Below are 144,179 nucleotides of genomic sequence, written 5' to 3' on the forward strand. Positions count from 1 at the left end.
ATTCACATTTCCATAAACAGTGTCTAACCAGCAACATTTCAAAATACACAACAGTCCTGCGTCATGCGGCATGCGTCAGTCATGTGCATTGTATTTGTTTAGCACCATATGAAGAGGTGCAGTTATGGCGTATTTGTGTAGGCTGTCCCTGAAGTTAACATTAAAAGGGCTCCATTCTGCAAGAAAGTTAATGATATTTCTCCATTGGATTTTGGAATATCGTTAAAATAAAAATCTGTGGCAAACACGTTTACACGTTTTGTTCAGCAGGATTATCTCCACATATTAACACAACTTTGATGATTGTTGAAAGGTAACGTAATTGCCACAAAGGAAAAGCTAACATACAAACTACATCATGGTCGAATGGCTGCACTTCAAAACCGCTAAGCTAAAGCGAGCTAATATTAGTAGTGATGACCTTTAGTAGGTTACTTTAGCCAGCACTTGTTGGCATCACCGTTTTTTATGACACATGAAAGCTTTAGGCATTCACCTGTGTGGAATTAACAGACTGTATTTTATGTTGTAGAACAAAACGTAAAGATCTGTTTTTTTTAGATGAGGGACCTCGCAAGGGTAAATTGTTAAATAATTTCCCGGTTATCAGGACTAAGTCCTGCACCTGTTAAGGTTTACCTTTAAGAAGCCCTACACACTTTCATTTAGCTTTGGTTTTGTGCACCAGGTGGCACCTGCAATGCATTGTCCATTGCACAGACACAGCTCTCCAATTGTAAGGTGACATTATGAGGAAGGGAGAAGTGTCTGCACAGTATCAGTGAACACAGTTCCTGAGCCTGTGTCTGACTCTTTGAACATGCATGAAGTCAGTCCTTTTGCAGGAGATAGAGCTCACACTGCATGTTGATGGCTTTAGAATCGGGCTGCATCAGATCTCTGCTTCTCCTTATCTCCAAGGCCTTTCTGTGCTTCCCATGGCCTCTCTGCTTAGAAGCCGCATCAAACAGGACTTTGTATTGTTCCGATTCAATAAAGCGGGTGAAGGAGTCGTTCTCCATGAGGCTGTAGATTTTCCTCTGCGCCACAACAAAACATGACAGAGATGCTTGCCGGGCACTGCCTGATGATATCTCTTGTGTAGAAATCTAAGTTCACCTGCAAACAAAATGTAACATAAACACAACTTGAATAACTGAAACATGCTGATTCAATGTAAAATGTTGCAATCAACAGCTGCACCTGCATAACTATTGTTGGAAAGGAACTATTTAAAATCTAGGTTACTGTGGTCGATGTACAGTAAATGATACAAGTCAGAGTGTTTTTTAGGACTTTCAATACTTGATTATTTTTCTAGTAAATGCCACTTCTCGTCATTTGTGCAATAAATATATTTACTATTAATGTGAAAACTAATGATGTATCTCTTGTCCCATGCGTAGTTTCGATGTTGGGCCAGTAATCATCTATATGTTAGGAGGGTTAACCCTAAGCCTAACGGGTGATGCTGGTCTCCGGTCGGGCTCGGCCGGTCGATGGGTTCCTTCAGACCACACCCCAAAACAGGGAGGGTTCGTGATGAAAGGGACTAAGAGGGTCACATGTACCCATTCACTAACCCACTCTGATCCTTCCCGCGGCCCGTCTCCTGGGCTCCCGTTGCCCGGCCAGCCCTCTCCGGGACTCAGCTCACCTCTAGGACTTGGTTCTGGCTCCAGCTGCTCCTCCCATTGGGAACCAGAATCCCTTTATTCTCCTGACCTTTTAGATCACATTCCCCCAGGATCCCCTCAGCCTATAACCAGTCATAAACATACACATTTTCCAGAATTGGTCAAAACACTTTAAAAACTCACATTTGCCCATATGTCGAATAACACACACACACACACACACACACACACACACACACACACACACACACACACACACACACACACACACACACACACACACACACACACACACACACACACACACACACACACACACACACACACACACACACACACACACACACACACACACACACTTGGGGGCGGGCCCACCTGTCAGTTTTATGCATACTAATGTGATTGAAACAGCATTTTTATTTTTATTTTATTATTTTTATTATACACCATAAGGCGCAACAGTGGGGGCTTTTCACACCTGTGAATACACATCACCCCCCCTCCTATCGACGGATCTCACACCTACTTGGGACACACACACACACACACACACACACACACACACACACACACACACACACACACACACACACACACACACGCACACGCAACAGCGGTAATTAAAGTTTAAAAGTCTCAAAAATGCTACAACTACTGTCACAAACTAGATGAATGTGAAGTATTTTGTTAAAAGGAGGATGGCAGCGTAATTAAGGAGCACTTTTGGAGTGACTTTGATGGTTATTGGACTCAGGATTCATTAATTTGGATTCCCGCTGTATGAAGAAATGAAAGGACGGCGAAAGTGGAAACAATTCACAAAGGGATTAAACTGTTTAAAACACATGCTCAGAGTAAACCGGATTTCGCCGATGTGTTTCTGTGGATTCAAATGTCGTAAATAATCTACAAAATGGAGGAGACCGATCTGATCAGAGCAACTGTGACAAATAATCCAACTGAAACCGGCATGGACAATGACTATGTTTTAAAAATGCGTTTATCCAGAAAAGTCTGGTTTGGACACTTTACGGGCAGAAGAAATATTTCTATTAAAGAAAGAATTATACATTTCTGTCTTTTTATGCCTTTAATAGCTACTAACTTGAATTGTTATATAATGAATTAATCAATTATTTTTAATATGTTATTGTAATGTAGAGACAAGGCTTTTAGTGACAATCATGTATTGCTTTACAATTATATGTAAAAAAAAATTAAAAAAAAATAATAAAAAGTCTAAATATGATATTTGGCCTCAAATCATCTGAGGACTGGCGCCCCCCCTGCGATCTTTGGCGCTCCCCCCAGGTTGGGAACCACTGCACTAGATGGTGCAGGACACCCTAATTCTGACCTAACCGTAAGGGGAGTCTTGGAGGAATCTACACAAAAGTACTTTTTTGAAAGTTAACAGACTAAATTGACCATTTTAAAGTATTTGAAACAGAAACATATTTTTTTATTCCAGTATGAAAAGATAACCTAAGTCTTGTAGATCCTGGCCTATTTTTGGAACTTTCATTCACACATTGTTCATCCGACAAAGGCCGGGACCTTGGTCAACTTTAGTGCAGAAAATTGAGACCTTAACAAATCTCAAAACGGCTGATCTTTAAAATGTAGATGTAGACTATATACTGCCAAGTTAACAAAGACTAATAATTATTCTGTCAGTGGTTTCAAGGTTTCTATTATTACCAATTACTTACCAATTCATCAATATATTGATGGACATCTATAAGCAAATTTGAATATACTGTATAGCCAACCGATATTCCCATATACTATGCTTACTGCCATGGTTTGAGCATATTCAGTCACCTACAGTAATAGAGTTTGTTTTCACCTGTTTTGGAGACTCATCCCTGATGAACTCTTCATAAATTCTTGCTGCTCTGCGTGTTTGCTCCTCTGGACGCTTAGAGGTTTTGAACTCTTGACAGGCGAGCCAGAAGTCCAGGTTTTCCTCACAGAACTCTGACTTCAGAAAGTCCCGAAATACTTTTTGTCCGCCTTTTTTACACAAGGGAACAAAACTTCATTATAAAGAAAACAGAAACCAAGCGTGATATTAGTTTTGTGTTGCTTGAAAGTGGATGAAAATTACCTTTCTGGGAAAGAATGGTCTCGAGAGATTCTCCCGGTGGGCTCGTTTAATTTGTTTCTTGTCTGCAGAAGGAAGACAAGAAGGTTTTTGTGATTTCTCAAAATATTAGTCAGCACAATATTATTATAAAGTAAATTAAAACAACACCTGTTGAATTTCCGCCATGTTAATGGACTCTGGACGAAGTTCTGGATTTTGGATTTCCCGGGGTTATGTCTACAAGAGAGGATAACAGAAAAAAGTCTGAGAATTATTTTTATGGTAGACCGTCTATTAACTTATTCTGTATTCTACAATGCGGTCTATACTCAGAGGCCACTATATTTTGAAAAAACTCTTGAAATCAACCTATCATCATAACATATTAAGGCTTGCCAACAGCAATTAATTTGTGTTACCATCAAATAAGAGTCAAAAGATTTAATAAGGTTAACCTGGAAAATTATTTTAGCAACCATTGATCCTAAAAATACACATATGTATGGATAAAAGACATGAAAAAGTGGATTTTGCATAATAGGTGAACTTTAAGTTAAATGTCTGTTTCCTTGCATCTTGTCTTTAAATGTGTCCTTGTTGTTGCAAATGTCGCTATGATGCAAGAAACATTTCAGACTTGATGTGACAATAAAGTATTATCGCACCGTACCGTACCGCGTATCATAACAACAACGCACACATCATTTACTCACATTCTCTTCGTGTCCTGGAGGTCCAAAGATGTTGCTCGCTTCATATTGAAATTGAACTGCACTACCTTATGATCATTTGAAGGTGTCTCAGCGTTCATGATGCAGCTGAATCAGAAATATGTTTCCCTATAGTCTCTGGCCTCTTCTTACTGAGTGATATCCGAATGGTATATCAGTGCGCTTCAGCTCTTTTTGTCATGCTGCCTCCCACCTCTGTTGACATACAGCCTAATTTTCATTATGAGAAGGAGCTCCATGAATTCTGCAAGTGCGTCAAACCTTGTGCTCTTCCCTAATGTTTTGTGATAGAACAGAATTCTGCTGTGTTTCATGACCCCCGTCACATTCTCCACAGTTAAATGCATTACATTCCCCTCCGTTATTTAGCTCACTATACAAGTCTGGGCTATTCTTAGTCACAGGTCGAGTGGTCATGAGTTTTGCTTTTTCAATGCTTCTTGTCTGCAAGAAGACAAGAAGCAGGACTTCTTGTCTGTTATGTGTCTTTCTTTCATAGCCTCAGGGTTACCTCCCCTCCCCCCTTGTTGCTTCTTCCCACTGTTCTCAATTTAGGCTTCGTAAAATTCTGTTGATTTTGTGATGCTACATTACAATTAAAGAAATACCTCAGCCACAAAATGATCCTTTGTAAATCTATTACTCATCCTGTGTTACCTTGAAGTCTTGAAGATTAAAATGTGATGTTTTCAAGAATCCACAGTGAATGAAGAATTAAAGTCTTGATGAATAAGTACATGGGGCTACATTTAATAAGAGCAACATTTTATCAAAACATGGATTTTACCGTCACAAAAGAAACGACTACACTACTTTCCAAAAAATCTGTATTAAATAGGATATTTGATACAGTTTTGATGTAAGCCCGGCCCCCATTTACTTCTATTGATCCAAACATTTCTAAATGTTTTGGAGTCTTTGTTCACCATGGAAGCCTGCAAGAAAGTACATTTCTAGAATCCAAGGTAACATTGGGAGAGACATTTTAATACAAATTGTCATTTTGTGGGTGAATTATTCCTTTAAGTGCAATTTTGAAGTTTATTTACTTTTAACATTATCAATCTTTCCAAAAGAATGATATGCCTCTATACGGAATCAATAATAATGTGTTATGATCATTATAAACATGCATGCTATTTGAAACTGTGCTATGAAAATGTATCATATTGTACGAATATAAAAGTCAGAAGTTCGGTCAGATGGAAAGTTAAATATCAGCAGTATAAACCTTTTAATTCATATTAAATATTGTTACTGTCCAGTTATTTAAATGCCCAATCTTTCATTTTTGAGGTACAGATACATTTGATTACATATACAGAATAACTATAGGTTATAGGAAATATGCAAAATTATTGGATATTATACTTCAATGCACACTCTCTTAGGGGTTGGAGTTATTACCCCAGGGTAAAACACTTCACATTGTTGGAGATTTGGAGGATGTTTAAAACCAACCTCGTCTCCGCGTGTCGTTTGATAAGCTGGGTGAATTCGTGAAAAGGAAGGGATTAAGAAACACCAGAATACAAGTTAAACAATAATCTTGCTTTAATGATAAACAGTAACAATACAAAATACAAATACAAACACAAAGACAAAGGAAGTACTTCCTGCTCTCTCTCCTGTCCTACCCTCCTGGTCAGCCTGAAGAAAAAGAGCTCGAACCCCTGGAAAACACAATGTTTCATACTAAAAACACAGGAGGGGGTGTGTGCGGGCTTTCCCCCCGAGGTCATCTTATTGGCAGAGACCAACACATGGCCTGTCGCACCCAATCAGTGCGACACAGCAGAAGAAACCTGGTTCACATCTTGTAGCCAGCACACACCTCCTTTATGGCCCTTTGTCCCTGAGTCCATCTTCCCCCCTTCAGGTTACCACACACAAGTTAAAAGTATGTTTTAAGATATAGTTGTTATAGTTGGCTAACTATACGTAATACATGTTAATTACTTTCATATCAATAACAACGAGGAACACATTACCTATGCTCTTAAGCAGTATTAGAGATGCTTTTCAAATAGTCAAACTTCACACAGGCCTCATATAGAGAACACACTCATTTGTCCTATAGCCCCTCCATTTGTTTGAGCTATTGTTCACATCTTTACTTCAAATAAAAGGTTTCACATTGCATATTTCCAGCTTCCTTTACACATACTGTTATTATTAATACAAAGTAACCAACCACACATATCTATTGAACACAAGTCGATTTCCCTGATAATTGACATGCTGAAACTCTTCGGAATGTGTCCCCTCCCCCAACTCTCTCGTCCCTGTCATAAAAAACTGCTTCCATTTCATATAGAGTAATAAAAGATGTTTAAGCTAATTTCTCCACAATGTTTGTAGCCATTTAGTACCCACACATGAAAGAATAAGAACAGAGGTATAGTTGACCAGTAATCCTGTAGCACATATATTTACTGCAATGAAAACACACACACATCTGCTCCAAGAATGTGTAAGCACACCCTTCTTTTACGAGGGAAACATTCCAGCGTCTTGGGACTATCTCCAAATAAGGATGTCCCCTGCTCACATCTCTTCTCTAAACACAAGGACTTCACCTCAATATATTGGGGGAGGGAAAAGATACTTTGTCCCTTCTAATTTAACACACATGAATATATATAAGGTGACATTAAAAGGAATATACCAGATTGAACTTTCCTGCCATAACACGTTACTTTAATCCTTCAAATAATTCAAATAATCCTTCAACATACATTCAGCAATCTGATAAGTACCTCTTTATAATTTTAAGAGTAGCAGAACTCAGGCAGATAACCAAAAGTTGTCTGAGAGCAACAGTACCGTGGCCAGAAAAATGAAAGTAGATTTTAATAACACTTGACAAAATGAACACGATAACTGTAGTATTAAGAATTGAGGTAATCTATTTGAATTTAGATTTAATATAAAAGGACATTTACACTATTATACAAATTGGAGGTGGACATTGAATCAAGATTTAATAAAATATAGGAAGAGGATACATGATCAAATCTTTTGGCTCCCACATTTGAAATTATTTCACTAAATATAAAGTGTATTGAATGTATTTTGGTGTAAGGGTTATTGCTGCATTGAATAATAACTGTAAATAAAGAGTATACAAAAAGTCTATCTGTACCAGCTCTGTGAGACTGTCTTGACTTTAAGCCATGAAAGTATATTAACTACTGAATATGGGACCACCATTTGGTTCCAATTTCCCCAGTGGCCACTACTGCAGTGAAAGTAGCCTGCTTCTGGGAAAGCATTTCCCCATAGAATGCTACTGTAAAGAGATTTCTGTAAAACAGTCGACAGAACATTTCAAAAAGCAAAAATAGGTAAATTATGACTCCTTCCATAATGAGTCTGGATCCATGGAGGTTAAATAGAGAGGCGAAGTCCCCCCCTTTCCGGGGGACCTCCATGGGACCTTATTTCGGAAAAATCATGTATTGAAGTCAATGGAGAGACAAAGATTATGTTTCGATCCCGTTTGAATTGTGCCACAAATTACACATATGATGTTTGTCAATTTAAAAGATAATTTTGCAAGTCAACATTTTTTAAATGTGTAGTAAAACTGTGAAGTAACACTTTTTGTTGTGGGAAACTGCTCAATGACCTACATCTCCCGTCCCGCACCACACACCAAGACGGCCATCACTCGTCACCTTGGCACATTTCACTTCTTTCTTTCAGAATGAGGCGAAAAGTATTAAACGAGGTGAAAATCTCTACAAGTCTGCATGTTGAGAGCTGTACATACACATAAGGGGAGATAGTCGGTTCCGTAAGAGCCAGCATGCAGGACCAGGATTCTGGGATTTGTAGCCTTTCTAGTTGCGTATTTTTCATAGTCTTATATTTCAACAGTTTTACGACAAACTGTGACTTTTTTGACATGGAAATAGTTTTTTAAAATTGACAAACATCATATGTGTAATTTGTGGCACAATTCAAACGGGATCGAAAGATATGTTTTCTCTCTCCATTGACTTCAAAACATAATTTTTCCAAAATAAGGTCCCATGGGACGGAAGTAGATGACTTCACCTCTCTATATTTGTAAAATTGAAGATTGTAAAATTGAAGAAGAAGAAGAAGAAGAAGAAGAAGAAGAAGAAGAAAAAGAAGAAGAAGAAGAAGAAGAAGAAGAAGAAAGACATCCCACAATGTTAAGTCATGTTGAGGGCAGGAAAAAGTGTCAGAAACACTGCCGCACATTTTCAGAGGCCCACATAACTAGCAAGTACAGTATGTGCCAGGCGAGAAATTCTCATTGGATTGAATGTCATTGCCAGCTGCTAATAGTGTTTTAGTCATTTGGAGATTAGCAGGATTACAACATTACTAACAAATAAGAGCATAATGTGATTTTTGTAAAAGGATCTGACTTTGTTTCTTTTTGTAAACCGTATTTTCCTGGTCTACTGACTGATTCTGTTTTATGGTTTTTAATTTCTCTGATTAAGTTTATTTTTAAATTCAGACAGAGAAGAAGGTATTGGCCCCGGTATATTAGTCATTGCTCCCAGAGTCTGATTGTGGCCAGACTGATAGGCCGACGGTTCCAAGATTGAGCAACAATAGCCACAGCTTTGTGTCAGAAACTGAAAGTGAAAATGGTTACTCTCACTTTAGGATATACATGTATATACAACCTGTAAAATGTAAATGTGTCTCAGTGAAAGAGATTTTTGATCTTAAGGAGGCTGCCTGAGTAAATAGAAAACATTGGTAATGATTGTTTTATGTCTTTAAGTAGACATGTTGTGCTTAGCTGTAAATGGATAACGAATATGAATTGTTAAGCACACGTCATTTGGAATGAGATATTAGAAAACCCCCGAATAAAAAAACTGTATACAAGATCAAACTGGAAATTGCCAGTGACGGACCTGATTCACACGAATGTGGTTTGTAGAGCCAGACTGGGCTGTTTCAAACAGGAAGTAGCTGTGCGCAGAAAAACCAACAGTCTCCGAAAGACATCCAAAAGTGATCTGTAAAATGTTCACAACCTGTTCTGTGGTCAGGAAACTAACTCCATGTGCTGTGAGCACACCTTTAACAGAGATATCATGCAGGTAGTGGACCCTCATTTAGTTTTAATACTCATAATGAAGTTTGATTTTGTAGATTACCAACAGATCAAATCAACAGAGAGAACAGATCCGAAACAGTCATTTCTATCCAATCAGCAACTCATGACCTCAGTGTTGAGGCCTAAGTTATACAGTGTATGTACAAAAGTATACTGAGGGACACTTGATTTTTACCTCTACAATTTCATATAATAGTAATTTTCATACTGGTTTTGTTTTTGGAGACCTGAAAAACAAAAACTTGCCATTACTCATAAGAAACAGTAACATAGGGTAGCAGATTTTTCTCCTGCTTAACTTTTTTAGAGTTTATATGGAAGACTGCGACTTGCAACAAAAAACAAATCTATAAATACTTTTTCATATTTCTCGCATCAAATTACATCAAAACGCATTTTAATGGCCTATCTAGCCTTAAAATAGGCATTTTCCACCGAGAATAAGCGAAGGTCGGCCATGTTTTAATTTTTTTATTTGAAGATCACGTGACATAGACGCCAGTCATTGGAAATGAATGGTGAAAAAAAACGTAGGTATCGTACAATTTCAGAGGTGTTTTTGTAGAAATACTACGTCCCAAGTTGTGGACCAACGTAGTTATTACACGTTTAGATGTGAGACTGGGTTGGGCTCTCAGCATCAGCTTGTAGATGGTATTTTAAACTCGATGCGCTCTGAAACTACGGGGCGGCCGAGGACAAAAAATACACTTGCGTTAATGCGTTAACTGGACAGCCCTAATTTTTTTTATCTCCTTAAAATCCTCTTCTTGCTGTGAAAAACAAGTCTTTCTTTCAATTGAATATCTTAATCAAGTGTCACTGCACTGAAAACTTGTTAAATTATTTCACTCATAAACATGACGTAAAAACAATATGACCACATTTTTGTTGCACACACAATTCATTATTAAGGTCAATTCTGAGGAAGCCATGACCTTAGAGCCAAGCAACGCAGAATATCTAGGTCTCCCTTTGCGTGAGTGCTATACCATTACCTACATTAAACCAGTTCATTCACATTTATTAATGCCAAAGGGATGATTATGAAACAAACATGTTACAGTTTGATGTCTTAGTAAAAGCTCGGAGTGTATCAGCAGCATCTTTGATCTACACCATCATCATAAAAACTTTTGTGGCCTGCAGGACTCTATCGGATGATTCAGTACACTCTGCAGCTCATAAAATGTGTTGTCTAAATTAAGAATGTATACAACCCCTCTATGCTGTAGATATAATAATAGAGTCTGTTTGTATGATAGGCTTTGAGCATTGTAGTTACAGATATACAAACATATATTAGTTTTACATAATAATGGGATTTTAGTCTTTGAGGACTATTTACATGCATAAAAACATACATAACACACCACAGGAAAGGGAAAACCCCAAAAATGAAAAAATAAGGCCTCTTTAAGTTGAAATAAATTCCTTTCAAACACTTTAAGATCACATTCCCAGTCATATTGTGCATCGATTTAAAGAGTTATGGCAAAAAAACGATTTCTTAATTTTTTTTATATCAACAGCAAATCCTTTTTCTTCCAATAAAACAAAATAAGGTATTTGCTTGGATATCAGACCTTTTAAGAACTCCTATAATAACATATATTATTTATTTGTGCCTTAAGATATGGTTTAAAAAAAGAAGAAGATTGGCTTCAAATGCTAAAATGTTCTCTTTTAATCTTACCGTGATCTAATTGGTTAAACCACTGGTGAGATATTTTTGCCTCTTGTTTGACTGAAATTGATTTTTATCTGGTTGCAACTTTCCACAGTGGAACTTTTTCACCTGCCTCTGAAATAGACCTGAAACAAAGCCTCCTTTGTTGAGCTCAACTGGTTGAGCAACATCACAGTCATCCAGTGACCTCCTGTATACCCATGTGGTTTTGAAACCGATGACTTCTGTCTCATGACACACTGCATCTTAACCTATGCTCTGAGTGACTGAGTGCTGTCTGTAGTGATTAGGATATCCTCAAGGTTTTACATCTGTAGATACACGGCATACAGTGCGTGACAACTTCGATATCCTGTTTCTCAGATGTGACCTCTATTTTCTTTTGCATTTCATGGCCCTATGACTAATATAAAGCAGGATCATGTTGTTTCATATGAACAGAGCATTTCAAACAAGGAAATTATGACTACTCTGTCAGATTTTGCCGATAGCCCATTTGGCAAAAACAGTAAATAACCACCTTTATAAAGACACTTTGTTACATAAAGCACAAAAGATTTCCAGGGGAATACTTCATTTTGTGTGTTCACCTGCCCCAGTGTTTGTGCGTTAAAAGAGGATGTGATAGAGAAGTTGGGTCTTAACACTTCTCCCTGAATTGTGTGACCTTTAACGGTTTGATACTTGATGTGTTCCAACTTCCCTTTCGGTGCTTTCTTGTGTCTGTTATGAATGCAAGTTTAAAACGTTCTGTTTCATTTTGAACAATTTGTGTGGGGGACGTCTGAGTGCTTAGCTGATAATTGAGTGGACGGTGAAACAAAAGCTGAATGAATTGTAGAATGTGCTTGAAACACACTCAAAAGCATCAATGGCTGACTGATGTAAGATGCTGCGTAGGTGGGAGCGTCAACCTTCCTCCCTGCGGTCCTAGCTGTTAACCCTTCAAACCTCACAGAGCCGCATTGCAATCTCATGTCGTGCAACCAGAGAGTTTAAACCCACAGAACTTTATTTTAGATTCTAGTGGTAACCTCAAAGGACCCCAAGACAAATGTGCAATGCTGAATTTTGGGCGAATTAACAAGACATAATGTACATTTCATCTTAAAGAGGACATAATTATGCTTATTTTCAGGTTCATTTTTGTATGTTGTGTCTCTACTGGGACATGTCTCCATGCTCTAATGTTCAAAAAGCTCTTTATTTTTCTCATACTGCCTGTGCTGCAGCACCTCTTTTCACCCTCTGTCTGAAACCAGAGCCCAGTCTGCGCTGATTGGTCGGATGGTCGGCTCTCTTGTGATTGGTCAACCGTTGAGGGCTGTCCCACCCCTTAGCCTATCACATACAATGTGTTGGGGCGCTAGCCAATAGAAGCGTAAGTGTTACGTAGTGATGTCACTATGTTACAGAGTTAAACAAAGGAGTGTTTCAGGCAGGGGGGGAGTGTGGGAGAGAAACTCCCTCTGGAGGGAACACAGGGATTTTACATTTACATGCACAAAAACCTATAGAACACACTACCTAAACATTAATAGGGCCCCTTTAAATATTTCAATTTGACTAAATGCTGATTTGAAGAACTTGTTTTAAGATTAAGAGCAGAGACAAGATAATACAAAATAAAGTTTGAAAGTGTCACATATTGGGAAATAAGAGGATTTTTTCCGAGCCTAATGCGATTTAAGGGGGAAAAAAAGGGGGGAAAGGACTGTTTTTTTAAGGGTCAAAAGAAGGTCTCGACTTTTTTGTCAAAACAAAAAAGAATATTTCTTAAAATGTCAAACTATTCCTTTAAGTATAGTTGGCTTAGTAAAGTAAGCTAGGAGTCATAATAAACAGTTAATAATCTAACTATGAGTAAGTATATGACAGAACGAAGAAACACTACATTGATGACTACGTTTGTGGATTCTTATGCTCTATCTATGCAAACATGGCCTTGTCTGTTGATCTGCAGAAGCTGATTTTAGTCATTGTGACACTTGACATTAGAAATCAAATATAGATAATTTATTCAATATTTACAAATCCACCTCAATGTTCACATTTACATAACTTTCGCATAAACTTTGCACAACATGTAGCTTATTTCAAATTATGGTAATTGTAACATCTCAGTTTTTTCAGTGTGACATCAGAATACAAAACTTTTAAATGCAAAGCCCTGCATAGAGATGCACATGTAGATAGCATATACACATCTATTGCTTTAGTGAGAAACAATAAACTGAAGATGGTGTGCAAATGTAGCTTGTGCATGATGGGCGGGAAGGGTGTTTGCAACACATACACTTCCGCAGAAAAAGTCCCTACCCTTTTCACAACATAAGCGCGGCATCTCTTGTAAGTCCTGTGTTTTACAATAACTGTAGCCATTTTGTGGCTCCGACCAATCCTTTCCCATTATACCAGCTAGTCCTATGTTTTTTTAAGGCTTTTCCTCTACACAGTCATCTTGGGTTATGGCCGACCCCAGTCTGTTATTCCAACTCAAAAATAAGGTATGAATGTGGGTAAAAAAACAAGTTTTCAAAGTTTTTGGGTGTTTCACCAGTGTTCCCAGACAAGCAATAACACCGCAGCTTTTCTCAGGTAGTCCAGCATTGAGCTTAGCTTCAGAGTACAGATTCTGTTGACGTAATGTTTCTGGTGTCTTTACATCTGCACCGATTCTGATGTAGATTCCAATAGATCCTTATAGAGGTCCGACCTGAGGAAACGTGGGTACGAGTCCCTCTCCATCAGCCCGTAGACGATCCTTCGGGCATCGTCAAAGCACAACGAGTCGGGCGTCTTCATGTTCCGCCTGATCAGCTCTCTGGTGTTGTGATCAATGTTGATCTGGAAGCGTAGAGTAACGTAATGAGGATGATTAGAACAAAGAAGTAGAAAGGGTGTGTGAAAAGAACTGTAAATCAGTCTGCCTAATAAACTCTTCTCTGCTTACCTCTCTCGGAGCCTCGGCTTGAATGTAGCGTTTGAAGATCTTTTTGGCCCTAGAGGACATCCTGAAGGAAGACTTCATCTTCTTGTAGTCTTCACAAACAAGCCAAAACTCAATGTTTTCATCACTGAATTCTGACTTCAAGTATGCCTGGAATATCTTCATGCCATCTAAACAGATTAAAATATAACCAGTTAGGTACCAGCCAAGGTTGAGGAGGAATACTGACGATAAAGCTTGAATATGGGCTTTGTAGCCTATTACTGAACTTACATTTGGATGATAAAAGCCTCTCAAGTGATTCTGACCACTGGGACATCTCCTCGTAACAAAGCCTTTAAAAAAAGATGCACTGTCACTCAAATGTGCTACAATAATTTCAACATTTGAGATGTTTCAAGTTTTCTTTGCTTACCCCTCATTATTAGCATCTTGAGATGATCTGCACTGCAGCCGAGACTTCAGGTTTCCTCCCCTGATGATCAAACACAAGGTTTATTTAGTGAAGCTCAATCGAAAAAGAGACAAAAGGAGATGATACATCGATTAGTTATGATAACATATTTACCTCTTCTTGTTATCAAGGTCCATGTTAAGGTTCTGTAGCTCCCTTTGTGGTGATACGTCAATACTCGGCATGGCACCAATGCTTTGTGCTCAGGGTGTGTGTGTGTGTGTGTGTGTGTTGGGCTGCTCTTAGAGAGTTGTGTGACTGCTGCTGTGTCTGTTTGATATATCTGCTCAACTATATATGTAGAGCAGAAGTGTTGGTGAGTAGCGTCACACTATCATGCTGAGCCAACCACAGAAAAAGAGGAAGTTGGGGATGACGCAAACATGTGCGCAGACTGCAACCACTGTCTGTGTGTACTGTACTTATCCTACATCCAAACATGTTTGTTTCAAAGTCCAGATGCAAATACAGTAGGGCAGTGGAAAATTCAGCAGCAGATAGGCAAATCATTTAGTCTTTAATCCACCCTGCCTGAAAACCAATGCAGCGTAGATGTGGATGGACGTCAGTGTCTGTATTCTAAATATGAAGCAACAGCCAGTAGGCGATTAGCGTAGCATAACATAAAGACGAGACGCAGGGGAAAACAGTTAGCTTGCTTCTGTCAAAATGTATCAAACGGTTTCTACTAATATCTACTCTTAATCTAGCTTCTAGATTAAGCCAAAAAAAAAGCCAAAAGGGCCCAAATAAATACAATTAATGTTGATTGGCTAACTAGGTCACTAAGAACTTTTGAAAGAACATCCATAACATTCATCTGGCTGCAACTTACAAATTATTTATCTAATATATCATATTCCAATCACTGTATATAGACTCTTATTGCACTATTTTACTATTTTCTTTTTTGTATTTACTTGCACTATTTTTTCTGTTGTTCTGTTTTATTGTGTTGCACTGTTGGATTTTCATCGTCATAACTACACTTTAGCTATGTACGTATGACTAATAAAAGCCTTGAACCTTGAAATGACAGTTAGCATATGTCAAAAATGTTGAACTATACAATTAACTAGTTTGACAGATGTTGTGACTGAACACTTGTTTCTATCGAATATCGGTAAGCAAACTATGCTTGTTCACTGAGGTAAGCAGTAGGTAGCACCATTGTCCAGTTGGAAATCATTGCATAACAAGAGGGTGCAGCAATAATCAGACCTTGAATAGTGAAAAGTAATGTAAAAAAAACTATAGATCATGAAAATGTTTTTATAGATTTAAAGATGTATTTTTCCTTTGTTCAGGGTTTCTTTAAGTGCGAATTGAAAATCTGCCAAAAAAGAGTTGTATAAAGAAAGCACCTTATGACTTAAAAGTCATTTTTGCTTTTGCTATGTTTTTATGATTAAGAATGTACCATAACTATATTTAGCAAAAGATAAATACTCACAATTTGAAGTAACATTATGTTTTTTTTAAAGTTAGACTGCTATTTGGTTGTATGTAGGCATATAGGGGGGCAATTAGGCCCAGTGTTTTCATAGACAGAAGTAATACCATCTTTATGTCACATAGGATAGAGCTTAAACAGATGGCTCAAAATTCGAAAAAAAGTAAAGTCTAACATCTAGGTCTGGTTCTAACCAGTTTGTCAAGATCATTCGGTCACCACCTACCAGGATTCTTAATCAATGGTGTGAACTGTGTAACTGAAAGCTGTTTTATTCACTTCCTGTTATGTTGACAGGAAGCTGCACAAAACAAAGGCTTTCACCTGTTATCTGTACATTCCCCTGGATTTTTGAATGAGTTTTTAAAAGAGAACATCATCAGTCCTTTGTTTTTCTTAGATTTGTAAATGTCTAATGTAGACTTCCTTGTATTTATGCTGTAGTAAAGTACCCGTGATGTAAGCAATATAACACTGAATGTCGTAGGAGGAAATTGTTGCTGTTTTTTTATGACTAAACATTTTTTATTTTACTTCTTTTTATTTACGGTAGTGAACTGAACTGAGGCTAACTAATACATAAAATACATACAGTTCAGAACATGTGAAATTTGATTATTATAATTATTATTATTATGGCTCCATCTGCAGCTTTTCCTCAGTCATTTCTTAGGATTACATTTTTCCACAGGCCAACAACAGCTTCAAAAAAAAAATTCCCTCAAAGAAAAAAACAAACATGCCCTGTTGTCGTGAGAGAAAAGTGCAAAAAGGACATTGAAACTCAGTTTGCTGCTGTGATGCTGTTTTAAGCCAGATACTTGGCATCTCATCTTGGGTGCAAGTTCATCAATGTTTGGGCTCAGGCTCTGAGCTGAGGAAGTCCTCAGTATTGAGTGAAGGTGTGCATGCAATATACCGGCGGGCCAGATCTAATAGTAATTAGAAATTATCCTGCGGGCCGAAATTAAATTCTAAATTTTGTTGCAATGTTTTGCTACCTGCACTTACAGCTGCTTTGCTACTACTCCAAATCATAATGTAACTTTGATAACAATGGACGATATATCGATATATTCACAGTGCAGAATATCAAGCCTGGATACAAGCTGATTTTTACACTGTTGTGACACAACTTAACCATGACAACACACGTCAATATGTAGGGGAAGTCTTCTGCTAGAAAGGTAGAGAACACTCAATTGGGAGTTAATGCATGCATAAAATGTAACATCTGAATCAACCCATGCTCGTAAACATAAGAAATTTAAATATGCCATAACTCATTGGCCTAACAATACATGATAATACTGTAAGTCTTAACCTAAGAAAAGGTTTTTAAGCAAACTTAATAAGTTGCTTTTGAGTCACAAGTCGGAATTGTTTTATCACTTTATCTATTTTCATGTGACTATGCTTTACCCAAGCTAGATGTTAAAATGCTCGCTTGTGGTGACATGAACTCTTATCTCAGACAATTTCGTTATCGGTTTCTGCACCCGTCTGTGAGTTTCCTCCGTCAGTCGGACAATTATATCTATGGCTCAGTTTTTGATAACTCTTTCACTTCCCTTCAAGCAACGTCTACTTTTGCTGGGCCTGAGAATAAGTAGGCCAAATTCAGTCTTTTTCACAGTACCCAATGAACTTCACCCTTCCACACACAGAGGGGAGTCGTTGAAGAGGAAGTTGTGGTGAGCAGCCTGTGTTGCCCTAAAATAATTCCCCCTTGAACATTCAATGCCACCAACAGAAGCAGAACAACATGTTCGTCTAACACCCACCGTCACATGGAGAAACCACTCCATGTCTACTTCCACTTTCCAAACACAAAATTCAGACAACAAACAAACGTTAAGGCCGCACAGGCGAAAGAGAACAATGTAGCATTTTATTTTTCCATATTGTTGAAGGTCATTCTTACATGCTGAGTTTACTCTCTTTGTGGATGTGAACATTATGTCCAAATGTGTTTTGTTGTGCTCCTTTGTATTTGCATGCGTTTTACATACAGTAGGCGATGACACAAGTTTGTATAATCCGCCATGTCCTGGCCATGACAAGGCAAAAAACAAACAGATAAAGCAATGACTACTGTCTAACACTATGAAGAAGTTTACATAGACACAATATAAACTATGCTTCTTTGATGGTAGATTTAAATAAGGGAGAATAAGCTTAGTTAAAGAGGATTTTCCCATTACATCAGATTATTTGAACCCCCCTTGTACTTTTTCATGATGCATAAACACCTGGGTCTTTGGCTAATTTAAATGAAGACGTTCATGCGGTTCCTCCTCACAATGTACAAAATGCAGCAGAGATATAAACCACACAAAGACAGAAAGGAAGTGTGAGGCAGTTTTTCCCTTTTTCGTTTTCAGTTGCTTCTTCTTTTTTTCAGAATGATGCTGCATGAAGGACTTTGTTGCCATCTGGTGTTTTATTTTACAACCAATGACCGTATTACAGTATACAGATGGGTTAGGGTTAGGGTTAGACGACAACAAAAGTGATTTGGATCACATTCAAGAGGGCCACACTCAAATGTCATTCAACCGATTTATGTTTAGTTAGATATACCAAAAATCAGGCAAGAAAAGCTGAAACAGAAGCATAGCAATACACTCACATATTTATTTGCACTTGAAATTTAAAGCATATTTGGATTTATATTGGTATAATCAATTAGATAAAGTGATAATAATACTTTACAATGAATCTTTTTAATAATTAATCTGGAGGGAAAAAGGTAATCATACAAGCATTATGTGCACAATCCCTTTATAGATTTTACCTTGACATAATTAAAGAGTTAAGGTATAATACAAGCTGCAAATTCTCTTGAGATGTAACTGTCTACTGAATCACACAGGTTAAGGAAAGAAAAAAAAGAAGCTATTTCTGCTACACTTGGGATTTGGATTGTATGGCATAAACCTGTTATCCACACTGAAATCAAAGAGTGCTATACAGCAGATGAGAGTCGGAAAGCATATTTCGCGAGCCTCCATCTGAGAGGCTGTCAGTTTGGAAAAACAGTCACCTTGAATCGCTTCTCCTCAGCAGTCCCTGATAGATGTCAGATTTTAGGAAGCGCGGGTAGCAATCCCTGGCCATCAGACTGTAGATGAGCTTCTGTGCCGTATCAAAGGAAGTCAGGGAGGGCTTGGAGATGTTCTTTGTTATGTTTTCTCTGGTGCCGCAATCTATGTTGATCTGGAATCAAACGATATCGCCCGAAGGCGTCTTACAGCAGTTTTTTTCATTCCCTATAAAGTAACAACTTGTGAGCACATTTCTAAGGTTCTACCACCGTGAAGCAGCCACTAAAGGCCTTCTAAATACAGAGTATGAATAAATAACTCTTTCTCTCTTTCAGCTTGCAGTTGTTTACCTGTCTCGGCGCTTCTGTTTGGACAAACTCGGAATAGATCCTGTTGGCGGAGGAGATCATCTCTGGCGCCGTCTTGATTTTTTTATACTCCTCACAGGCGAGCCAAAACAGAATGTTCTCCTCACTGTACTGGGACTTCAGGAACTCCCGGAAAGCTATCTGCCCAGCTGAAAATCACAAAAATGTTTAGGTTGGATAGCAATATATACAATCACGTATATGCACAGACAGGAGAGACTCGTACCTTTACAACCAAGGACTTTGTCCACGGACTCACTCCAAGTCTCAACATCTCCCAGTGGATCCTTGGGAAAGCAACACAATCTACCCTTGAAAAGAGCATCAAGATCTATCACTAGCCAAGTTATCTGTGAACTCAACAGCACAGTGCACCTGCAAACCACACTTGCATGTTTTAAAATGACTTGCAAACAGTTCAGAGCATTGACATCAACCTTAAAAATTACTAGAAGACCCTTCAGATCTCAAGACACAATGCAAATTGAGACTTACAGTGAGAAAACTCCTCGATATTTTCCACATGGTTGCTGTAAGCTGTTGCCTGCTTAAAAAAGGTAAAGGCCCCCAAAAAATAAAATATGCAGTAACTCACTTTATAGCCATTTCCTAGTCCTGTTACGAAGAGAGACAAAGATAAGATCCTGCCAGACTGAAGATGGGGTTGTGATTGTTTGGAAAGGAAGGAGTCAAGTGACTGAACAAATCTAAATGACCCACACCCAACATGAATGGAATATATGGAAATCTTTATGCAAAGTGTTGTTGTCGGGAGAGACGGGGCATCCTTCCGTGTCTGGAAGAGCTCGGCTGTGATTTTAAATGACCGCAAATGTTCTACATCATAACTGTGGATTTGACAAAATGAGGATGGCAAGTACTTATATAAATAACCTGAATTAAGATGATTTAAACTACTAACTACTTTAGATCTCCTTTCATCAGTAACTTCATAATAACTACTGTATATTCTACTTTGGGCAAGCAAGTATAATCATATACAGTATATCATAACATAAAGTTCTGCCTGCTGTGGTAGAGCACTACATGTCAAATTCAGAACAGGATTTAACTAAAGGATTAAGCAATGGTCAGGAAGCTCCCAACCATAAACAAATAGCTAAAAACAAATTCACTATTAAGGAAAACTCTCGTCATCCTGCCATTTGCATATCTGCAGTGTTCCTTATTCATCAAGACAAAAGCTTAAACAAGCATTAAATGAACAATGTGAGCCTTATACCTCAGGTAATGCTGGGGAAAACCGATCTTTGAAACTAAAAGCGTATCATTTGGGAAGAAACGTTGCATGTTCATTAGTCAATGATGAGGGTATTACAATTCATCCTGAGGGGAACATGAATGAATGTGCTACATAGCATAGCAATCCATCCAGTAGTTGCCAAGGCGTGAACCTCATAGTGGTCCTCGAGGAAAAAACTCAGGGGATCACCAACTTCAGGTACTTCATTTAGTGCCGATGCCTTGAGTGGGTTAAGATATTTCGAAGTTTGAACTTTTACATGTTGGCAGAGCTATGGGAAAAGTCAGAGAATAACTACAGTTTTTTGGGATTCATCCTATGGGGAACATGAATATCAGTACAAATGTCCTTGCTTATCTATTTAATGGTGGTCAAGAGTTCATAACAAATCTTCTGGTGGTGCTACAGGAAAAGTCTGGGGAGCCCCAGAGAGATTCATCCTCTGGGGAACAGGATTGTCTTAATCACTTCCATGACAATCCGTAAAGCACTTATTGGAATTTTTCAGTCCGGACTAAAATGGTTGACAGTCCAACCAACTGGCAGAAAATAAACATTAGCATTCTTCGATCATTTTCGCGAGCATGAATATTAGGCAAATCATTTAACACTAGAACCGCCAGAGATGTTGTTATGCCTAAAACCGCCACCGGGGTCAAATTGACCCAGCATTAGAATGCATTGATTTTCAAAGTAAAAGTATTGCTTTAAAAAGAAAAATGGTCAATTTTGTTAAATTCTTTCGTTTATTAACAGTACAACATAGGGTTTCGTGAGGCGGTTGTCGTTTTTGGGGGAAAAGCAAACAGCTGTTTGCTGCGGAGCGCAGCGCAAGCAGTCTCCCGTGAGCGGGAGCGCGCTCCTTGCTATCAATCTATCTATCTATCTCTCTTTCTCAATCTATCTCTCAATCTATAAGGAACCGCAGTAGACAAAAGGCGTTGCTATAGAAACACGTCATGTTTGTTTACACGCAAAATCAATAGCGCGAAAAGGGGTGGGGTCAATATGACCCGCTTGGCGGAAATAGGTATAAACGGCAATTATTTGGCCGATTTCTTCAATCTGACTTCATATTGACAATTTTTAACAACATAGTGTGCTACATAACACACTTTCAGGAAAATTCACGGACGGGGAGACTTTAATATGTTATTGAAAAAAAGTTACATACAATAAAAAACAGCTCTGGGTCAAATTGACCCGATTGGCGGTTCTAGTGTTAATGAAAAGTGTCAATAGTGTTATTACTACCATTTTTGGACTCCTCGTTCCCTTGCCGTCAATGTTTTCTTTTAATATTGTTTTTTAAGACGCCTGAAGTAAGGTTGGTGGTTTTCACAGGCTCAAGAAATGTTTTACGTTGTGTTCTATGACAGGTTTAGGGTTCTAGGGTTAGGGTTAGATTAAGTAAAGCAAAGCTTTTACTTGTCTCTAAAAAGGCAGTTACTTATACATGCCATCAAGTTGAACATTAGTTCACCTTCATGTTTTTGACATGAATTTGTGAATCCTTGGTGTAGTTTGTTTTTAGCCGTTATCTTTTTCTTCTGACGATTGGTGTTACGCTTCAGAAAAGTAAAACTTTCATTTGTGTAGACCATCTTGCACTAAACACTAAAAGTGTTAGTATCCTCATCGTTTATGTTTTACATAGAGCTTATATTTTGCACTACTCCAATGGAAAGAACACATTGATTTTTTTTTTCAAGGAAACCAGCACGATTGTAACTCCCTGAACTCTTTTCAGAGTTTTTAAAAAGACTCAAATAGATCAACACAAGAAAGATATTTCTGACTTGCCATTGCAAAGCCGAAGGGAACATACATAGTCACGTTATCCTGAGCTATATGTGGAGCAATGTCCCTTAGGTTTTAAAAAAAGGAACATTAAATTGTAAACCAAACAGTATATCAGATACAATACTTCCAGTGTGTTGTAACCCATGGTTTTATTCTTTCCTGTCAGTGGTGGAGATGTTGAGGGCCCAAACAAACCAATAATGTAAATCACATCAGGTGATGGAAAACACCCAGGCTACCCGTATTTGCATGTGTGTAGACGCACCAGGTCAAGAAATTTGTTTTTCAAAAAAGGCACAGCCAGGAAAGGAAAACTGGGGAGTGTCTTTGTGAACTCATTGCAAAGTTATCAAGATGTTCTGTATTGTTGTACTTCAGCCTTTCATTTTCTTCGATCAAAAGTTGTTCTGAACAGTCAGTGTATCCATCCACAGCAAAAGGGACAACGCGGAAAAAGCTTATTGTAAAAAAAGATCATTGATATATTCCCAACTAAATTGAAATGGAGTGTCTTTGGTGATAAGCAAAGCACTTCATACCAAGATGCATTTTTTCCAACCTTACACAGGGTGGCACTCTAGTCCTCTTCAGGCCCCAAATCTGTATTCGACAACAGCACCATTTGTCTAGCTTTCTCTGTCATTGATAGCAATTTCTCTTTGCTGTTGGTCCTGCTTGTTTTATTTATCCGATCACAAACATGGTTTTAAACCGTCTCCTGCAGGGTGGGGGCTGGTGCACGAAAAACCTATTCAAATTAATTTTCAAAGCCCTGAAAGTAAGTCAGTAAGCATGCCAGTGTTTCATCTATTTGTCTCAACTTGTAACATGAAAATAGCAAACAAAAGGGATCCTTGCGGTGAGATTTGATACTTTTTTCTTTTTAGCAGTGATCTTTTCCGATTTTTGATGGCCCTAAAAATAACATATTGGGCAAATTAAATTATAGACAAGTTCAAGGTCAAGCATCTACTCGACCTCAGTGAAAAAACTCCCAAAGATACAAAATGTTCAGCATGTTTCCACTTGGCCCAATGCAGCTGACAGATGGTAGAGTATTTTTCTACAGAAATGGTTTGAATGATATTTAGCCTTCAGCAGAGAATCTGTCTAAATTCTCAAGAAAACCACTCAACTGTTCATTGGCGAACATGTGGTCGCTTTCAGAGTTGTAGGAGGTTGCCCGTCAATCATTCAACTGAATCTTAGTTTTTACCCCATATAAACACAATCTCCTTGTTGAGGTCCCAACACTTTGGTTTGGCATTTAGTATTGAAAGTACAAAGTTTCACCTTGAGACTTGCAAACAAACTTTATTTTGGTCTGTCAATATCGTTGCAGGCCAGCAGCATCAAGTGCAAACGGATTTGTATGGGGTACATTTCACAAGTCAATATCTAAGCCTGGGAGTCGGCAACTCTGTTACTAAATTTGTCTCACGTAGTTAGATAAAAGCTTCAAAGATGAAACAAATATGTTCTTAAATTGGCAACATGTGGTGAAAAAGTTTTAGTACCAGAGCCCCAGGGTGCAACACTTCTGACTGACTTTTGCTAAGATTGAGGAATCTTTTAAAAAGCAACCCATTTGTTTGAGAGAATGTGTTTTTTGTTTTGTTTTATACATGTAGTACTGGTACTTATTTAGTTTTACAAGCATTATAAGTTAGGTTAACTGTTCTTTCAGTCTTTTGTTTCCCTCCAGTGGATCATGTTTGACTTGTGGATAATTTCAAAGGCTTTTTGTGCAGACTGAGTCACAGATTTAAATACCAATGGGAATTTTTATTTAGTTGGCAGGTAATCTTAAACTGTAATGAATTTGCCAGGACAGCTCCTTCGACATTTGTTACAACTTCATCCAATCAATCGACAGACAATCAATCAATCACATTTTATTTATATAGCTCAATATCACAAATGACTAATTTGTCTCAGGGGGCTTCACAGTTTGTACAGAATACAACACCTTGTCTCCTTAGATCATCCCATCGTACAAGGAAAAACTCCCAAAGAAACCCCACAGTTAAAGGCAAGCCTGAGCCAGCCCTACTGTATATAGGCTTTATCAAAAAGGAAAGTATTAAGCATACTTTTAAAAGTGGAGAGGATGTCTGCCTCACAAACAAACTGGAAGCTGTTTCCACAGAACTCAGTAGTCACATGCCATTTTCCCCCTCTTCTCTGTGTGTGAGTGGACTCGTGGATGCCTAATTCATGTGAAATGTGAGATATTGAATTCTGTTTCTTTTTTTTTTATCAATATGTTTATTGATTTTCAGCATACAAAAAATCTCATACATAGGACGAAGACAGGACAACTATATTACTTTACATGAAAGAAAAATAACAACACTAAATTAAATTGGTACATACAACAACGGCACTCTAAAGGCGCATTCACACCGCAGTACTTTTCCCACAAAGGTTCATGAGAATTTAGTTCATCAGAACTCTTTAGTACAGATCGCGTTCACACCGGAATAAGTCCCTGGGGGTGGATTAGGCAAATGAAGCCACTGACGTCACTTCTTCTTCTTCTGCTTTGGGATTACTGGCAGGCCGCAAACAACTTCACGGCGTATACTGCCGCCCAAAATCCCCGGCCGGAAGTCCCCGGTTGTTGGGGACTGGTTTAAGTAGAAGCTGCTGGGACTCCCAGCAGCTTCTACTGAAGCCTTCCGAGTAAATCGACAGAACGCCGACACCTCCTCATCTCCAGTGCTCCCATGTTTTATTTTGTGTTGCCATAAGTTAGTCTCTCTGCGTTTCTGCGCTGGGCTAATGCTAATGCTAATAATGCTAATAAAATGGTGGCTTCACAACACTTTTTTTGAGTTTTACGGGGCGTGGTTTGCAATCCGCCCAGCCAATCAGAAATATAGCTCTTTTCTCACAAGAGAGCCGCATGAGAGTCCCTGCTCTCTAGCAGGGACGGAAAAGGGGGTAAAAAGGTTCTCATGAACTAATTTTAGTTCCGGCTCTTTTTGGTGTGAACGCGGCATTTCGGAACTATATCGGAACTAAAGTGGGAAAAGTACTCCGGTGAGAACGCGGCTTAATACATCGGCAACCATCCAGTTTTCCAGCAATATGACCGTATTTCTGCAGAGGATATCACAGTAATTTACATTTGAACATATTATAGCATTATCGCATTATCCTGCCCCAGGTTCGTTCAGAAATTGAGATAGGTCGTTGTTCTTGGTATACTGTATGAAAAAACCCAGACCTTCTGGAACAGTTCTTGTTTGTCTTTGAGAATGTAAGTGATTTTTTCTAAAGGCAGACCTAAAGAAAGTTTCCTAAACCACTGTGCAATACTGTGAATTCTGTTTCTTATTTTATTTTTCAAAATTATAGTTATTTAGGCTGAGATGTCTGGGAAAGCTTCTTGAAAGAACCCTGGCATCTATGTAAATGAGATAAACCAGCTCTTTCTGTGTTGTATGTTAAAATATTTAATCACGATTAATCGCATGATGTCCATAGTTAATCGCCAATTAATCGCACATTTTGTATCTGTTCTAAATGTACCTTAGAGGAATATTCAAGCTTTTAATACTCTTATCAACATATGAGTGGACAAATATGCTTTATGCAAATGTTTGTTTATTATCATTGGAACAATGAGTTTAATGTATGTGAAATATTTTCTTGAATATTCTCAACACAACAACCTCTGAACAATGACAAATATTCTCCTGAATATGTTCAATACAACAACCTGGAACCTCTCTCTCTTAAACTCTCTCCCAACCCTGTCTACTTCTCTGCACTGAGCCAGTTGCTCAAACAGACAAGCCTGTTTACAGTTGTCGGCGAAATGCCGCTCCTCTGTCTTCATAACAGTCAAAGCATGAGACAGAAGTTCCCACTGTGGGTCAAAATAATGCGCTGTGATGTGCAGTTGACAGGTTGGATGGGATCCGAATGATCTAACGCAGCCCCTTGTCCTCCACAATGTTAAGCTGAGCCAACCATTTAGCTATCGCTGTTGTTGTCCAGGCGTCTCCCCGGCTAACTTTCAAGCGTGGTATGCCGCAATCAAGCGGCAGGAGCTGGGCTGTCAGCAGGGGCGGACTGGCCGTCTGTAGAATCTGGAGAACCACAGAACGGCCGGTGTTGTGTCAAATTATGCACCCCCGTCGTGAAATGCACCCCCTGGCCTGCCGCAAGAAGCGCCCCCCCAAAAAAGATGCTTCTATTAATCCCACCCTCAAGCACTTTGGAGGGTATAGTTGTAGGACTAGTACCAATAACTGGAGCAAGTTTCATGTATGTGACACGTGTATTGTCAGAGAGAGCAAGGGGTGCAAATCGTGGCAACCAGGCTGTTCATAAAAAGCACCACCCAAAATAAAATAAATGATATTAATCCCACCCTCAAGCACTTGATGTAAAAATAAACAATACATTGTAAAGCACAAGTACAAGCAAAAGTATACAGACAGCCGGTTTGATCCGCCGTTTCCCCGCAGCGAGGCTTCCCGCCCGTTGTGTTGTGTTAACTGTGTTCGTTATTCTCCCGACCAGGAGAGAAGCTTTAAAAGAGGAGACTAAATGGAGTCTCTGTGAAAGTTCAATTGGGTACTTTAATTAAAAAAGGCGCGGGTTGGTCACAAGCATGATATTGTTCAGTCAGACAAACAGCTGTGATCCGCTCCTCGATAGGGAAGAGAAGAGACTGGATCTCTCCTCCGGTGCTGTTATATATCCTCTGCTGGCTCCTCCCCGCCAGCCGGCTCGCCTCGTCTCCAATGTCCGTTATTGCATTTAAACAGAGGATAGGTTCTTTTCACATTCAATATATGCTTAACGCGCCGTTTCTCCTCATATTCTCTTTCATCACTTTTCATTTAACACATTCTAAACGCTGTAATCAATACTCTAAACCAGGGGTGTCCAAACTACGGCCCGGGGGCCAAATGCGGCCCGCGGACCATTTTGAATCGGCCCTCAGCTCATTCTAAAAGTATAATGTAATACGGCCAACAAATGAAACTTGTGCTTGTGTTATATTGTACTTCTTAAATATATATGTAAAATATATATTTCACAGTATGTGTAAAATAAGCCCACTTTTCAAATAGATTCAGTCAATTCAAGTTGGAAACATTTTCTAACAAATCTTAGTTGGTACAAAAAATTCCCAATAACTTATTTACCTAACAAGCTTGAAATATACCCTTCTTATTTCCCCTTATTATAAGCAAACTGAGGGATGAGCTTCCAACAAAATAAATGAAATCCTATGGAGACCTGTGATATAGGCTGTTTTTTTCTTAAGGCATTTTCAAGTATCAAGCATAATTGACCTACATTTGATCAATTTTCCTGACGTATAACTTAACTTATGAGGCAATGTACATCTAGTGACTGGCCCAGCCCTTCGTATATTTTTCTGTATGTGGCACTCAGTGAAAAAAGTTTGGACACCCCTGCTCTAAACAATACTTCTCGGCTCGTTTGGTTTCCGGTCATTCCGGATGTTGTCACATGCTACTCTCGTCTGTAAACAATAATGTATTCAAATAAACTGTACCTTCATTTAATATTCAGCATGGTAGTATCTCAACATCTATAGTTGTAGTGTTAAATCAGTAGGCTTCGGTTTGCACCACTCCATATCATTTCGCTACTAAATTCACCTATTCAGGAAATCGTATATTAGCCACATGCTAAATGCTAACTGTAGATGAAGGATTTTCAGAATAAAAGCTTAACTGCTTGTGCATAAGAATTTCTGGTTTTTCAGTATAAAAGAGCATTAAAACTGACGGCATGTTTAAACTACATTTCCCCATTAAAACATTGATTTTAATTTCTAACAGTTGCCAACTCCATAGTAAGCAAAAGTAGCTATTGGCTGTCCGAAAAGTCGGCAGAAGTCAGGGCCGGACTGGGACAATAAGTCAGGCCGGGAATTATACACCCAGCCAGGCCACTACCAGTTTTTTCGGCCATTTTGCTGGATTTATTTGTCAATATTTACAGCGTTGCTGCCCATAGTGATAGCCCTCTAAATCTACTACCAAAAAATAAGCATATGGAGATGGGTTACTATTTAAACAAATGTGCAAATCTATTCAGGAACCTATTCATGTGAACATATTTTAAGTGGGGATGGACCTCAAATCCTCTAGGGGTGCTTGGGGGCAAGCCCGGTAAGATTTTTTTTTAAATGTTGGACTTAAATGCATCAATCTGGTGCATTTTGAGGGGGAAATAAAGAGAGAGACTACACCCATATGAAACAGAACTGTATACATTTAAATAATCATAAAATCATAATAACATGGCCATAACCAATAACATACCATATCCAATATGAAAAAACATTGAAACTTGTTTATTTATTTGTCTTTGGTTCATTTATAGTTGTGAGTTTGTCTCGGCTCCTGAACCAGCATCACCTGTTTCCCCCTTCTCCTCTTTGAGGCAGCAGCAAAGACTAGTTTTAGCTTTCAACACGTTTTTAAAGTTTATCTTACCTTTTTTCACCTAGTTAACGTTTTTTTAAATTATTATTCATGCTTATTTAACTAATCACTCCCCCTTCAAATGGGAATATGTGTTTACATGAATAGTGACCAACTGAGAACTAAGTTAACTTTCTAAACACTCAGAGAGTCCTTTACCTCACCTGGGGCCTCATGTATAACGCCATGCATAGGATTGATGTGGGAAGGTTGCTTACGTAGTAGAAATCCAAAAAATAGGTCCATACATTTTCCGCCACTTTGCGATTCACCAAACATTGCGTACCGGCGAGGAAAGTGCGTATGGCACTTCCTACGCCTGTTCTATTTCGTATATGGCTTCGCCCTCTAAGTCTATCGCTATTGGGTAATACCCCTGCGCCCCCGCGCAGCACTGAAACACTTGTAGTCCACGCCCACCCGCAAGGTGGGCCCCACCCTCGGGCCTCCTTCCGGTATAAATAGGAAGGTGGCCCGGCAATCTGCTCCCTCTTTTTTTCAGCAAACCAGCACAGTTACTGAAGCACAGCAATTAAGAATCATCATGAGCAACAACTGCGTCCGTGGTTGTCCCTCATGTGGCTCTGGGTTCATAATAGTACAGCGGTTAAGCCCTCAAATCAAGGGAAATTGTGCACTTTTTGAAAGAAACATGAAAATTCTACCATAGTTAGTTTATATCATGAGGTTTATTTTTAGATGTGGAGGGAAGTCAGATTTGACCTCTGAGGCCCGGGAGAGGTCAAATCGGGGATGGCCACCAATAATATTCAAAACTGACTCACTTTGGAACCGAACACTGTAGAAAAACACTTAAGGTGTCATTTCCCACAAATGTTAGGGTGCCCATTCTGTTGGTGATACATTTGAGACCAATATAATTCAAGAAAATGCATTTATGTTAAAGTCAAGGTAAAAATATATCAAAATATTTATTTTTTATGTACCCAAGAACATTCTTCAATTGATTTCTTTGTAGTCTCAGTATAATTTAGTTATAAGTTATTATTTCATGGGGTGTGTGGATATTTGTATGCATTCTCAGCACAGATTTATCAGCAGTTGACCCCCCTAGACCATTTCCACAGACTACCTGCAATACCACCGCGGACCACTGGTTGAAAACCCCCTGCTCTAAAGCTTCAGTAGCCTACTTATTTGAGGGGTTGTTGCTAGACAACATGGTGAGAAGTATTCAGAAATGCCACTTCTGACACTTCGGACATTTCTAACAGGTAAAAAGATTGACTATGAACAAACAATATTATTAAAAACAATATTAATATTAATATATGCCTTTGAATGCGAATGTATTGAATTTGACTGTAGCCAGGAAGGAGTTTTCCTTGCTAGCTAGCAAGGAAAACTCCTAGCTAGCTAGCTAGCTAGCTAGCTAGCGTGATCAAAAATAATTATCCTAGCTTAAGTAGAAGACAGTCTGGAACATTTCTGTTTGAGCTGAGTAGTTTAATGATTGAACAGAGTATTTTCTAGAGATGTCAACTTGGTTATTATGTCAAATTTGGGTAACATTTTACCTGTCATAACAGTAACAAAACACAGTCACGGACATGTCACGAACATGTCATAAACATTATGTCAATGTCATATATATATGACACATATATGTCATATCATTGTCATTAAGTGTCATTTGGTTTAACCTAACCCTACAAAAACCGAATGACACAATGACAACAGTGTTTAATACAATGTTAAATTGTTATCTTTTCAGATTCCCACGTCTTGCTGGAATTTTAACCCTCACCATGTCAAAGCGTCACAGCTTGATGGTCCCTACCCAGCCCTCGTTATCCAAGCAATCCAAGCCACCCCCCAGCACTAACTGGGACATTTGTGTCCTCTGTCAAGTCAAAACAGATGAACCTTTACAGTGTCCTCTCAGAAACAAATATAAACAGTCTGTTGGTAGTGGCTATGTATCCCTCACAGAAGACCTTCTCCGGTTCCATACCCTTCAGCATATGCCAATGGACCTCAACCTGGAGCGATTAGATGATGGAGATGGCATAGAATCCACTTTGAAGAGACACAAGGCAGAGTGGCACAAGAGATGTCGGCTAAAATTCAACAAAAAAGCATATGATGAGCTAAGTCGGGGGAAATTAACTACAGCACAACAACAAAGTACCTCATCTGTACACACGCGATCTGCCCACAGCCATTCACAGTCCACAGAACCTACTTGCTTCTTTTGCAATGAGCCTGCTGCAGGTTCCTCAGGTTTGCATAATGCATCAACCTACAACATTGACAGAAATGTGAGGAAGTGTGCCCTTGAGCTTGAGGACACTGCTCTGTTGGCCAAGCTCGCAGAGGGTGACATGATTGCCATTGAGGCCAAGTACCATCATCGCTGTCTGTCTTCATTGTACAACAAAGCCAGGCAGGCTGCATCTAAACACAATGATGGAGATGATACTTGCCTACATGGCATAGCCTTTGCACAGTTAGTGGCATATCTGGAAGACAAGAACAGTGATGAGAACACTTCCCCTGTCTTGAAATTGACTGACATCGCTAAGTTGTACAAGACCAGGCTGGAACAACTTGGTCTGACTGTAGATAAACGGATTCACACCACCAGACTGAAAGAACGACTGCTTTCTGAGCTTCCACATCTGAGGGCACATTCACAAGGAAGAGACACACTTCTGAGTTTTGAGAATGACATTGGACCAGCTCTCATGATAGCCTGTCAAACTGACAGTGATGCCATGCACTTAATGCGAGCAGCACAAGTAGTGCGCAAAGAAATCTTTGGTTCGTCTTTCTCTTTTGACGGATCATTCCAAGAAAACTGCCAGCAGAGGGCTGTGCCACCATCTCTCTTGGCTCTCGTCAACATGGTACTTGATGGTACAAACATTAAGCATCAGACCACCACAAAACCTTCCCTAACAATCTCCCAATTGATGGTCTTTAACAGTAAGAAGCAGGCACGGAACATGGATTCACCAAGCTCAGCACGTACAAGGCACACCCGAGAAACTCCACTCCCTCTATATCTGTCCCTCAAGATCCATGCAGTTACACGAAGTAGGGGGTTAGTTGACACACTGTTCAACCTGGGATTGTGTGTTTCCTATGACAGGCTGCTGCAAGTCACATCAAACATTGCCAATGGTGTCTGCCAGCAATTTAGGATGGAAGATGTTGTGTGCCCACCAAAGTTGCGTAATGGACTGTTCACAACAGGAGCTGTGGACAATATAGACCATAACCCAAGTTCTGCAACAGCCAAAGATTCCTTCCACGGCACTGGAATCTCACTAATGCAGCATCCATCACACACACAAAGCGGAACTGATCGTGGTGTACTAGTGATTAGTCAAGATGGCTCTTCCACCAAGTCAGTGAAACCTCTGCCAACATCATACACAGTCGTGCCACCAGCTTCCCTCCACAAAAAGGAATTTAGTGTGCCACCTGTACAAGGTCCTGTGAGACCCTCCACCCTCCTAGTTTCTACAGCCGCCACAGAGGATGAATATGCATGGCTCAGAAAAGTCAAGACAGCTGTTGAAACGTCAGCCATTGATGGCATGATATCGTGGTCTGCCTACCATGCCTGTGTTCACCATGCCGTCATCCCTCCTGCAGCAATCAATGCATTATTACCTCTCTTTCTTGACAATGCACATTCAGTAGCAATGATTCGGCACTCTATGGAAATCGTAAAAAGAGCAATTCAACATGTGAACCCTGGTCAGATTCCTGTCATTGCTGCTGACCAACCACTGTATGCTCTCGCTAAACAAGTACAGTGGACCTGGCCAGACACTTATGGAGAAGATCACTTTGTGATCATGTTTGGTGGTCTACACATCGAAATGGCTATGTTGAAGTTGCTGGGAGACTGGCTAGAAGAAAGTGGCTGGACCAATGCTCTGGTCCAGGCTGATATTGCAAGTTCTAGAACAGCAAATTCCTTCTTACATGCCAAACATGTCACCAAGACCCGCCATGCACACCAGGTCACAGCTGCAAGCCTCTATACACTACTGCAACGAGCATACAATGAACATTGCATATCTGATGATACAGATGCCATACCACCTGACAGTCTATCTTTTGAGGAGTGGTGCATACAACAAGCAAAGGCTAGTGTTCACTTTGACTACTGGCATAAGACCCTGTCATTGCAGCTTCTCGTTTTGCGGTACATGAGGTCCATTCCTGAAGGCAACTTCCAGCTGTACGTGGAATCCCTAACACAGATCATGCCCTGGATGTTCGCCCTGGATCACACACACTACAGCAGATGGCTTCCCGTACACATCCGTGATATGATGACTCTTGCGGACAGACACCCAGATGTCCTGGCAGAATTCAAGTCTGGACATTTCGTGGTGCACAAAACCAGCAACCAGTTCTCTGCCATGGCACTTGACCAGTGCCATGAACAGAACAATGCCATGGTCAAAGGTTCTGGTGGGGCTATCGGACTGACTGGCAATCCAGAAGCACTCAGACGCTGGATGGTAGCAGGACCAGAAATCGCCAGGATCACTAAAGAGTTTGAAGAACAGGCAACACACCAACAGCATGGACCCAGTGACTCTAGACACCATGACCAGCAACCTGGAGTGCAAGCCACATTCCTGAAGGAGGTTAAGGCACTTGTCACGGTGCTGGAAGAGATGGGGAATCCATTTCTAGAACACAGCCAAGATCTTTTAGTCATTGACACAAGAGACATCGTTGATACCCAAGTTGCTGATACTGTAAGAAGGATTTATACCATTGGTGAGGAGCAGTACACCGAGTTTGTGACCCAAAGGCTGGAAAGGTGTACAACACCTATCACACACCCTCTTCCAAAAAAAAAGTTGCCACTATTCAGCAGACCACCTGTGAAGGTCAAATCAAAAGAGAAAGCACAACTCGCTGCACTGAAGAGTGACTGTGGTCTTTTTTCAAGGCTGTACATCTCATGTCAAACACGAGATGGAGACATCAACCACTTCTTTTCCCACGAAAACCAGGCAGCACCTCCAGCTCTGTCAAGTGGAGGAAAACTTCGGTTCGGGGTTAAAGCAGATCTGCTTCGCTGCCTGGAGTCAAATCTGCTTGAAATCTAGAGTGTTCCTAAGACTGATGCAGTAATTCTAGATGGTGCAGCTCTGGTTCAAATGCTGAATCCAAAGTTATCAAGAACATTTCAAGAGTATGGAGAAACAGTGTTCATACCATATATCTCTGCTCAACTAGAGGTAAGCATCCGTGTTGACCTTGTCTGGGATGTATACCTATCTGCCAGCCTGAAAGCTTCAACAAGACAGAAGAGGGGAAATGGCAAGAGGAAAAGGGTGGCTCCCCTTACTGTGATGCCCAAGAACTGGAAAGACTTCCTTCGATGTGATGAAAACAAAACAGAGTTATTTTCCTTCCTGGCCCGAGAAGCCGTAAGTCTGCCAGTAGCACAGGGCAAGGAACTGTATGCAACAGATGGAACTGGAGTCCTCTGCTCTCCTGCCGATTCATGTGTGACCTGCCTTGCCCCATGTTCACAAGAAGAGGCAGACACCCGGCTACTTCTGCATGTGGCAGACGCTGTGCATAAAGGTTGTAAGAAGGTGACCATACGTACCGTTGATACAGATGTGGTGGTGTTGGCAGTGGCTTGTTTTAGCAAAATAGCTCCCGATGAACTGTGGGTTTCCTTTGGTGTTGGGTCGAGTTTCCGGTTTATCGCTATTCATGAAATGGTTGCCACAATGACTCCTATCCAATGCCTGACTCTCCCTGTCTTTCACGCTTTCACTGGATGTGACACCGTGTCTGCATTTGCTGGCCGTGGAAAGAAGATTGCCTGGGAGAGATGGAAGTCTTTCCCAGAGGTCAGTGATGCTTTCCAGGAACTCCTGTGCATGCCAAGTGAGGTCAGTGAAGATTCCATGTTACTGCTGGAAAGATTCGTGGTGCTCATGTATGACCGAACGAGTGAGTGCATGGAAGTGAATGATGCCAGGAAACAGCTTTTCTCCCAGAAGTCCAGGAGTTTAGAAAACATCCCTCCAACCCAGGCTGCCCTCAAACAGCACATCAAGCGTACTTGCTTTCAGGCTAACGTTTGGAACCAGTCACTGGTCCTGGACCCAGAGATGCCAGAGCCATCTGATTGGGGCTGGACAAAAGAAACCACTGGGTGGCAGCCACTCTGGACAACTCTCCCTGAAGCAGCAAAGTCTTGCCATGAGCTGATCCGCTGTAACTGTCAGAAAGGGTGCACTGGACGGTGCTCATGTGTCAAAGCTGCACTTAAGTGTACAGATCTCTGCTTTTGTTCTGGGGACTGTTAAGATTTTTCATCACTACCAATATGTGATCCTGACATGAAAGGACTGTGGTGTTGTTAGCCACTTCTCCGTCCCTTGATGATGATTAAAAAGTTAAATAATAAATCAGTTAAAAAATTACTTATTATTTCAATGACTGTTGTTATTGGCATTGTTATTATTGTTATTGACATCATTATTAACCTTATCATTACCGTTATTATTTTGAAAATAAACTATCTTTTGGCATCGTTCACCACCCTATGTTTGCATTATTTGACCTCCACATTGATCTAAATGCATTTTCTTGAATTCTATTGGTCTCAAAGGTATCACCAACAGAATGGGCACCCTAAAATGTGTGGGAAATGACACCTTAAGTGTTTTTCTACAGTGTTTGGTTCCAAAGTGAGGCATTTTTGAGTATTATTGGCGGCCATCTTGGATTTGACCTCTCCCGGGCCTCAGAGGTCAAATCTGACTTCCCTCCACATCTGAAAATAAACCTCGTGGTATAAACTAACTATGGTAGAAGTTTCATGTTTCTTTCAAAAAGTGCACAATTTCATGGTTATCCGCTCTACTATAATGAGTTATGACCTGCAGAGATAAAAGCAGTATGCGAATCCTGCCGGGGGTCAGAGCACGCGTACGCGGCTCTAAACCAGCAGGTAGCATGCACTGCGCTCCCCTCCCCTCGGGCGACAGGAAGCGGAGAGCGGACACTCTTGCTGCTGTGGCCGAGGAGGACGATTGGCCCGTCCAGGCTTACGAGCCCGCGGACGGGACCTCGTGTCCCTGGGCCAGAGTGCCGGGCAGGAGTCCGAAGCAACTCCTACCCCGCCTCCCTCCACGGTTCACCGTTCGGTTCTCCCCTCCCTCCTCTCCCCCGGACGGGGGAGACAGAGTCAGAGCAGGGTGCCAGCTTGGAGGCCGAACATGCTTTCCCCCTCTCCGTCACCACAGCGCGGCGGCGTCTGTTACGGAGACGGCCAGAAAAGTGCTACTGGACGCTCCAATCAGCCCTGACTGGCTGTTCGGACCCCAGTTCCACGCCATGGTGGAGTTCATGAAGACGGCCGCGGAACAGGTGGACGGCATTCGCCAGCATGTACAGCTGGCTCCAGTCGGCTGAGCTGCCACAGCGGCACCAACGCCCGCAGCAGCCGCGGCATCCACGCCGGCCACAGGAGGCCGCAAGCGGAGAGACGCCCACAGCAACCGCCCCGGCGGCTGCAGGGGCTCCGTCCCACGTCTCCGCTCCCCCGCCACCCCAGAGACAGGGTCTCCCGGCGGCGAGTCAAATGGGAGTGAGGCTCCCCCGCTCCTGGTCGGCTCCGCGAGAGCCTCCGAGGAAGCGGAGCCGGTAATTAAGCCAGCTGCCACTAATCTGTTTGATTAAGTAGACAGCAGGGCTCCCTGCAGAAGCCTGCTCGTTGCATTCCTCTGTCCGAGATACGCCTCCTACACACGGTCATAACCCATGAGCGCTGTTATAACGCCTAGTGTGGACAGCACTGCACACACCTCCATTCATCCCCTGAGCGTGTACACGCTTCATGATGAGAGCCGGAGTGAAACGCAGCGTGTGGAGACTCCCTGGCGTGGCTTGTTGCCATGACGACCACAGAACATCTCGAGCATATGCGCCCGCTCTTAGAGTGTTTCTCAGAGTGGCAGCGCGTGTGTCTGATGGACAGATGGATGAGCAGGCTGATCAGCAGAGGATACGTCCTGCAGTTCACCTCTCCCCCCCCCCACAGTTCAATGGGATACAGGAAACACTCCTGTCCTCCCAGAAGCTATGTCTTGCGCTCCAATCCGAGCTGCTGGAACTCCTGTTGAAAGAGGATATTTCCAGGGTTCCTCAAAGGGAGGAAAATCAGGGGTTTTCACTCCCGTTATTTTTCTAATCCCGAAAAAGACTGGGGGAATGAGACATCCTCGATCTGTCAGTATTCCACATGCTGACGATCAAACAGGTGCTGCAATGTGTTCACCAGGACGACTGGTTCACTTCCACCTGAAGGATGCATACTTCCATGTACCCATCATCCCGAAACACAGGAAATTCCTGCGTTTTCCATTCAGGGAATATCAGACCAGACAATCGTCTGCCGTTCGGATATTTCCTGGCTCCTCGCATTTGTGTAGAGAAGGCTGGAGCCACTACACAGAGGAGGGATGAGAGTGTGTTTCCTCTGGACGACCTGCTATTTGCTGGCTCGCCCCAGGGAGGAAGTCGCTTTACAGACGGTACATCTCGTATCGCATCTGTCAAAGCCTGGGTTTCATAATAAATTGGAAGAAGAGCTGTCCTCTTCCCTCTCAGACAATCGTTTATCTGGGAGTGGAGTTAAACTCAGCCAGCATGAGAGCGCGACTCTCGCGGCAGCGAGGGGAAGAACTGACAGCTCTCCTCCGGCGTGTCACAACCCACACAGCCCTCTCCGTGATGCAGCTGCTCGGCGTTGGCGTCAGCTGGTCACGTGATGATCCCCCTGAGTCTCTTCCAACAGGGGGACACTCCAGAGGTGGTTCATTCGCTGCAGGAGCCTGCTGTTTTAACCTATTGGTTTATAAACTGCAGAACTCGCGGCATTCCTCTGTCCCAGATATGCCTCCTACACACGGTCATAATAACCACGAGCACCGTTATAATGCCTCGTCTGGACAGCATGCACACACCTCTCATCCCCTGGGCGTGTACGTGCCTCATGAGGAGAGACGGAGTGAAAGGCAGCGTGTGGAAACTCCCTCGCAGCCCTTTTGCCTCACGGGCAGCGGCGGCGATGGCGTGGCTCGTCACCATGAAAGACCATTAAGGCACTTCACAGAGAAGCCTCTCCCCCCAGCAGTTCCATGGGATACAAGAAACACTCCTGTCATCCCAGGAACAGTGTCTTGCGCGGTTTTTACCCCCGCTATTTTTCTAAATCTCCTCTGTCCTGTGCGCGCGCTGTCTTGCTAGTGGCGCGCACGGCTGCCTTGCGCCATTCTCAGCGCCTGTTTGTGCACTATAGAGAGACCTCGATCGGGCAACCTCTGTCTGCACAGCGGCTGTCACACAGGTTGTGTGAGGCTGTGTCACAGGCATGTCTCCTCTGGGGTGGAGCTCCCGGAGAACGTCAATGCGCACTCCACCAGAGGAATTTCCTCCTCCACGGCTTTGCACGGAGGAATGTGGAGTGGAAGATATTTGCACGGCTGCATCTTGGTCTTCCCCCTGTTCGTTTATTCAATTTTATTTGAGGGATGTCTCCCATTCCTCTCTGACACACCCTGTACTGGGTGTCCTGTCGGAGTGAGTGACGTCAGGGAGCCAGCTGTGTGCCTCTCTCTTGCCTCTCGGCACGCGGAGAGTGGCCCTTTTCCCCTCTTATAGGAGGGATGTTCCTTTTTCCTCTGACATACTTTGTACGGAGTGCCTGGTCAGAGTGAGTGACGTCAGGGATCCAGCTGTGCGCTCTCCTGCCTGTCTGCACGCAGAGAGCTGCTGTTCCCCCACTACGATCGCAGGACGAGGTGGAACTTTCGTCTCTACTTTCTCACAGCGGCCGGTATGTATTGTTCCCAGCCTTCACCCCGTCGGGAAGATAGGCATGTTTTGCTATGTTCCAGGTACGGTGATGAGCCATTACACATGGCACATCAGGCAGGGGGGTATTATTGAGCAGGTATGTCTGTGCTTCTAGTGCCGGGCGGACCCAGTGGGGCGCAGACTACATCATGCTTCGCCCTTAACCCAATAGCGATAGCCTTAGAGGGCGAAGCCATATACGAAATAGAACTGAGGTTACCTACTGTAACCCCAGCTTCTATGAGTAAATGGCGCAGCCCTCTAAGTGCGGGGCCCCACTGGCTCTACGAATAGCTGAAGAAAAGTTATGTTGTATGGGAGCAGATTGCCGGGCCACCTTCCTATTTATACCGGAAGGAGGCCCGAGGGTGGGGCCCACCTTGCGGGTGGGCGTGGACTACAAGTGTTTCAGTGCTGCGCGGGGGCGCAGGGGGATTACCCAATAGCGATAGCCTTAGAGAGCTGCGCCATTTACTCATAGAAGCTGGGGTTACAGTAGGTAACCTCAGTTTCCCTTTATAAATCACAACCGACTCGAAATGCGTTGCAGCTTTGGCGGGCTTCACGTAACGCCCATATTTGCCTATAAATAGTAAAAGAAACGCCCTTTCATTCATTCATTTTGACTGACTGCATGGAGAAGATCGCAGGAAATGACGACAGAACAGCTAAAAAAAACATCTCACACCACGTCAGATTTTGGTTATTTTGGGGAGGTCGAGATAAATCATATTGTTTGGTGGATGCAGTTCAAACCAGAGTAGCAGCATGGAGGTCGGATCCTCACCAAAATAAATAAATAAGTCGTCCGAAAAAGGTTAATGACAAAAAAAATACACATAGCCTTCCTCAGGCAGTGTGTTTGTACTGGGGACAGGAGACCCCCCCTTGATGAGAAACTGTAAGAAATGATCGGGGAATCCCTCCGGAGTGGAGTCATGACGACTGGATCTGAATTATGTTTTTGTATTTGGTGGTTTGTGTCCCAGCTGTCGATCAGCTGTGCGCAGCATCTCCACTGCAGCCTGTGCATCTCAAACCCCCCCCTCCGCAGCAACTCTATAGAGTGGCGAAGTCACGCCCACTTACTTCTGCATCATGGGACCTTATTCCGAAAAATAATACATTGAAGTCAATGGAGAGAGAAAACTTATCTTTTTATCCCGTTTGAATTGTGCCATGAATTACACATATGTTGTTTGTCAATCTTAGAAAAATCATTTCCATGTCAAAAAATTCAAAGTTTGTCTTAAAACTGTTGAAATATAAGACTATGAAAAATATGCAACTAGAAAGACTACAAATCCCATAGTCGCTAATGGTAAGTGCTGTCATAACTGATGTATTCCCTCCAGATAGCTACAAATACATTTACTTACTGTACTTACTTACTTTAACAAGATGCCTGTGTGCTTTGTACCAGGTTGTTATCATACCAGTAATAGTACCTCTTGCAAAATGATCTTTTAAATTGACAAACATCATATGTGTAGTTCATGGCACAATTCAAACGGGATCGAAAGCTATAAAGCTAATAAAGCTAATAAAGCTATTAGCTGTACAATTGACCACATATGGTGCTCTTAGTTTCCATACCTCCTGTGTCTTACGAGCGACTTATCAAGTCTTGGCAAATGGCATAAAACGCGATTAAACATGTATTAAACATAAAACCATGCTCGTATCTACAACCTATAGAAAAGCAAAACGGCGTCAGTTTAGACGTAATTCTGTCCTCCTGCTTACCGCATCATTTATGAGAAAACATTTCATAACATTAACACAACATATTCGAGGTGGTTTTAAATAACATATCCGTATTTATTTATTTCTCCCAGTTATGTTTTTGTGTGCACTGAGGAGTCTCAAACAGGCGTTTGTTAAATCATTTTAAGATTGGCTTTAATCAATGTTTGAAAATGAATTCTTCATATATGATAAATGAGAGGTATTATTTCCACATATTTCTCTCCATTCTTCCTTCTACCAACGGTGTCGCAGTTTCTCGTCTCTCCCGTGTTTGTGCTTAGTGCGTACGCATGGGTTAGAGTTTGGGTGGAGGACCGCACGTTTTCCCGTCAAGTTAGTATTTTATAAATCGCAAACATTGCGTAGAAACTGGCATACGCAATCTTTTGAGCGTATATCCCTTTATAAATGAGGCCCCAGAGCTGGGGGGTATACTACGAAGCAGGATTTTTCGCTTAGCCGGCTAACTTCAGGGAAAGCTCGGGGTTTCCGGTCCTACGAAGCTGGTTCTCTTTTTAGCAGGCTAGATCTCCATGGTAACTTATGCCGTGCGGCTAACCTGCCCCGGAGCAGGTTAGGTTGCAGGCTAAGAGCTCAACTCAGTGAAACCACTGCCTGCTGACCAATCAGAGCTCAGTGTGCAGAGTTTAAAGCGATCAAGTCATATTACAGGAGAAAGGAAATACTGCCGTTTCAGGAAAGACGGCCGGCAAAAATCACCGACTGTGTGAACGTGAACATTAATAGAATATCACCTCCCATCTTCAGAGCAATCTGACTAATATAACATTAGCGTTAAGAAAGCTTACTTAAATATCTGCCACAACACAAGTAACCGGATAAGAGTAACATTAAGTACAGTCCGCGGCATATCACATCATAATATATCATATATCTCCTTATCTGAGTCAGCTGAGCCGTATCTGTCCGTACAACACTCACAGTGTCACATACTGTATGCAGAAGTATTATTTTAAGCAACACTTTAAGTTGACGAAACACTCGAGACAAAGTCAATTAAAGTCAGATCCACTCGTGTCTTAGACGGGGCATTGATATCATAAACCTGTTAATGTATGCATTCAAACTATTTTTCTTTTACCAGCTGTATTCACCTTGCAGGTGCAACTATGTGGCTTTTATCCTGGATAAAGTGTTTAAGTCATGGATGTTTAAAGTTTAACTTCTTCATATGTCTAACATTATAGTTGACTTTTCATTCAGGAAGTATGACGCTGCACTGTCAGTATGCTTCTCCATGTTTGTGATTGGTCGAATGCTCCAAATACCACCCCTTTCATGTGAACGCGCACCTAACTAGATTGGACACGGCTGGCTTGAACGATCCACTTGATAACCGGCGTCGTAGTACCGTTTAGCGAGAGCGTGTATGTTTTGGATTAGGCCAACCGGCTAACTCAAACATATCCAGGTTAGGTTGAACCAGCTTCGTAGTATACCCCCCTGTAGTTATCAGTCTCTCAGTCTGACAGGAGAGGACTCTCCTCCACCTTGTTGTTGAAACAGCTCCTTATATCCGTTAGCGCAGCTAGCTAGCACCAGATGCTAACAACAACAATAGCCTACACTAGGGGTTTCACAACTACCAATATTTACTAGTCGACACATCTTTCAAGATAGTACTCGACTAGTCGACTAATCGTTACGTCATAATAAAGACACACAAAGAGAGGTGTACAACTGTATTTTATATTGGAACTCATACAGTAACATTAAACACTGCATTTTAATTTGTGTTACATGGCTGAGTAAATAACAAACAGTAACTGGACTCACCAAAATCGACAGCAAAAAACTCTTGTTTACATAAATGCCACCTAAATCCAGTGCGCAACACTTTATTCGCTGTCCTCCACGATAACGTCCACCTTTCCATATTTTTGGTTTGGTTTGAACACCAACGCATCGACATGTGAGGGAAGGTGGCTTGACCGCTTTTGGGTGACAGTGTTGCCTGCCAGGGAAAAACCCTCTCACTCGGGGTGCTTGTGGCTGGAATAGCCAGGTAGCTCCTCGAAAGCGGGGGAAGCGGTGCACGTTTTCTGCCCACCACTCCAGTGGATTATCCATTGTGGGGATATGCGGTGGCCGCTGGCAGTAATCCCGTAGCTCATCATCCGCATCACTGTTGACCCGTGTTTTCTTGCTGTTCGTTTGCCTCTGTTCAGTGCTGACGCCGGTCCGTTGCTCACTGGTGCTAGCATTACTGCTAGTGCTAGCTGTCGGCAGCGGGTGTCTCATCTTCAGATGGTTGCGCATAGCAGATGCATTTGTATTGTACTTCAGTACAGCTGTACACAACTGACACTTCACTGTGGAGTTGGTTACATCTTCGTTGAAGTACTGCCATACATAAGAATGTCAGACGTGTTTTGGAGCATTTTGCAGCACCTCGTTTACCTCAATTTTTTTCACGACTAGTCGACTAGGGCCTACAGTGCCGACTAGTGGTAAAGGTAGTCGACTAGTCGACTAGTCGATTAGTTGGTGAAACCCCTAGCCTACACGTAACCGGTGCGCGCGCTTTCTCTCTCTCGCTCGCGCCACACATACACACACACCCTCCCGAGCTTGAATGACACACAGAGACCAATCGAGGGCATTAGTGTATGGTCTGTATGAAAGTGGCCATGTCGGCAGGCCACATCAAATCATGTAGACGGCCAGTAACCCTCAGTGAAGCAGAGTCAGACCCACATTTGCGCAGCGTTGCGTTCACAATACATACATAAAAAAAATCCTCAGGCCAGCAAGCCACATAGCAGGCCAGGCCATCGGGAAACCTCCCGATGCTCCTGATGGCCAGTCCGGGCCTGCCAGAAGTCCCTAAATGACGTCATCGCCTCATTTGCATATCATGAAAAAAACGTTCCACCCCCTTCAAGGATCGAAACTTGAAACCACCAGAGTAAATCCAGACGACAGTCGATCAGAAATGATCGCCCCCCCCCCCCCCCCCCTCCTCTCCCACCATCCAACTAACAACAACGTCAAGCCTTTGGGCTCTGAAAAGACGGTGCGGGCCGAGGACAAATACACATTATTAACGAGTTAACTTGACAGCCCTAATATGTGTGTATTCTCTATGAAGTTGACATTGTTAATAACTCCTTTATTTTTTACACGCACATACTTTGGGGGTGAACTCAGTGGGATCTCTGACATTCCAAATTCAAATGTATTTGTCTTTGTCAGAAGTGTAGCCTGTGCATACATATACAGTCACATGAATAGTTTTGTGCTAGAGCAATGGGAGTTGATAAGGTCTATTCATTTTTCAGCGGTTTGGAATAGGGAGCAACACATAAAAACAATTTTCCACTAGTCTAATATGCACACATTATGTCTCCATTTGTCACATTCAGATGTGGTTCAAACTAATTAATGACACTGAAGCCCTCATTAAAAAGACTTTATTAAAAAAGGGTTTATTTTACTTTAGTATACATTTTACAACAGCAAGGCAACATATGAGCATAGATAAATTATATTAGATGGCAGCAAACTGAAAAAGCAGCAATCATATAATTTCATATTAGTATTCATATAAGATATGGATTTTCGGACTGAAAATTGATACATTTTAATTCATTATAAAGAGGAATATACTGTAAATCCCTCATTAAAAGCGTTCAGTGCTTTGCAGTCACCTTGGCTGCAGGCTTTCACTGCAAGGTAGACTGAAAGGTTTTTTGACAGTGCCAGGGATAAAATCTAGTCCATTTTAATTAGAAACGGTACAATTAGCCTGTTTACCATTTCAATTATGGACATACAGTTCTATTGCTGGTTTGGAAGACAAAGCAATTGAAGTGTAATGCTTCTGAAGAAGGAGAGGGGCCTCAGTGCGGCTTCCTGTACGGCTGACTGGGTACTGTCGGTAGCGTTGAGGCACTTCAGCTGAGATTCTGTCTCGAAACATCCCACTGCCTGTCATTCAAGTTTTGCAAGATTTAAAGTAACATACAATTCTTCAATAAAGGTTTAATCCACAAGCAGTATTTCGACCCCAAGGAAAGAAAATAGAGAGATTATTCCATATGTGCAAAGTGAATACTCGGTTCTGATCCGGCCAGAGGGTGAACATTATTTTAATTTGTCTGAAGTAATTGCCTCGTAACATTTCAAACGTATTCGTATGGCTGAACGGCTAGTGGTGTCATCTCTTGTACAGAGGGGTAGTATATTAATGGTTCGACATCTTTGGAAATACGGTAATTCACTTTCATGCCAAGATGATAAAACAGAGTGAGATGAGAAAATGTATACCTATTGTCTGTAGGATAGATAAAAACCGTCCACTAGCCGTCAGTTAGCTTAGCTTAGCCAGAAATGAGGGGATACAGCTAGCTTATCTTTCTTGAGTGTTGTTGTCCTCATTTTTGTGAAGTTGTCAGGTAACAAACAAAGACTCCGGGAAGTTTCGGTGTAATTCCCGCAACCCAAAATGTCCTTTTTTACTTATAATATACAACCCAGTCTCACTGCATTTCGTGTTATAGTGACGAAATTAAATTAATTTAATCTATTGATTTGTGCTCACCTACACGATTTTCGCATTTTTTCCGTGTCAAACAGAACGATTTTAAAAGCAATGTATTTCTATTGGTAATATGTTTTGTGCCTGCACCACATCTTTTTGTCCGGTTGGGTCTTACTCAATATCTTACCCTAAGCCTAACACTAGAACCGCCAACGGGTAAATTTTACCCGCAGCTGTTTTTTGATTGTATTTAACTTTTGTTCAATAACATATTAAAGTCTCCCAGTCCGTGACTTTTCCTGAAAGTGTGTTATGTAGCACCCTCTGCTGTTAACAATTGTCAATATGAAGTCAGATTGAAAAAATCGCCAAAAAAAATGCCATTTATACCTATTTCCGCCAGCGGGTAATATTTACCTCATAGAAAATGCAGCGTAAACATGACGTGTTGCTATAGCAACGCCTTTTGACTACTGCGGTTCCTTATAGATAGAGAGATATATTGAGAGAGATAGATAGATAGATATATTGATAGATGGATAGAGAGAGAGATAGACAGATAGATAGTTATAGATAGTGTAACATCTTGGAGAATACAAGATCTTGGATGACTGAGCTCACGTTGAGGACGTAATGCATGTGTGCGGGTTACGTGCCGGTTGAAGAAAGATGGAGACGCGGAATGAGAGAAGTAGTCCGCGTCATCTATTTATGTAGACAATTATATGTTCATAGAACAGAATATTACAGATATATCGATAGAGAGAGATAGAGAGATTTGTACCAAAACAAAACACAAGTCTAACATCAAGTATTTAAATCAGCACTCTTAGCGATATTTTAAACTTCATGCTATCTCCACAACCTATATCATATGAAAAGCTGAGAGTCCACAGATTCTATTGGTATAAGTTTTATCCCTGTGCGATCAAAACTCACTGTTCTGTATGATAAATAAAAGAACATTGTACCTTGAAAATCTATAGCGGGTACATTTTACCCGTTGGCGGTTTTAGGTATACAGCGAGCTCTGGCGGTTCTAGTGTTAAATTGTATAATGTCGGAGTTTTTTTGCCAAATAAATGGGGCAAAGAGCCTCAGAATACTGAATTCTGTATTTTTTTTTATATGTTTTTCCTTCTAATTTGTTATTATTAACATTGCTTTTAAAATCGTTCTATGTGACACGAAAAAAATGACGAAATTGTGTTGGTGAACACAAATCAATAGATTCATTTTGTGACTATAACACGAAATGCCATGAGACTGTGTTGTAATAAAAGCATGTTTTTAATTAAACAAAATATGCTTCCCACATTTAGCTTGAACTTATGTTCAAGCTAAATGCTAACCAAGTCAGTAGCTAGCTAGCTCTAGCTTGAGCTTGTTCCTCATTAGGGCCCTGCTCTTCCTCAGCTTCACCCTATCATTCAAATATGGTCACTTCTGGTCTCAGACAACCAAGACGGTGAAGGCTAAAATGCCAAACTCCGCAAACCAATGGGTTACGTCCCGGTGGCTACCCTCATTTAATTTATCCAGTCAATGAATAGATTAAACAGTAGAGCTATAACATGTTACGCCTAATGCTAGGTGTATTTTGCTAGAAATTTGTGCACATCCAGGCTAGCTATTTCCTTATGCTTCCAGTCTTTATGCTACGCTAAGCTAACCAGACGGCTGTAGCTGTATTCATCTTACATCCTTGAGAGTGGTAACAATATTCTCATCTATTTCTAGAAAAGAAAGCAAATAAGACACTCGATCTGCAGAAGCAAACCTGTGGCTAATTAGCACAGTGCGGTTAAACAATTATGATGCTACTCATCTGTTATTTAAAAATCTATTTCACAGAGTGAGGGACAACATTGAAATGCTATCTCTACCAGGCCAAAGGTTCATTTGTAGCCTCACCCCTGTCATTGAATACACAGGAGCGTGACCTTCTGCGAAACATGTTGGCCCCAGGCCCTTTCTTCCTGGTGAGACCCAAATAAATGTCAGAGTTGAGGAACCTGGGAAAGGAGTCCTTTTTCATCAGGCTGTAGATTTTTATCTGGGCTGCTTCAAAACAGCTCATTGTGGGCTTTGCCATGACCTTCTGAATGGCCACCTTGGTGTTGTAGTCGATGTTGACCTAAATTAAAGAAAAATGATTTAAAACACAATGAATGAAAACTCAACTACATTTATATCAAATAATACACCATATACAATGATGCACAGTTTAGTCATTTTTTTGTCATGATTTGGATAAGGTTTATAACAGTGCAGGCATTGCATGTAAGCATAGATGGAAAAGGAGACAAAGCCCCCTGGGCATAACCAGGGCAAATACACCCCTACATACATGAAGAACAGGAGCTTCAGCTCAACAGATACATCTTGTTGGTCATTTTGCATGTCTTTGCAGGCGTTTTGCACCTCTCTTTGGTTGTATTTTGTCTCTTTTTTTATTAGTGTGGATCTCTTTGTAGATGTTTTGCATGTCATTTTGGTCTGTTTGTGTTAAAATGCGGTCATTTTGTGTCTATTAGATTTGCTTGTTAGTTGTTTTTCGTCTTTCTGAATGTTTTACATGTCTTTTTGGATGTTTTCTGCTCTATTTAGTAATCTTTGTTTCTCGTGACTTCACAACAAGAAATGTTGGGCTCTGGCCAGGGGCCCTCGTCCTTGTTTGGCCCCTGGGCCTATGCCTAGTAAGCCCGTCCATTTATTAATCAGTATCTGTATGCATGTTGTTTTTCCTGAGAAATAAGTTCTCCCCGACCAGAATACAATAATTTATTTCCAAAGGGGAAATCAAATGCGCCAAAGCTAAAATATGGTTTTATTCATGACCCTGCTGTTTGGTGATAAAAGACACTGAGAGCTGATGAGGAGAGATTCTCAGTTTTGGCCGTCACTTAGCTTAATTCGGTTTAAGGCATTCACTGACAAACATCCGCTCCCCATGTGTTCATTATCTGATGCCTGATTTTGTGAATGAATTGTAGGTTTAAATACTGATAAGGACAATGTTGGCAAGACATTCTTTTTAAAATATAACAGCGATGAAGCTTTTTACACAGCAATACAAAATGTTTACCACAGCTCTCAAATATGAATGCATATCAAACTGCAACTCTCCCACCTTAAATATTGAAGGTTACATTCATTTACATTTGGATATCTCTGCAAATCACTCAAGCTGTGTCATGCTTTTAAGCTAGCACAGCTTGTTTCATATTTACACAGGCAATCATGTTAGAATGAAAGTGTGTGGGTGATGCTCTCTGCAGTTCTGCAGAGGACTATGGAAACCACAAACCAGACAGCACACTCTCAACGGTCAGATCCACTGCAGGTCATGAAAGCATATCGCATGTTGGTCGCAGCATCCCTGCATGGAACGGAAACCTTCGAAACTGCGACTGTGTCACACAGAAATAACCTGAGCTGCTTTGCACTACATGCATGACCTCAGCGAGCGGTTGCTCCTAACGATTGTTCGCAAAGGTCAAACCGCTGAAGGCTCATGACTATGCAATGCTTAAGAATTCACCCACTGTTATTTTCATATAATGACATATATATTTCAAACCTCCAACAGCATTCCAAAAGCCAAAGGCAAAGGTAATGCGTTGTAGAGCCTTTGCAGCTCAACATAATAGCCTATTATGCAGCATTACATCTACACAGTTTATGATTAATATAAATGCCATGCCGTACCTCTTTAGGCGCCTCCGATTCAATATAAACCATATAAATATATTTGGCTTTGGACAGCAGCTTGGTCTCAGAATCAATGGTCTTGTATTCTTCACAGGCCAACCAGAACTCTATGTTTTCCTCACTGAACTCTGTCCTGAGGAACTGAGAGAAGCTTTCCACCCCATCTGATGAAGAGAAACAAAGACAATGTTATTTACTATAAACACAATACAAAGACCCACTACTGTTCATCATAAAATTGATATTGTCAGTACCTTTGGGTAAACAAAGCTCACATTAGATTATCAGGATGTGTTAAGGACCACTGGTTGAATTTAAAGGGGCCCCATTATGCTTTTTGGCGGTTACCCTTTCCTGTAGCATGTTATATAGGCTTTTGTGCATGTAAATTGTCTGCAAAAGCAGGCTAAAATCCCAAAGTTTAGACTCCTTTGTTTACCTCCGTAACATAGTCACTAAAACTTGCGCTTCTAAAGGCTAAGGGACATCTCTAAGCGGTTGACCAAAACAGAGCCGGCCAGCTAAAAAATCCGAGCAGAATGGGCTCTGGTTTCAGACAGAGGGTGAACTGCAACAGGCAGTAAGAGAAAAATAAAGACCTCATGAACATTAAAGAACGTAAACATCTCACAGGCACACAATACAAATATGAATTCTGAATTATGTTTTACTTCATTACATTTGTCTGACTTTTGGCTTTGATTACATTTAGATAACATATCTCATATGTGTTGATATGGTTATGATATTTGTTCTATTTATTTGGGAAATTGTACGAAAAAAGAGCAGGGGTTTTACATGTAGGTATGATGTCAGGGTAGAAGGAGGGTCCAAAAACACCAGACCGCTCTGCGTGAGTGTGAAACCATAATTTATTTAGTTGACATGCAACTTCTGTACCTACAGTACGTAAAGCCCCCTCAGTAGCTATTTTAACCTAAACATTGACTTACTTGTCACGTAACTACGTGACTTAGTTATTTTAACCTAAAATACAGAAAAACCTAACCAAGTTGTTTCCTGTGGAGACAGAAGTTTATTTTGTAAAGACTGCATGTATGTAAGGAGTGGTAATTGAAAAATTACTTTTTGTAAGATATCATAATGTATGAATTCTGTATGAGGATACATTTGCTGAATATGGAGTGTAGATGGAGTTACAATTTGCAACCCTCATAAATCAAAAGCTTTTAGAAGAAACATATGCATTAATGTATCAGTAATATTAATTTTGAAACATCATATAAGAGGGAGTATTTTAGCGCACAATCAAAATTGTACCCTTTGTACTGCACACATATCAGAATACTTCTTCCACCTCTGTTCCTTCCTCTAAAAAGTCACTAAAAAGGGCCAACTGTAACAATAACTGAGCAATAACATAACCCTTCAATAGCATAATTATACTTATAGTATTATAAATCTTGAATGCTATCAATAAAACCATTCCAAAATGAGCACATTCAGTGGTTCACAGTGTTTCAAAGTGACACTACAATGCAACTTCTGTGCTTATGAGGAAGTTGCACAGTTTCTGTATTGCTATCTGTGCGGACAAACATTAAAAGATGTAGTGAAACTAGCACTTCTCACTCCATTAACTATTGATTGCCCCTAGCACTTCTTATCAGTTAACAATTCAAATGTAGCAAACAGTTTGAGGGCAGAAGACACCATTTTGTGCAACAATTTGCCTCAACGTACTAGTGAACCTTTGGGCATTAATCTGACCTGAGTGCTTCAGCAGTTCTTCAAAGGAGTCGCTCCATTGCAAAGCTGCCTCTGGTGAGATGCTGCAAGAAAATCAGAGATACGCTCAGCTCTTCCCTATTGATGCAGCAAGTAGTGTTGAGGTATGCTTTGACACGTCTACATGCCATGTTGCTACCAGTGTGCAATGAGTCATGGAGGGTACTGGAAACCGATGTTAAACATGAGTAATACTTGACAAACACAATATTTGATATAAATGCATTTTGCCTTACTTGTTGGGTGGCGTATTTGTCTTTTTATGGGGACTGACGTTTTCATGAGAGCCCGACTTGGTGAGAAAAAGGCTGAGTCGGCTCTTCCTCTCCTTGTCTTTCTGTCTGCGAATACAGGAGGAAATACATCAAGTTCCACAAACTGTCAGCCCCTTAAACTGTCGCAGTGTGAACCAAATCAGCAACTTATCAGAGAATAACTCCTCGCAGACACGTTGCTAAAGTGCCTTATAAGACGTGCCATAAATTACACAAAATGTCTTTGTGGTCCAATACAAATTGGAAGAAAAGTCTAGCTTGTAAGCGTGTTCATGGAGAGACTCATCATGGAGGACAGCTTTTGGAAGTCTATCATCCTTAAATGGTACCAACTGCACTCATTTCCAGGTACTATATAAAAACATTAGATCACGCAGTATTATGTTGCTTTTTAGTAAGAAGAGACCACAAAGAAACTTGCTATATCTCTACTCATGACAAAAGTTCACTTGTTTTTCTCCATTTACTAAAACAGACTATGAAATGAGTTCCTCTTAAAACAAGTAAACAATAGAAAACAGCTGAGTTTCACACACCAACCTGCTAAAATCGTCCTTCATCTTTGGTGCCTGCGAGTGTTGTGGACCAAACATTTTGAAATACGCTTCCTCCTTTGGGGCCATGTAGTTGAATTGAGGAAATAGAAAAAGAAGCGTCTCCATGCTGTTTTGTGTGTATCTGTTGTGCAAAGCGGCACACCACAAATAGCTCTCTGAATTTTTTAACCCATCACGCGGTGAACCATCTCGTCTTTTATAAAACCTGCTCGCATTTCATTTCCCATACCTTTTGCTCTACTTCCTGTAATGGTGTTACCACTTGCAGCTAACAGCTCCATCAGTGATACAGAAAAGCCCCTGGTTCCAACATTCTGTCAACTGTTTCCTTAGAAATTTGAAAAAGACAGCCGGCTCATCCATGGGTGTTTTTTTGCTGTTTTGTTTGTTTTTGCGTGAGGTTATATCTTATAATTATACAATAACACATTGTCCTCAAGTAATTATGATCTAATAACATATAAGGGCCCTAAAAACAACTACGGGATTTTGGTAGATTTTGTAATATTTGTACACTGTCACTATTACAATGGTTTCGGTTAATGTTGTTGATTTAATCATTTTGAGCTTTACTTTAATTGTGCGATCCCGGGCATTTTCTTTATTCAGCAATTCCACTTGCCCAACAAGCAAGGCTAGATACTGCAGAGATGTACCGAATGAAATGGTCTAAATAATAAAAATGTGCCTGTGCCGACTGTGGGCTCTGCTCTTTCCAGAACATCAGCGCCTTAATGAAGAAAGACAAATTCTCTGTGACACAGTGGAATGGGTACTAGATATATGTGATGTCTCCTTTATAGAAATACTAAAATCTGTCTTTAAAAATATCAGTGGAGGACCTTGACAATGTTTCTTTAGTATTCAAAACAAATGTAAAAATTGCTACAGGAGAATAATAATCATAGGTACTGGTTCAGTATGCAACTTGGAAACTCAAAACCTCCAGTGCACACTCACTGAGAATAAAGATCATCATACTGTTGATCATCATTTTATGGCTGTATTTGGTGTATTTGTAGACCAAAACAAATTGTCAGCATATTTTTTAGGGAAATTGACAATCATCACTGCCCAACTTTAATGTGGGCAAATAAAAAAACATCAATGGCCGCATTGTGGGTTAATCGTGAAATTATACAAATGCATGCAATACTACTTTACATCACATTTGGCTCATTCAACGTGAGCAGAAAAGGCAGAGGAGGAGAAATTGTTTTAGTTTTGGAGGTCATTTTTGAAATAAATCAGGACACTAAAAGCTAAATAGATTCCAAGCCCTGTTTATCCAGACAATGTGATATAATACCGAAAGATCCAGCAACGCAGGGTTCAGAATATTAAAAACTGTTTCAAAGCAAACGCTGTGAAATGTCAAAGACAAGCAATTTGACCATTGTGTTGCAGATTTTATGAGTCTAATTCATAAACTTTAAAGAGAAAAGAAGGGAGGGCTAGGTGGCTAGCTGTAGCTAGCTGCTAGCTAGCCACCAAAGACTTCACAAGCAGTTCAGTGGTCATAGACAGAGTACAGTAGGTTACAGTAAGTAAACAAAAATGTTGATGTATAGATGAGAGTAACACCTATGTCACTTCTGGGCGAAAATTACGGCCCCGCCCACTTTTGGGGGAAAACAACGCTGTAATTTGAATGGCGGCCAATACAAATTCTGAAGTTCTTGCCAATCCGATCCGATATTTTTGAAAACCATGGATTTTTGGATCTTCAAAGATGGCCAGTCAGGCAAACAATTACATGAAATCATTTGAAATCGACGATTGGGATCGATATATGGTTAAATTGAAATCAGTAGGCGAGGCGGAAAATAATTGTTTTATCATGCCAAAAAGCAGCTGTGTCGTTTGTTGCATCTCAAACATAAACAAAAAACCCAGAGTTACGTTTTTCTGTACTTCCTCTAAGAAAAAAGGACAGTAAAAGAGGAGCTATGTGGCTTCAGGCTTGATCGCCATTCAAATGTTTTCTCCCAAAAGTGGGCGGGGCCGTAATTCTCGCCCGGAAGTTAGGTAGATGTTACTCTCATCTATGGACATTGATCGCCTACTGCTATATTTAACCATATACCGAGCCCTATCGTTGATTTTTAATGATTTAATGTAATTGTTTGCATGTCTCACCATTGTAATCGGCCTCTTTGAAGATCCAAAAATCCACGGTTTTCTTACATTTCTGAAAATGACAGCTTTGTTTTCCCCAAAAAGTGGGCGGAGCCACTTTTGCCCGGAAGTGACGCATGTGTTACTCTCATGTATAAGCACCGCAACTTTTCATACACCTGTGTGACGTGGTTCAAACGTAATATAATAAACTTTATAGATAATAGAAAAGAAGGAAGGGCTTTGGAGGAAAAAATAGTAGAAAGTATTGAGCTCCTGGTAGGTTTAGACCTGTGCACGCTCCTAGCTAGCAGCTGGCTAACGCTACAGCCAGCTGCTAGCTAGACGGCACAGACTTAAAAAGCAGTTCAGCAGTCAGAGTAGAGCAAGTGGAACATTATATCAACTTTGTATTCACTTATCTGCAGACTAATTCAAAGCCTCTATTTTCTAACATGAAAAGCAATACCCATCGATTAAAAAAACATATTATGTGAAGCAAAGGCTCTTTGCCGTACAGCTATGAGCCAGTGGGCCTGATAAACTGAAGCTGCAGTGTCCTTTTCCCTTCAGGTACTCAGTGAAACTGAATTAAATAGCAGTCAGCTTCACTGTATGCCTTTGTCTATGTCAACATACCAAATAAGAGAACAAACAAAATCAATAGAATGACGTTCTCCCACCAGCTGGGTACAAATGATTAGAACTGTGAAATCATTTTCTAAATAATAATTTCATTTACATTTTATATTATGTTTCCTCCAACACCAAATCTTTTGTTTGGTACTCCATGCAGTGTTATCACATTGCATGGAGAACCAATGCATGTATTGCCAGAGAAGAGGTTAGAAAGCTGAAAGCAGTTAAGCTCAGGGATAAACAATTTATAGGAATTGTAACTGAACTAAGCATTAACTTTTGTCTGACACCAACAGTTACATTACGAGGAAATCACTTGGTATGGTAAACAGTTAATGTCATTTAATCTCATTGTGTTCCTGTAAAATGGCACCACATAACACAGCTGTTAGTAGCTTATGCAAATAATTCTTTATGAATGTGTTTTGGATGCTGCCTGGTAAAAGGAGAAGTGAGGGAGTTGAAACTGCTGACGGGTGAAGGGGGAAGGAGGGGTGTTGTTACTTCCTGTCTAAGAACATCTGTTCACGTAAGTCTATAGTCTGCCTGGCATGTCTGCACATTTTGCACACACACACACACACACACACACACACACACACACACACACACACACACACACACACACACACACACACACACACACACACACACACACACACACACACACACACACACACACACACACACACACACACACACACACACACACACACACACACACACACACACACACACACACACACACACACACACACACACACACACACACACAAAACCTACAAGATAAGGTTTGAAATGTCTTCAAAATGTTCACAATTTGCACAACTCAATATGCGTTCATGCATTCAAATGCCAAATGAACAATATGCCTCAGTGGGATTGCTTTCATCTAAAAATGGGACAACGCAAGTGTGATAAAAAAGATGAAAAGAAAGGCATATGGGTGCTGAGCTGAGGGCTGGGCATCGATAAGGCCTTGATCTTTCCCCAGAGGGTACGCAAAGCCTACGTCAAACCAGAGATGAAGACTGAAGAACTTCTTCTATTTTTGTTCGTTTGCCACAATATATATTCTATTCCATTTCTATTTGGTGTTAACATATTCATACACTGGAAGATAAAAAAGTACTTGGAAATAAAAATTCATCATTTAGTTTATGGATTGCACTAAAATTATATGCAGAAGTATGGAGACTTGAGGCCCATCCGAGAATATCAAACATTGACGTGAGAACTACTGTTGATTGTTTTCCCTAAGCCAATCAGAGCACACTTAGTTTTGTTGGGCTGGGGGGCTTCAAGAGGCAGGTGTTAAAATGGAGCATTCCTGGCAGAATGTAAACTCAAACAGACTGTATTAATAAAAGTATGGATTTTTTGGACATTAAATCAGTGTAGATATGTTACAATAGAAAGCCAAAATACAAATATGAACCATGAAAAAAGATCTCACCACTTTATGCAACCCATACCATCTGAATATTGACCTTCTTTACACAATATTGACTGTATGTCACCATGCCTGCCCATGTTTATCACTAATGAGGCAAACCAAGGGGGGCTCTTATGGCAAAAGTGCCCGATAATTCCGATTGATCTTGGTTACCGTGTGGGCTGAACATGAGTTGGCCTACAGTCAACTACTGTAGGGTGGAAATCTACAGTAAATTGTAAATAAAACTGTATATGCAATTCTCTCCCACTCCAAGTCAATATGTATCTCAAGTAATCTAGTATCATGGTTGTTGCATGTGTGGTGTAGAACAACACCATTTGCCCACCATTCATTACCCAGTTTGGATGTTTTCAGCTTTGGACTTGCACTAGTGCAGATGAAGGGGTAATGACTCCTTCCGGGTGGTTGCTTTGCTTGTACAGTGAATGCCAAACAAAAAGTAACATATCATGTGTAACCTTTTGGGCATTGCTGGACTCATCTTGTCTCAAACATGAACCCAATTAATTTAAGCAGAATATGCGAGGCCTGGGGTTAACATGGGCCCCAATCAAAGCTCTTCTAGGCTCCATTAGAAACCCGCTACTGTATTAATGAGCCAGAGGATAAATAGCAACAATCATACAGACATGTTGGCTAGGTGACTTGAATTATATAAATGTTTTTTTCTTTATTAAAGGTCATTTATCTTCTTACCATTTATCTTTGGGGTGGACAATGTGCAAACACTGTCTAAAGCTGCCTTCACATGATATGGGATTTGCTCTTTGCTTGCCACAAGGAAGGGTGCCGAAACTTGCAATAAAAACATTAAGTTAAGTTTTGTTCAGATGGTTACCCCCCTGCTATCTTGCGCTGCTTCATGTCAGAATGTCGGATTGGCGGTGCGTCGAAAGGTCAGCGGAAATCAAGATCAAAGTTGAAATAATTAAAACGGTTATGCTTAATCCACACTTAAACAGATATATTTGCAACCATGCTTTTTCAATTAATCTGTCCTTCCCTTTGCACCTCAAACAATGTTTGAGGTTAACTTACAAAGGAGCTTTTGTAAAACTCCGATCAGGGTAAAGATTGTAGGACACTCTGTATTGACATTTAGTTAGCATACCCAAAATGTTTAGCTTGTATTGACAGTGTGCTCCATTATTACCTTCCTGAAAAATAAGGCGGCATATTGTGCACCACAGGTCAAATAATGTACATCCAACCAGAACAGAAATGTCCAAATGATATTACCTTCATGTATCAAAAATATGAACTTATTTTACACTTTATTAAGTAAAAAAGGCTGCTCTACAGAGGTCACTGCTACATTATCCAACGCTACACAGACCTGCCGGCAAGGTGTCAGTTTGCATGTGTGTGTGGTGTGTGTTTGTGTGTGTGTGGGGGGGGGGGGGGGGACAAAACTGCCTTGACAGCAATTCCATTGTGTTTTTTTCTGTTTTAATTTTTTTAAAACAGTGCTTGTGTGGATGACTTTTTTTGTGAAACCCTTTTTGAAAGTACTTGTGTGTCTGTAAAACAGGGCTTAGTTTACATACTGGTGAGAAGCTGTGTTACCCAGCTGGATGTTCAATGTATACACCTTAACGGCCTTGGCTATGTTACATCCAATCAATATCTAACAGTAGAAACAATACAATTGTGAAAATGAGGCACAGCAGGCCCATCCAGAGAGACATCACAATATCATGTTACATCCTGCAATAAATATTGATTTGAGTAATTGTATTTTTCTTCGCTCTGTATATAATTTTACATTTACAATCGCAGAAGCTGCACACAATCAAAGAGAAAACATTCTTTAGAAAAAAATGAAAGCTTTTCTTTTCACAGAAATAAGCCTGAATAATACAAACTGGCCAAGAGGAAATAAAAAGAAAATAGAAATAATAATCATATCATGAGAAAGCATTAGTTTCCTATCAGTTCGTGGTAAATGTAAAATGCAGCGTGCTAGATTAGAGGTTTAACTTTAACCATTCGCTGTTCTTGTAAAACGGTTTTCATAGCTTTGTCTGGTTCACAGCTTTTTGAGCAGTCGTGGGATCTCCCTCTTTAGACTTTACAAGAAGGTTCAGAGCTTCCAGGAAATGAACTCCACTTATAGACAATGTGTCTGAGAAGCACAGCGTGCACGGCAACATGGCTGCACAGCGGTGACATCACTTCCCTGTTAGCAGTCTCACAGGTGCTCCCTCTCCACGGATGAGAAGGCGCGGAGCATTAAAGTGAAAATTGTCAGCTCACAGCATGAAGCAAAAGAGAAAGCCCAAACATGTTCCCCTGGTTTGATGTGAAATGGCTGTGATATGGGAAATGACTCAACAGATATTGAGAATAAACATCAGATTCAGTTGCTTACACTGTGGTATTTCAATGAAATATAGCTATAAATGTTTACATTTTATTTAACCTACAATCGGGGCTTTACACCATCAGCTTTTTTTATGATAGTGTTACTTACAGTAACTGACTATATATATAGATATGGTCTAGACTAGCTGACATGATACAGGAAGTAGTAATATACAGTATATATCATAGAATACATTTATCTGAGGTACTCTTGAGTTGAATTTTTGTGTCTAACCTCTTAAAACCTTGACAATGGTTCAAGATTCAAGATTCAAGGCTTCTATTGTCCTTGGTACATTTCTACAGTGTAGTTATGTCGATGAAAATCTTAGGTCACAGGCTCCTCCAACAGTGCAACACAATAAAACAGATAAAATAGTGCAAGTAAATACAATAAAATAGAATATAAGTAGTGCCATAAGAGTCTAAGTGATACATAATGTGTAAGTTGCAAACAGGTGAATGTTATGGATGTTCTTAGTGCAGTTGTTATTATATCCTCTGCCGACCGTGCATACAGTCTGTTGAATTTGCTCCTGCTCGATTTTGTACTCCTATTTGCTCTCAGTTGTGCTTCATCTTATATTCGTTTATATTGTATAAAAGTTTATTTTCTACTCTTTTTTATTTCTCATTAAGAAAAATGTCCCAATTTGGGATTAATAAAGTATATCTTATCTTTTAATATTTTTAACTTTTAGCTTTCTCATTTGATCTTACTTGTTATTTTAGTTTTATTAACATATATTAGTCATTTATTAAGCTGTTCCCTCTCTTTACTTACTTCTAGAGAGAGATTTTGTTTGTTTTTGTTTTTAGCAACCGCATGACTGCCTTGTTTACACCAGGGATAGCTGATTTGGCTAAAGCCGACTAACATGGAGGTCAGAACCACAGCTATCCCCACGGAAATCTGGAGGACTCAGACTTCAGGGTGCCCAATACGTCTATCGCAAAGGTAGTGCGGGTAGATCGCATTGCATTGAAAAAAAAAAGATATGTATATTTTTTTTAGGTTAGCCTATCATCCATCCTTACTATGGCATTTGCCACTTGATTGACGTACAGGTAAGCTAGTCTAAGTTGTATTGTGCCATACGGGTTCATGCCCTTATGAGGGGGCCTCACCTCCTCATCTGAAGCGCAAATGTGGTGCACTATTATGCGCTTATGCGGCGCAATTATTGTAAGCGCGCCACAGTTTATCCGCCGTTCAGTCGACAAGCACTCCCCCCCCCCCCCCCACCCGCGCTCGCCACACAGATTGGGCAAGGCCGGCCCTGCAGGTAGATCATTTGGGCTTTGTCATTTCAAAAGTAGCTCCGAAGCTGAAACTGTGTGGCCACCCCTGATCAGAGGATGTATGGGTAAACCAAAAAGACGAAGGAGGAGAGCTGGGTCCAGATTTAGGGAGAAAATTATATTTTGGTTCAATTTATGATTATATACATATATATTTATTTTATTCTAATATGGTGCAATTCCATACCTAATTTCCCCCTGGGGTTAATAAAGCATTTTGATTGATTAAATGAGACAATATAGGAAGTTGATTTTGGGACTTCTGAAACCAATGCTTTATTTCAAGGTAATATGTCAAAAAGTGACGCAATGTCATTTGTGCTTGGATAAAGAATATCTTGAGATTTCAGCTATACAAAAGAAGCAATTTAATCATTTTCGGTTAATTGTCCCAGGTATTCTGACCTTTTTTTTATTAACATCCTTAACCCCAAACTATTAAGGGATTAACTAAGACTATTATCGTCGGAAATTACTTATTACTATAGCTCTAATTAAAAAACACAACAAATTGGACTGGGGAAATTGAATTCTTATCTACAGTCTTTACATTTCAGGGTACATATTGGACAGCTTTTTACGTTGATTATATATAAAATAAGACAAGACAAGATAGAATTAGATATACCTCCATTGATCCCCGTGGGAAATTCAGTTGTTCTAACAGCAACGGCATTAAGAGATGACATAATATCACTATGAGTTAAGTGGCCAAGATGCATTGTGTTTTAAGCCATTCTAAACCCTGCAATGAGGTTTCAGAAGAAGACATTAACAGTTTGGAACACAGTAAACCAAATATGTTTTGGCTTTGGAGTTCAAGACAGAGGAAATGATTTGATATTCTTGGGAAATTGTCCTGGGAATCCTGACCTTTTTTCTTTAAACTTTACAACACTAACACTTCATCCATTTACCAAGACAATTATTGTTGGTTTTACCAATAATGAACAAAATGAACATAATTACTAGACACTCTAATTGAAATACAAAGAGTACATTTGGTCTCTTAATTTGAAATTCTTATCTCCAATCTTGACCTTTCAGGGTACAAAAGTATTTTCCTTTCTGACATCCAATACCCTAAATGATTAATTGATTAACCAAGAATAGTATTCTCGTATTTACCAATAATGAACAAAATGAATGACAAATGTAATGTTGGTACATATTGGATAGTTTGGACCATTGTAATGAATGAAATGAAAGGATTAATTGCAATTGACCTATGTCTGAACCCCTTCAATGAGGTGAAGTCACAATTGTTGGGAAAACCGTCAAGCCAACACTGAGATGACAAAATAAATATATTTTGGTTTTGGAGTGTTGGCCAGACACAATAAATAATTTGATCTTCTCTGGCTTCAGGGAATTGTCTTGGGCATTCTGAGCTTCTTCATGACAACGATTAATCAATTAACCAAGATGATTATCCTTGTATTGACCATCAATGAACACAATCAACCAAATTACTTCCATCAGGGGTCATTTGGTTCTAATGAACCATGTAACCCATTGACTGACCCTATTGAACCCAGCCCAGGAAGTATTTGTTTAGAAATGAGCCTCCCATTAGACCTTTTGACAGGCAAAACAAACTCAATGACGCCACCTTGTGACGGGTTAGGGTTAAGACTGGAGTCACAGTGCCACCAAAGAGCTGAAAATCCTCATGACAAATATAAAACTAAGTTGCCCGTTCTTTTGAGTAATCCATCTTCTCGTGGAACATGAATAGATATTTTACTCAGTTGGAACTGGAGACCCAAAACAGGATGATACATTTCTACGTCCGCTTATGGTTACTCATACAAGATGTACTGTCTGGACTTGCTCAATGAGTCAGGAGCCTAGTCAGACGGGTGTTTTTCTGCTTGCACTGGCAAAATGCTAACTCCATCCTGATTACCATACCCGCTGCTGGAAAGATCGTTTTTCACATTTTATTATTTTCTTTTTCCAGCCTGGTGTTTTGAATCAGAATGGACCACCTCGCCTGCTGTTGTAAACAAGTTAGCTCAGCCACTGCATCTTACTTCCATTCCAAGTGAAAATAAAATGCAAGTCAGATTCCATCATTCAGTCTCCATATAAATATTACATATTTTTTCGTACACGTTCTAACAACTGCCACAATATGTGTTTTAATGTTGTTTTAAGTTTAGTCTCTTATCCTGTTCAACCTGTTCTTGCTTAAAATATTCCTTGAAGAGTTCAGATGGGCAAGCATCTCTGCCGGGATGGAGGCGGTTGTGCCAAGAGGAGGTGATTTTCTTGCAATGCTCTGTTCCTATTGTGCAGACACCCTGAGTGATGTGGTTGTAAAGAGGCCTGGGGGTATACTACGAAGCAGGATTTTCGCTTGGCCGGCTAAATTCAGGGAAAACTCTGGTCCCGACCAGGTTAGGTTGCAGGCTAAGAGATCAACTCAGTGAAAGCTCTGCCTGCTGACCAATCAGAGCTCCGTGTGCGGAGCGGGGTGCAGAGTTTAAAGCGACCAAGTCACATTACAGGAGAAAGGAAATACAGTTTAAACTGCCGTTGCAGGAAAGACGGCCGGCAAAAATCACAGACTGTGTGAACGTGAAATTGAATAGAATATCACCTCCCATCTTCAGCGCAATCTGACTATTATAACATTAGCGTTAAGAAAGCTTACTTAAATATCTGCCACAACATAAATAACCGGATCAAAGAAACAGTACAGTCCGCGGCATATCACATCATAATGTATCTATATTTCCTTATCTGAGTCAGCTTCTTGAGCCGTATCTGGCCGTGCAACACTTACAGTGTCACATACTGTATGCAGAAGTGTTAAGTATTATTATTTGATGACGCCCTTAGTCTGTGTACTACGGTAGCAGTCGCACTGTTATTCTGTTCTTGTATGAAGGTACGTCCTAATGTGACGTCACTACGTTGACTGTTGTCAGTCTGTGAATAAACTTACCGGAGACATGCTGAAGAGAATACCGAGTCTGATTTACTTATTGTTCATACGCGATTCATGTGCACCCAAGCTTAACAGGTTATGGGCCCAGGCAGAGTTGGACACAAACCGACTTGGAGATAAGTGAGTTAGATTATCGGAAGAAGTGTTACGCGACGTATTACGCGTTAGCCAATTAAGCTAACAAGCTAGCTTAGCAAGTGAAGTATATTAGCAAGCTAGTAGCCCTCGCGGTAAAGTTGGCGCGCAAAAATGGCAAGCAGAGCAACAGATCTCCTGGCACCGCAGCTCTTATTCAAAGGATGTGAAGATAAGTATGACCTTTGGGAAACAAGATTCCTAGGCTGCTTACATACTCTGAGGCTACAAGAGACTATCTTACATGAGCCCACCGGTGCTGATCAAGAACAGCTAGATGCAGATAGAAGGAAGAATGCTGATTGCTATGCTGAGCTAATAAGGCTGATAGATGATAAGAGCCTGTCGCTAATAAGACATGAGGCCGCAGATGACGGCAGGAAGGCTCTGAAAATACTGAAAGAACATTATTCAGGGAAAAGCAAGCCGAGGATAATAAACTTATACACGTCGTTAACGAGTGTTACCGACTACATGATAAGGGCAGAGAACGTGATTACAGCCCTGAGAGATGCAGGCGAGACCATGAGTGATGGACTGACCATAGCCATGATACTAAATGGGTTACCAGACTCCTTCAAGCCATTCGCCGTCCATGTAACACAGAACGAAGATAACGTTACGTTCACAGACTTTAGAAGAAGATTAAGGGTCTATGAAGAGTCGGAGAAAATGAACACAGCAGAATCCACAGATAATGTGATGAAAACATGTGCAAGGCAAGGCCGAGGCACCAAGAAGCACGCTAGCAACAGAAGAGATGAAGATGCCAATGTGACGTGCTACAAGTGTGGAATAAAAGGACACATATCAAGAAAATGTTTTCGAAAAGTGTGGTGCGGTTACTGCAAAAGGAATACACACGATGAATCACTCTGTAAGAAAAAGGGGGGAGAAGATGGTGCCAGAAAAGTCGCAGAGGAACAGAATGGCGACCAAGACCATCTCTTCAAGGCCAAGCACACAAAGAGCGGGAAACCACCAGACAACGTGAAGATGAAAGGCATCATGGTGGACGCAGGAGCGACATCCCACATCGTGAACGACATCGGAAAGTTTAAAAGCTTCGACGATTCATTCCAGCCCGAGTCTCATTCAGTGGAGTTAGCTGACGGGACCAAGTGCAATGGAACAGCACAGAGAAGAGGAACGGCGGTGATATGTCTATTAGACGACGCCGGACGACAACACAGAGCACAGCTACGGGATGCACTGTACATGCCCTCATACCCACATGACATCTTTTCGGTGGCAAGAGCAACAAACGGAGGGGCGACAATCACCTTCAAGAAAGGGGACAGTCACATGGTTACCAAAGACGGCAGCAGGTTTGACATCCATGAAAGTGTAAATTTGTATTACTTACCAACTGTTGAGGGGAATGTTGACCAATGTAAAGGGTGTCACGACATGCAAACTTGGCATGAAATTTTGGGTCATTGCAATTACGAAGATGTACAAAATTTACAAGGTGTAGTGAAAGGCATGGAGATAAGAGGAAGTGCAGTCAAACCAGCTCAGTTGTGTGAAGTGTGTACACAGGGCAAGTTCACCCAAACGAGAAATAGGGAGCCAGACAAAAAGGCTAAGATGCCCTTAGAACTAGTCCACACAGACTTAGCCGGTCCCATGTCAACACCAAGCATAGAAGGGCACAGATATACACAGTCTTTTACAGACGACTACTCTGGTACTATTTTTGTGTATTTTCTAAGGTCCAAGAGTGATACAGTGCAGGCCACAGAAAGGTTCTTAGCAGACATAGCACCTTACGGAGAAGTTAAGTGTATCCGTTCAGATAACGGCACTGAGTTTACAAGCCGAGACTTCCAGGCACTGTTAACCAAAAATAGGATTAGACACGAGACGTCTGCACCCTATTCACCCCACCAAAATGGTACAGCAGAGAGAGGTTGGCGAACTCTCTATGATATGGGCAGATGCTTACTGATAGAAAGCAAGTTACCAAATAAACTATGGAACTACGCCATACAGACAGCAGCTTATGTAAGGAACAGGTGTTACAGTAGGCGCACAAAGAAAACGCCATACGAGCTGTTCACAGGCAAAGAACCAAATATATCCAAACTTCAGAAATTTGGGTCAGTGTGTTTTGCTTACAAACAAGAGAAGGGAAAGCTCGACCCTAGGTGTGAGCAAGGTGTTTTCATAGGCTATGATAAAAATAGCCCAGCTTACCTGGTGTATTATCCAGACACAGAGAGGGTCCAAAAGCACAGATTGGTAAAATTCACAACAAAGGGGGATAAAGAAAAGGAAACACAAACACCAGAGTCATACAATGAATATGGTGATAGTGATGTACATCCCAGGGTCAAGGACAGCGATGAAAATGTTGTTGATGAATGTGATGTGGGAAATGTGCCAGGTCAAGATACTCAAAGTGGTGCTTCTGGGACTTTACCTGAACAGACTGAACGTACACAGCCGGGTAAAGTCACCGAGACTCCAAACAGAAAAAACCCACCCAGAACCAGGAGGAGACCAGCTCACCTACAGGAGTTTGAGACTGACGATACGGAGGACAAACTGCAAACATGCATGGATTTTTGTTACAGAGCAGTATGCGACATTCCTCAAACCTTCCAGGACGCCATAGCGTCACCCAAATCAAGGCAGTGGAAAAATGCCATGAACGAGGAGATGAGATCACTGGAGGAGAACGAGACCTTCAACCTCACCCAATTGCCACCAGGCAAACGGGCAGTGGGGGGTAGATGGGTCTACGCACTTAAGAGTGACATTGATGGGTCAGACAAGTACAAGGCGCGATTTGTAGCTAAAGGCTACAGTCAGAAACCAGGAATCGACTATGATGAGACATTCTCACCCACAGCTGATATGACAAGTGTAAGAGTACTCATGCAAAAGGCAGCACAGGAGAACTTAATCTTACACCAAATGGATGTTAAAACAGCCTATTTACATGCACCCATTGATTGTGAAATATATATGACACAACCAGAAGGTTATGAGAAACAGTCAAAAACAGGTGAAGAGTTAGTATGCAAGTTGCACAAATCTCTCTATGGTTTAAAGCAGTCAGGCAGAAACTGGAATGCTATGTTACATACATGTTTGACTGAAAATGGTTTTGTACAAAACCCCGCTGATCACTGTGTGTATACAAGAGAAAAGCACAGCGAAAAGGTAATCCTAATAATATGGGTTGACGATCTCATTATAGCAGCCAGCAACGAGGGTGTATTGGAAAGTGTAAAGGGGATGCTCACTGTAAGGTTCAAAATGAAAAACCTGGGAAAGTTGAAATATTTCTTAGGTATAGATTTTGAGCAAACAGAAGGTCAAGTCAAAATGTCTCAAAAGAGATATGTGAGCAAAATACTGGAGAGATTTGAAATGCAGGATTGCAAGTCCAGAGACACACCATGTGAGCCGAAACTAGAATACACAGCAGACGCTGAAAACATTAAAGAGCCAAGAAAGTACAGGGAGGCAGTAGGAAGTTTAATCTACTTGTCCACATGCACTCGACCAGATATATGTTTTGTGGTCAGTAAACTATCTCAGCACTTTGCTGAACCAACTGAAGAGCACTGGAACACAGTAAAACATGTGTTCAGATACCTTAAAGGTACAGCAGAACAGGGGTTATGCTTTAAGAGAAATGACACAGATAGACTAGGTCTGAGAGTGTACAGTGATGCTGACTGGGCATCAGACGTAACAGACAGACGTAGTACATCAGGATATTGTGCCAGTCTCAGTGAAGGAAGCTCCTTGATCTCATGGAAGGCAAGGAAACAACCTACGGTTGCACTATCTACCTGCGAGGCAGAGTACATGGCCTTAGCATCAGCCATACAGGAATACATCTACTTAGAACAATTACTCAGAGGTATAGACAAATACAAATATGCACAAACAAAGGTGTACGAAGACAACCAAGGTACTATAGCACTAGCCAGAAACCCAGTAAACAGGCAAAGGTGCAAGCACATTGATATTAAGTACCATTTCATAAGGGAGACTGTAAATAGTGGAAAGGTAATTTTGGAATACTGTCCTACTGAGCAAATGATCGCTGATGTGATGACAAAACCAGCCACCAAAATAAAGCTAAAGAGGTTTGCTCAGGATATGTTTGGCACCTAGAAGGGCAAAGAGTTAACATAGTTAAGGTAAAAGAAAAAGAAGCCTTATTTTGTTTTGTTCTCAGGTAACCCAGTAAGCTAAGAGCGAGTGGGGGTGTTAAGTATTATTATTTGATGACGCCCTTAGTCTGTGTACTACGGTAGCAGTCGCACTGTTATTCTGTTCTTGTATGAAGGTACGTCCTAATGTGACGTCACTACGTTGACTGTTGTCAGTCTGTGAATAAACTTACCGGAGACATGCTGAAGAGAATACCGAGTCTGATTTACTTATTGTTCATACGCGATTCATGTGCACCCAAGCTTAACAGGTTATGGGCCCAGGCAGAGTTGGACACAAACCGACTTGGAGATAAGTGAGTTAGATTATCGGAAGAAGTGTTACGCGACGTATTACGCGTTAGCCAATTAAGCTAACAAGCTAGCTTAGCAAGTGAAGTATATTAGCAAGCTAGTAGCCCTCGCGGTTCATGTGCACCCAAGCTTAACAAGAAGTATTATTTTAAGCAACACATTATGAAACACCTGAGTCAAATGTAATTAAAGTCAGATCGTGTCTTAGACGGGGCCAAGCCCGCCTTAACCTGCCATCAGGCCCTGGGGCTGATAGTTTTTGTAGGCCCCCTATTTAAACAACAAATCAAAGTAATTTATAGCCTCGGCAGGCTCTGTGATCGCACTTCTCCACTCTGCTCTACACGCGCCTGGTCCTCTCCTCCAGATGAGTGACGTATCGGGCCTCCCTCATGTATTTGTCCGGTTGCCGTTGGCTCCCCTCCACGTAGCAAGTCCTCGTCGTCCCCTCCATCTCCTCCAACAGATAATGTCCCTCCTGTCTGTTTTTCCTCTCCCGCTACTCCATCGCTATCAGAACCAGACAGCCTACTTGTCTCCGAGGCCCCGCGGCCGGCACCGCTACCGCTCGGTACAGAACTCATCTGTCCTTCCTCCTCATCCTGGCCTACAGGTTTAAAATAACCTGTAAGCTTCAGCATTTTTTGTAATAGCTGCTTGTCTCGAAACTCCTTTTCCCTCAACAATTTCCTTTTCCGAGTGCCACTCAAACTTTTTCTTCACTCAATCACTCGCAATTTGAATAAGTCACATGTGAAACATATTCTCATTCTGACGTGTGTGTGTTTGTGTATATTTGCGTTTGTGTGTATTGTGTTTGTTTCCCGGGGAAAACATTCACGAGAAACACCGGCTGTTGTTATGCCTGCTGTGACGTTATGTTACTAAGTTCTCCGCTTGTAATTATGCCGTTACAAACTTCAAAGTTGTATTTATCATCTGAATTTGCCGAAACAAGTTTAATATTCTGAAAGCCAAGACCTTTTTTTTTTTTTAAATCAGATGAAAACAAACTGTAACGGACCCTGCCGTGTTATTTATGATTACGTCTTACAATAATAAATTCAGTGGAGGGAGGGCGGGCGGCGCTGTGGAACAGCAGAGTGGCGAGGGAGAGCTGTCGTCTTCCCTTTACAAGATTCAAAAATGTATTTATCGTGTGATTTTGGAAATGAAAGTTTCATATTCTGAAAGCCAAGACTTTGTTTATTTAAACAAAAATTAAAAACACCCGAAATAAAAAATAAAAAAATTGATTTTTTTTATTTTATTTTTTTAATTGGCTCATGATAGGCCCCCGATCTCCGTAGGCCCCTGGGCTTCATCCCAGGTCAGCCCGTGCATTAAGGCGGCCCTGGACGGGGCATATCATAAACCTGTTAATGTACGCATTCAAACACTTTTTCTTGTACCAGCTGTATTCACCTTGCAGGTGCAACTATGTGGCTTTTATCCTGGATAAAGTGTTTGATTCATGGATGTTTAAAGTTTAACGTCTTCATATTTGTCTAATAAAAAGTTGACTTTTGATTCAGGAAGTATGACGCGCTGCGCTGTCAGTACGCTTCTCCATGTTTGTGATTGATCGAATGCTCCAAATACCACCCCTTTCATGTGAACGCGCACCTAACTAGATAGGGCACGGCTGGCTTGAGCGGTCCACTTGATAACCTGTGTCGTAGTACCGTTTAGCGAGAGCGCGTATGTTTTGGATTAGGCAAACCGGCTAACTCAAACATATCCAGGTTAGGTTGAACCAGTTTCGTAGTACAGGCCCCTGGACAGAGTTCTTTATCATAGGTCTAAGAGACTCTCAGAGTCTCTCCAGTAATCAGGTCCACATGCCAATAGTGATGGATTCTACTCCAGATCTACTCTGCCTCAGACAACACGCACATACAAATCAAAATTGACATGCCCAAGTCTTTCTTGATCAATAAACATTTACTCTTGAGAAGAGGCTACGGCTCAAGCCTGTCTTTGTAATCAAATCACACTGTCTTTTGATACATGAGAAAATGAATAAATGGGATAACCTCTCTAGATGCTTTCTGCCAACGCACATAAACAAAATCTCCCTTTCTCACATCAACGTATATTACTTTTTAATTTTAGTCCAGACTCTTGCAAGGATAAGCCTCGATCGCTCCCAGCAACTGAGCAAATGCATGTAGAGAGAGACGCAGTGATACAGCTGCCAAAATCCCAAGGATGCTAATGACATTGCTGTGAAGTAAAGACATCATTTAAATCAATTAGCTGAAAGCATTTGCGTGGCTGATTGAGCCAAAAAGGAGAGCAAGAAATGGCCTTCCTCCTCAGGTTGGATGAGGGGGAAGTTTCCCCTATTTCAGCCGTGACAGATGTTTGAGCTGGCCTTGACGCTGGCGGACTGCTAAAACTTAGTAGAGAAGACATTTGATATTTCACATTCGACCTCAGTGCAGATCCACAGCGAGAAATGTATTACATGTTTGACTGCCGGACTATGAGAGAACACCCTCCTGCTGTGACACAGATTGGAGTTTTAATAGTGAAGGGCCTTTTTTGCAGGTCCAGCAATTTGTGTTATCTGCTGCCGTCATATTTTACTTATATCAGTGTGATTTTTTATGTTCAATATATTCATCTCATACAATTCCAACAATTATTTTAACACGAGGAACAGATTACAGCCAGGAAATGGAGTTGATTTAGTTCCTTGATTTAGCCTTCCATAATTCTGAGTTCTCCTGCTTTTCACTGGCCCTGTTTGACCGCTGCTGCTATCTCACCCATGCAGCCAGTGGGGAATAGATAGTGTATCATGCCTAAAAGCAGGGGGATCCTTTTCTTTATTCACTTACTCCCCTGCAGTCAGGTCAGGGGTCAGAGCCAGCTACAGGCCAGTAGTCCTGGAGCTGGTTGAGATTCAGGTCACTCTCAAGGACATTTTCATTACAGTGTCTCTTTCAGAGTTCTCCGGTATAAAGGTTGGTAACCCTGCTCTGTGTGCCACCTGGATGCCAAAAAGTCACCTCTAAAACCCTTGAGCTATATTTAACATAAAAAAAACACCAACTAAATGACTAATTTCAACAAGTTATTTCTAAGGCTTACGAAAGGTCAATCAATACTCGTGAAACATGAGCTTATCTCTCAGTCCGAAACCAAAGAAGTCAATGACCAGTGTTGGGACTAACGCGTTACAAAGTATTTTTGGCTCGTTATTATAATTTTTTTAATTCAGTAACTCAGTTACCGTTACTAAATGGTGCGTTACTCCGTTATTTTTTTTATATAGTTTCGGCCCCCAGACGTTGGTGAGCGGCGCCAACAGCGAGGCGAACAGAGATGAGAACTGTACTTAAGTACAGTACTTGAGTAAATGTACAAGATACTTCCTGTGTCACATGCGGAGATGCGCTGTGGGCGTGTTTACTAACAAGACTATCATGGCGGCTGCAGAGCTCAAGTCGAGTTTCTCCGCCTGGAGATATTCTCACTATTTCACTTTTGTTGAGCACAAAGAAAAGAATGTTTTAGTTAAATGTAAGTTGTGTCTTGGCGGGTCAAAGATCCTGTCTACTGCCCAAAACAGCAATTCAAATATGTTGAAACATCTGCAGAAACAACATGCTGGGACGAAGCCTGTAGCCTAGCTACACAGACCCAGACTCATCCGACGCCACTCCACCTCCACCTAAGCAACAGCGGCTGGATTTTAACCGAGGGACTGCTAGCCAGGGAAAAGTTGATAAAGCCATTGCACGGTATGTTGTAGAACACATGCAGGCTATTTCTACTATTTCTATTGCTATTTCTTGATCAACAGATTGTATTATTCTCCAATGCAATAACAGTAGTGAAATGAAGGCTATAAGGGCATTAATGGGAGCCCTTTTTTAAGTAACTAATGCGTTACTTTTGGGTGTAAGTAATCAGTAAAGTAACTAAGTTACTTATGAAATGAAGTAACTAGTAATGGTAACTAGTTACTGGTTTCCAGTAACTAGCACAACACTGTCAATGACTAACGTGTGATGGTATCAAAGTATTGAGCTGATCCATAGACAATAGATATGCTTCAATCCAGTGGTATCCCAAATTTAAATTGAATTCCAATGGTGGTTTCACAAATGGCACAAAATGAGTACCGTGCATGGTGTGATTTCACATAAAGTCTACAAAACTAGGACCACCAGGGTGGGTGGAGGAGGTCAGGAGGACGGGCCTGGGCTGACAGCCCAGGAGCACAGCGGAGGGCCCGCAAGGGATCTCGGGCGGACGGCCCGGGGGCAAGGCAGAGACCATGGTGGGGGTCTCGGGTGGACGGCCCGGGGGCAAGGCAGAGTCCATTGTGGGGGTCTCGGGCGGACGGCCCGGGGGCAAGGCAGAGTCCATGGTGGGGGTCTCGGGCGGACGGCCCGGGGGCAAGGCAGAGTCCATGGAGGGGCGAAGACCACAGCGGGCAAACTCAGGGGGCCGAGCATGAGGGCGAAGGCAGCGGCAGGAAGAGTCAGGGGGCCAGGCCCGAGGGCGAGGACCGCGGCAGGAAGATTCAGGGGGCCGGGCCCGAGGGCGAAGACCGCGGCACTCAGGGGGCCGGGCTCGAGGGCGAAGACCGCGTCACTCAGCGGGACGGGCTCGAGGGCGAAGACCAGACAGCTCCGGAGGCCGGGCAGGACCCGGTGTCGGCCGAACAGGAACCGGAGCCGGTGGGACAGGCTTCGGCAGGATCCCCCACGGAAGAGGACCAGGAGTTGGCAGGACCCCCGGCGAGACAGGTGATGGCGGGCCCTCCAACGGAACAGGACAAGGGGTTGGCAGGATCCCCGGCAGAATAGTTGTCGGCAGGACCCCCAGAAGAACAGGACATAGGATTGGCAGGACCCCCGGCAGGAGAGTAGTTGGCGGGACCTCCAACGGGACAGGACATAGAGTTGGCAGGACTCTCAGCGGGACCTCCAACGGAACGGGACATAGGGTTGGCAGGACCCCCGGCAGAAGAGTAGTCGGCGGGACCCCCAACGGGACAGGACATGGAGTTGGAAGGACCCCCAGCGGAAGAGTTGTTGGCGGGACCTCCAACGACACAGGACATAGGGTTGGCAGGACCCCCGGCAGAAGAATCGTCGGCGAGGCCGACTAGAGGAGGGACTAGAGAAGAGACTAGAGAAGGGACTAGGGAAGTGACTAGAGGAGAGACTTGAGAAGGGAATTGAGGGGAGACTGGAGAAGAGACTGGAGAAGGGACTTGAGAAGGGAATTGAGTAGGGACTAGAGAAGGGACTTGGGTTGGGACTAGAGGAGGGACTAGAGGAGGGACTAGAGAAGGGACTAAAGAAGGGACTTGGGAAGGGACTAGAGGAGGGACTATGGCTGCTGGGGCCGGAACCAGGGCCAGAACCCTGGCTGCTGGGGCCAGAACAGTTGCTCTAGACTTTTTCACTGCCCGTCATTTTGACGAACAGGATCGTACAATTTCCGTCAAAATTCAGTATTTCCCGTCGGCCTTTGGAGGGGGGGGGGGAGAGAGAGAGAGAGAACTGTCAACCGGGGGGGGGGGGGGAGGAGAGCACGGTCGTGAACTGTCAACGGGGGTGTGGGGGGGGGAGAGCACAGTCGTGAACTGTCAACGGGGGCCGGGGCGCACGCTCGTGAACTGTTAGCGCCGTGTTATGCATGCCCACTGCACCTCGCGGGATTGCGCACAGCGTGAAGCCAAAACTCACAGACATTTCAATGATTTGCAGGGCAAAGTTGGGTTTGGAAACGGTGTCATTTCCTTTTAGCAGGCATGCTTAACACCGGAGCCTCGCTGCGGGGAAACTTTGGCGCTGTTCCGAGCTTGTTCTAATCCGTCAAAATGACGGACTGCTTTCAGATTTTTCCGTCATTGTTAAACAAAATCCGTCATAGACGGAAAATATTCGGTTAACGCGACCTCTGGTGTTGAGAGATGTATCCATAGATCTCTTAATTTTGCTCTCAAAGTGCACCAGATTGATGCATTTAATTTCAATATAAAAAAAAATCTTCCCAGGGAAGCATGCCCCCGGACCCTCCTAGAGGATATTAGGTCCACCCCCCACTTGTAAAAAAAAACAGCACTTTACCGCTGCTTACACAGGTCTATATGCCGTGAGCAGATTATCGAGCCTTCATTGTAACTGTCGTGGGTACACTGTGTGTGTGCGAGTGGGGAGTTTGCAGTAAAAAATTCAACTGTAGCGCCTGGGACATTAATGGGAAACCCTAAATGTTTGAGCACCCTCTATGAAACGTCAAGCTACCCCACAGCATCCCCAAAAGAAAATATCTGGCTGTGCTGGAGTATGATATAAAAAGGTACTCACCTTTTTATATCATACTATCAGCATTTGAGCTCCATACTGTTTCATAAATAATCCTTGATGTGGTTTTGAACATGATATGGCGTTTAATCACTGCCGGTAGAATTCTCCTGCATGAGCATAAGCTCCACTCCCTCTTTTTTTTCGCTTCACAATTATTTTATTTTTTTAAAGCTACAAACTCAGGATCAGCACTTTAGTAAAAGGGCCCAAATAGAGGGGTATGAGGCATGGCTAGAATGGGTGATCTGTTTGCTATTTTGTAGTGATGTTACGTATTGCGCCGAGGCTTCGGAGCGTTTGTCGAGTAATCCCCGAAGCTTTTTGTGAAGCCTGTATCGAGGCTTGTATCGTTTTGGGCCAGTGACGTCATCGATGACAAACGAAGCCTCGCTGCCTGTCGATACCACGTGACTGCTTCAGGAAGCGCTTCAGATCTTGGCTCGTGCTTCTGACAGATAAAAACCCATGGGATTTGAATCAAGATGTGTGAACCTTGTGAGAGGAGAACACTGTCGTTTGCCAGTTTTGGTTGTACGATATTTTTGCAACTCGTTAGAATGGAGCCAGCAAAGAAGAGAAGGACTTCCCCTGTGTGGGAACACTTTGATCTGATTTCACCCAATAAGGTACGTTGCATACATAGTATATTACAACAGATGTATTATGTTAGATTTTGTATGGTTCATGTTTTTACTTTTCTATTTCATTCAAAGGTGAAGTGTTTATTGTGCTCCAGGGAACAGGGATACAATAATAATTAGAGATGTCCCGATCCGATCACTTGATCGGGGATCGGAGCCGATCACGTGATTTTCAAAAGATCGGAATCGGGAGAAAAAAAATCGGGGATCGGGATTTTTTTTGTTTTTTTTATTTTGTATTCAATGTTACAAAACAAAAATGACCATGTTCAAGTCTTTAAGTCATCCTGAGGCCTTAGTTTTGGTTTCAAATTACACAACATCATGTATGTGTTGCTTCTTTGGGGCTTGTTTTCATAGACTTGGTTGCTTATTTCTCTCAAATCTGGCAACAGAGTGGGCTGGGCGCAGTGTCTAATTGTAGCAGTAAGCTAACGAGTACTGAAAGCTTTATTTTGTTTTGATCCAATGCTGCATAACTGAACTGATCCAATGCTGCTGTGAAAGAAAGAAGCTATATCCATGTTGGATAGAATATCCCATTTAAATAAAAAAATAACCTTAAGGGACAACTTGAATGCTTTTTTTCTTTTTTTTCTCTTAATGCATTGCATAAAGATCGGATCGGGAAAAATCTGTATCGGCAAATTGTCAAAATCAAATGATCGGAATCGGATCGGGAGCAAAAAAAGGTGATCGGGACATCCCTAATAATAATACTTCATCCATGCTAAGGCATTATCGATTCGTGCCATACTTGAGAACAAGGAGGGACATGGAGGTGGACCTGCTCAAGGTTTGTCATTTAATATTTTGGAATAATATATTTTATAATTTAACCATGTTAACTTCACTTTATCATGCAAATAAAAGAAAGTTAAAAGATACTCATTCTTAACACAGCAGAAAAAACGCGGTTAATCCATAGGTTGATAAAGTTTCTGGGCAATAATTTGTTTTATTTATAATCCATAATTCAATTTTTATGTAAAAATCGCAGAGCAAAAGTTAGCTGCTAATGGTAGCCACCAGAGTGGCTGCTGCTTCTGGTCTTTGCTATGCGTCAGTCTAACACACACACATGACCAAATAAGGACTATGTGGGAGTTCCCCTCGATTCCATTGGCTCTGACGGTTAGAAAGAGATGTCACATCTCAAAATCCAGCAAGGGGAGCCAGAGATATGAAAAATCCACCCGAATGGCCCCAGAAGAGTTTTTTTTGTGCTAAATCTGTCTAAAAAGGTCAAATATCCCTTGTTTTGCATCAATCTTGATACAGGGTACTTATTCAGTGTTTCCCATACATTGATTTATTTGTGGCGGGCCGCCACAATTAAATATCGTCTGCCACAAATGGATCTCATAAAAAAAAAAATATATATTATTATTAATCTTTTTTTGTTCTTTTTTTTGGTAGTCTAATGGATAGCGAGGTGGGCTGATGATCGGAAGGTTGCGAGTTCAAATCCTGCCTGGAACACCACTTACCCTTGAGTAAGGCACTTAGCCCTCGGTTACTCCAGGGAGAATGTCCCTGTAATTGGTCATTGTAAGTCGCTTTGGAATAAGGCGTCTGCTAAATGCCTGAATTGTAAATTGTAAATGATATTTTTGGGAGAATAAACCCCACAGATCCTCAACTCCGGTGTGTTTCACTCATTAACAACGCAACACAGAGCAACAAGATCGTTGTCTACAGTAGCCATGAACTCGCATGTATTATCTTATTTGAGGGGGGGGTGGATGCATGGACCACCCGAATAGGTTAAGGGGCCTTTGGCTTTGCTTGCCACTTATAGGTTAATTTTCACTATAAGTACAAAATATTTTTTGGACGGACACTATAATTTACAGTTTTTTACCATGGTCAATCGGAATTTTCTTTAAAATAAAAAACATCTATATTGAATCTGACTTTTCCACATCCAACTGACAGGTTTATCATTACTTTGAGAAAAAAGATTATTAATTTAACCCTTTTAGAAGGGAAGATATGGTCATTTGTTCTGGGAATGTCATTTTTGAGCCTGAAACCTGAAAAACAGGCTCGGGGTTTAACAGGTTAAATACATCTTTAATGTTGTGTTAAAGGAGAAGCTTGTATCGGTGGCAATTGGGAAGGCCCAAACTGAAGCTCCTGCAAGAGGTGGAGACCCGCTGGAGTAGCACATATCACATGCTGCAACGTCTGGTGGACCTCAGAGAACCAGTTGGTGCGGCATTAGCCAGTTTGAACACAGAAATCACCACACTGACCTCTGCTGAGTTCACCACCATAAGTGGGTGCCTCTCTCTGCTGTCTGGATTCAATGATGCCACCATTGAGCTTTCTGAGGAGATGTATCTGGTTCCAAGGTTGTGCCCCTCCTCAAAATGCTGGAGCAAATGCTTCAAGAGGAGATGGCAAAAACTGCAGTAGCAGTGGCCAAAGAAATGGGAGAACAATCAATCAATCAATCAATGTTTATTTATATAGCCCAATATCACAAATGTTACATTTGTCTCAGTGGACTTCACAGTTTGTACAGAATATCAGTATGACAATACGACACCCTCAGTCCTTAGACCCTCACATCGTACAAGGAAAAACTTCCAGAGAAAACCCACAGTTTAAAGGGAAAAATGGGAGAAACCTCAGGGAGAGCAACAGAGGAGGGATCCCTCTCCCAGGACGGACAGACGTGCAATAGATGCCGTGTGTAAATTGAAAAGATAATACATTTGCAACATAGGTAGTCCAAATGTTTGGAAATGCATGTGTGTATAATAGGAAGATGAATCCATGAGTATATCCATCCAGGACTTATGATCCAGGACCACAGCCACGACTCAAGATCCAGGACTCGCAATCCATGACACAGGACCGCAGGATCATCCATGACTCCGGATCCCGGCGTATATAGACACCAAAAAGAAAGAAATTTGGGGAAGCTGGGTTAATCGGAACATGAGAGTACACGGGTATAGACAGAGAGAAGGAAGAAGTAAGATGTCCCCCGACAAACTAAGCCTATATCAGCAAAACTAGGGGCTGAATCTAATCAGCCCTAACTATAAGCTTTATCAAAAAGGAAGGTCTTAAGCGCACTCTTAAAAACGGATAGGGTGTCTGCCGTCCGAACACAAACTGGAAGCTGATTCCACAAAAGTGGAGCTTGATAAGAAAAGGCTCTGGCTCCCATTGTACTTTTAGAGCCTCTAGGAACAACCAACAACCCTGCATTCTTGGAACGCAATGCCCTAGTAGGACAATAGGGTATAATGAGTTCTTTAAGGTAAGATGGCGCCTGCCCATTAAGGGCTTTGTAGGCGAGAAGAAGAATTTTAAATTCTATCCTGTGTTCTATAGGGAGCCAGTGTAAGGCAGCCAGAACAGGAGTAATGTGGTCCCTTTTCCTAACTCTGGTTAGTACACGAGCTGCAGCAATTTGAATCAGCTGAAGCGACTTGACTGACTTCTTGGTACACCCTGATAATAAGGAGTTACAATAATCCAGCCTTGAAGTAACAAATGCATGGACTAGTTTCTCTGCATCGTTTTGAGGCAAGATATGCCTGATTTTTGCAATGTTACGTAGATGGAAGTAGGCGGTCCTTGAAATTGATTTTATGTGGGCGTTAAAGGATAAATCCTGATCAAATATAACACCAAGATTCCTTACAGTCTCACTGGAGGCCAAATTAATGCCATCCATAGTTAATATATCTTTAGATAATTTGTTTCGTAGATTCTTCGGGCCAAGTACAATAACTTCAGTTTTGGTCGTGTTTAACATCAAAAAATGTAAGGTCATCCACGTTTTTAAGTCCTTGAGGCAGTCTTGAATTTGATTTAGATGATTAATTTCATCAGGCTTGATTGATAAATATAGTTGAGTATCATCCGCATAAAAATGAAAGTTTACAGAATGATTCCTTATAATATTGCCTAACGGAAGCATATATAGGGTGAACAAAATAGGTCCAAGCACTGAGCCCTGTGGCACTCCATGGCTAACTTTGGTTTGCATGGAAGATTCATCGTTGACATGTACAAACTGAGAGCGTTCAGATAGATAGGACCTAAACCAGCCTAATGCAGTTCCCTGTATGCCAACTAAGTGCTCTAGTCTTTGCAATAGGATATCATGGTCGATAGTATCAAATGCAGCACTAAGATCGAGCAAGACAAGAATAGAGACAAGTCCCTTGTCAGAGGCTATTAGAATTTCATTTGTGACTTTAACCAGAGCTGTCTCTGTGCTATGTTGTGTTCTAAAGCCAGACTGAAAATCTTCAAATAAATCATAGTTTTTTAAGTAATCACACAGCTGTTTTGCGACTGCTTTCTCAAGAATCTTTGAGAGGAACGGAAGATTAGAAATAGGTCTATAGTTGGCTAAAACCTCTGGATCGAGGTTGTGCTTTTTAAGAAGCGGTTTTATCACTGCTACTTTGAATGATTGTGGAACATAGCCTGATAATAAAGACATATTCATAATATTTAATAAAGAAGTGCTAATTAATGGAAAAACTTCTTTTAACAGCTTAGTTGGAATCGGGTCTAAGATACACGTTGATGGTTTAGAAGAGAGAATCATTGAATTTAATTGTTCAAGGTTTATGGCTGAAAAGCATTCTAGTTTACTATCTAGTGTAATATTAGAACTTACGTTTCCGGGAGCTGTTGATAACACTATACTGGTTAAAGGCAAGAGGTCATTGATTTTGTTTCAAAGAGTAACAATTTTATCGTTAAAAAAGCACATAAAATCATTACTACTGAGTGCTATGGGAATAGAAGGCTCAGTCGAGCTGTGGCTCTCTGTCAGCCTGGCTACAGTGCTGAAAAGAAATCTTGCATTATTCTTATTCTCATCTATTAATGAAGAGTAGTAGGCTGCTCTCGCTTTACGCAGTGCTTTCTTATATTCATTGAGTGTAATATGCCAAATTAAACGAGATTCTTCAAGTTTAGTGGAACGCCGTATCCTTTCAAGTTGTCTCGACTTTTGCTTTATTTTGCGGGTTTCGGCATTATGCCATGGAGCTAATCTATGTTGTTTTATTTTCTTCTTTTTCAAAGGAGCAACAGAGTCTAATTTTATTCGCAGCGCATCTGTAGCACTATCAACAACATGATCAATTTGGGGTGGTGTACATTTTGTATAAGTTTCCTCCCCTACATGCAGATATGCTATCGAGTTAAGTATTGGTGGAATCTCTTCCTTAAATTTGGCTATAGCACTAACAGATAGGTTTCTGCTGCAGGAGCTTTTGGCTAATGCTTTGTAGTCTAGTAACAGTACTTCAAAAGTTACTAAGAAATGGTCGGATAAAGCAGGATTATGCGGTTCGACTAATAGTTGCTCAATTTCAATACCATAAGTCAGAACAAGGTCAAGAGTGTGATTATAGCAGTGGGTTGGTTTATTTACACTCTGACAGAAACCAACAGAATCTAATATAGAGTTAAATGCAACAGTAAGGCTATTTTTATCATCGTCAACATGAATATTAAAGTCACCTACGATAATTACTTTATCTGTTTTAATTACCAAAGCTGATAAAAACTCAGAGAATTCTGATAAGAATTCTGAATAAGGACCTGGTGCACGGTACACTGTAACAAATAAGATTGGCTGCAAAGTTTTCCAGGTCGGATGCGTAAGACTGAAAAAAAAAAAGAACACCTCTTAAGGCAGCTAAGACAGAGGCTCCACACACTCCAATCTATGAGCATCATGTCATTGGCAACGCTTCTGGACCCCAGGTTCAAACTGATCTGATTTTTTAGCCCTTTAAAAGCTGCAGAAGCCACAAAAAGGCTTGTGACTGAATGTGGTGCACTGATCCGAACACCTGAAGCCGTGCCCCAAGAAAGTCCATCCACATCTCAACCTGAACAAGAAACCCCAGGTAATTTTATTAATTTTAAAGCAATTTGAAGTAATTACTACATCCACTGACACTCTCTGTGTATACTTTTCAGGAAACAAACTCTGGTATAAATTGGATCAGACTGTGAAGATGTCCAGGAAGACCAAGAATGCCACAGCTGACGCAACTGTTGAAGTCCAGCGGTACCTGGCCGAACCAAATATCGGACGCTTGGAGGACCCTCTGAACTACTGGCAGACACAAAAACATGTTTATCCAAACCTGTATAAACTTGCAGTCACTTTTTTGTGCACACCTTCTTCCTCAGTCCCGTGTGAAAGGGTCTTTTCAAAGGCAGGAGAAGTTGTGTCAAAGAAAATAAATCACCTAAGCCCAAAAACTGTGGAAAAAATATTGTTTTTAAACAAAAACCAATAAAATTGTTCCATGAATCACAAGCATTTTCACTGCCCTCTGCAAAGTCACACAAGCATATTCGCTGCCCTCTGGCAAGTTAAACCCTTCTTCTTTTCCAGTTTTCGAACACAGTGGTGTAGTCTACGTGATACGCTGGTATACGCCGTATACCCACTAGAAAATGCCAGTGATTTCCGTATGCCCTCTTAAAAATGAGCGATGATACGTAACAACATCATTTTGTGACTTCGCTTTCACGCTTTCGCCCCCTTCTGTGTTAATACTTTTGGACGTCTGGGGCTTCCGTCGCTTTTGGCCTGTTGCTAAGCAACAGCAACACACTTTGTTCGGCTCTGACAAACCCCACGTTTCTCTAACGTTATCAGAATTGGATCCTTCCATCATTCAAGTTCGCGGAGCGCTAAACAGGAAGCAAACATGAAACGAAAACAGACGAAAATATTTTTATGTTTTCCGAAGTTTTCCCCTATTACCACTACAGAAGAAGAGCCAGGTCAGGCGGCTGTCCTAAAGGTGACAGAGAACGAGCCCGGCGCTACTGCAAATTTACCCGGTAAGTGGAATTAGCATGGTTATCATTAACGTAACAGTAGCTGGAATGTAAGAACAGGCATCCTTGGTTAGAGTGGAGGGACAGAAAGTTAGGTAAATGTCAGCACACATGCAAAGGAAAGCTGATCTAAACAACAGAAATTCATAAAGTCAATGACTATGCAAATGAGAGTTAATTCATGGTCATGTTAAAAGTGCATTTAAAACATTTGCACCATTATATTACTATATGTTAGTTATCAGTAGTTGTCAAATAATTAGCTATTGAAAAAGTGGAACATTTTTCTCCTTTTATCTGCTTTTCATGCATTTGTTAGCCATGATGTAAATATTGTAAGCAGTTTATTAAATACTTTTGAGTAAATCTTGGCTCTTTTCTGCAGATATTATTGGTAAAAACTTGTATTATGCTAATTAGTCATGGTTTTGTTTATTTCCAGGTTGTGCTCTTTGCAGCGCTACAAAATCAACAGGTGTCCTCACAGAACAACGAGTGTCTATGTCTGAGGAGTGGGTGCACTTTAAGATCCAGTCCTCAGATTCAAGCAGATCAACATCTCTGGCCTCTTTGAGAAACAAGATTAGACGACATGAGACGTCCAGAGCACACAAAATAGCCCAGGAGCTCACGGAGAAGGGTGGACAGGATTTAGTTGGAAATTTGGTGAGAGCTGTGTCAGAGACAGTGTTTGCAGTAGGCCATATTGAGATTTTGATAAAAATGTCGATTAACTGTTCAACCCTAGAAGATAAGTGGGCTTTTTCCATCATTGTTCATTCTTTTATTTTTTTATTGTTAATGTCTCTGGCAGTTAAAAGTCACATAAAAATGATTATAATACATTGACATGTTGATAACACATAACCAGTCTCAAGACTAGTCTATGCATTAGTAAGTGTGATGGTGTTCATGAGGTGTTGCTTCGAGACAGGATGAATACAATTATTACAGTATACCCACTACAAAAAAGTAGACTACACCACTGTTCGAACATATATTGTAGGGCTTTGCAATTAATCGTATTTTAATCGTGATTACGATTATGGCTTTCGACGATTATGAAAAAAGCATAATTGACAAAATAGGATTTTTTGCTGGGTGCGCTTTCGCCCCTCCCTAAAAGCCCACTCGGCGACGTGGGAGTGACATGTGTTGTGAGTGTTTAGCGCGAGCGAAGATGTCAGAACAAGAGCAGCAACTCTTTAAAAAGAAGGGTAAAACTATTTCCACTATTTGGAAGTACTTTGGCTTTCAGGAGCAAAACATAGCACAGTGCAGGATTTACCAGGTTGTGTTGGCACCACACGCTAACACAGCCAATCTCTTTAATCATCTGAAATACAACCACAAAGTGCAATACGACCGGGCAATAATACAACAAAAAGCAGACCAAAAAGCAGATGCCCGCTCGACTTCATCCACCACATCATCACAGTCATCGATTCAGGATGCATTGTACAGAGCAACGGCCTGCGCGACGAGCTCGCAGAGACACAGAGATATTACAGGTGCCATTACATTTCACATCGCTAAAGATATGTGCCCAGTTAGCACTGTTAGCAACCAGGGCTTTAAGCAACTTGTCAACACGTTGGACAAGCGTTACGCGATGCCGTCTCGGTATTATTTCAGCAGGTCTGAGCTGCCTGTGCTATATGACAAATGCTGTGGGGAAGTTGAGAGAGATGTGGCTCTAGCTGACTACTTTGCCACCACAACGGACCTATGGTCTAGCCCAGGGGTGCCCAACCAGTCGGGGTGATTCCCAGTCGATCGCGAGGTGTGTCTAAAAATAGAAGAACAATATTCTGTTTGATCGTTAATGTCCTGTAACATAATCTTCCTGTGCCAGAATAATGCACTTGAACGCATCAAAGCTTTGTGATTGGCCGGTGTCACCCCATGTGTCGGGGGGTGGCTGGTGGGCAGTGGGCAGTGCACTAGTTTGCTGATGTTGTCCGTGTCAACAGGAGTGACAGTCCGCACACACACAAGTACGCAATTATGGCAGAAGCAAAAAAGCCCAAAATATATAATTTTCAATCCGAATGGGAGGATGATTATTTTTTGTCTATTCGAATTCAAAGTCCATCTGTCTCATCTGCAATGCAAGCGTGGCTTTATCGAAGAAGGCTAATTTAGGAGCGGCATTTCAAAACAGTGCACAAACGCTACGAGACGGAATTCCCTCCTAATTCTGCCCTACGCTCCCAAAAGGGGAGGGACCTGAAAGGACAGCTAAATGCACAGCAATCCATTCTCACCAGGCCCAACAACAAGAGCAAGGCTGCTACCATAGCATCTTATCGTGTCAGTCACGTTCTTGCGAAACACATGAAGTCTTTCAAAGACGGCGAAGTTGTGAAAGAAGCATTCCTGGAGGCTGCCAACGCGCTTTTGGGGGACAGTAAAAATAACAGTAGCATTTCAAGAGGTTTTTGTTAGATACCGTTATTAATCAGCTGTAAGTTTTAGTTTGTTTGAACTTATTCATTATAATTATTGTACAAAATGGTATAAGAATGCAAACATTCTGTTTAAATTGATTATAGTCTATTATCAATTCAGGTTAAGAAACTAGTTTTGCTTGCATCCTATTTTAAAAGGCATTTATTTTTATACTCTACTAAAATGCAACAAAAAAAGGCTTTGATTCTATTAATTTTGTCTTTTTTATTGCACTTTGGCAGCAGATTCCTGTGTAGCTTCAGATCTGAGTTGTCTTATTAGTAAACCTAATTTATACTTTTGTAGCAACACTATTTTTATATAATGGCAAAGAAAGGGTTCAGATTCTTTTCTTTTTTTCCTGTGTCATATCAATCAATCAATGTTTATTTATATAGCCCAATATCACAAATGTTACATTTGTCTCAGTGGACTTCACAGTTTGTACAGAATATCAGTATGACAATACGACACCCTCTGTCCTTAGACCCTCACATCGTACAAGGAAAAACTTCCAGAGAAAACCCACAGTTTAAAGGGAAAAATGGGAGAAACCTCAGGGAGAGCAACAGAGGAGGGATCCCTCTCCCAGGACGGACAGACGTGCAATAGATGCCGTGTGTAAATTGAAAAGATAATACATTTGCAACATAGGTAGTCCAAATGTTTGGAAATGCATGTGTGTATAATAGGAAGATGAATCCACGAGTATATCAATCCAGGACTTATGATCCAGGACCACAGCCACGACTCAAGATCCAGGACTCGCAATCCATGACACAGGACCGCAGGATCATCCATGACTCCGGATCCCGGCGTATATAGACACCAAAAAGAAAGAAATTTGGGGAAGCTGGGTTAATCGGAACATGAGAGTACACAGGTATAGACAGAGAGAAGGAAGAAGTAAGATGTCCCCCGACAAACTAAGCCTATATCAGCAAAACTAGGGGCTGAATCTAATCAGCCCTAACTATAAGCTTTATCAAAAAGGAAGGTCTTAAGCGCACTCTTAAAAACGGATAGGGTGTCTGCCGTCCGAACACAAACTGGAAGCTGATTCCACAAAAGTGGAGCTTGATAAGAAAAGGCTCTGGCTCCCATTGTACTTTTAGAGCCTCTAGGAACAACCAACAACCCTGCATTCTTGGAACGCAATGCCCTAGTAGGACAATAGGGTATAATGAGTTCTTTAAGGTAAGATGGCGCCTGCCCATTAAGGGCTTTGTAGGCGAGAAGAAGAATTTTAAATTCTATCCTGTGTTCTATAGGGAGCCAGTGTAAGGCAGCCAGAACAGGAGTAATGTGGTCCCTTTTCCTAACTCTGGTTAGTACACGAGCTGCAGCATTTTGAATCAGCTGAAGCGACTTGACTGACTTCTTGGTACACCCTGATAATAAGGAGTTACAATAATCCAGCCTTGAAGTAACAAATGCATGGACTAGTTTCTCTGCATCGTTTTGAGGCAAGATATGCCTGATTTGTGCAATGTTACGTAGATGGAAGTAGGCGGTCCTTGAAATTGATTTTATGTGGATGTTAAAGGATAAATCCTGATCAAATATAACACCAAGATTCCTTACAGTCTCACTGGAGGCCAAATTAATGCCATCCATAGTTAATATATCTTTAGATAATTTGTTTCGTAGATTCTTCGGGCCAAGTACAATAACTTCAGTTTTTGTCATGTTTAACATCAAAAAATGTAAGGTCATCCACGTTTTTAAGTCCTTGAGGCAGTCTTGAATTTTATTTAAATGATTAATTTCATCAGGCTTGATTGATAAATATAGTTGAGTATCATCCGCATAACAATGAAAGTTTACAGAATGATTCCTTATAATATTGCCTAACGGAAGCATATTATATAGGGTGAACAAAATAGGTCCAAGCACTGAGCCCTGTGGCACTCCATGGCTAACTTCTGTTTGCATGGAAGATTCATCGTTGACACGTACAAACTGAGAGCGTTCAGATAGATAGGACCTAAACCAGCCTAAAGCAGTTCCCTGTATGCCAACTAAGTGCTCTAGTCTTTGCAATAGGATATCATGGTCGATAGTATCAAATGCAGCACTAAGATCGAGCAAGACAAGAATAGAGACAAGTCCCTTGTCAGAGGCTATTAGAATGTCATTTGTGACTTTAACCAGAGCTGTCTCTGTGCTATGTTGTGTTCTAAAGCCAGACTGAAAATCTTCAAATAAATCATAGTTTTTTAAGTAATCACACAGCTGTTTTGCGACTGCTTTCTGAAGAATTTTTGAGAGGAACGGAAGATTATAAATAGGTCTATAGGTCTAGAGGCTAAAACCTCTGGATCGAGGTTGTGCTTTTTAAGAAGCGGTTTTATCACTGCTACTTTGAATGATTGTGGAACATAGCCTGATAATAAAGACATATTCATAATATTTAATAAAGAAGTGCTAATTAATGGAAAAACTTCTTTTAACAGCTTAGTTGGAATCGGGTCTAAGATACACGTTGATGGTTTAGAAGAGAGAATCATTGAATTTAATTGTTCAAGGTTTATGGCTGAAAAGCATTCTAGTTTACTATCTAGTGTAATACTAGAACTTACGTTTCCGGGAGCTGTTGATAACACTATACTGGTCAAAGGCAAGAGGTCATTGATGTGGCAGCACTGCCACAAGTTCCTCTTCAGAGAGGGTCTTCAGTACAGGTGGCAATATTGTCACCTGTCTGCGCTCATCTCTGAAACCAGACCATGTAAACAGGCTGGTGTTTCTTGCAAAAAATCTTTAAGAGATGACATGAGCAGCCCTACCAGCATTTGCCATGGTGGCCAAAACATTTTTATTTGGTCTTAAATTGTAGTTCAAAATGTATTTCCTGTTACTTCTGGACCATGAGGGTTGGCCAGCCTTCAACGTTTAACTGAGTGGAATATGTTGAATATGTTTTACCAAGATGTCGGCTATATGTTAAGGAGTTTTCAGTAGGTTGTGACAGTGCACTGCAACATATTTGATTTAATTTATTTTGGTCTAATTTATTTTTATTTATCATATTAATATATGTTTAGTATGGTTTTGGAAGTGCGCTCCAACATATTTGTTGATCTTGTTTATTGGTAAAATATTATTTGTTTTAAAGTTCAATAAATGGATATCAATTATTGACCCAAATAATCGTGATTATGATTTTTGCCATAATCGCACAGCCCTAATATATTGCTTCTTTTGTCTTTATAGAAGGCAGCAGACATTTACATTTATTTATGTATAGATATAACAACAAGATACTGTATTGATACAACATTGTTTTTATTATTATATACAGTAATTTTAAAGCACGTACTGGTGCAAAATTCTGTTAATACAGGATTACAAATACATTTTACATCTTTTACACTTTTGTATCATTATTTCCAGTATTTTTAGTATGTCAAAGATTACAAATAATATTTGGCTGTTTTACACCTGTTAACCAACATGAAGCCTCAGATGAACCTTTTAGTGAACCGATTTGCTGGAAGCAGAAAGTGCTTTAGATCGGTTGAACCACAACGCTCATATTACCCATGGATGTATAATAAGAACAATATTACCCCTCCTGTACCCGGGCCGGTGACACGATGGAATTAAAAGAGCTCAGACCCTCACTTATATAGAGGTCGGAACATGTTTTAAGTATAAATAAATAAAAGCATAAATAGAAATAGGAATAAAAACATCAATGAATAAATAAATGAATAAATAGTGTGCAGTGTTTTCAGATGAATTTAGTGTGTGTGCTGTGGCTCAGCTGGAAAGCAGTTGACTCACGTAGGGTCCCTGGTTCAACGACTCGTCAATACGTCTTTTTTGTTGTTTATAAAAGCTACAGCTAAATGAGATAATGTAGTTAATAAATGTATTCTTTGATATGGTTTAGCCTTTCTCAGGCTACAACATGGTTAAGTTTATGAATATTAGTAAGGAATACAAATCCCTCTTTGCAATGTTTACCAGCCTCCTTAGGCTTTTCAATCACAATCAACTGGAATAAAAACAATATTGTTAACATGAAAATATGATTTAATGTTCGTTGTTTAGAGTTATTCTAAGGCTTTACTCATTGGGAACTCGGAATGAGATAGAGCACACTGTTGAGATGTCCAATCTGCCTGTTTTACACACTTTGACCAACAGGGGGTTTGTGTTCAAATGAAGCCTCATGAGATGAACCCTTTTGCGAAACAATTGGCTGGAAAGCTTCAAAGCTTCATAAGGCTTCATCTCACCATCACTACTATTTTGAGCCAAACACTTCAGAGACACGTTTTTTTTTGTATTTTTGATATATCTGAGACCTATAACGTATGCCTAACAATAGTATAATAGGAGACCTTCTGTTACGGCTGGAGGGCAAGGTACACAGGACCCAAATGCAGAAGATTATGTTGAAAGCAGGAATCCTTTATTTCCAGAACTAGGCCAGGCAAACAAAGTCAAAAACTTGGCAAGACCAAACATGAAGTCGCTCAGAACAGAAACCCTTCCAACAACATCAAGAATCTCACAATGACAGACAGAAAAACCAGAACTTAAATGCACACAGGACTAATCACACAAACAAGACACAGGTGAGGAGGGAGGAGAAAACACAGGGGCACAAGGTGAACACAATCAGGTAATCAGGCAGCAGGGAACACAGAGACAGGAAGCAACAGGCAAGACAGGGGGTGAACACTTTTCAAAATAAAACAGGAAACCAAAGACAGATCTAGAAATGAACACAACACAGACAGATCGTGACACCTTTAAGAATCTACATTGGATACCGGCTGTAGCTTGGGATATATGTTTATTCAAGGTCAATGTTAGACTTAATCATTCAAATGTTCTTTAATTTGTTTATAATGAGGTTTAGATTGTATTTGTTTTAGTAATGTTGAACATCCGTCTTGATAGAGACACCCACAACAACGGCTACATTACCATCTGTCATTGAAGGCTACAATTAATCAGTGATTTCTCTCTCAAGGAAGATCTGAAAGAATCATATTGCGTACAAACATTTGTATTATGTCTAGTCCTTTCATTAGCAAGTATTCAGAAAGACATCTTGGTCATTAGACCTAGGGTTAGTATTAAGTGCATTAATTTTCTACTATTTTACTTACACCATAGTTAACCAGTAAGTCAAGTCACATGGAATAAAGAGCAAAAATGTCAACATAGGGAGTAGGTTAGGATGGAGGGATCAAAGACAAAGGGCTTTAACCCCAGAAATCTGAATTTGTTTCCAACTTGAAACGAAAAGTCAATGATTACTTTTTAAAGTAATTGTTAAGTTACATTTTTATAAAATATTTGAATTGTGGCCTGTAGGTAGCAACATGTTAGGTAACATACTTAATTACGCAACATATTTATCTATCCAACATACTTAACTACGCGAAAAGTGGCGTTTTTATATGTACAAAAGTGGTGGGGCACGAACAACTTAAAAGCTTCTGGTGCTTTTTTCAGTGATGCAAACGCAGGTATGGTGAAAAAAGAGAGAACTATTAGAAGCAGAAAAAAAACAGCGTAATATACCATCTGACCATCTGCCTGTGCTATAATCCTTCAATTAACTGGCTATTCTTTATAATATACTCAGCTCAATAGGAGACAGAGATGTTAAGTTATAAATCAAGGGTTTTTATTATTATTTACAGCAGGGGTGGGGAACCTTTTTCCTTTAAATTTGTACAACATCCTCCGAGGGCCGTACAAATAATTGAACTCAACCTCTGCTTAAAAAAACTAAAATCACAGCCCATTCATTTGGCCTTTCTTTCATGCTGTGCCAAGAACAAGCAACCTCTTAATCCAAAGATCTCACCATGATTCATGTTTGACGCATGCATGCATGCATTCACGTGCACGGTTGTGGCATGACCACCAAAACAGAAAGATATGGACACAAGATGTGTGCAAATGTATTCAGTATTCTATCCATGTGAACATGATTTAAGTGTGTGTGGGGGGGGGGGGACCTAACCTCCTCCAGGGGGGTCTGGGGGCATGCTCCCCCGGGAAGATTTTTTTTTAAATATTGAAGTTAAAAGCATCAATCTGGTGCACTTTGAGAGCAACATGAGGAGATCTATGGATACATCTCTCAACACCCAGATAAAACAGAACTGTAAGCAGATTTTTCTTTTTGGATATTTTACAAATCACTCCCCTTTCAAACTCTTTCTTGTTATTTTTAACAACTTTTTTGTTACTGTCATATAGTATTTTATACCTGTTAATAATTTAGTCTCTATTGTCTCATTAATAACTATAATGATCATATCAAGGTGTGCCTTAACCTCACTGAGCTGAGGTTATTTGAGCCTCTCAGGAGAGAGCTCTCTTCAACCTGGTTGTAGAAATGCTCTTTAAAGAGCATCTTGCAGGTTTTTATTTTTTCTACATTTATGCTTAAACTTGCTTGAAAATTACCCTTAAAAAAGTGAATAGAGGATTTGATATGTTTTACGAGACATAGGGGCAGGAATTCAGGGGGAAAGGAGCAATTTTGAGCTCTGCTCTTAAAAACGGCTTTTTTTTAAGGTCATACGTCAAACGCATCATATTACATCACACAGGGGACACATCTCCGCTCTCTGATTGCGGGTATAGTGGAGTTGCGTTGAGTAGAGCGGTTGTGTTTTAAGGAGCTGGTATTTTTCGGTAGTTTTACATTGCATTTCACCATTTGTAATCATGATGCAGTATTGTGTTTGTGCAGGTTGCACAAATACAAGCCTGTCAGGACATCGAGACCACAGTAAAAAGGACCGGAGCTAGCGTTCGTTCCTGGGTGCGTTGTGCATCCACCTCCCTGCAGCACATACTCTCCACAGCTTTATCAGGAAACCGTATTACTTCTATCTCCCCCCCCCCCCTTCGCTGCTCTCTCTCTCTCCCCTCCGGTACTGTGTTGTTTGTGTGTGCGTGGTGGCTGTCACTCCTGGCTCCCGGCTCAACCTCCACTCACCTGCTGCAATCAGCTGTGCACCCTCCCCGACTACACACCTGCTTTCCATCAAACCAACGACATATCAACGGAGGCTCCACAACCTTTCTCCGCCAGATCGTCAAGTATCAGCCGTATCTCGCGTCTCCCCTCCGGTACACAGCACCATAGTGTGGAGTTGCATTAGGTAACGTGAGATACGGCTGATACTGTACTTGCGCATTAGTTTCTGTTATGGATCAGTATCAACAGTCCTGCCAGTAACGTTACTATATTATCAATGCTACTTTAGTTATAGCCTGATATATGATAGCTAACTTTACAATGTTGTGATGTGACGTTAGCTAACATTCTGTAGCTAACGCCTGTCACTCACCAAGATAGCTGCCCAGTTCTCCACTGGTTCTCCACACACCACAGCTCAATTTCTCTCCGATGGCCGTTATTTCTTCTAATCCTTGGCTGCTCCTGGTCTCTTGGACGCCTAGCAGGCTCATAATTATAAGGTTGTGGTCCGTCATATGCATTCGAATATTCATGTTCAACTTCTTCTGTGTCTTCTGTGTCGAAACTATGGGATCCATGTTTATTAATATGTTATACCGGCCGCTCTCCCCCTTGTGTCCCCCGTGTTACGTCACATGCGGGAGGTCACGTGCTGAGGCTTTTTTATGCGGAAGTTAACATTTCTTACAAAAACGACGCCAGATGTCACTGTCGTGTATATTTCTGTATATTTTTTGAAAATCTAGTGTATTCATCATTTTCCTACACATTTATTCACAGGTGTCTTTAACCTGGAAGTTGCACTTTAAATTCGTTAGCATAGCTAGCTAACCAGATGCTAATAACAACAGATCGCCACTGTGCTTACAACTAAAGACACAGCCTCGCAAACACTGCGGCATGTGTACGGCTCCTTATGGGTACTGGAATATTTGAAGAGCTGGAGCGGCGTTCCGATGCTCTCCGTTAATCCTTTCAGACGAGACATAACCACGTGATGTGAAGACACGTTACGCTCGTGTTGTGTTCAATGAACCTGTCCTTGGCCAGGAAAAACAGGCACTTGCTTGTTTAATTATTTTGCGATCTAGATTTCTTCTTCCTTTTTGAAGTGAGAAGTTGTTCATCTGTCGGACAGACGGACCCCCCCAAAACGAAAGCTCTTCGGTTCTCCACGAACAGGGGCGGCGCCAGGGCAGCTTGGAGTTGCAATAGCAACTCCAACAATTGGCCTAGCAACGGCTTAGCAACCCCATTGTTTTGTTATGAAAATGTATCTATATACAGAGCTCTCAAGTCTCACGCATTTGGCACGAGACACACGCATTTCACTCCATTCACACGCTCACACGCCACACCTTGTATTTCTCACGCAGAGATTTCTTTCCAGGGTACCGCCCACCAAGTTGCGCCGCAATTTTGTCAAACTAGGCTTGTTTGAGACGCGTGCACTCCACTAGCACCCGCGATACAGAGGGCTTCATACTCCACTAGCACCGACCCCCCCCCCCCACATTCGCGGTACAGAGGGCTTCACGGGAACTTTGAGTGGAGCCAGAAGTTGGAGTACCAACATTTCACTCTGAACTCTGCTCAAAACTTGAGAGCCCTGTATATATATTTATACACATTCTCGCGAGGTCTATCAGGGATCGTTAATGTTGTTATAATTCTCAGTATGTGAACACAGATCGAAAATGGAAAGATTTCTCACAAGTCAGCGTAAACGGTCGCGATCTCCAACGGAGCCGGTCCAGCCGGACAACCCTGTGTGTGTGTGTGTGTGTGTGTGTGTGTGTGTGTGTGTGTGTGTGTGTGTGTGTGTGTGTGTGTGTGTGTGTGTCTGTGTGTGTGTGTGTGTGTGTGTGTGTTTGCGGTGTAGTGATGAGGTTAAATGCCACAGCATGCCAGTTGAAACAGTGAACGATCGCAATTGTGTACTTGTACGCTCAGGGTGTAATGGTATTATACACAAATATTGTAGGAGCACAGAAACAGTGTTCAAATTCTGCTTTTACAAACTTATTTTGGTTGTGCTTACCTTGCAAAGTAATGTTATAAGTGTCAAAGGAATGTTTTAATGTAAATATTAATGATAATATTGTAGTGTGTCCAAGTTAATAGTTATTTCAGTTATCAGATGATGTGCACAGTTTAGTAGGCTACATTTGTAAAGTTATTTAGAAAATGTTGTTGGTGGGAGTTAGAGAGAGACCGCCCCTTCCAGGTGTGTGTGTGTGCGTTTTCCGATGTGTGTGGAGGGAGTGCGAGACGCTAGGAGTTGTCTTCGAGTGTGAGGAAAAGTCATAATGAGTGTTATACTATTGATTGGTTCTGTAAGGCGTGGCTGTGGCCGTCAATACAATAAAATAAAGAGAACGTTTTCGACATTGAAGGCTCGTGATCTGTGATCTTGAATAGCGGTGAACGCTACAATATGAACAGGCTCGTGCTTGGCCCACTGGTATTGTTTGTTTATTTATTTTGAAAATTAACTAGCAACGCCGTGCTGTCATATAGCAACTGCTAAGCTACTGCAGCAAAAAAAATCCTGGCACCGCCCACGAATTACACAAGTCACCCAAATCAGCGTTAAAAAAGCGGGAGGCGCTGAAAAGCGACTAATTTGCATCACTGTTTTTTAAACAAGTAAACAAATAGCTGTCCATGGTTCCGATAGAGAGAGAGGGGGGGTATAAGGAAAACACTCATCACCGGATCCAGCAGAGCAATAGCCTATAGGCAAAACACAGAAGATCAAGAAAAGATAAGACATAAAATGAACTTACCTAAGCTGAAGTAGATGGTCCACTTCATTCATTTTCTTTCCATTTTACTGATTTTAATCGCTACACGCTGCTCTCTCTCGTCTCCTCTTTACAAACAATTACTATTTTCGCGGCACACGTACTTACAGCCAATCAGCTCTCTGAATTATGAGATGACGTTTGGTAGGTATGTAAAAGAGGGGCTAGGTCGGGGCTTGACCCACGTCGCTCAAACCGGCTCAATAGGCACACTGTAGAAACTAATTAGAAGAACACAGACTAAAATAGCAATGTACAGACTAATCAGATGATTAAACATGATCTTAAAATATATTTGAAGATGTATTTATTTGCATTTATTTAGAATTATTATTTGAACTTTCTGCTGGGGCTGTGCCTGCCCCTAATGACCAGTCGCCACTGTAGGCGACATACTTAACGCAACATAATTGACTACACAAACTATGCAACAGACCTAGCTACTCAACTTACTTAAGTACAAAACAAACTTAATAACGTAACAAACATACTTATTTTTTGCTAAACTACAATCATTTAATTGACCTAAGTTAGAAGTTTTGTCGCCTAAAGATAATCAAGGAATGTTCGTACTCCTCCCAGGACAGAAATAGAGTGTTGCAGTGAGGACATCTTTGTAGTCCGACCCGCAAGTTAGCAACACTCTCCATTGACAAGAAGCAATGGGGATTTTCCATTGGGCTTCGGTAAATACCAGAAAATAAGCTCTGTGGCAAACACATTTATGGTACTTATCACGTTTTGTTCCGCAAGATAATAATCTCATATTAACACCATTTTTAGATTTTTTAAGGGAAATGCCCTTCAGCCATAAAAAAAGCTAACGTTAGGCTATAAACAAACAACTGTTAGGGTGTTCATTGATGTATTTTATGCCATAGTACAAAACATAACAATCTACCCAGCTTGTGTAAACCACATAACTTATTTCAGGCACGAGGGAAGTGTTAAGATGATAAGTAATTTCCAGGCCAATGAGCATCATTACACTCAATCTATCCTGTTCTGATTCTGCAGAAGCAGAGAGTGGTTTAAACTAGCAAATGAAACAATAAAATATGATGTATCTAAATACACAACTTCCATTTAAGGGTAAACATTCCCTTTAATGGAAGTACACAATGAAGTGAACACGTACATATTTTTGATTACTCCTACTCCTCAGTAGTGTTTAAATTGAGTTTGTAAACCTCAATATCCAACCTGTAGAGACACCACCACCAGAAACCACAATCCTCTTACAGCAGCTAATAACAGCTAACCTCATTACATTACAGAATGCATCTTAATGTTAACACTGCAGTTTTCAACATCCCCGGCCCACTATACAGTCCTTAATCTTATTAGGTATTCTAAATAGCTTTTGCTCTAGTTAACACAATTCCTTTGGGTCTCATTAAAGTGTTTATAATGAATAAGGAAGTGGCTTAATGTGCTGCTGTAGTGACCTGTGATGGTTAAGAACATCATGAGAATCACCAGCCATCAAAGTGTAGGCTGATCCCGGCAGATTACCATGAATGTCCACAAAGCACAAGTTTTGAAAACCTAATGAACATCAAGCAAAATGTGGCCTGTTTACAGTGTGCTTTTTATTGTAATTACATCTTACATAAAGTAAATAATAGCACACAAAATGTATTTGTTTATTATATTCCAGCCGTCATATCGTACTGACCCTGTGGGTGTGTGTATCATTACTTCTAATAACTTGTGGTATTTCAAACAGAAAATACCATGGCTACCATGTGTTCACACAGCAGCCTTGTCAAGTATTCTGAAATTTCAGTTGAACGCTGTGACACCTATTGCACTTAGTAAAGATTTGATTTAATTTATTTAAATGAGCAATTTATTTAAATGAGCAAGCAAGAGGATCTTTTACTGTGAGCCATTTACATTTGCACTATGGAAAACATCTGTTTTGATTTGGTGGCTAATCCTAATTCGTCTGATAGTAAATAAAAATATATAATCAATTAATGGCTGATTGCTTAGTGAAAGAAATGTTAACAAAGTTCAACGGATAATGATTTGAATATATTTGTGCCATGACAGGCAAGGCAACTTACTGTTCAGGCAATAAAAGCATAAATACTGTTGGGAAATACTACTGCTCATGTGCACAATCCCACTTTTATAGTTTAATATTGTTATTAGTGGATGCTACTTCAGTCACTTTTTGCCGCACGTCATAATGCTTCTACTTATCTGTGTACTTATTTGATCTTAATAATGTGGTCTCTTCTGCACATGCGCCAACAGTGCATGCAGCTACTGCAGTTGCTCCTGCAAGATTTGTACTATTTAGAATTTTTGGCTTTATTATTTGATCTTTGGATAAAAAAGGGTATTTGGGTTAACTGAAGGGACAATGAGGAGAGCTGGAGCCAGATGTATGGAGAAAATTTGATATAAGCCCCCCCTTATCATGCTCAACATAAGATCACTGGCTAATAATTTACCACGTGAATTTCTATGCATGCAGTGGGACAAATAAAATATTTCTGATTTCTAATATCCATCACCTCTTAACTTTGTACAGCTCTGTATCGTAGAAAGTGCACCTACATTATGGTTATGTACCACATGTATTACAAGTGGATGTTTTCCTGGCTACAGTGGCAGGAATCAGTTATGTTTTAAGTGGTACTGTATAAGGACTATAAACAGCAGTAGCCTTGATGTTAGAGAATGAGGCTCTAAATTTGAGTAAGATGATTTTTATATATCATAATTTACTAAGAACATGAATGTGTAAAGTAAATGAATAAGAATCTTGTGTTCCTAGTTTAGGTAAAGTTTTCTGAAGCGAGAACTTGTAATCATACCATGCGCAGAAGTGTCAGCCTTTGGACTCTGCATGCGATAATATATTCATCTGAAAGGCTGAGAAACAAAACACAGGCAGACATATAACAGATGCTGAATTCAGTTGAATTAGGTGAAAATGACTGAATCATTGTCACATTATAAGACATTTCACCGCCCTATAAGTTTTGACATGGTCTTAGTATCTCTCGAGAAATCATCATGACAGAAAAAAGCTTTTTCATGTTCTCACAGTGCCAAGGTGTTTCCTCCCACAGGCCAAACACATGGAGGTTACGAGAATCTGAGACTCTGTAGGTAGGTGTGAATCTGAGTGTACATTATTTTCTATCTGTGCTCAATGTGTTAGCCTTTTGATAGTTTGGCGACCTTTTGGAGGTGTAACAGGCAATAGATGAATGCATGCTGGGACATGCTCCAGTAACTCTTTTCAAACCAGCCTAGTATATAAAGTGTAGAACATTTATAATTATTAATTTATCTAGGAATAAAAAGTAAAAAAGCTGGCGAATATAAGATGGATTAAGTAACTTTCACTTTCAAATGAAATGTTGAATTCAAGCTAACGTATGAAATCAATCATTTTTTTGTCACATTTAATAATAGGAGGTACAATCCTAGTGAAAGTAAATGCTGCGGTTCCTTTAATTTATGCATTAAAAAAGAGTTTAAACATAATAGAATAATAAACGTCTATGGTTGGCAGTCTTAGGCAGGGACTCCCTTTAGTATCCTACTAGCCTGAGGGTAGAAGCTCTTACTAAGCTTCACAGTACTGGTCTGATGAATTCCATACTTTCTTTATGACCTTAATGGAGAAAACACTGTTATGCTGGTGGTAGAGATCCTAAATTGATTCTCCATCTAGTCCTTTTTCTTACTGTGCCTTGGTGTAAATATATTTTAAGTAACATAGAGCGACTCCATGTTTCCTGTTCAACTTATTGAACAGCTGTTTGCAACTGTTTGTCAACGTTTGTGTCCACGATTGTGCTCCGGGCTGCCATTTCTTTAGTTTGCTAACATATTTTAATGTTTCAATATTTAGAGTGGTGCAGATAAGGCGTATCTTGTAGGCCAAACCAGAAGTTCCCTTGACAGAAAGTCATTTGGATTTTCCATTTCGGATTATAGCAGAAAATAAACTCAGTGGCAAACAAACATTTGAATGAAATGCAATCGGAATCGGCAGGAGTAAAAAGCTAGCGTTAGGCCCTAAAATAACTCAAACTTGGTTGCATTACTTCACGTCACCTGCGCTAAACTAAAGCTGGTCTCGTATTCCAACCTAGTCTCACGGCATTTCGTGTTATACATTTAATCTATTGATTCGTGTTCACCAACACGATTTCCCCCTTTTTTTCGTGTTACACAGAACGATTTTAAAAGCAATGTATTTCTATTGGTAGTGTGTTTCGTGCATGTACCACATCTTTTTGTCCGTTTGGGTCTTGGAAGACCAGAAGCTGTGTGGTTCATTAAAAAAACATGTTCTTGCTCAATATCAAGCCAAGATTATTGTTTTTATTTTTAAATCGTATAATGTCTGACTTTTTTGCCGTTCGCGGGGAAAATAAATGGGGCTCAGAGCCTCAGAATACTGAAATCTATATTTTTTAAATCTTTTTTTCTTTCTAATTTGTTATTCAGGAACTGCATTTTTTTTAAACTTCATTGTTTAGCCGCAATGCAAATTGGGATATGGTGTTTATGCGATATGAAATCCGGAAAACATTTCAAAAAAGAAAATAATACTTAATTCCGAGTGTACTTGCTTTTCTCTTTGGAAGAGAGTAATAATGAAGCTCAGCGCAAGTTCAGGCAGGAAGACCTATCACTTCGTATTGCGCGTCATGGCAATACTCGCTCCCTTCACTAAAGGATAGGGAGCGCCACTCCCCACTCCTCAGCTAACCTATCACTTCCCTCCATTCACAAGCCTAATCATCGCACCTGCTAATCCCTCTATATATGCTCTCCCCTTTTCCATCAGCTGTCTTCCAGGTGTCAACGCGCAAGCAGCAGCAGGGCTTCGTCCCAGCTCCGGGTATTAATTCATCAACTCCGCAGTCTTGCGGATTAAGCTACAGGGGGCGTTCCCCAGTTGGCTAGCGGTTCTAGCCGGCCACCCCGCAAACCCGGATGCGGAAGAAAAAGACAAGGATACTGAGCTCCACGGAAGTTCCTCCGGCTTAATGGAAATGGGCTACTTTAGGCAAACAATTGACACACGCCTTCAGTCTCTCGAGAGGGCATCACTGGCATCAGGGCCGCTCAAATGCGGCGCTTCCGGCCTTCACGCGGAACGGGCCCTCATCGCTTGCGAAGCTTCACCCACTTCCGGCTTCAACCACAACCCCTCTTGCAGACAGGCAGGGCTCAAGCTACATCTCATCGAAGCTACTTCTCCTCCCGGCTCAGTAGCAGTACTGGTCTCTAAGTGCGTCTTAGGTGGCAAGCAGGTAGTGATGGCGAGATGAAGCTTTGAAGCTTTCCAGCAATTGGTTCGCAAAGGGTTCATGTCATGAGGCTTCATCATGGGCTTCATTTGAACATAAACCCCTGTTGGTCAAAGCGTGTAAAACAGGCAAATTGGAAATCTCAACAGTTGCGCTCTATCTCATACCGAGTTCCCATGAGTAAAGCCTTAGAATAACTCTAAACAACGGACATAAAATCCTATTTTCATGTTAACAATATTGTTTTCATTCCAGTTGAACGATTGTGATTGAAAAGCCTATAGGAGGCTGGTAAACATTGCAAAGAGGGATTCGTATTCCTTAATATTATTCATAAACTTAACCACGTTGTAGCCTGAGAAGGCTAAACCATATCAGGAATACATTTATTAACTGCATTATCTCATTTAGCTGTAGCTTCTATAAGCAAACCCTGCGGTCGTGGGTCGGCTGCTTTCCAGCGAGCCACAGCCCACACGCTGAATCTACCCAAAAAAACACTGGATATATCTTATCTGCATTTATTCATTTATTTATTCATGTTTTATTCCTACATTTATTTATGCTTGTATCTATTTATACTATGACATTTTCCGACCTCTATATAAGTGAGGGTCTGAGCTCTTTTAATTCCATCGTGTCACCAGCGGACCCGGGTACAGGAGGGGTAATATGGTTTTTGCAGTCCCGGCTCCAGCTCAGTACAGAGGGGGGGGCAGCTGAAAACCGAGGGGGGGGGCGGTGAGTCACAGCATCATGTGACATGTCACCGCCGGTGACATGTCACATGATGCTGCATAGAATGAGAAAACATAACGGAGCAACATCAAAACAGACTCCACAGATCAGAGGCGCTGATCTAACATATCCAACAACGGATGATCAATAACCACATTGCTAACAAACAGTAGCAACAATACAAATGATAAAATAACCAGCTCTTACCTTCAGTAGAGTTGCAGTCTCCTCTTTCCTGACGAGTGGAACCTCCTCAGCAGCATCTCCTTCCACTCATCTTTGAATTTCCTACTGAGGTCATTCTCAAAGGCCAGCTGGATGAGATGGGCTTTGCGTCGATGCAACATGCTGCGTCTGTGCTCACTAAATACATTCTTCAACGTGGAGAACGAGTTTTCACATGTAGCAGTTGATGCCCCGAATGTTAGTGCGTGTTTGAATGCTGTCATTACCGCTGGCATGGCACTTAATACCCTGGACTCCTTTGCAACAAGGTGACTCAAAGTCACTCTCTACTCCCTGGCCTGTGCACCGGCTTTTCAAAAACTCTCGCGCAACTGTGAACTGTGCCTCAACCATGTCTGTGTTTGTTAAATCCAGTAGTGGTTTCACTTTCTCAGCCTCCAGGAAAATCACACTGGCGGGGTCCAAAGCGTCCAAAGCTGACATATATTTCCCGTTACGCTCGCTGAAACGTGCAGCCATTTCACTCAGAATAGAGTCGATGATGCCAAAAAACAGCCGCTTGCACTCTTGTAAAATGTCCACTTCGCGCTGCCCAAGGCTTTCACTCACCACGTAGTCTTGTAGCGTCCTGGTGGCCTGCCGCTGCCGTTTTGGAGGAGCAGGCGCGCCGGCGCCCTCACCTGCATCCCCGCTGTCAGCCCACAGTTTCTGAAATTCCGCATCTGATCGTAGATCCTCTATGCAAGAAGAGGCACTTTGAATGAGCCGGACTGCAGTGATTAGATCTGTTTCTTCGGCTTGCATTATCCGATTGGCTGGGTCCATCAGCCCCAATACTTTGTGCATCACACCGGTGAGAAATGTGAAGCTCCGTTCTGTAATGGCCTTGTGAAGTCCAACAGATTCAATTTTCACATCAGCACTTGCTCCCATGGTTCCGATCTCTTTCAGGAAGTCCACCAGTGCAGTGTGTGACTTCAGCACCACAGACACCGTGTCAAGGTGTCCGGTCCATCGCTGCTCTAACAGCCTTTTAAGCTTCTCTCCTTTGTACTGTGCGGCTACAGTGGGCTTTTTCATAAATTTATAAAGGGAATTGCACACTTCAAAAAAATCCCCAACTGCACTCTCTGAGGAAATAGCATGCACGATCACCAAATGCAATTGGTGGTTGAAACAATGGATGTAAGGCACTTCTCTGTTTAACTTATTTTGAATAAGCTTCTGCATGCCTCCCTCTCGTCCCGACATGACGCTGGCTCCGTCATAACACTGACTAAGAATTTTGTTTGCGTCAAGGCCAGCATTTGACAGTTCATCAAGCACAACATTAGTGAGTGACTGGGCATCACATTTGTCCGTTGTCTGCATTGATAACAGCCTCTCTTGCATTTTGTAGTCCTTGTCCATATAACGCACAACTAGGCCTATAGATACATTTTCACTGCCTGTCGGGTCTTTAGTTCCATCCACCTTGAGTGTAAACCATGACTCCCCGACATCTTTAACAATTTGCTCTGTTACGATCGTGCTCATCAGTTCAATGATGTGATTTTGAATATCATGTGATGTGTAAGTTGCGTTTTTTGGAATTGTACTGAAAGCCTTTGCAAGCTCTTGGTTTTGCCTCAGCGTGTAATCAAACAGTGAGAGAAACAGTCCGCTTCCCAGTTCATCTCTGCTATTGACTGAATCCACTTCACCCCTCAGTGGCAGTTCGTTTGAGACAAGAAATTCAATTATGTCAACAATTGCAGACACATACAGGCGGTTTCGCGCAAGCTGATGAGAGTTAACCATGGTTGAAATTTCACTGCCTGTGTTGCATCGCATTTCCTTCTCTTTCCAGCTAACATTGCATGCTTGATGCTCTTTGCTGTTACTGTGCCTGCTAAATCCCTTTGCCTTATCATTAGCATGCTTCCAATTAGTATACCCAGTTCTTGTGAAAACGGAGTCACTCCCTCCAAATTTCCTGCAGGGAAAACAAAAGGCTGCCTCTTCTTGCTGCGAATATTCAAGCCAGTCTCTCTCGTTGTACCAATTAGCCGAAAATGACCGTTTACAGTCATTATTATGCTGTTGCTTCTTTGGAAACTGCCTGAGATGAACCTGAGCTGGCTTGTCAACTCCGAGGTCCTCTGGTAAACCGTGAGTGCGACGGCGGGCTCTCCGGTCCCAGTGAACCCGGCTCACGCTCCTCACTGCGAGGCTGAACCCGCGGCTCCTCCCTCGGCAGGTGTTCCTCGTCCTCTCCGGTGCTCCTGCTGCTGCTGCCAGGCGGCGGGGATGCCGCCGACGGTGTGGTTGTTTCTGGCTTTTTCAGCCATTTGCGAATATCCATTCTGTCCATAGACTGTATAAAATATTCTGAATGTCCGCTTGAATTAAAATAGCTGCTACGTTGCTTCGTTTGTTTTTGTTTTATGGCGGGATGACGCACTGAACGTCAGTGACCGTCAATTTACGTCTCATGACGTAAACTGCGTAAATTGCAAAGCTGTTTTTTTATTTACCCATGCTGTTCATTTTGGTTTGTCAGTGGAGTTTTCTGTTGTTTTTAACACATCATAAACTGTTGTAATAAAACTAAAAACAATAAAAAATAAATACAAAAAATACTATTTTGATTGAGGGGGCGGACAGTCCGCGTGAGGGGGCGACGCCCCCTCACGCCCCCTCTTGACGCCGGGACTGGGTTTTTGTTATACATCCATGGGTATTATGAGCGTTGTGGCTCAACGGTTCAAATGAATCGCTTCCCGAAGCAGTCACGTGGTATCGACAGGCAGCGAGGTTCGCTTGTCATCGATGACGTCACTGGCCCAAAATGATACAAGCCTCGATACATGCTTCACAAAAAGATTGGGGATTACTCGACACACGCTCCGAAGCCTCGGTGCAATACGTAACATCACTACTAGCAGGTTCAGCGCACAGCAGGCTCGCCTCCTTTCCCTGCGCCTCACCGCTAAAACAGGTAAGAAAAGAGAAGAAAGAAAAGAGAGAAAGGAAAGAAGGAGAAAAGAAGAAAGAGAAAAGCAAAAGAAGAGAAGAACGAAGAAGAAGAGAGAGAAAGAGAAGGAAAAAAAGAGAATATCGTTGCTTTAGTTTAGGGTTAAGGTGAGTTCCAGGCAGTGTCGGGTGTAACGCGTTACAGCATGGAGTTATGCAGTTCGGGTAACTACTACCCGTCACAATGCTCAGTAAGTACCGCAGTTTCAAGCTTCACACAGCGGTTTTTGGGGGTTTCTTTCAGGGAGAAAGAGATGTTCATGTAAGATGATAGAAGACAGTCTAATCACCCAACCAACACATCAGCTTCTACGTCTCACCGTGGCGTAATTAAACTGCTAATTAAGCTAGTCCTATACCAGGGCTCGATAGTAACGGTTGCCATTGGCAACCATTTGGAAATGTCAACCACTTCTTGGACTTTGGTTGCCATCAGTGGCAACCAGTTTTTAACATAAGAAATAAGGACAGCAAACGTGCACCCCAAAATAGATAAATGTTCATATTCGTTTTTAAGAGTGATATTTAATTGTTGTGACCAGTCGGAACCTGATACTTAAATTGCACGTGCATTGGCGTGATTACAGAGCCAGAAGCGATGCACGTTTACTCGCGTGCGCGGTGCGCCGTGGGTTTGTTTTACAACAAAATGGCGAAGCAAAAATAAGTTGCTTGACTGTGATAAAAGTTCAGCCAACACCTCAACTTCTCCAATGAATGTTCAAAGTGATTCAACTGATGGAGCGTAAGGTAAAACCCGAACGAAAAACAAAGAGGAATGTTTTCTATTCACTTCCGGTAAAAGTTCCTTCAAAATAAGAGTCCCGATCTTATCACTACAAAATAAAAGTGCAAAACAAAACTTTACCATAGAAAATGGTTGCATTAAATTATAATCACTCCATAAAAAGGTAACACATTTTAAATATAGTTAGACATATTAAAGGTAATTTACAGCATCAATAATTAATATCAAATGTTTAACTATGAATGGTTTTCATTTATTTAACATTAGAAATGTATTAGTCTGGCCAATCCAAGACTTCATGCTGATGGGTCTATGGTGGGGGTCAGCACAAAGGTCAAGAAAACCCACGTTTGAAAGGGAGACAACAGATGATCAAGAAACTGGTGACTTGCTCAATTCATTTGTGAGGGATCTATGAAGACAGGACAACAGCAGCACTACTGGTATTTTGTATACCAGCAATTGAGGGTGGACAAGTTTACTACCACTTAGGTTCAAATAAGTGCGTTAATTACTTATTGTAAAGCATTTGAACATTCTCGTGTCACATGTTCATTATTAAGTGGATGTATAACTGTATAGCATCTCAATTATTTAAAATATAAGGTATCAAAAAGGGCAACCGTATTTTCAGTTGGCAACCAAAAGTGGATGCCTGGTTGCCAGCCTGGCAACCACTTTTAAAAGTTAGCGTTGAGCCCTGCCTATATCATGGGTCATGTCTCAGCATTTACCTAAGCAAATATTATTTCATGCTGCTCATATTGCACTCATATATTTGGTTCATGCTCACATGGCTTATGTTAAGCAGGGTATGATATTCATGCATCATTGTTCTCAAGCTAACAGCCGCATTACATTGTCTACATCTCCCTCTTCGCCGGGCATCGGCTCGTGCCGGCTATCCAAGATCTCTCCAGTTTACCTCTGGTAAACATGCATATAACTGGTGGTGGTGTCTTAAGAGCATTTCAGGGCTCGTTCAGGATAGGTGCAGCAAACCTGCCGCAATCAAGGTAATTGTTCCTCTTCCCTACAACAACCGCTTCTCATCCTACATTCGTCTGAACGCCAGTGCCGTGCTGGCTATCCAAAGGTCTCTCCAACCTTCAAATTGGTACGTATGCATATAACTGGTGGTGGTTCTTAGCATGTCAGCACGTATATTCGCCCCGCGGCTCATGTTTATCCTTGCATGTCTAACCCTGTACGTCCAGGTTGTAACCTTTGGGTCTGTATAAAATGTGTCCCTGCGAAGTCAGGTTGCCCCGTACGTCCGGGATGCCCCGTTCGTCCGGGATGCCCCGTACATCCGGGAAGCCCTGTATGTCCAGGATGCCCCGTACGTCCGGGATGCCCCGTATGTCCGGGAAGCCCCGTATGTCCGGGACGCCCTGTATGTCCAGGACGCCCTGTATGTCCAGGATGCCCTGTACGTCCAGGAAGCCCTGTACGTCCAGGGAGGATGCCTAAATCCCCACATGTATTAACCTCTCTTTTCATCCATAGATTTCCACTGCATCCCACAAGGTAAGATTTCATCACGTTCAGTACTTCATACCTTCACTTCTTTTGGGGGTTCATCGGAAACGGTTCTTCCCTTCCCGAATGACATCCTACAAAACCTGGGCCTAATCGCCAAACACCATTTCATTCACTTGTTATAAACTGTCATCATTATGTTTCATTTATATAATGTGACCCGATAATAAACATGTATTCCATACATCACGTCTCTCCTGATTGAAATGAAGCTCAGCGCAAGTTCAGGCAGGAAGACCTATCACTTCGTATTGCGCGTCATGGCAATACTCGCTCCCTTCACTAAAGGATAGGGAGCGCCACTCCCCACTCCTCAGCTAACCTATCACTTCCCTCCATTCACAAGCCTAATCATCGCACCTGCTAATCCCTCTATATATGCTCTCCCCTTTTCCATCAGCTGTCTTCCAGGTGTCAACGCGCAACCCTCCTCCACCCCTTCGCCTCCTGCTTCCAACTCAGGGCCAAGCTCAACCTTCTCCCTTCCAACCGGACCTAACCACTTATCACCACCACCAGTGTCTAGACCCAGGGGGGTTCATCGGAAACGGTTCTTCCCTTCCCGAATGACATCCTACAAAACCTGGGCCTAATCGCCAAACACCATTTCATTCACTTGTTATAAACTGTCATCATTATGTTTCATTTATATAATGTGACCCGATAATAAACATGTATTCCATACATCACGTCTCTCCTGATTGAACACGGTCCGGCTGCATTAAATATTACACATATGCCGTAGTTCTTTATTTATAGAGCCCTGATGAGAAGACTTCTAGACAAACTGGAAGAACTGCTACCAAAACAGAATACGTGAAGTGGATCATAAATATATCAGCAATTAAACAACATCTTCAATTTCTTTTCACAAAATACGTCTCCTCGCAGTATCAACATTAATTCGGCTGACTTTTATATTTGATCCAATTGGTAGATAGGTTATATTTACACCATAACGGTGCACAGCTGATAGAAAAGGACTTACGTTTTTAAAGATATTACTGATTTTCTTCAAATATAAGAATGTAAATACTGAGTTGAGAGAATAGTCAGGGGTTTGGGGTGATGGGAGACACATCTATGGATTCAGAATTTCAATAGCTTACCATTAAATGACGGATATACCTTTCTGTCTGTGATGTTTTACAAATCAGATATTAATGTGTACAAGTAAAACATGTGAAATAATATCGCAATATTCTGTAAAATGATGTGAAAACATGAATAAAACTACACATCTTCAGATGTTATACATATGTGTCCTACACTAATAATACAAAGTTATTATGGCTTTGTACACAGGGTAGGTTAAAGCACGTTATTGAATTATTTTTTTTAAATGTTATATTTGATGAAAAAAATATTAAGAGTACATACAAAATAGGGGGAAAGTAGAAGGTCAATGATAGACATATAGAATGTAAAAAATCAAGAAGATACTGTAAGTTATCTCTACAATAAAACAGTTTAGTGCCGGATTTACAAAGATATTAGGAGGATGTGCAAAACAGAAAAACGAATGAACCTTTATTTAAACATTAAAGAATACTTTAGGTTAAGGTCTTCTTTCAAATCAGAAAAAAGCTTTGGGGGTATCTATCTACTGTACAGATAAATATTAAGCCTGACAAAGTACTTAACGTCTAATATATTGCTTTCCTGCAATGTTAACTATGTCGAAGCACTTATTTTAACTGATATTATACACATTAATTACACGCTTATATATGTAGATAGTATAAGAAATGTGCAGAATATGACAGTTTAATGGTGGAGGTATACACACATAATGATAGATGTCTTGTAATGCACTGTTGAGGAACCTGCGACCCAAGTTTTTCATTCATTGTATAACCTCAACGTAGTTGTGTATATGATATATAATAAACCTTAGAAAATCTTGAAATCTTGAAAGGGATGTGCAAAATAGCCATTATACAGTCTTTAATTAACTATTAGTAGAGAATAACGAGTAATGAATACATAGAGATCTGCAGATAAATGTTTAGTCTTCTCATGCACCAACTATCAAATATCTCGCCTGATTGTTGGCACTTGACAATCACCTTCCCTGAATTTTACTCATTAATCAGAATCTGCAAAGTAACTCAAATAAATGTAGTGGAGTAAAAATACCAGGTTAATCTCTGAATTGTAGTGGAGTAGAATTACAAAGTAACAATGAGCTGTCATGTGGGTATATATTAATGCTGCACATTATGGACACAAGCAATTTGCACCCATTTATTAATTATATGTTTTAAATTTGATAACAACAATGGGTTTAATACTGGCAACTTCTAATTGTGGGAAAAACAAAAACGTTCAGTAGACACGTTCTGTAGAACATGTTGCGAAACACAATAGCCACCATGTGTAGTTCTGGGGAGACCCGTTCGAGTCCAGTTTTGGATAGTCTGCCGTGGTTTCGTTCCATTTCAAAGAGCTGTTTGACGCTCGGCATAACCTTAGCGCGCTGCCACTCCAACATCCAATCACAGAGCTTGAAGATTAATCACGGCGACAGTAGTCCTAAACGCAGTGGTGGGCCGTCAGGGCCAGCAAGGCCTTCTCTGCTGACATCATCAGAATATAAATTAAATTTTGATATATTTTTTCCACAAATATGTATTAAATTATTCCCTGTAGTCTATTCTCTTCATTTCATAGCTTTCCTCTTGGTTGCGCTGCTTCCAGCCTCAGAACGAGATTTGGAGGGTTGGCCTTTATGTTAGAGCTTTTATCCAATCATATTTCAGCCATAATGTGTTGCCAGGGTCCAAGAAATCTGCCCTTAGGCCTTCAGAATCAACAGTGCGGGCGCCTGTATATTAAAGTGAACGGAAACAAAACTGTGGCGTTAACCAATCAGATTTTGAGTTGGCGACAACGGGCCAGCTAGCAGGCGTACGATGACGTTAGCACGTGCACGTCTTTTGATTGGATACGCACTATTGAGAGGCAGAGCTATGTAGAGCTAGCAAACTGAACTTGAATTTGAACGAGCTAATTTGTGTAGATTTCTACAAGCTGTTTTTTTTCAACCCACAATGGCTGAAGGAGGAGAAGAGATCGATTTGGTCGCAGATATAATTACAACGCCATTTTCAAGACGAACTTTTCAAGAAAAGCTAGACATCGTGAGAAGAGAACGGCCAACCCCGACGCTAGCGAGCCTATCACAGCGGGGGAAAGGGTTTGTCCGCCACTTTCAAATCACTAACTACGAGCGGTACCCCTGGCTCACAGCCTCCGAGAGGCACTGCAAATTGTACTGCTGGGAATGCCTGCTATTTGCAACTGATCGATTTGGTGTTTGGAGCCACACTGGATTTGCAAACTTGAGTTGTCTAACCAAGGCAGCAACGAGACACCAAAGCACGGCTGGGCACTTACAAGCAATTGTGCTTTTGAAAACCTTTGGGGACACCCGAGTGGATCTACAGCTCAACGAACAAGTGCGCCGGGAAACGGAGCTCCACAACGAAAGGGTGAACAAAAATAGGGAAATATTGAAAAGACTGATTGATTGTGTCCTGTTTTTGGGTAAACAGGAACTTTCATTTAGGGGACACGATGAAAGCGCCGAGTCCAGAAACAGAGGAAACTACGTGGAGCTTCTTTCTTTGCTTGCTGAGAACAACACAGACTTGCATTACCACCTGTCCACAAACAAAGTGTTTACTGGGACGTCAGGCAAAATACAAAACGACCTGATTTATGCTATTGCTGAAGTGATGGGAGAAGAGATCAAAATGGAGATTAAAAAAGCACCCTTTGTCGCTGTTATGGTGGACGAAACGACAGACGTGGGTAATGTAGCACAACTGGCACTTGTCCTGCGTTATGTGACGGACACAGGTGTCAAGGAGCGGTTTGTCAGATTTGAAGATGTTACAAGCGGCAAGCGAGCTGATGACATTGCCGCTCTTATTTTCCGTTTCATGGAGGAATATGAATGTAGTCTGGATAAAGTTGTGGCACAGTGTTATGATGGCGCAGCGGTCATGGCATCTGGACTAAACGGGGTGCAGGCTAAAGTTAAGGAGAGGGCACCTATGGCCTTATTCATTCACTGCTATGCACATCGACTAAATTTAGTACTGACTCAAGGGGCCTCAAAGCTTAAAGAATGCAAGGTCTTTTTTGCCAGCCTCAATGGCCTTGCAGCATTTTTCTCCAGATCCCCTAAGCCAGTGGTTCTCAAACTTTTTCTGTCAGGCCCCCCCTTTGGAGAAAAAAAAAAGTCGGGCCCCCCCAAAACGAATAATCAGGCTCAGTGGCGGCGCCAGAGATTTATTTTGGGGGTGCTGTGGGGTAGCTTGACGTTTCATAGAGGGTGCTCAAACATTTAGGGTTTCCCATTAATGTACCGCTCGCTACAGTGGAATTTTCTACTGCAACAATCCCCACGCAAATACACAACGTACCCGCGACTGTTACAATGAAGGCTCGATATTCAGCTCACGGCATATAGGTGTAAGCAGGGATAAAGTGCTATTTTTATAGGTGATGTGTGGACGTCACATAGGGGGGTCTGGGGGCAAGCTTCCCCGGGAAGATTTATTTTTAAATATTGAAGTTAAAAGCATCAATCTGGTGCACTTTGAGAGCGAAATGAAGAGATCTATGGATACATCTCTCAACACCCATATGAAACAGAAATGTAAACAGATTTACTTTTTCTTGATGGATATTTTACAAATCACCCTTTTAAACTTTATTCTTGTTTTACTGTCATATAGTATTTCATACCTGTTTTTCATTTATTCTCTTATTTTTTTATAACTATAATGATCATATAAACGTGTGCCTCGGAAATAATTATTTACATTAATGGTGACCAAAACATTTGAGACCCACTGAGATAACACTGAGAGAGTCCTTTAGCTCTCAGTCTGACAGGAGAGGACTCTCCTCCACTTTGTTGTTGAAAAAACTCCTTATATCCGTTAGCGTAGCTCGCTAGCACCAGAAGCTAACAACAACGATCTCCAGTACCGGTGCGCTCTCTCTCTCTCACGCGCACACAAAATGGCTCGTTCCACACACACACACAGAGCCGAGCTTTAATGAAACAGAGACCCAGACGTAATAGTACTGTACTGCATCATATTATTTTCGAATCAATAATTTTTCAAATTATGATTTTTATTTTATTTTTTATTTTTATCTTTTTTTTTTTTTTTTTATAACCATTTTTCCTCCTGGTCTCTCGCGCCCCCCCTGGCATGCCTCTGCGCCCACCAGGGGGGGCGCGCCCCCCACTTTGAGAACCACTGCCCTAAGCGCACGCAACTGCTGGATGACATTTGCAAGCGTCGTCTTCCTAATGTTGCACCAACGCGGTGGCAATATACATCGAGATTGGTCAATGCAGTCTTTGAGAAGAGAGTTTCCCTAAAGGAGGTGTTTGACCACATACTGGAACATCATGAGGAGTATGATGGGGATACTATGCTTAGCGCTGATGGATTTAATGCACGTCTGGATGATTTTGAGTTTTGTTTTTTGCTTGAAACATTCAATGGGATTTTTAAGCATTCAGATGTGCTCTTTGGAATACTACAGAAACAAACATTGGATGTACAATTCTGTCTGACAAGGGTGAACGAGTTTTGTGACACAATTGAGCGAGAGAGGTGCCAGTTTCGTCAGATCTACGAGGACACAGCGCGCATCTCAAGTGGTCCGAGCGCACGCAGAGGCCCACGTACAGCACAAGGAGACCTTCGCGCATACTACCAACAACTCCACAGCAATATTCTGGACAACATTCTTTGCCAGATACGGAGTAGGTTTCAAGACCACGAAAAATTAATGTTTCTCTCCCTCCTGGACCCCCAGCACTTTCAGACCTACCGGAAAAAATTCCCGCATACAGCCTTAGCCAAATTAACACAGAGTCACGGAACACTGTTCGATCTGTCCCGGCTAAAAACAGAACTGACTGTAATGTATGCCATGACTGATTTTGAAGGGAAAAGTCCCATTGATCTCCTTGATTTCCTTAAGCAGAAAAATCTGAGTGAGAGCATGGGGCAGCTTTACACATTGGCATGTGTGGCAGTGACTATCCCTGTGTCCACTGCTTCTGTCGAGCGGTCATTCTCGGCCTTAAAGCGAATTAAAACTTATGCCAGAAATTCTACTGGACAGACTAGGCTTTCATCATTAGCCTTCATGTCTATAGAAAATGACTTATTGGTGGAACTGAAACGCACAGATAAACTGTACAACAGAGTCATTGAAGTCTTCTTGAGGAAAGAAAGGAGGATGGATTTTGTATTCAAATAATCAGTTGTTTTGGTGAGTACAAAGCATTTTATTTTTTATTTTATTTTAATATATTTTTGTCATTTTATGTCGTTAATATTAAATCAATATTAACGAATTAATATATATGTAATTAAAATGACAAATATATAAAAAATAAATGTTTGATGCTTCTGCAAGAGATATAGAGATGTGTGTGGCGCACTGGCTCAGCTGTGCAGTAAAAGTACTCAAGGAGACTTGTTGAATTGTTTTGGTTTAACCTTTATCAAAGTGGACATTCAGTGCTAGGAATACACTTTCACCACTGTCGCAAATATATCCTCATGAACAAATGCAAATTATTTGTTTGTTTTCTTTTATTTTCAGTGAATAGTTTGTGTCTTTATCGTCACGTTTCTTAAATGAAACTGCTTTGGGTGCGACAATGCGCTGTTTAGTGAACAAACTTGGTTTGGTGGACTTAATAAAACTTTGTAGACTAATGCCTTAAAAGCCCCTTTTATTTTTAAGTTTTGACCGTATCCAAGCGATCTTAAAGCTGGTAGTTTAACACTCTTAATTGTAAATGCGGATATATTGATTATAAATGCTTCGGAAATATTAATATAACTCTGTTGTACTTGACTATGTTAAGGTGATGCAACGCCCGGTTATACTGCGTTTCTGTCTAAATGTATAGTTTCTAGAGCCATGGCGTCATAATGATGGTATTAAGAGGTGGAATAATTCAGGTAGGACTGTGTAGGACATCACTGAAGGCCTAGGTGTGAAATGCACGGCCCGCCACTGCCTAAACGATAGCTGAGGATTATGGGTAGTGTAGTGTCTTCAGCCATCCTAAACTCCGAAATGTTTTTCGGATTTCGTATCGCATTAACAGCATATCCCAACGTGCATTGTGGCTAAAACATCCAATTACCGAGCGTAAACCATAGCTGAGGATCTTGGGGAATCAGTTCAGTGGCTGGGTCTCTACGTCTGTTTCCGGTTATTTTTATTTTGAAATTCAGTTCCTGACGGACACCAAAAAAGCCCGAGATTATAGAATTAAACAAATAAATAAAAACGAGGATAATTGTGTGTTATTTAGAAAATAATAAAAAATTAGAAGGAAAAAAAGATTTAAAAAATACAGATTTCATTGTAGACCAATGCATTAAATACACAAAACAGCTTATATTATACATTAATAATTGTGTATTAGTTCTATCTTTATAGAGGAGATTATACATTTAGAATCTGATTTTGAGACAGGGAGCGGCTGGGAAAGTCACATGGGGCACAAACAGTTGCTGACGTGATGTTTTCTTCATTCTCAGGCATTCCATAAGGAGGGAAGGGAACTCACACTTGGGACCACCAGTGTCCACTCCATCCTCAGTGTGTCCCTCATCATCAGTGAACTTAACTGACATCTCATGAGAGGGATCGAATGAGGCACCTTTGAAGCCGCGGATTGCTCCATCCCACACATTGGCTCTATTAATATTGAACCTGTTGCAAGATGTATTTGTTCTTTTTGCAGAGAGTTCTGCAACAATGTCCTCCGCAGTCAGGTATTCTGTGCTGGGAAAGACAAAGTGATGCATTGTAATATTGAAGCTAGTAATAAGATTTACAGTATAGAATAGAACAATTAAGTGGTAAGTAGCAATTAATACCTTTCCTCTGCAGTTTGCTCCATTTTGTCTTCATTTGTGTAGTTGCTGCAGTGAGAAGACAGTTGAATAATTACTTTCAAATACATAATATATGCATGACAGTAATATTTACAAAAGGATGTCGATCCTCTTCCTGTTTTTTTTTAATACATTGGCTTCTAAACTGACAACAGCACTTTTGTCATACTCCTGCACAATCCTTGTAAACATTCGAAATGGATGCAAGAAACAATATCTGATCTTTGAAAAATATTTATAGGTGTTTTTTGTATCGGCTTCACTAAGATGTAAGATGTTGTGGGTGTCATTTGGAAATGTATAAAAGTATAATGATGGAGTTGACACGCGCACAGCCCTTATGAGGCATCTGAACAGCATGTAAATTGTAAATTGACAATAAAGCTGATCTTTTGTACAGTGCTTTTGGTTCTCTCTTTTATTTACCACAGTCAACAGACAAAATTACAATAGTTCAGACACACCTTAGTGCAAACATAAAATGTCAGTATCAAAACAGTGTGGCAATATAATAACAAACTGCCAGGTGTGTCGTATGCACAGTAAATACACTCTAAAAACAAATTCCTTGGCTCAACAAAGAAAATCAATGCAACAGTTTGCATCAATGTTTATTGAGTTATGACAACTTCTAATGAAATTGTATTAAAGCAACAAAGTTATTTGAGTTAGGGGAGAAGGCTTTTCCTCTACAATCAGAGTTGTTTTTAATTACCACTTACTTAATAATTGGTAGCATAAACACAAGTTTTGAAGTTGATTACTCAAAAGATTAAGTTGTTCCGACTAGTTTTACCACATGATTTAAAAGGAATTTTAAGTTGTATGTACTTAATTACCCTCATTCGGGATACAAGTTTTTAAGTTTATTACTCCAAAAATTAAGTTGTTCCAACTTGTTTTACCGTATGATTTAAAAGGAATTTTAGGTTGTATGTGCTTAGATTACCATCATTGTGAACACACGTTTTTAAGTTGACAACCATTTATAAATTAAGTTGCTCCAAATATATTGTATTCAATAGTTTTATTTCTTAGCTTTTTCATGTTCTTGCCTTTTAAAGAAATAAATTAATTGATTCCACAACAAAAATAGTAGGCAATTCACTTTTTATTTTGAACTGCAGTTGTTTATTTCAACACATGATGTTTCAATCAGGAGAGAATTCATTTAGTTTGAACATTTATTGACACATTCCATAGATAAAGTGCATGAACACCTGAAATCACAGCTGACTGCAGGAGAGAGGAGAACCACTATATAGTTTGGCTGCAGCACGTTGATTGGCTGCTGGAGAATGAGGTGAAATGTAATAGGTTAAAGAGAACGCCTGTGATGAGCTGATTATATGCAGCTGCAGAGTGAATGTATACACCCAGTCTTCCTGAAAGAACTTACGCTGAGCTTCATTTAAATCTTGAAAAAAAAGATGAACACAAATTTAAATGTCCCCACAAATAATAAATAAACACATTAGCCATATTACCATGGGAAATGGGGACACAGCAAATACATGCTGCCATCACAACGAACTTAGAGGCCTTTGCATATTTAAAACCAGTGCCAAATATGTAAAATCTGTAAAGTTTTTGTAAAACTACAGAAACAAACTCTTAATGGCCACCAATCTGCAGATCACACACATCAATTTTACAAAAGATGTGACAAAGTGTTTACACTGCCGACAGTCATTATTTCAAACAGTATGAACACATTCAACGCAGAATGCTTGTTCATTAATTTGTTTGCTTCAACATGTCACTGACAGAGAGCAGTGCTTTTGTCCTGTGTTTTTACACTGTGCCCGTGGATTTTATTTTATTTCAAGATTTTTAATTACGTCGCTAAACTCCTTGAAAAGGTCCTCTTCCTTTTCTCCAAGGTACACGGCAAGGCAGCGGATGGCTATAGTTCACTGCGTACTTCAATTGTATTGTGCTATTTTTGAAAAAGGAAAAAAAGAGAAATGACCTAAATCAATATATTCTGAATGGGTGACTGCCAACAACTTGCATTTCAATGACAACTCTAAAAAACGATCCTACCTCAAGAAGCATGTCCTTGATCTGCTTCACCGAAATTCATTTTTAATAAAAAGCGATATCACAATAGTAACCAAAGTATTTTTACTCTCACAGTGCTCTACTACTTTGTATCCTCTCACATAACTATTCACAGTTCAAAGGCTGCTAATTTTGGTCAAACAGCAATTTGCCTAAACAGTGCAACTACAAGGCTATCTACTGTATTTGAATGACTATTTGAAACTATGCGGATCCAACCCGTTTTGTTCTCGTGTAAACGGGGCCTTAACTGTCGGAACTTGTCCAGGCATGTTAAGTGGGAGTGGACTTGAAATCCTTAACTCAAGGGCCCTTTCTCATTTCTCTAACTCCCCTCCTCGACTCCCCTCCTCACCTCCTACCCTCGAGACTTAGTCCCGCCCACAGGAGATGCGAGCGGAGGAGCCGAGGAGGGGAACCGAGGAGAAAGGAGGGGAAGCAGCAGGCGGTTAGAGAAATGAGAAATCCTCTCCTCTGAGCGGTCATTTTCAAGAGACGTCCATTAATGATGACAGTCGGCACAGCAGCACTCTGTCTGATGGACAGATGTGTTCATGACAACATATATATTTACTTTGATTCATTCACAGTGCGGTATAATGAGACAATAACAGGCTACAGATGCGGACACACACACACACACACACACACACACACACACACACACACACACACACACACACACACACACACACACACACACACACACACACACACACACACACACACACACACACACACACACACACACACACACACACACACACACACACTGTTGGAGATTTGGAGGATGTTTAAAACCAACCTCGTCTCCGCGTGTCGTTTGCTAAGCTGGGTGAATTCGTGAAAAAGGAAGGGATTAAGAAACACCAGAATACAAGTTAAACAATAATCCTGCTTTAATGATATACAGTAACGATACAAATACAAAGAAATCACGAAGCACTCTGCAGAGTACTCCGGGCTCAGGTTCTACCCCCAGTGTGAGACAGGTCTCAGGAACGGCCGGTGAAAAACAAGAGTGCGAACCAAAGGAAAACACAGGCTTTCATACTAAAACACAGGAGGAGGTGTGTGCCTGCTTTCCCCCAGAGGTCATCTTATTGGGAGAGACCAACACATGGCCTGTCGCACCCAATCAGTGCGACACAGCAGAAGAAACCCGGAAACAAAAAGTCTCATTCAGTTTGAAGAAGACCAGACACCTTTTGGTGTCTGGTACGAACTTGCTCTCAACAACAAGTTTCCTTATCTTATTTCACATCTTGCAGCCAGCACACACACATCCCCTTTATGGCCCTTGGTCCCTGAGTCCATCTCCCCCCCTCAGGTTACCACACACAAGTTAAAAGTATGTTTTAAGATATAGTTGTTATCGTTGGCTAAATATACGTAATACATGTTAATTACTTTCATATCAATAACAACGAGGAACACACTACCTATGCTCTTAAGCAGTATTAGAGATGCTTTTCAAATAGTCAAACTTCTCACAGGCTTACCTATAGCCCCTCCATTTGTTTGAGCTATTGTTCACATCTTTACTTCAAATAAAAGGTTTCACATTGTATATTTCCAGCTTCCTTTACACATACTGCTATTATTAACACAAAGTAACTAACCACACACCTCTATTGAAAACAAGTCGATTCCCCTGACAATTGACCTGCTGAACCTCTTCGGAATGTGTCCCTCCCCCACCTCTCTCGTCCCTGTCATAAAAACTGCTTCCATTTCATATCGAGTAATAAAAGATGTTTAAGCTAATTTCTCCACAATGTTTGTAGCCATTTAGTACCCACACATGAAAGAATAAGAACAGAGGTATAGTTGACCAGTAATCATGTAGCATTTATATTTACTTCAATGAAAACACATACACATCTGCTACAAGATTGTGTCACGCACCCCCCTTCTTTTACGAGGGAAGCATTCCAGAGCCTTGGTCTTATTCCCAAATAAGGAGGTCCCCTGCTCCCATCCTTCTCTAAACACACAGAATTCACCTCAATATATTGGGGGAGGAAAGGATACTTTGTCCCTTCAAATTTAACACACATGAACATATATATATAAGGTGACACCAAAATGAATATACCAGATTTAACTTTCCTGTCATACCCCGTTACTTTAATACTTCAAATAATTCAAATAATCCTTCAATTCCCCCTTTTTGGTCTCGCATTAACGAGACCAACACACATAAGACATTTGAAACAAAACTACTGTCCTTCTTTAATACTGTGTCTGTCCCCCTTCATTAAACCTTTGAGAACAGAAAACAACCTCCAATGACAGTGAATAAACTATCAGAGTGAGAGCCTGAGTGCCAGAAAGCAGCATCCTTGCGTGTTGTTGAATCATCAGGGCCCCCCCCCCCCCCCCCCCCCTCAGCGGAATACGCCAACAAGGGCAGCTGATAGGGAAGGGGAGATGCGGCCTTTCCTTCAAAGGTGGAACTGATGAATCTGATCAGAGAGAAGTAGACTCCTCTGCTGCCTCGAGAAGTCCCCCAGCCCGCTGACGCCTCCTTCCAAGTCGTCTGCTGTAGGGATGTCCGCGAGGTCCTTCTCCTCCAGTCCGCTGATGCCTGCTTCCAAGTCGTCTGCTGTAGGGATGTCCGCGTTGACGATAGCCAGGTCCATCCTGATGTCCTCCATGGTCCTAGCCGGAGTGTTCCTCGCCGCACACTGGCTCCAGTAGTACCAGATGTCCCCCTTTGCTCCTCGGCGGACGGCATGAGATGTCCTCTGGGTCACTCTGTAGAGGCCGGAGAACCTGGGGTTGAGTCACGTAGGCCTGACGACCTTCAGCCAGACGAACTCCGCTGTGTCGGCCTCCTGCTCCTCGGGTCCCCCTTTTGGCGTCAGCAACCTGTGTGGAGAAATCTGATACCCACCCCTCAAGTCTACGCTCAGTGCTTCTGGGCCCTCAGGTGTTTGACCCACCACTGGTAGGCCGCTTCAGAATTCTAATACTTGGCCTGTGTCAACAAAATAAACCCCAACATCTTCAGGTGAACTAAATAACATATCTCAATAGCTCTGAATTCCTGACAAGCATCTGTGTTATTATAAATGAAATCCTTGAGATCCCATTTAAAATCTAAATATAATATGAACTGCTAATGTTTCTGGTAAAGAAACACACTAATGTTATGGATTAAAAACAACTAAAATCATGATACTGACAAAGTGAATAATTTCCAGGCGAGACTGCTTCTACCTGTCACTGCTTGGATATTATCAAGCTGAAAAATGAATACAGAAATTCAACATACTGTCATCAAATGTCTTTCTATTATGACTTTAAATTAAATGTACATCCCCATAATGATCTAAACAGTCTATGGCTTTTACTTCTTTACCAGGCTAGTTACAAGATGTTGTCTAAATTCAATTCTATCTCATTACATTACTATGTTTTAACTTAGCTGTAATATGTTCTTTCTACACTTCAAACCTCAGTTACTTTAATACCTGTTGAAATATTACCAAATTGTTTTCATTATCACAGTTCACCTTCTCATTCTCATTCTGGAATTACCTCTCTCTCAGTAGCCCCTTGGCCACTGATTCTGCATCTGTGTTACCTGTTATAACTCAATCAATATTAGAAACATGTCAACATTCATCAAACAGTATCTTATCCCCAGATATGGAGCAGGTTAAATCTAAAACTGTCAATCAATGGTCAGATTGAACATCTGAGTTGGGGCGGCAGGTTTCTTCCAGTCCCTAAATGAAAATATCCCACACTCCCCCTTTTTACACATGTAAACATGTGTAATAAAATCCTGTATGGGAAGAAAACCTTCAGGTAACCAGTGGTTATAAGAAAATACCAAACATCATTCACAAAAGTATATCCATCATCTTTCACAGTAAACACTCCAGGGAAAATAAGTGTTCATTTCCAGCTGGCAGTCCTAAAAGAAACAGAATCTTTAGATTTTAGTTTGAGTTTTACATTTGCAAACCGCCAACTCCTGTGGGAATTAGAAACGGGTCACATGTGCATTTTTCCAAATGCGTGGAATTGTAGGAAACCTGTGTTTCCCATGGAGCTCCAAAATAATGTATTAGTCCAAAGACATGCTCGGTTAGTTATTGTTTTAGAATCATGCAGTTACACTGATCACATGCAGAAATTCATTCACACCCACACTGTCAGGTTGTAAAGTCAAGTTTGGTCAGCCCCAGAGTCAGTCATTGATAGTGCTTTTCTCAAGTCACACTGTCAGTCAGGGTCAAAGGTCATTTGGTCTCAGTTTCATTGGCCATGTGTCGTGCTCTGCAGAGACTTTGATATTTCAGCATAGGCCAGTATCCTTTGTCTACAAAAATCAGTCATATATGGAGCGCCATCATTTATCAATTCACGATTACCACCTTAAGTCAGATATCTCTAACTTGTCATCGGGACGGCTGCTTCCCACATTTCCTGCAACTTGGTACAAAACTCACTTCATAATAGTACTACTACTACTGCAATTTATTTACAACTAAGTAGTATTAAAATGTCTAAGAAATCTAATTCAGAAACTTGTGTACATAACTATTATCTTAAGTCAAAACATCACTAGGATCTGTGTAGCTCTGCATTTCATAGCTCATTATACTCATTTATCTTCAATTCTGGTCTACTTAAAAACAATGTTAAACTCTTTAGCAGTGTGTGGAACCTTGGGTGTCCGAACATGCAACCATCACCCTTTACTCTATCAAGGATTAAAAACAGTTTCCATCCTAAAGCCCTCCTATGGTAATAACTATGCCACAATGGTGAAATCAATATTGTAACAAATGATATCACTGCTTTATTCACACATGAATAAAAATCTCTTGAAGAATAATTTATTAATATGATGGAAAGATTGAAGAATATGGTTCTACACTGTGCTACTCCAAAACACCCCCTGCTTAAAGTGTAGTGCATATTTCCCTCATGTCTCCCCCTTTAACCCTCAGTGTGTTTTTAGGATGATTTTTTCATTTTACATTAATAGTTTCCTCTTTACTGCTATTTTGAATTTACCAATCGATTAATTCATGGTTAATACCTCTTTTTATCTTTACTTATTTATCAAGTCAATTCAAGTTCTTTAAATGTGGTGTCTTCTATGCGCGTTTTGTGAATAAGTGTGTTTATGTGTAAACTCACTCATTCCCGTTTTCCTTTTCTCCTCCCCTGGTTGTCTCAAGCCGTGACCCCGACCTCCTCACTTCAAATCGACTATGCCAACTCCTCTGATTCTGTCTTCTCTTCAGTCCATCAGCTCTTGAATCCATCCGCTGTAACTCTTTTAGGCAGCCTTTGGCCCAGTCACATCTGCAGCCCACATCATGCCACTGTTCTTTGCACTGCTTTGCATTTCATCTCCCCTTTACAGTCTCTCTGCTGCTTCATGGAGGGCGGATTCTGCTCTCATGTCCCCCACTCTGCTCCTGTGCCAAATCTCGTGGCTCAGCTTCATGCCCTGTCTGAGGGACTGATGAGAGTATTTCTGTATGTCAGCAAGCGGTTTGGTTCTGGATGCCTCAGGTGGAGACGGTTCAGCTCCGGTTCTCTGTCTGTTTGATGGAGAAGGAGGAGCCTCCTTTTGGGTTGGGTCTTTTGTCTGCTTGGAGGGACGGGGTCGTAGCCTTTCTAACTCAGAGGGGGAGTCCAGGTCCCGGGACGCATTATCCATAAGAAGTCTAGCACACTGAGATTGAATCAATCCAACCCTTTCCACTCTGTCTCTTTCTAATCATACTATCTGTCTTAGTTGCTAAACGCCATCTAAACAACACCATTAATGTCTACTAATGATATTACAAAAACTCCCTCTATAAATTGTTTCATCCATTGTTACATATCTACCCAACCCGACTCTTTCAGGAAACCATTTTCTTCCATAAATTGAAATACCTGTTTCAAGCATCCCATATTTCACACACTACGAAAGAACATCTCCATACTTTCTCCAATATTTTAAATCCCACTGTTACTTAGAACAATAGTAAACCTGCAGAGCACACTGATCAGATCACAGTAATATAATTTGACTCAAGTGTAGGCCCATGTCTACTTTCCATTTTACTTATTACTTTTGGTGAATATTTATTTATATTGTCTAAATTCCTTGTCTATGATGTGCAAAAAGTTAGAGTATAAAAATGTGTTTTTCTCAATGTATTTACACTCCACGGATTCTTGAGTTTACTCATCTCCTAGTGTTGTCGTTCCTAAAAATGTTAGCAAACACAAAACTCCCACTACAACATTTATAGATAAATTGATCTAGCAAAATGAACTCTTTTCTAATTCAAAATGTGACAAAAGAACAATGATTTGTCTTTCACAAGATGGTGGTCTAACAGAATGACTCTTGACCTCATGGGGTCAAATAGATTTAGCCATGAGGCGGCTGACTTTAAAATGAACTGGGACAAAGAAACCACATGCATGTGGGTACATTATAGTCTAGAAATATAAAACAAAACAACACTACTTAAAAATAATAACAATTCAAATGACTTCTGGTGAAAAGCATGAAGAACAAAACAACTTAATCTACTCTCAATGTTCATGTACACCATCACTGTGTATTTAATCAGTTGTTACCGGTTGTATCCTTAATCAAACTATTTCACCATCTTCACTTATTTTAGGTTACTCATTCAACAATATGACATTCTCCCGAATAGTAGTTAACTTTATATAACTTTTACTCTCTATATTTTAGCAACAACCTTACTTTTCTCTCTCTCTCTGTCTACTCTCCAAAACATCTAATTTCTCCTGACCACAAGTTTCTCATAAATCACCCCTTTGTGTAACCGTGTGAGATGGCTGGAGCAAAACCTCGTGCATGACCTCTGTCATGCTTAAACATTAACAGATTCCCTCTGACGAACTTACAAAAATCTTCTCTTTACTTTCTACTCTTTTGTTCCTGTATTTAATATAATTTTCCCCTTGGAATATAATTAAGTACAATCCTTAGTTAATGACAAATACCATGAAATTCACAACGCAATGCAACGGTATCAATCAGTTCTCAAAGACTATATTTAAATAGCAGCAAATCATTGTTTCTTATTTATTTCAATATATCTTCCACTTCAAATCACACCTTGATCTGTTAATTTTCTATGTATTTCACTCCAACTTCAGATCACTAGAGAAAAAAGCAAGCAGACACACTCCGGGCTGCTGCTGCTGCTCTCGAGAGGAAAAAGGGTGGGGGGAACTCTCACAGACAAATACTGACACCCCCTTCTCTCTCCCCTGCTGTAGCTCTCAGCCTCTCCTTTGGAAAAGGGGGGCTTCTTTCAACAATTAACACTTCTGCTATCCTTTTATTCAATTTTTCTGCTTGAACCCACTGTCCTCGTAAGCTCTTAACTCACGCTCCTCCCGTTGAAATTCTCCTTTCATTATGACTTCGTATCTATTCATCTGACTTAGGCTGTTTCAGTTACCAGTAAATATTCACAGACTTCATATCTATTGATCTGACTTACTGTCCTTGTTACCAGTAAATATTCACAGATTCAACCCCCACAGAACAAAGGATTAATGAGGTCCGGTCACTTCAAAATTGCTTTTTGAAGGTTGCGTTACTCTCCTTTGGATTTTACTTATAACTCAACTTCGATTCCTATGAACCTAAGAATTGTTATTCAGATTCGTCTCCTGGATGCCGTCTGAAAACGGTCACTGGACGTCCCCCAACGAGTCTTCAGCCGTCTCCTTTCTGAAAAAAGTACGGGGCCTTTCACCTTCGTCTTACATACCTCGTTGATTCACTTTTATGTTATATAACTTTCCTACCTATCTAAAATATGTATTTGTATATTCCACCGCAACAACTATGACACCGGAATATGTCTCTGACAACTCTAAAATTTAGTTTAGCCAATTACAGACCTTCGATAGAAACAGGCTTGTCTGCTCACCTTTCAATTGAAGGATCCTCGTTTTAGTTGTCAGAGATTATTCTAGGCCTCTTCTCCGGACCATTCGTCCGCTTGCCGCTGGTGGTCTCTTCCCCGAAAACACCCCACTCAGAAACGTGGGGTCACCACTTGTTGGAGATTTGGAGGATGTTTAAAACCAACCTCGTCTCCGCGTGTCGTTTGCTAAGCTGGGTGAATTCGTGAAAAAGGAAGGGATTAAGAAACACCAGAATACAAGTTAAACAATAATCCTGCTTTAATGATATACAGTAACGATACAAATACAAAGAAATCACGAAGCACTCTGCAGAGTACTCCGGGCTCAGGTTCTACCCCCAGTGTGAGACAGGTCTCAGGAACGGCCGGTGAAAAACAAGAGCGCGAACCAAAGGAAAACACAGGCTTTCATACTAAAACACAGGAGGAGGTGTGTGCCTGCTTTCCCCCAGAGGTCATCTTATTGGGAGAGACCAACACATGGCCTGTCGCACCCAATCAGTGCGACACAGCAGAAGAAACCCGGAAACAAAAAGTCTCATTCAGTTTGAAGAAGACCAGACACCTTTTGGTGTCTGGTACGAACTTGCTCTCAACAACAAGTTTCCTTATCTTATTTCACATCTTGCAGCCAGCACACACACATCCCCTTTATGGCCCTTGGTCCCTGAGTCCATCTCCCCCCCTCAGGTTACCACACACAAGTTAAAAGTATGTTTTAAGATATAGTTGTTATCGTTGGCTAAATATACGTAATACATGTTAATTACTTTCATATCAATAACAACGAGGAACACATTACCTATGCTCTTAAGCAGTATTAGAGATGCTTTTCAAATAGTCAAACTTCTCACAGGCTTACCTATAGCCCCTCCATTTGTTTGAGCTATTGTTCACATCTTTACTTCAAATAAAAGGTTTCACATTGTATATTTCCAGCTTCCTTTACACATACTGCTATTATTAACACAAAGTAACTAACCACACACCTCTATTGAAAACAAGTCGATTCCCCTGACAATTGACCTGCTGAACCTCTTCGGAATGTGTCCCTCCCCCACCTCTCTCGTCCCTGTCATAAAAACTGCTTCCATTTCATATCGAGTAATAAAAGATGTTTAAGCTAATTTCTCCACAATGTTTGTAGCCATTTAGTACCCACACATGAAAGAATAAGAACAGAGGTATAGTTGACCAGTAATCATGTAGCATTTATATTTACTTCAATGAAAACACATACACATCTGCTACAAGATTGTGTCACGCACCCCCCTTCTTTTACGAGGGAAGCATTCCAGAGCCTTGGTCTTATTCCCAAATAAGGAGGTCCCCTGCTCCCATCCTTCTCTAAACACACAGAATTCACCTCAATATATTGGGGGAGGAAAGGATACTTTGTCCCTTCAAATTTAACACACATGAACATATATATATAAGGTGACACCAAAATGAATATACCAGATTTAACTTTCCTGTCATACCCCGTTACTTTAATACTTCAAATAATTCAAATAATCCTTCAACACACACACACACACACACACACACACACACACACACACACACACACACACACACACACACACACACACACACACACACACACACACACACACACACACACACACACACACACACACACACACACACACACACACACACACACACACACACACACACACACACACACACACGTATATATTTATATAAATATATACCATTTCAGAATCAAACAGAGCACTCTCATAATAACGTAACGCAATCAGAGACTCTCCTCTCTGGTCGCTACAATGAGGAAAATAAATTACGGGCCACATTTTTTATTTACAAGTAAGTTTAAAAGTAAGCAGAGGACAACAAACCAACTGAGACCTGTCTGTCCGCTGCATCTACGCACACACTGTACCACACACACCTACACCACACACACGCATCTACAGCTCCTATAACAGGCTACAGCCGTTGTGTATTTTATTATGTGAAGCACTAAATAGTTTTAGAAAAATATCGGCTCTTTGTTTGTGGATATCTACTAAACTAAAGAAAATAAAGAGAGTAGGCCTGTTAAACTGAGTGATATATATTATACACACTGCTCTGCTTTCTGCACATACCTCACAGCTGTTCTCACTGTAAACATCGCGTCGCGATGAAAGCAGTTAATAAAATAATATCCAGGGGATGCATGCAGAGCTGTCATTGGCTGAGATAAGTCCGGCCGTGCGTCACGACTCTTTGAAACATCTCTGTTCCCGGAAATGCAACCACGAAGGAGCCGTGGAGGACCGTGGAGGACCCATCACTGTATCCTCGATTATAGCTCCTCCAGAGAGCCTCCTCGACGCTCGATCCTCGGTCCTCGAAGTGCATTTAGAGAAATGAGATGTCCTTCAACATGGCGCGTTGAAATTCATTTCCGGGTCACTACCGGAGGACCGAGGTGTCGAGGAGTCGAGGAGGGGGATTTGATTAAACGAGAAAGGGCCACGGTGTATAGCGTCTATAGCGTCTGCTATGAACCGTACAGAAACCTACGTGTTAGTTTTGGCCCATAGTGGACTCCATTTTGTGTTGTGTAAAATGGAGGAAATAAAAAGTTAGCAAATCCCCATGTCCTCCTCAGAGGACATTCATAAAAACATTTAGTCAAATAATTATTACACTGCTTTGAAAATCACTACACTAACTCCTAAGATGTTCCCTTATAATTAATTAAAATATTGAACTCACAACACTGGTAATTACAAACTTAACCATTTCTCTTTCTATAAATAGTGCTTGTGTTGATGGACGCCATTTTGAAATACAATGAAATGATCTTAAACCACATATTTGGGGGGGGACACAATAAATAAAGCTTCACCAGTTTATAACCGATGAAACATGATGGTATCAGAATAATCACTTACATGTGATGTATAGGATGCTACACAGGTCACTGTAAAGATAAAGTGTCAGAGGAGAAATAAGCAAGATACAGGATCTGTTTAATCACCATAGGTTCTCTTTTATTTATCAGCAGCAGATCAATAAGTGTCAGTAGTATCAAAACAATATAATAACAGTGGCAATATATATATATATATATATATATATATATATAATAACAATAATAGGTAGGCTCAGCAGCAGACACACCTTAGTGCAAAGTTATGTGTCAGTATTAGTAACAGTGGCATATATAATAATAATACAAAATGGACTGTCTCAGATGTAGGGATTATTTTGTCCCGGCATGACTTAGCGCTGTGGACGATTCCCATGGCCGCTAGCTTTACCGAAATACAGTCGTACATTTTCACGTTGTAAACTGCCTTCAGTAGAAGTCTCTGGATCGCGTCGTCCGAGTAAATCTCCAGAAGTGCCGATACATCATCATCACTCCACCGCTCCGCTGATTTATTTGGTGCTGCCATAGCTGCTTTCACAAAAATAATCTCTTCGTTGGTGCGCTGTGCTGAGCTTTTAATGCGAGCAAATACAATGGCAGCTTCCAAAACTGAAAAGGGGGTAAAAATGGTTCTGATGAACCAATTTACTTCAGGGAGCTTTTTGGTGTGAACGCAAATATATCTGAGTTCTGATTAACTGTTGTGGGAAAAGTACTCCGGTGTGAACGCGCCAATGGACCACACTGTCCTCTTCACTTGAAGATGTTCCAGTGTAAACTAAGAAAAAAAAAACTGTCATGATTGATACAAGTATAACATTTAAAATAATTATTCCCCTCCGTCTGTACCTATCATCACATTTTGGTTTGAATCCTGAATTATTACATTGACATAAATCAGAAAGGATTTCATCGAAACACAACATTTGTGTGAGATGTAGATTATATTGTTGACCGTCCTTTTAACTCTCACATTAGGATTTACATTGGAGCACAATAAACCAACTCCTCTCGTAGCACCTATACCTATACCACCTATCTATATGATGTCAAGAGTTACATTTAGGTGCACAATGCTGTCTCTTGCAAGCTCTTTTACCAAACAAGTTTGACGATCACACGCTTGAAGCTGCTGGACTGCAAAACTGTGGGCGACTGATGCCTTCACTTGCCATCTCTTAGATTACATTTGGAACTTGAAAGGCATCTATGCAAATTATTCCCATAACCATGCATTCCAAAGGGTGCCCTTTAGTTGAGATGTATCAAGACAACATCTTCCCCGTGGTGGAAGGAGTGGTGTTTTGCCCTAATTAACCCACTTAGATTGTATCCGAGGCCAAGATTAAACGATACCTTTCATTCTGTGCCAGCACTCAGCCTCATTTGTCTTCAGGACACCATCTTCTCCATTTTAAGTCAAGGGTAAAAGAACAACACAATGGGTGGTTTACTGATTGTATAACTCCGAGTCTGGCCAACTGAGGCCACACAGGACAGAAGAACGTGAGTGCTGCTTACGAATTGTGCATAACTTTGCCAGTTTTTTTTGTATGTTTGGTTCTTTGTCGAAAATTGGGATAGGGCTTATCAAATGACGTCATTTTCTTTTAATGGAGAAAAACACTATCACAAGAAACAGGAAATTAGATGGTCAGGCATTCTTTCCACTTCTAAAAAGTCCTTTTTTGGTATTCATGCGATACCATGAGGGACCTGTCGGGGTACCTCCCTCCTAATATCCAAGGGGATTAACTCTGTCCGTGATAGAAGACACCCTTCATTTCCCACATTCCTGTTATAAGAACTAATTAACAGGCAGGAAAAACACCCAGCCTCGAATATTCATTCTATTCAATTCAAGAGACTTGCAAAGACCTGCCCAATAGATCTTTCTGGTAAAGTGAATTAGTCAGTACTTCAAACTGTGTGTCAGTCAAGCACTTGAATAATGAATAAGTAATCCCGCTGTATGTTATCTAAAGGAGGAGCAGATCAGTTGCAGAGATCTTTAAAATGCAGTTATATCACTCACTGACAGAAGTTGGCAGAGCGATCGATAGATAAGCTTTAAACATTTAATCAGATTGTTTTTCAGCCGCGAGTTTCTGACAACTGATAAACAAGACACGTTTTGAATGTGGTCGATAATGTTTGCTGGGCCGTTGGACTCAGTCAGACTGATTTCACAATTAAACCATTGACTTTTCACCCAGCACAGAAGGGCATACTTACAGCTTGTCAGTTTTGCCCACAGCCTTAAAGCGATCTAGTTTAGCTTTCAACAAACTGTGATCAATCTATGCTCTTGTTTCTCAAACTTCACACATAGCTGTATAAGAGTCGACTGACAGAAAACCCTGGGTAAATAACAAGGGAAAAAACTGATCCTCGGTAGGTAAGAAAACTCAGCCTAAGAGTCAAAACAACAACAAATAAAGCGACTCCATAATAAACCTCTTACTGGATGGTATTGCAGAGAGCCTCCTTTAAGCTCCTAGCAAGTCATTTGTATTCTATTTATGTTAAAACTGTATGTTTCTTGGATAGAAAAGACATTAGAAAAAAGGACTGTTATTTGGAAAACTGTTGGAACAGGGTGCTTGATGCAAAGTCGCCAGAATGTTATAGATGCAATGTGAACCTAATAAGTTTTAAAGCATAACAAACATAGTTCATATAAAGATTAATGTGGGAGTCTTACTAATACAAGGCCTATCATAATATGACAGAGAAAAATGTGTATGCATTATATAACAGCTAAAAATAGATTGATTAATTACAGCATAAGGCTATTGATACTATGCGAGTTGCCACAAAATAGTATTTTTAATTACATGGATTGCTAATGAGCAATGTTTCTACACCCACATAATACTCAAATTAAGTTTAAATACTAGGGGTTCGACCAGTTGAAGTAGTGAACACAGTGTTGTCGTTTAATTTCATTCTACACAATTGCTTACTTACAGCTCCAGCAATTCCAGAGAAACATTAACATTTGGAAGTGTGTTTTTGGCCACCTGCAATTCCAATATTTGTTCTCTTTCAGATTTTTGTCCTAAAGATTGGACCCCTTGACTTTTTTCATGATCAGGTAATTTTCCTATTTGTTTAATACCTTGGATATGACCAATTACTTGCACAACTTATGGCATCTTATAAGCCTGTAATGTACATTATCAGTTGAAGTAATTACCAAATGTTAGTATAAAACCACTATAAGACATTAAACATGATATTGGATACCTGCTATATCTGTGACTGTATGAGTGGTGCTGAGCAGGAAGGGTGCAGTCAGCTTTTTTAACTGAATACTATGCTGATGAGAGCCGTGAGACTCAACGGACACATTAACGTTTGGGCCAGTCAAACCACAATATTGAGCTGAAAGACAATAAAATGCTCAGTAGGGATGGTGAACAATTCAGTTTTTCAATACAAGCATCCCCTTTTTACATATAAAAATACAGCTTATTGTGTTCATATGTGGCTGAATCTCGCCAAAGTTTCCTTTCATAGATGAAAAAGGCCTATACTAATCGATCAGCCATTTTCATACACGCGTCAACCGAGTGAGAACAGCAGAAGTTGAGATGCGGCCAGATCAATAACTTTTCAATGACGGGGAAAAAGCGAATTTTTTGATAGGCACACGATCACATTATGAAACAAGCACTGCATTAGTTATAATACATTAGTAATTTTGATTGCACCTCGAGCAGATGGGCTTTTAGTTTGATCCTGTTTGAAAATTGGCTGCTTAGGGATTTTATAGAATGAAATGAGGAAAAACATCCAATAGTTTGGTGAGATTTTGTCATCCTTCATTTGAAGGTTAGACACATTATTATGCTTCTAGAAAGAATAAAACATGTAGATAATCTTGATCAAAACAAGTACAAACAACAACTAATATAAAGTTTGAACGGCTACATTTGGAATTATGCCCTGGTTGTTTTTTGTGCTTTGTTCATTATGTGCAAAAAGTTGAAACACAAATGTTTTCCATGCTTGCTTTAGGGCCAAATCGTTGTTGTTGTCTTTTTGATCTAGGAAGGAGTGCGCGTCCTAGAAAGGATCTCCACTGGGAGCTTCTCGAATGCCTCGTGCTGGAATGTGATACCACGAATAGAAGCCACGACGGAGATGATTGACATCTGCCTTAAGGTCAGAGAGTGTGCGCAAAGACTCAAAGGTTGTCTGTTCAAACCCTCAAAATGGATTGGGAAATTTGGGAAGGGTGAGTGAAAAAGTTACTCTCCCCTTCCAGCAGTGACACATCCCATCACTTCTTATATATCTAATTTGATAATACAGACATGTCACTGCTGTAAACCGTAGCCCCCTATTTTTACCATTGAAGAGATGAAGCCTCTGAGCTGTTTTCAGGAAGTGATGCAATGTTCTTTCTCGTATGCTGAAATGTGGCATGTCATATAGATGAAGCACACATATTCTCTCAGATGTCGGGGGACTGCTGACGAGGGTCTTGGCTGACATTATTGTTTAAAAAACACAGGATAAAAGGCTGTGAAGGTTTCTTAAGAATTCACTGACCAGGATCGACACCGATGCTCCTCGTTTCAGTCTGACATGCCTCAGACAGATGAGAGAGCGAAACATTTGCACACCTGTCACTGCTTCAGTCATAAAGAGGGTGAGACTGCTAGAGTTCATCAAAGGAGGGCGCAGCATCCAAAAGCTCTGGAAATAAGTTTATGCGATGAAGCGGGAGATGTTTGAGATTCAGGGGTAGAGATAGGGCCATGACAAATGTGTTTGCATGTATATTATAAGAATATTATTCTTAAGATCTCCTATCATGCTATTTTTAGGCATATATTATGGGTCTCAGATATGTAAAAATATACAAAAAACATGTCTATGTTGCGTTTTGCTCAAAATACCAAACAGATAATGCATTTTAAACATCCCCAATATCCCTCTATTCCAGCCCTGTTAGAGAAGTGCTGATTCTGGGTGTAAAGAAAAAAAATAGTGGGGGGGGGTTATGCTGAGTATCTGATCTGGAGAATTCTACCCAGATACAGCTAAATGTTGCCATCATAAATGCCATATTATGTTCAAAACCACATCAAGGATTATTTCTGAAACAGTATGGAGCTCAAATGCTTATTTTCTTGCGGGTTTACCACAAGGAGAGTTTTTATTTCCTGCTTTTTTACACATACTCTCTCAGTACAGGTTAGCTCTGAGTGTTAGCGATGCTTGCTAATGTGCCAGCACGTGGGAGTGTTTGTTTGAAATCCTATTTAACCAAAAGCCGTACAACGCCACCTTGGGAATTGCACCCAATGAAATAATTATTCAAAGTACCAATGAGGCACTCAGGTTAGTAATACTGAGGGTCAGTAGACATGGTTCCAATTCATCGAATGTTTTATTTAATGTCTTAAAATATCATTAAAAACACATTAAAGGTCCCATGTCATGCTTTTCCGGTTATTACCCTTCCCCTTGTGTGTTATGAAGGTTTGTATGCATCTCAACAGTCTGCAAAGTCACAAACCCTCAAAGTACACCTTGTAGCGAGTAAAACTCTAATTACTCTAACTCTTCCTGGGTACAGTGACGTGCCCATACCCAAATGGACCAATCAGTGGAGCCGTTACGTTAGGTCCGCGGATTGGTCCCTGAGACGGCGGGACGCGGCGAGGCTGTGAGTCGGTGTGTGAGCACACTCACAAACTCCCAGCCGGGCTGCGGGTGTGAGGGTGTGCTCGGGGTGGTTTCGGGCTGGGTTTCGCTGTGTCTCTGCCACTGGGCTCATAGGGAGGGGGGGGGCAGGAGCTCCAACAAGCCGTTTAGGACAGAGAGTGAATACACATACTATACAGAGATGCTGTACGAGAAAGTATCCCTCCGCGTCTGAGAAATACTGTATACAGTTCGGTTCGGTACTCGATGAGGCAGTCGCAATTGTTACAGGCTCCCACTACCTGTTAGCATCTGGCATCTGTTAGCATCTAGCTCTCCTGCTTACAAACATTTAGCCATCCCTGCTTATACAAGAGTAGTTTTAGTTGTCTGCGATCTGCGGAGGCCTACTCCCACCTGTCGAGTGCGGCTGTGCTGGGGTGTTTTTCCCCCGGAGACGTCGCGAAGAGCCGGAGCGGCTCCACCTGTTGCTGCCTGCGATCTGCGATCTACGGAGGCCTGCTCGTCGCGAAGAGACGGAGTGGCTCCACCTATTGCTGCCTGCGATCTGCGATCTACGGAGGCCTGCTCCCACCTGTAGAGTACGGCTGTACTGGAGAGGTCTTTACCCCGGAGTCGTCGCGAAGAGACGTAGTGGATCCACGCTTCGGGCTTGGCCTGCTTCCACCGGGCGTGTGCTGCTGTGCGGAGGAGGATTTTAGCACAGCTGCGGCCTGCTTTCCACCTGTCCTGGTTCTGCTGTTGCAGAGGCCTGCTTTCGCCCCGGGGATACCACGGAGGGACCGGAGCGCTTCCATGCTGCTACTTTCGCCTGTCCTTTGCTGCTGTGCTGATTTGCTCCAGGAATATCGCGGATACTGTGTGCTGGTCTGGGAAAATGGCCCATATCGGGATTCTGCTGTGCCTGTTAACTGTTTTGGATTATGAGAAGATCTCTAGTCATTCTGAGAAGTCTACTGGATTTAGGTCTGTTCTGCCACCCGCAGTGGGCACCCCCTGCAAAGGTTCGGATGTGTTGCACAAACAATTACCGGTTGCCTTGTCACAGACAATCTGCTCAACAAAATATGTTTGTCTTTTTTGTTTTCCTGCGATGATGGTTCTTCAGGGCTGCTTCTTAAGCTCAAATCACACTCTCGCAGACTTTTCCGGTGATTCTAAAGTAGATGACAATGTATGTGTGTCGATTAAGAGGAAAAGATGCCTGTTTTTTTTGTTGCCATTACTGTCAGGGAATGTACAACCTAACCCTGGTCCGCCCTCTAGTAGTAGTCAGATCGCTACTCCTGCTGATTTTAAAGCTAGGTCTGCGTTGGGTTTCATACATTTGAATGTGCGCAGTCTGTTAGGTAAACTAGATTTTATCCGAGTTTGGGCAAGCTCGACTGACGCTGACGTCATTGTTTTATCAGAAACATGGCTAAATAAATCTATTTTGGCCTCTGACATTGCCTTAAATGGTTATAATGTGTATCGTTCCGACGGGCCTAATAAAGGTGGTGGCGTTGCCATTTATGTTAAGAATAAGTTCAGTGTATCCACATTAGTTTCCAAATCTATCAGTAAGCAATTCAAATGTTTTACCTTAAATATAGAAGTGGCAAAGGGGCAACAGGTCATGGTGGTGGGATGTTACAGACCCCCCTCAGCTGTCAAGGACTCCTTGTCTTCGCTAGCAAATCTTTTATTGCAACTTGACTACAAGGAAATAGTGCTACTTGGAGATTTTAACTGGGATTGGTTAACTGCAGTATCAGAGGATTTTAAAAACCTTTATATCTCTTTGAATGTTACTCAGATTGTTGACAGTCCTACTCGCCCTAACATTAAGTCCCATAATAAATCCTCCCTAATTGATCTCATTCTAACTAATGTTCCCTATAAATACTCATCTGTGGGAGTATTTGCGAATGATGTGAGTGACCACTGTGCTGTAGCCACAATTAGGGTCACTAAGGTCCAAAAGTTTAAACCTCGTATTATTATTAAGAGAGACATAAAACATTTTGTGGAGCAGGGTTTTGTTCATGATCTGTTTGGGTTGGATTGGGGAAAAATCGATCTGTGTGCTGATGTTGAGACTGCTTATCTTATTTTTATGGAGATTATTGATAGACATGCACCCCTGCGTAAATTTAGAGTAAAGGGACGAGACAATTCTTGGTTTTCTGCTGAACTGTCTAGTCTCCTTCATGAGAGAAACAAGGCCTGGGCAAAGGCTAGGAAATCAGGCTCAGAGGTAGAATGGCTGCGCTTTAGGCAGCTAAGGAATAGCTTCACTTCACATGTCAAAAGTGCTAACTCGAAGTACTATTTGTCAGTTACCACAGAAAACCTAAATAATCCTAGGAAATTTTGGAAAGCCATAAAATCGATATCTACCGGTGAGATCCGTAATGAGCTACCTCCGTGCCTTACCACAGCATCTGGCACTATATCTGACAGGGCCACCATGTTAAATTGCTTTAATAAGCATTTTGTGTCCTGTGGCTCTCTGTTTGATTCTGTTTCTAACTCTGCTTCTGTGAACACCCCAATCCGTGACTCTGAAGAATGTGGTCTGGAAAACCCTTTCAGTTTTACTCCTTTTACTGTTGATGTTGTTCATGAAGCATTAACCAAGTTAGATCCTAAGAAACCGGCTGGCCCGGACAACGTAGAACCTTTCTTTTTAAAGATAGCTGCAGATTTTATTGCTCTTCCTCTCACTACTCTTTTTAACCTCTCCCTCAACACAAATGCAATTCCAAAAGTATGGAAGTCAGCTTATGTCTTGCCTTTACTAAAAGGAGGGGAGGCAACTATTTTAAATAACTATAGGCCAATCTCTAAATTGTCAGTTCAGGCGAAGGTGCTCGAACGCCTAGTGAGTTAAGGAGTTTTTATGTAAAAATGATATCCTGTCTAAACATCGGTCAGGTTTCATAAAGCAATATAGCACCATCACTGCCACAATGAAAGTGGTGAATGATGTGGCGAGTATTTTAGATAATAAGCAGAGTTGTGCAGCTCTATTTATTGACCTGTCCAAAGCGTTTGACACCGTTGATCATCGCATCTTAAAGCAGAGGCTGGTCAGTATTGGCATATCCAGCCATGCAGTGGGGTGGTTTGTGAACTACCTCTCTGAAAGGTCCCAATTTTTTCACTTTGATGGGCTGTCTTCTGAGTGGTTAAACATTGCTAATGGTGTTCCTCAAGGTTCTGTTTTAGGTCCACTTTTATGTAATGTACTGTGCAGGTCCCTCCATTCAGGAGGCGGTTGTTAAATTACAGGCTGTTTTTAACATTATTCAGACTCAGCTCGCTGAGCTTAAGCTTCTTTTAAATGTTGATAAAACCAAGGTAATGCTATTTTCAAAAGCTAAAAAGACACCAGAGCCTGTTTTAGATATTGTTTCTATGCAAGGACAAGTACTAGAAGTGGTTACCTGTTACAAATACCTTGGTATCTGGCTTGATGATTGTCTTACTTTTAAACTTCATGTCAATAACCTGCTTAAAAAGCTGAGGGTTAGCCTAGGTTTCTTTTTCAGAAACAAGTCCTGTTTCTCACTTGAGGCCAGGAAAAGGCTAGTCACTGTGACCTTTTTACCTGTGCTGGACTATGGTGATTTGTTGTATATGAATGCACCTGCCTATTTCCTGAACAAGTTAGATGCCGCCTATCACAGCGCACTGAGATTTGTCACAAATTGTAAAGCTCTTACTCATCACTGTACCCTGTATGCCAAGGCAGGTTTGCCATCACTTAGTGCAGTGGTTCTCAAAGTGGGGGGCGCGCCACCCCTGGGGGGCGCAGAGGCATGCCAGGGGGGGCGCAAGAGACCAGGAGGAAAAATGGTTATACTTTTTTTTTTTTTTTAAAAGATAAAAAAAAAAAAATCCTAAACTGAAAAATTATTTATTCGAAAATAATATGATACAGTACTATTACGTCTGGGTCTCTGTGTTTCATTAAAGCTCGGCTCTGTGCGTGTGGAACGAGCCATTTTGTGTGTGCGAGCGAGAGAGAGAGAGAGAGAGAGAGAGAGAGAGCGCACCGGTACCGGAGATCGTTGTTGTTAGCTTCTGGTGCTAGCGTGCTACGCATATAAGGGGAGGAGAGTCCTCTCCTGTCAGACTGAGAGACTCAGTGAACTGAAGGACTCTGAGTGTTTAGATAGTTAACTTTAGTCTAAGTTATCTCAGTGGGTCTCAAACGTTTTGGTCACGATTAATGTAAACAATTATTTCCGTGGCACACGTTTATAAGATCATTATAGTTATAAAAAGAGAATAAATGAAAAACAGGTATGAAATACTATATGACAGTAAAACAAGAATAACATTTAAAAGGGGGATTTGTAAAATATCCATAAAGAAAAAGAACATCTACTTACAGTTCTGTTTCAAATGAGTGTTGAGAGATGTATCCATAGATCTCATCATTTTGCTCTCAAAGTGCACCAGATTGATGCTTTTAACTTCAATATTTAAAAATAAATCTTCCCGGACGAGCTTGCCCCCGGACCCCCCTATGTGAGGTCAAGCTACCCCACAGCACCCCCAAAATAAATCTCTGGCGCCGCCACTGAGCCTGACTATTTGTGTTGGGGGGGCCCGACTTTTTTTTTTCTCCAAAGGGGGGGCCTGACAGAAAAAGTTTGAGAACCACTGACTTAGTGTAAAGAGGCTCAGTCATTGGTACACGTTTATTTATAAAGCTTTGTTGGGTAAACTCCCGTATTATATCTGCTCTTTGATAACACAGAGAGTTGCAAGCAGCTATTGTCTGAGATCTCATGATGTAGTATTAGATGTGCCAAGAGCAAGGACTGTCTTAGGTAACACAGCTTTTATGTGCGCAGCTCCACTTGCTTGGAACAATCTTCAGCAAAAATTGAAACTGAGCAATCTCATTCCTCTGCATGTTTTTAAAGCTAGGCTAAATGAAATGCTTGTTGATACTATGGGCACTTGTAAATGTCTATAACTATGTAAATGTATCCTGTAAATATAATGTATGATGTCCTTTATTGTTTTATGTTTCATGTGGAACCTATATGCTGCAGGTCTCCCTTGAAAAAGAGATCTCTGATCTCAATGGGACCAATCTCGTTAAATAAAGGTTTGAAAAACCAATGTGATTTTGGAAAATTGCACAATATAAATCTATTTTAGTATACCTCAACAATGGAATTATGATCAGTAGAAATGGCCATGACATGGGACCTTTAAGAGCAACATACACACTGGAAATAAAGGGGGAAATCTTTATTCAGGGATGCTGAGGCTTAACAGTGGATGGAGGTGACGAGGGGTGAGAGGGATCCCAACAAAGTAAATTAAGGCACCCGTGATCATTTAACTTCATGCCAGACTCTGTGGGCACGCCGAAGATGCCCCTGCACTAAGGGAACTGTCACGTCCCTCTCCTGGGTGGGGTAGAGAAGGGGTTGGAACCCAACAGAAGCCATAAATGGTGACATACCTGTGGCGGAGCAAACCAGGGAGTTGTGGGCATATTCAACCCAAGGCAGGTGGGAGGCCCAGGAGACTGGATGGTGAGAAGAGACACAGCGAAGGGCTGCCTCCAGGTCCTGATTAGCACGCTCAGTCTGGCCATTGGTCTGCGGGTGGTAACCTGATGACAGAATGGCCGACGCCCCCAACGTCCGGCAAAAAGCTTTCCAAACTCGAGAGGCAAATTGCGGACCCCTGTCTGAAACAATGTCCTGAGGAATGCCATGCAATCTAAAAACATGCTGGGTGATTAGTGTAGCAGTCTCCAGAGCAGAAGGTAATTTAGGTAGGGGAACGAAGTGTACGGCCTTGGAAAAGCGGTCAACAATAGTCAGGATAACTGTATTACCTTCCGATGGGGGAAGACCCGTCACGAAGTCCATGGCAATGTGAGACCAAGGCCGATGAGGAATGGGAAGAGGGCGGAGAAGACCAGCAGGGGCGCGGTGGGATGCCTTACTGCGGGCGCAGATGGAGCAGGCGGCGACATACTTCTTGGCGTCAGAGGACATGGAGGGCCACCAGAAGCGTTACTGGAGGAGGCCTAGAGTCCGAAGTGCTCCTGGATGGCAAGCTATCTTAGAATCATGTCCCCACTGGAGCACCGAAGATCTGGCGTGCGGTGGAACGAACAGCCGACCCGGTGGACAATCCCCAGGAGCTGGATGGTCCTCTTGTGCCTCCTGGACCACCCTCTCAACCTCCCACCTGGCTGCTCCCACCACACAGGAGGATGGAAGAATGGTCCCCACAGATGGCTCTTCAACCGGAGGAGCGAAATGACTCTACAGGGCGTCCGCCTTGATGTTCCGTGAGCCTGGCCGATAGGTGAGGGTGAAGCTGAACCGGCCCAGAAAAAGCAGAACGGAGATAAGATAAGTTTTTGTGGTCAGTCCATACCAAAAACGGGAGAGTCGTGCCCTCAAGCCAGTGCCTCCATTCCTGCAGGGCTAAGACTACTGCCAGTAGCTCCCGATTTCCCACATCATAGTTCCTTTCTGCCGGGGAGAGCCTGCGGGAAAAGAAGGCGCAGGGATGCAACTTCCGGTCGGAGGCTGAGCGCTGGGAGAGGACTGCCCCGACACCAGTGTCGGAGGCATCCACTTCGACCAGGAAAGGGGCTGAAAAATCAGGGTGAGATAACACAGGAGCAGAGGAAAACAAACACTTCAACATAGCAAAAGCAGCCTCAGCTGCAGATGACCACACAAAGGGAACTTTAACTGAGGTGAGCTTGGTGAGTGGGGCAGCTGCTCTACTATGGTCACGAATAAACCTGCTGTAAAAATTGGCAAAACCAAGGAACCTTTGGAGTTGCTTTCTCGTTGTAGGAGTGGGCCATTCGGCCACTGCCATGACTTTGGCAGGGTCAGCTCTGACCTGCCCCTTCTCCACCACAAAACCCAGGAATGAAACAGTGGAAACATGAAATGCACACTTCTCAGCCTTCACATAAAGTCTGTTCTCCAGCAGTCTCTGCAGCACCAACCTCATGTGTTGGACATGTTCTTGGGGGTCTCGAGAGAAAATGAGGATATCATCAAGATACACAAAGACAAATCTGTTTAGCATATCAAGAAGGACATCGTTAATGAGTGCCAAGTGGAGTTTCAATGTTTGTGTATAAAGAGTCTATATCTAAAGGAAAGAGAATGGTGCTGGGGAGGTTTTTTTGTATTTTATTAACAAAATGATATGTGTCGTGGATGTAGCTGGGGTGGAGTTAGGCAGGGCCGTGGGAAGTAGGGGTGCTGAGGGTGCTGCAGCACCCCCTGGTGGAGGATAGGGGATCTGCACTTCCACAAGATATAATTTAAAAAAAACGAATTTTCAGCCTTGATGTAACAACATTCATAATTAAGTAAAGATTTACACCCTTTTCACCCCGGTTACATTTTCCCTTTGCCCTGTACGATGGGTTCTGTAGTGATGAAAGTGGGGGATGTTGGCTTATCAGGCGCCCGAAGCTCACAGCCAAAGTGAGAGAGATAGAGAGAGGGGATACCGCGGGGATACCGCAGGGATTGTTGTTAGCTTCTGCTGCGCTAACGGATATAAGAAGCCGTTTCTACAATAATATGGAGGGAGGGCTCTGTCCTGTCAGACTGAGAGGCTCAGTGAGGTAAAGGACTCTTGAGTGTTTAGATAGTTCACTTTAGTCTAAGTTATCTCAATGAGTCTCAAACGTTTTGATCACAAATTATGTAAACACATATTTCCAAGGCACTCCTTTATAATTATTAGGACAAATAAAAACAGGTTTGAAATCATTCCAATGTATACTATAGGACAGTAAACCAAAAATATTGTTTAAAACTGGAGAGATTTAAAAATATGCATAAATAAATGTTAACTGGTAAAATAAGATATGAATGAACAACACAAATAAAATGAGTTACATTTATTTGTTATTGGCTATGGTAGGTTATTGGAAATGTTCACATATTTGATGAATAAAATGCAAACCGATCTTTTTCATATGGGTGTTTAGAGTTGTACCCCCTAGATCAGTCTCTAGTAATTGGGCGCTCAAAGTGCACCAGATTGAAGCATTTTACTTTAAAATGTTAAAAAAATCTTCCCGGGGGAGCACCCCCGGACCCCCCTAGAGGATGTGAAGTCCACCCCCCCAATTAAAACATGTTATAATACTAAATACATTTGAAGCCTTTTATATTAGCTGTCCACCATGTCAATATGTTTCTCTTTTTGTAGTGTATTGGTCTTTTGTAGAGGTTTTTCATTGCCAGCTAAAATCTTGCCTAGGGCAGCAAATTGGTCAAAACCAGCCCTGATGTCATCCCCACAGCACCCCCCATTTGAAACATGTTCCCACAGCTATGGAGTTAGGGATTGAAAGGTTGTTGACCTTAGGGTAAGGTTAGGGTTGGTTAAAATGCCAAGATGACATAGGCTAAAAACCAAGTCAGGGATGGCCAAAAGCCAAACTTTAGGCTTTCAAAAAGCGTCAAACGGTTGATATTAAGATGTAATCTATTTCATTTCTACAGTCTATCATTTGAATATAGTGATTTTGATAGGTATTGCTTTTCCTCTTTAGTGTAAATGTTGTCGATACAATAAATCCTAAGGGACCTGTTGTCCAGTCACCCAAGGAGCTCCACAGCGGATCAGTCTCTCGAGTCTGTCTTTGTACAGTATACTATACTCTGGGAGACCAGATGGCCCCCCCAAATTCTCTTTTATTGTCTGTGCCTTTTATCTATGGTCATTAAAAAAATACTCTTTTGAGGGAGGAAAGCCCAGAATACAACCCCAGACCTCAATGCACAAACCCCCTTATCTCTCCTTGGAACAGGCCATGGCACAGAAGTTTTATGAATGAAAAATCACCCCCATCCGTGCAGACCAATTATGGCTGTGTTTATCCAGGTATGAATCACAGCTCTCCGAAACATGAACACTAATGACACTGAGGCCTTAAAGTGGTAAGTATTGAGCAGCCTGTAGGGCCATTGGCCTCGAATGGCCTTCCTGAGAGGGCCAAGAGATGGAGAGGAAAGAAAAGAGGGACAGAAAGCTCTCTGGGTTGCAGCTGCCAGCCCAGCGCCTCTCACGGAATAAAATGCACCTCTTATCTCTGATTCTGTGGCCTCGGCTTGATCCACACTGATCTAAAATGACTTTGTAGTTCCAGGACATTATCCTGCCTCTCCGCAGCCATCAGTGGCATCGGCCAACACACAAGCATTAATTATAAATCCATTAAAAGGGCTGGTTCGTCCGCAATGCAGCCATTATCAGATGACATGCCATTACTTTCCCTCCTCACTGCAGCAGTGAGCGGCGGCTCCTGGTGGGTTCACTAACAAACATCACATCAGAGGGGGAGCCGGGGCGGTTTGGGAACATATAATGCACGGTGAGCGGTTGAGGGGTCTCGGAGGGTAATGTGGCTTCCGGGCTGACAGAATGATTACAGTGGTTGAGACATTAATTGAATACACTCATTTGTCAATTATGACATTTTGTGGACAGAGTTAGAGAGTTGAGTGCACTGCAAGTCTAGAAAACAAGTACATGACATAACAATTCTGCACTACCACAACAAATATATTGCAATTAAGCAAAATGCTGTAAAAGGGGATGCTAATCCAAGCTGCTATAGCCATTATACAATATTATAACAAATGCCTATAATGAACTAAAGCCCTTTTCCCATTCAACAAACAACCCCCAGTCTGTCTAACATTTAGCCGATGTTCTATTTAACGTTGTGAAACAGTCACAGGGCAGAAGTTTTTCACACAAGACAAACCATTTTATTATTCATTGTAAATAAGGGAAGTAGGGTTAGGGTTAGGGGAACATTAAGGGTTGGGTCCAACAAAATACATAATATTAAGGGTGCACCGAATGGGAAATTCTTGGCCGAAACCGATACCTAAAATAGGAAACAGTTGGCCGAAAACCGAATGCCGAAAGGCCGAAAATGATTAATAGAAATATATATATATATAATGTTTACATTTTTTACCAATGTTGTTCAGCTGCCTGATTATGGAAAAATAAATGATTATGGCAAAACTTAACTTAAATAATAATCACTATTATGGGTCCATAAAACATTTATTCAGCACTTTTGAATGCATACAGTACATTAATTCCAAGTCAAGTGCATTTTCTTTTCTCTGTAGGATAACTACAACAAAGTGCATTCAGAACAAAGCCAAGATGCTTTAAAACTGCATAAACATCTAGGCCAGAAGGCCTACAACAACATAGTATAAATAAGAACTGTAACAGCCAGGCCTTCAACAACAACAAATGCACCTATAAGTGCATGCATACAAATGTGCAAACTGGATAAATCCACATGAATGTAACTATTTACAAATGAAATTACAATTGAATTTCAAGAATCTGTAAATAAGGCTGTCTGTCCTCATAAGCAAAGTAGTAAACATTGTATAAAGATACATAAAGTGAAAACTGGATACAAAATCCACAATCAAGCGTCTTTGAGCACCTGTAAAAGCGCTAACAAATTAAATCTATTATTATTATTATTATTAATCAATTACAAATTAAATTACAATTTCAAGAATCTGCAAATAAGGTGGTCTGTCCTCATGAGCAATGTAAACAACATTGTATCATTTCGATACCGAAAGTACAATATATTGAACACTGTGCTGTTGTCATTTCCCACTAATGATAACCTGAGATGGTGAATTATACACACAATGATGAATTATACTCACAATGAAAATTGTTCAGGAAAGTGGGTATAGAGTAGACATGTAGAACTAGATAAGCTTATGATAAGCCAGCCTTGTCTACTTATTAAGGAAAAGTGGGAGGTTCTTTTTAATGAACATTAGCTTCTCTGCTTTATCAGCCATAAGTCTGTTCCTCTTCTCATCAAGCACATGAGAGGCAGCGCTGAACATTCTCTCGCTGTCAGTGCTTGTGATTTGATCTTACTCCGCATATTTGTCCGGGTGTTTTGATTTCAAGTGGTGGAGTAATCCCGAAGTGGTGAAAGTCTTTGCAGTTACACCCCCTCGAGAAATGTCAGCTGAACACGTTTTACAAATCGCAATCCGCGCCTCTTTCTCTGATATTTTTAAATTTCTCCAAGCGGCAGACATGTTGGCTGTGAGCCAGCCGCGAGCATGGTCGCGTGCCGTGCTTGTCGCCGCGTTTTGATTACGTCATCACAACAACACATTAGCTTACCAACGTAACCCTGTTCTCTGACATTCGGTGATATTCGGCCGAAAGCCGAAAGGGCCTTTTTAACCATTTTCGGCCGATAATTTTCGGGGGCCGTATATTCGGTGCATCCCTACATAATATGGTCATACCGTTACGTATGTGATGTAGAAGATGACAAAGTCAAAATGTTCTGTTTCTTTAAACCAGGGGTCACCAACCTTTTTTAGGATGCGAGTTACTTTCAACAAAAAAAACAAGTCGTGAGCTACTTTTACTCCTCTTTTTTTTGTTTTTTTGCAGTGTATATATTTAGCACATGTTAACATTATTATATGCTTACCTTTAAGCTTTTTGTGCTGTTTGGGTCTGTGGGACCCGTTTCAGTGTTTACTAAAATAACATGTATTCAATTTAATTATTTTAACCTGCTTTATTTGGTGGTGGACCTCTACTACTCTCTAAAAATAAATGCATGCACCCCCGGGAAGATTTATTTTTAAATGTCGAAGTTAAAAGCATCAATCTGGTGCACTTTGAGCACAACATGTATTTATGGATACAGCTCTCAACACTCATATGAAAGGGAGCTGTATACTTTCAATAATCCAAGCATCTTTAGAATATGATCACAACCAATAACAAATCATTTAAACTTGTTTATTCTTATCTTATGTTACCTAGTTAGCATTCTTTCTTTCTATTTATGCATATTTTCCTAATCACTCCCCTTTTAAAATGTTCTTCTTTTTTTTACTGTCCTACAGTACACATTGGAATGATTTCTTAAGATGTGTGTCTGTCTGTCTCGCTCGCTCACAGAGGCTGTGTGCTCCTCCGTGGCGATGACGGCTTGCGTTAAAAAATAAAAATAAACATATTTGTAAAGTGGGGGGACACAAACGGGATTTCGAAAAGTGGGGGGGACATGAGACATTGAGACATTGAGGTTTCGCATAGGGTAGATTCTTATAATTACATTTCCTTTTTTGTTTTGTGTATTTTTTACATTTGCTTTGCGAGCTATTTTTAGAACATGCCCCGCGGGCAACTCACGTTGCCCCTGCAGGCGACTAAGTGCCCGCGGGCACCGTGCTTAACTACCTCCTTTAAGCAATTACTATGTGAAGTTGTCGTTTAACAACAAACCTAAATAGTTGTTGTAATAGAGTGGTTTACTGATGACGTATTTTTGTAGGCTGGCCACGAAGTTAGAAAGTAATGGCTCACTCAACAAATGAGAGTCCCCCATGGTATATTGGTATATTACAGAAGATAAGCTCTGTGGCCAACTCACGTTTGATGCTTAACACAGAAGGATAATCTATATTAACACCACTTATCAAATTGGCAGAAATAATAAGCTAAATCTGTAAATGAACTACATCACCATCACATGGCTGTGTATCAACATCGTTTAACTAAAGGTGGACTTACGAAGGCATGATAACATTTAGTAGTTTATATTGTCACATGTTAGCAACCTCAGTTTTTGTGACACAGAAGCTTCAGATATTCATGAGCGGATATATTGACATATTTTGTGTCATAGAACAAAAATGTGAAACTCTGGTAAGCTTGTTTCAACTACAGACCTTATTACAGGCTTCTAAATACAAACATATTTAAAAAACGATTGACTTGGAGACAAGGGGACCGGAAGGGCTAAAAATTATTATTTTCCAGGTTTTAGGACTCATAACTGAACCACTCTATAAGCTTCACGTTTTGGGGGATTTTAATTGACTGTATATGGTGCTTTTTTCACACACATGTACACACCATTGGCCATGACATTGGGAACTATTTGTTGTTTTTTTCTAATCTTGTCTAGAACACTTTAACTACCAGCCTCCAATTGGTGGAAAATCAATCCCGGCCAAGAAAAAACGTTCCTGTTTCATTTGT

General features: G+C 41.1%; 3 protein-coding genes, 1 long non-coding RNA gene and 1 pseudogene across 5 annotated transcripts; 1 reads left to right on the plus strand and 4 right to left on the minus strand.

Annotated features, from left to right (window-relative positions):
* Positions 1-830: 830 nt before the first annotated feature.
* LOC307019901 (regulator of G-protein signaling 21-like) lies at positions 831-4,483 on the minus strand (annotated as a pseudogene). Its single transcript has 5 exons — positions 4,440-4,483; positions 3,895-3,963; positions 3,748-3,788; positions 3,487-3,653; positions 831-1,119 (listed from the first exon to the last, which is right to left on the minus strand). The product of its transcript is annotated as a regulator of G-protein signaling 21-like (transcript).
* An 8,778-nt stretch (positions 4,484-13,261) lies between these two features.
* LOC307017543 (regulator of G-protein signaling 13-like) lies at positions 13,262-14,947 on the minus strand. The gene is made up of 5 exons (XM_079647140.1): positions 14,779-14,947; positions 14,626-14,685; positions 14,484-14,545; positions 14,214-14,380; positions 13,262-14,107 (listed from the first exon to the last, which is right to left on the minus strand). Exons 1-5 carry the CDS (start codon positions 14,847-14,849, stop codon positions 13,922-13,924), a joined length of 546 nt encoding a protein of 181 aa, XP_079503266.1. The 5' UTR covers positions 14,850-14,947; the 3' UTR covers positions 13,262-13,921.
* Positions 14,948-18,228: 3,281 nt separating this feature from the next.
* Positions 18,229-105,221, minus strand: LOC307020598 (regulator of G-protein signaling 21-like). The gene is made up of 4 exons (XM_079652060.1): positions 99,852-105,221; positions 19,759-19,907; positions 19,515-19,681; positions 18,229-19,336 (listed from the first exon to the last, which is right to left on the minus strand). Exons 1-4 carry the CDS (start codon positions 99,962-99,964, stop codon positions 19,160-19,162), a joined length of 606 nt encoding a protein of 201 aa, XP_079508186.1. The 5' UTR covers positions 99,965-105,221; the 3' UTR covers positions 18,229-19,159.
* On the minus strand, positions 44,131-51,739 carry rgs18 (regulator of G protein signaling 18). The gene is made up of 5 exons (XM_079652059.1): positions 51,495-51,739; positions 50,916-51,020; positions 50,662-50,723; positions 48,928-49,094; positions 44,131-47,353 (listed from the first exon to the last, which is right to left on the minus strand). Exons 1-5 carry the CDS (start codon positions 51,614-51,616, stop codon positions 47,099-47,101), a joined length of 711 nt encoding a protein of 236 aa, XP_079508185.1. The 5' UTR covers positions 51,617-51,739; the 3' UTR covers positions 44,131-47,098.
* On the plus strand, positions 76,470-88,443 carry LOC307020599. The gene is made up of 2 exons (XR_013802947.1): positions 76,470-80,805; positions 81,245-88,443. It is a non-coding gene; the product is annotated as an uncharacterized lncRNA (long non-coding RNA).
* Positions 105,222-144,179: the final 38,958 nt, after the last annotated feature.

Source organism: Notothenia rossii, assembly GCF_949606895.1.
Source record: "Notothenia rossii genome assembly, chromosome: 9".
In the NCBI taxonomy this organism is placed as follows: domain Eukaryota; kingdom Metazoa; phylum Chordata; class Actinopteri; order Perciformes; family Nototheniidae; genus Notothenia; species Notothenia rossii.

Bases quoted from the DNA above. Each gene is read 5' to 3' on its own strand.
- LOC307017543 (XM_079647140.1), bottom strand. From the start codon at position 14,849: ATGCCGAGTATTGACGTATCACCACAAAGGGAGCTACAGAACCTTAAC. The intron at 14,546-14,625 runs GTAAGCAAAGAA...CTTTTTTTAAAG, and splicing joins CAAGATGCTAATAATGAGGG to GCTTTGTTACGAGGAGATGT. The intron at 14,108-14,213 runs GTAAGCAGAGAA...CTACGCTTCCAG, and splicing joins AAGCCGAGGCTCCGAGAGAG to ATCAACATTGATCACAACAC.
- LOC307020598 (XM_079652060.1), bottom strand. From the start codon at position 99,964: ATGCGGAATTTCAGAAACTGTGGGCTGACAGCGGGGATGCAGGTGAGG. The intron at 19,908-99,851 runs GTGAGTGAAAGC...TGTGGTTTGCAG, and splicing joins GGACGCTACAAGACTACGTG to GTGCACTGTGCTGTTGAGTT. The intron at 19,337-19,514 runs GTAAACAACTGC...GTTTGATTCCAG, and splicing joins AAACAGAAGCGCCGAGACAG to ATCAACATAGATTGCGGCAC.
- rgs18 (XM_079652059.1), bottom strand. From the start codon at position 51,616: ATGGAGACGCTTCTTTTTCTATTTCCTCAATTCAACTACATGGCCCCA. The intron at 51,021-51,494 runs GTTGGTGTGTGA...CTGTATTCGCAG, and splicing joins ATGAAGGACGATTTTAGCAG to ACAGAAAGACAAGGAGAGGA. The intron at 47,354-48,927 runs GTACGGCATGGC...TCTTTAATTTAG, and splicing joins AATCGGAGGCGCCTAAAGAG to GTCAACATCGACTACAACAC.